This window comes from Aquarana catesbeiana, linkage group LG06 (assembly GCF_042186555.1).
Source record: "Aquarana catesbeiana isolate 2022-GZ linkage group LG06, ASM4218655v1, whole genome shotgun sequence".
In the NCBI taxonomy this organism is placed as follows: Eukaryota; Metazoa; Chordata; class Amphibia; order Anura; family Ranidae; genus Aquarana; species Aquarana catesbeiana.
The window spans coordinates 31,531,642-31,675,820 of record NC_133329.1 but is presented as its reverse complement, the minus strand read 5'-3'; the positions used below and the strand labels follow the sequence as shown (position 1 = coordinate 31,675,820).

Genomic DNA, 144,179 nt, shown 5'->3' with positions numbered 1-144,179 from the left:
CAGATAGGGTTGCCACGCAAACTAAAGGAATATCTCAAAGCAACACTCCCATTTCAATGGGTATCTAACAATTTAACATACCTAGGGGTCACACAGACGTCGCCTTCAGCTTCTACGTATGAAGTAAACTTTCCTAAACTGATAGGAATTGTCAAACAAGATCTGCGACACATATCTAAGTTTGAATTATCCTGGGTGGGGAGGATTGCAGCTCTGAAGATGATTTTTCTTCCTAAAATAATATACTATTTTAGAACTATACCAATCACTATACCTGACCGCTTCTTTACAGAAATGGATAAACTATTTAAACAATATATATGGGGGAAAAAAATGGCCAGAATCTCATATCCCCTACTAGGACAGCATAAATCTAGAGGGGGGGTGAACTTCCCCAATCTTAAAAATTACTATTTGGCGGCCTGCCTAGACCAAACCAAAGCGTGGTTTGACCCACAGTCAGACAAACTATGGGTCCAAATCGAGAAGAGTGTGGTGGGGAATAGACATCTACCTACCTTGCTGTTGTCGAGCCTGACCCATATGAAACTACACTGCAAAGCTTTCCCATCAGTAGACGTTACTAGATTAGCATGGAACAAACTACATACTATAGCACCACAAGAGGAAATGGACACTTGTACTGATTTCCCATTACAAATTTATGAATATATCATTCCTAATATGAACAGTCAACCATGGATCAAAGAAGGAACACTGACTTACAAAGAGTTGTTATCTAAACAACCTAATCCCACAACATTTTCTCATATTCAACTTACATATCTTCATAAGAATAACCCAAATATATCTTATAGCATCTATAGGGAAACTTGGTCATACTTGATGTCTAGCCATGACAAGCCCAAAGGGCTCTCATGGTTCTACAACAAACTACAGTTTAGTGGACCCTTTCAGAAATCTTCCAACGTGCAAAATTGGGAAAAAGAGATTGAAACTTCATTTACTTTCGATACTCCCACTATGTAAACCACTGGGAATTGATGTTAAAAATGATATATAGGACCTATTTAACCCCAGTCAGACTGGCACAGATTTATCCAGGCTCATCTCCCAATTGTTGGAGGGAGTGTGGAGAAAGAGGAGGCATTTTGCATATTTTATGGAAGTGCAAGGGAGTGATAAGCTTCTGGAAAACTGGATTTTCCTTAATCACTAAAAGTCACAGGCCTAATCATTGCAACGTCACCACAGATGGCCATACTGAACATAGGAATACATACAATACCCACACAATTTAGACCTATAGTAACGCATGTTCTTATTGCGGCAAAGCTAACTGTTACCTCTAAATGGAAATCTTTACCAGCCCCTAACCTATCTGAAGTCATTTATAGAGTTAAACTGCAATATTCGTACGAAAAATATTTCGCCGAACAGTCCCAAAATCTAACCAAATTTAAACTCCACTGGGATTCATGGATTGCGAGCAACCCAAGTGAGGATTAGAGGCATGTTCTAATATTCTTATACATATGTATGGTACATGTTACTTGTTATGTTTGATAATTTTGTTTTTTTGATTCATGTTTTGATCTCTGAGTCGTCGTTAGAGAAAATTTGACTATACAACTCTAAATAATAACATAGTCAAGGTTTATATACTATAAATGGCGCGGCTCCGTACTCCATGGCACAGCTAGTTCCCTTTATGGGGTGCCGGGAGTTTTTCAGCGGCACCGATGCTCAAAAAGAGCACAAGGCTCAAGTAGTCATTTGACTTATGAGTAGCAGGATTCTTTTATGTTATTTGCCTACCAAACTGCCCTACTGTATCTTCCAATGACTATTCAGTTGTCTATTATGTTGTGTAACCTTTTGTTTTATTGCTGAACATTTGAAAAGAAATTGTAATGGGTACATTGTACCCCTACCATTTCACAAAAAAGTGTCAAAATGTTAAAAAACCACAAGGCACATCTTGGGACAAGTCCTTTATTAAAAAAATAAAAATAAAATAAAAATGTCCCATGAAATCCATTCATCTTCTTCTCTTGCTCCGCCAGACTGAAAAAAACCCCCCGCACGCCACCACCGATCCACCTGCATGGGAGGCACCCGTCGTGATGACCGTCCTCTCAGGTGACAGTTCTATTATAACTGAGGGCGGGGCCATGCGGCGACGAACCCGGGTGACCCCACCCCCCTCTGAAGCACTGGGACTTCCCAATGGCTTCCCTGTCAGAGGGGGACGGGGCCACCCGTTTACGTAAAAAAAAAATTGCGCCAAATTTTTTTAAAAAGAAATTTGGCGCAGGGTTCCCCTTAATATCCATACCAGACCTGAAGGGCCTTGTATGGAATTTGGGGGGAACCCCACACAATTTTCTCTTTAAATTTTGGTTCGGGGTTCCCCTTAATATTCATACCAGACCCAAAGGGCCTGGTATGGATTTTTGGGGAGACCCCCATGCCGTTTTCTCCAATGACTTTTATCTGTATTGCCGAGACCCGACAATTCATTATAGCCGTGAGTTTTAAATGGACTGATCTGTCACATTTAGGTCTGGAAAAATAGAAAAGGATGTTCTTTTCCTTTTTTTTTTACCTGAATGGACACAAGTCAATTAATATCTGAACTCCTGTAGACCTACATGGAGCTTTCAATCAGGTCCACATCAATGGCAGATGGTGCTCTAAATTTATGGGGGGGGGGGGGGGGTGCAAACAAACTGAAAAATTCAGAAAACAACACATCAATTGCTGCCACTGTGCCCATTAAACGCAGCTACTGTGCCATCTTACGCAGCTACTGTACCCATCAATTGCTGCAACTGTGCCATCATATGCAGCTACTGTACCCATCGATTGCCGCCACTGTGGCATCAAACACAGCCAGTGTGCCATCATACGCAGCTACTGTACCCATCAATTGCCACCACTGTGCCATCTAACATAGCTACTGTGCCATCAATTGCCGCCACTGTGCCCATCAAACACAGCTACTGTGCCATCAAATGCAGCCACTGTGCCCATCAATTGCCGCCACTATCCCATCATACGCAGCTACTGTGCCCATCAATTGCCACCACTGTGCCATCATAAGCAGCTACTGTACCCACTAGTCCACAGGAAAAACTGACAGGCGGACCTGATTGCAAAGCTTGAGTGAAAAATTCTTAAAGGGGAGTGTAGCACTGACCCCCGAAGGAGCTGCTGATATTTGATTGGGCCTGTACTCTGCTATCTTACCCCTAAATGAATTGGCTCAACCCGCTTGACACAGCTGTGGTGCAGTTTTAGTGTGAAGTTAAACAACAAAGGGCAATCCCACAATAACAATGTACCAATGCTGTACCTTTACCTGGGTATCCGTTGCTCCACCTGTAGGGTAATGGACAACACTTCACACCAATTGCAATTAACCAAAGTATGACTTTACTGAAACTGGTAGAAAAGATCATTACAATAACTAGACTGCCACACTAATGTAATGTGACAGTGTGATAAGTATCCACAATTTGTTAACAATATATAACTTCCCTGAGTGACCCTTGCATGCGTATCTCCAAGTGGGACCAGTGCTCAGTGTGACAACACCTCAACTCTGGGCACCTTCCCACTTCCAGCACGCCTAGGTAACAACAGGAATGCAAAATTATCAGTACAGTACAATACAATTACTAGGAAGCTCCCCCTACTTTATGATGCAGTCCCTCTTAATACTCATAGGATGCAAGGCCTTGCAATAAGAGATGCAGTCTTTAGTCTTCTGTCTTCTGCTAGCTATTTGTGTTATAGTAATTGTAATCCACACAGTTGAACAATTGTGATTATTGTAGGGTGAGTGTTATAACTGTACTTGCCATGCAGCACACTTACAACTGCCTTTGGTGTAATTGGTTCTGAACCGCACAGTGTCAGTAATCAATGGAGTGCAGGCTTGAGGCCTGTTTAAACTCAGTCCTTTAACCACTTGCTTACAGGGCACTTAAACCCCCCTCCTATCCAGACCAATTTTCAGCTTTCAGTGCTGACGCACTTTGAATGACAATTGCGCGATCATACAACACTGTACTCAAATAAAATTTTTATCATTTTTTCCTCACAAATAGAGCTTTCTTTTGGTGGCATTTGATCACCTCTGCGGTTTTTATTTTTTGTTAAAAAAATGTAAAAAGACCGAATTTAAAAAAAAAAATTTTTTTTTTTTATATTTTGTTATAAAATTTTAAAAAGGGTAATTTATCTCCTTCATTGATGTACGCTGATGAGGCGGCACTGGTGGGCACTGATAGGTGGCAGTGATGGGCACTGATAGGTGGCAGTGATGGGCACTGATGGGTGGCAGTGATGGGCACTGATCTGGTACATTGATAGGCAACACTGCTAGGTGGCACTGATTGGCACCACTGGTGGGCATTGATAGGTGACACTTGTGGGCATTGATAGGTGGCACTTGTAGGCATTGATAGTTGGCACTCATGGGCATTGATACGTGCTACTGGTGGGCACTGTGGGCACTGTCAGGTGGCACTGGCAGGGGTTACTGGTGGCACAATTGAGGCATTATTGCCTCCTCCTCTTCGGAACCGATGTCCCTTGCTAATGAGCCGGTGATCGGCTTTTTTTTCTCCTCGCACTGTCAGCGCGAAGAGAAAAAAAAACGATCACAGAGCTTTTGTTTTGATCATGTGATCAGCTGTCATTGGCTGACAGCTGATCACATGGTAAGGGGCCGGGACCGGCCCCTTATTTGGATCGGTGATCAGCCGAGTCTCAGTGACTCGGTTATCACATCGCGCTCGGTGCACGCCCTGCAGGGCGCGTGCACAGGGGAGGCCGACGGCCTCCCTAGAATTAAGGTCCGCGCTGTAGCCGTCATTCGGCTATATCGCGGCTATCAAGCGGTTAAATAAGATCTCCTCTGTGGGACTACAGGTCCCAGCAACACTGTGTTTAGAGTCTAAGTGAGAAAAGGTGCGTTAATACCCATGGGCAGCAGCCCTCTCACCCAAACAGGCCTAAAAAGCTGGATTCCTCCGCTCCACAAGATCTCAGCCTATTTGCTGTGGCCACGCCGTCACGCTGCTCATTTCCACCAGATGACCGGGAGGCCTCAGTTACCTCCGTCAAGGGCCTCTGGGTTCTTCCCGATCCAACCACACTGTTGCTCCAGCACGCTGTGGTGTGTGACAGAGTCGCTGGCTGTTCCGCTCCGCAGTTGGTGTAGGCCGCGCGCTCTGGAGACCTCCTCACAGCTCCTCACAGGCAGGCCACGTGTCCAGAAGAGACCTAAGATGGCCGCGCGGGGTCCTTTTATAACCTACCCAGCATGCAGTTCTGTTCTTTTGGTGCTCATGGGTAGGTGGCATTGTGGGTAGGTCAGTTCTTGTATAATGTAAACAAAAAGACACTTCCTGTAACATTTCTCCATGTTCTTGAAATAGAAAATGAAATGAAGTCCATTTCTCGTTAAGGCCACTAGATGGTGCCAAATACCCATTCATAACACTGTCTATTAATTAACATTACATAACAAAAATGTCAGCGCTACAGGAGTGATTTTGGGGGGTGGTAAAAATGCAGCTTAGCTGTGTGTTTTTACTGTCCCTTCCCCCCATCACATGTGTAAAGTAGCATCTCACTATCTGATCATGGTCATTATAATTATGATGATCAGAGCACAGCAGGTGCTCTATGGCTCTGTCAGTGTAACATGCTGTGTGGTGCTGACTTTGTCTGTGTTATAGTCTGTAACACACATTACAGTCATATATTAAGAAAGTCAGCACCCAACAGCATGTTACACTGACAGAGCCATAGAGCACCTGCTGTGCTCCGATCTTAATGATAATGACCATGAGCACACAATGGGGAGTCTGGGGAGTGAGCCTCAGCCTGTGTGATGTGTCACTGTGTGTGCGTATGTGTGTGTGTAGGGGAATTGCTTGCCTGTGGACCGACATCGGGATTACTCTTTCTTTCAGTCTCTCCCTCAGGCTGCAGCATGGCACTTACTGAGGGAAGGGAGCCGCATTACAATTGAATCCATCCGCCAAGGAAAGCATACAGTGAGCACAAGGTACACAGATATCAGAGCAGGGGATTTTATGCCTCCACCCGAAAATGGAGAAAAAGTCCCTCTTCTGCTCTCACCTCCTGGGCCCCTCTATTAACCTGATGGGGCCCTGAAAGGTACTATATACTTTGCCAATGAAGTAGGTGCAGGTTAATAAAGTTATTTAGCTAATTCGTTGTTTTAGCTAGAAATCTGCTCGGGCCCCCCCCCCCCCTGCTGGCTGGGCCCGGTACAACAGGGTTGGTTGTACTGCCCTATCAGCAGCCCTGCCTACATGCGCTCACAGACCTATGTGCACTTGCACAAGTACACAGTACACAATACACAAGTACTAACAATCCACACACACTACTCAGACAACACTCAGGTACTCACACTACACAGGTACTATGACCCCTGTTATAATCTACTGTTTTCAACTCTGGTTTTAACTCACCACTTAGTCCAGTTCCACTAACTCTAGATTTTAACTCACCACCAAGGATGAGCTCCGGCGTGTTGGCACACTCCACGTGCCGAGCCCGCCAGGAAGTCGGCGCGGTGCTAATCACAGGCAGTGAGACATTTTCCCGATGTGCGAATGAAGAGATCGGGGAATGCCTCACTGCCTGTGATTAGCGCCGTGCCGACTTCCTGGCGGGCTCGGCACGTGGAGTGTGCAAACACGCCGGAGCTCATCCTTACTCACCACTTAGTCCAGTTCCACTTGGTCTAAGGCCCCTTTCACACTGGGGCGATGGGGGAGTTGGCGGTAAAACAGCGCTATTTTTAGCGCTGCTTTACCATCGTTTTAGCGGCGGTATTCGGCCGCTAGTGGTGCGGTCTTAACCCCCGTTGCCGGCCGGAAAAGGGTTAAAACCACTCGCATAGCGCCGCTATAGCCACGGTATAGCCGTGGTATAGCCACGCTGCCCCATTGATTTCAATGGGCAGGAGCGGCTTCACCGCTCCAAAGATGCTGTTTGCAGGAGTTTTTTCTCTCCCCTGCCAGCGCACCGCTTCAGTGTGAAATCGCTCTGGTCCATAGCGGGCTGAACAGGTGTGAGAGGTGATGAAGGGGTTAATAAGCTAACACCCTGATCTGTGTCATTTCTCCCTGGTGCAATGATCCTACACAGAAAAATCCCAACCTGTCTGACCGGCCACGACTGTCTGGGGAAAATGGCCTCACCCACTTACCGGGTTACGGCGCCATAAAAGTAAATTGTACATGACATGAAGAAATTAAAGAATGTTCAGTGATATGTGTAATAAAACCAGCATTGTAAAGTTTATGTTTGGACGTCAGCAGAAAGAACATCCACGTGTCTTTACCGTTAAAGCTCTGGAGTGATTCTGAGTGTCTGAGATGTTGGCATGATACATTTATAGTCTTTCATTTACATCTCACAAAAATGTGAGGCTTAGAGAGTCCAACCAAGAGTCTATCTGGAGTGGAATTTTGCTTTTTTTTTTTGTGTCTTGGTTTATTTTCTCTATATCTCAGTTTTCTCCCACATTTATACAAATATAGATACCCTATATTACCAAAAGTATTAGGACGCCTGCCATTACATGCACATGAACTTTAAAGGAATCCCAGTCTTAGTCCGTAGGGTTCAATATTGAGTTGGCCCATCCTTTGCAGCTACAACAGCTTCAACTCTTCTGGGAAACCACAAGGTTTAGGAGTGTGTCTATGCCAGTGTTTCTCAACTCCAGTCCTCAAGGCGCCCCAACAGGTCATGTTTTCAGGATTTCCCTCAGATGGAACTGCTGTGGTAATTACTAAGGCAGTGAAATTGATCAAATCACCTGTGCAAAATAATGGAAATCCTGAAAACATGACCTGTTGGGGTGCTGGAGTTGAGAAACACTGGTCTATGCGAATGTTTAACCATTCTTCCAGAAGTGCTTTTGTGAGTTCAGGCACTGATGTTGGACAAGAAGGCCTGGCTCGCAGTCTCTGCTCAAATTTAACGCAAAGGTGTTCTATCAGGTTGAGGTCAGTCAAGTTCCTCCACCCTAAACTCGCTCATCCATGTCTTTATGGATCTTGCTTTGTACACTGGTCCAAATCATTTGGTGGAGGGATTATGATGTGGGGGTTGTTTTTCAGGGTTTGGGCTTGGCCCCTTAGATCCAGTGAAGGGAACTCTTAAGGCGTCAGCATACCAAGACATTCTGGACAATTTCATGCTCCCGACTTTGTGGGAACAGTTTGGGGATGGCCCCTTCCTGTTCCAACATGACTGCGCACCAGTGCACATAGCAAGGCCACAGTTGTAGGGAAGAATCCCTTGTCCCCATCAAAATGGAGACAAGGTGCTTTGGGGGCAGTGCCCCAAAGCATCCACCCCCCCTGATGTTGAGGACATGTGGCCTGGTATGGTCCAGAAGGGATGGGTGCTTGCTCATCCTCCCTTTTCCTGACCTGCCAAGCTGCATGCTCGGATAAGAGTCTAGTATGGATTTTGGGGGGGGACTCCACGCTGTTTTTTTTCATACTTTTTAATTGTCTGGGTTTTTTTTTACAATCAGATGTGATCAGGGAAGCCCGCTGACAGCTGATAAGTCATCGGTTTTTAAGAACGTGGTGTCCGGCTTCCCAGCTGCTTAGCAACCAGCTATTTGTCAAATAACAGCCTGGGGGTCCCCCGACTGTTTATTGACAAATACCGCATGTGATACCACCAGCTAAACCCTGGTGGTAATTATCACATGATTTTTAATGCTCTGGTCCATTTGTGAATTGGACTTAAGAGCTTTTTATGCAGTATTTACGACACCAGCCAGACCCAACCCGAAAAAAAAAAAAACTTTACTCCTGAGGATGGCTGGCCACCGAATGCCTCCTTTACCGTTTGACAGTTCTTATATAGGTAAGGAGTGGGGCCACCAGGTGATGTTAGCTGGTGGTGGCCCCCTTGTGACATCACAGACTGGTGCATGCTGGGTCAGTGATGTCACATATAGTTACATCTTGTTGAAAATAAGTCCATCCAGTTCAACTAAGAGAAAAAAAAAACACGGACACAAATCAAACATCTCCATATACACTATCCAATACCCACAGTTGATCCAGAGGATGGCAAGAAAACCCCATTAAAGCATGATCCAATTTGCTCCAGCGAGGGGAAAAAACTCTTTCCCCCCCAATCGGATATTCCGTGGTTCAACCTATTCTGTAAATATTAGTATCCAGTTATATTATGTACATTTAGGAAAGAATCCAGGCCTTTTTTTAAAACAATCTACTGAGCTGGCCAGAACCACCTCTCGAGGGAGTCTATTCCACATTTTTACACCTCCTACTGTGAAGAAGCCTTTCTGATTTTTTGCCCCCAAAACATGTTGGTTGCTTTTTGTTTCCTTGTTGTCACTTGTGATACCACTAAAGGATTTTGGGCTCTTGAGACAACCTTTGGGAGATCTTTTTCACTTATCTCATTTTGAGTGACCCCTATTTCTTTAAGGAGCCCCCTGCTCTGTGAAGAGCTGCTGGTGTAGAGTTATTCACTTTTAGGTCATTACAGAGAGATTTACCCTTCACATAAATAAAGACTTCTTCACACTAATGCCCTGTACACACGGTTGGACATTGATCTGACATTCCGACAACAAAATCCATGGATTTTTTCCGACGGATGTTGGCTCAAACTTGTCTTGCATACACACGGTCACACAAAGTTGTCGGAAAATACGATCGTTCTAAACGCGGTGACGTAAAACACGTACGTCGGGACTATAAACAGGGCAGTAGCCAATAGCTTTCCTCACTTTGTGCGTCGGATTTGTGTACACGATCAGAATTTCCGACAGCGGATTTTGTTGTCGGAAAATTTTATAGCAAGCTCTTAAACTTTGTGTGTCGGAAAATGGAAAATGTGCGATGGAGCCCACACACGGTCGGAATTTCTGACAACAAGGTCCTATCACACATTTTCTGTCGGAAAATCCGACCTTGTGTACAGGTCATTAGAGTTGTGAAAATATGGAATAGACTCCCTCAAGAACTATAACAGACAAGCTGCTGCTCCAGGTGGACTGACCACCACTAGCCTCCACACCTTTCTTGAATTTAGTCAATGAATGAAAAGAAATGCAGCGCTCTCACCAAGGGAGTCTCCTGAGTATGTAAGTAGAGTCCACGATAGGGTGCTCTGGTCATTGTGTCCTCTGGATAACACTTAAGCAGCAATCAAGATAGGAAAAGCTGGCAACTCCATGTCCATATCCAAATGTAAATGTTTATTGGTACATGTAAAAAGATACAAGGACTGACGCGTTTCGGTAGACCGCCGTGGTCAAAGCAATGTTGCAGGCTTTTCCTATCTTGTTTCTCAAATTTAGGTGCCAGGGCTGGTCCCTCAAGAACAAGTTCTGGCCAGCTCAGTAGATTGTTTTAAAAAGATCTTGATGCATTCCTAAATGCACAAAACATACCTGGATACTCATTTTTAGAGGTAGTAACACCAGGGGTAGTTGATCCAGGAAGTATCCAGTTGCCTCCTGGGGGGATTTTTTTCACCCCACTGGAGCAAATTGGACCATGCTGTATTGGTTTTTTTTTGCCTTTCTTTGGATCAACTATGGGTATAGGATTGTGTATATGGAGGTTCTCTATTTGTGTGTTTCTATTTGATTGAACTAGATGGACGAGTGTCTTTTTTAAACCTGGCTAACTATCTAATTTTTGCAAATCCAAGCCACTGGGCTCATTTACAGATCAGTGAGATGTTTGAAAGCCCTGTATCCAGCACCTCACCTTCACCACCCCTTGGGCATTTGAAGAGCGTCAAAGTCAAAATAAACTGGATCCCTCTAATACTAAAGCAGTTGGCTGTTGTCATTTGTGTGAGTACAGTGATGGATGAATATGTACGTCACCAGCACACCATGGATCCTTGTCACGCAGCCAGGTATTTAATAAAGCAATCACATCACAGAGCAATTAGTGCTATAGTGATGAACACCTACATGGTTATTTGCCTCACCTGCTTCCAACCAAGATGTAAGCTGTCTATACTGCCTGAGGACAATAAAATATAGAAGTACAAGATTACAATTTACACAAGGAATTGGGTCACATGTGCACCAGCAAATGGCTTCTGAAGTGTAACTATATAAAGTGTATCTAAACCCAAGAACAAAAATAAGATGAATTGCATCTCACCAGTCCTCACCAGATGTTATGGCCCCATTAGTTTTTCTTTTTAAGGATTTTTTCATCATTATTTTCACCTGATGATCCTGCCAGTAATACACTTCATGTCTGGATGGCTACACTCACTAACTGTGCTGTATCTATGGAGGAGCAGAATTGTCATCTTAGGACAAGGCTATACATACCCTCCCCTTTCCTCTTCTCCCTAACTTATGAGGGAGGTGTTTTATAGTCAACAAAGAGAGATGGTTTAATGTGATGTAGCGCCCTCCTAGTTAAAGTGGAGGTAAACCCATCCATTTACCAGTTTCAAAAAACAGTTTCATTTCTGTCACGTGCCAGAAATGTAACACTTCCATTGGTTGTGCTATCAACCAAACTGTCAAACCATCCAATGGCTGGTGTCATAACTGATCACACGTGCAGCATCTTGGCAGTTGTAGGTTAAATAGAGGCAAAGATGGCAGCTTCCTTGGCTGAAAACGATAGGGGGGTTTATTTACACTTTAAGTTGCTAGGTAAATTTATTTTTCCATCTTCCTATCCCTCATGTTTAATATGGGATATTTAATTCTAGGGATTTAAGAAGAGCCCCAGTCTCCCCTCAAAAAATTTGAAGTCAGCAGCTACAAATACTGTAGCTGTTGACTTTTAATATAAGGACACTTACCTGTCAAGGGATCCAGCAATGTTGGCACCAGAGTCGATTCTTCAATCGGCTTCAGGTACAGGCACCGGCATCTTCACCAAAGGAAACCGACAGTGAAGCCTCCTGGCTTCACAGCCAGTTTCCTATGGTGCATGCGCTTTGTGAATTGCTCCGCAGTCTTCTGGGACCTGTGCCTGTCCCAGAAGGCTGTGGGGGGGGGGGGGCAAACATCTTCATAGTTCTTACCTGGAAGTAGGACCAGGTACCTGTCAAAAACACCCGCTTCCCCCAAAATGTGCCAAATGTGGCAGTAGGGGGGGGGGGGTGCAAACAAGCGAAGGGTGGAGATCCACTTTAAGAGCATTTTTTTGCTTTGTTACCTGGTCAATGGTGAGGATCTCTCTCAAAGGAGAGATTTTTTTTAGAAGGAAGGGGTGTATGTAGCACCCTCCTAGTTAGGTTGCTAGGTAAATAGCAAAAAAGAAGAGGGGATAGTAGCGGGACTTTGCATGAGACATGTCAATGAGTACATAAGCTAGTTGTTCAGGATCAAATTAAATTGACCTGAAACAAGTATTACACCTATAGTTCGTAAGGTAATGTAATATCCATAGTTGTTCGTAAAGCCTGGAATACCATAATCACAAAGGATTTTCGAGATGTTAATGGTACAAAGTAGTTTAATAAAATTATCGTAAGACATACTTCAAAAAATACATCATAAAACATAGGCATATGCAGGCAATCAGACAGTGGACATAATTCATGTAATAGGTGCAATTACAGAGAAAGAACTGTTGTTATTATATAATAAAACAATATGTGCATCCATAGGTTGGTAACTCAACGCGTTTCTTGGCTTTCAACCAATCATCAGGAGTCAGATGCAAATTACCTAAAAGTTAAAGCAATAAAACATCTATTAGTATACAAACAGTTATGGATAGGTAGAAGGTAAGTACAGAAGAAACATAAGTTTCAGTAATACTCACAAACAATTCATTGGTCAATGACAACCAATGTGCTGGGATATGTAAGTAATATGTAAGCTGTACTTAAAAGAAAAGTATAGGATTTTTTTTATCCCATATTCATACTTACCTAGGTGGATGCATCGGACCGATGCTGCATCTATCCCCCGTCACCTCTTCACTGAGAACCGAGCCACTGAACACCGCCGAAGGCTCAGTTCTCCCCGAGCAGAGAGCTGCTGCCTGTCAGACAGCAGCTCTCCTGCTCTCCCCCTCCATGCTCATTGGAGCGCTGAGCTGGGCAGGGGCGGGGAGTGGCCATCTCAGCGGCTTGTTGAGAGGCTAAGAGCGCCATCAGTCTAGGCACCTGGTGGATCCAGACTTCCAAAGTCAGGATGACGCATTGCCTGGACTGATCCTGGTGACAACGGGTCACAGGAATGCAAAACGAATTGCGATCCTGTGACCCATATGAGAAGTCCAGCCGAATGAGCCCAGGCTGGACTTTTCCTTATAAGGTTCAGGACAGGACCTGAAAAATAAACCTGTTTAGAAGAAAAAATAATGATCAAAACATGCTAATTTTTGCTTTTAAAATGATTTGATTGGAAATTTTGTCTAAAGTCTGCCAATGGACAACAGACACGAGGAAGAGGAAGAGAAGTAGAGATTTGGGGAAGTAGGCCAGCGATGAGTAAAGTTTAAGTCACAGTGGAGTGACATGAAAACAAAACATGTACGATCAACCCTTTTTCTGGTTCCAGTATTGAGTCATGGAATAGAAAAAAATCTGTGTAATGAAAGGGTTAAATTGTTTTGATCTGAGTGTTAGGTTTAATAACATACATGACAGAATATTTATGTCAAACCATCTGTCACTTGACAATCAAATTCTATGGCTATATAAGAGAAGCTTCTCAAGTCCCATCTTAATTTCCTGGAATTTCAAAGTGCGAAATCAGAGGAAAAAAAAGTCTACAACGGCAATGGTGGTGCTGGCTGCGCTGATCACTATAACCACAGGTTAGTACATTATTCCTTTTTAATACTTTTCTCTGAATGATATTATTTAGTTATTCTGAATCACATTTTCCAACATTTTTTATTCATGATTAAAAATGGCAGGCATTTTTTTATTTTAGGATTCACCAAACTCCAACTTGAAGGTCAATGGCACCATGAAGCCAGATTCATTCTAATTTTTCAAACAGGTGGCTGTGTTACTGGAAAATATTTTAGCTTTTCACATAGCCATCCACCATGAAACTTCTGTTCTCCGATTGTCATGCTTCAGGGAGGTTTAAAATTGATAAACGGATGTTGGGTGTTACTGATAGCAGAGGCTGTTCTTGTTTTCCCCTCCAAACACACAGTGGAAATGGAAGGACCTTTAGATTTAAAGTGGAATTAAACCTCCACAAAAAAAAAAGTTGCGCCCCAGGAATTTTTTAGCCATATACTTGTATGTCTCCATGATTAAGCCCGTTGCAGGGTGAAACACGTTGGAGCAGGAGGTGGATAGGTGGGACTTTATGTTACGAATCCTCAAATTATTATATTAAAGCACTGACAGGCAATAAGAAGAATTTATGACATGCTTTATTACCAATAATACAAATTCACATCCTGCTATTGCCATCAGCAGGCCTTATAAGGCCCCATTCACACTTGTGAATGGGGCCTTATTCACAATTAAAAACAATAGTAAACTTATGTTTTACTGGGAATTAAACCATATAGGTGTGAATAGGTCCTCTTTAGACTGAACTTTGATGTACTCTTTGGCAAAATATGGGTTGTATGCTTTGAGAGGTGATACTGTATCAGACATTTAATGGTAACCTACTAAAGAGGACAAGGCAAATCCTGTTGGGTTATTGAACAAATAAAACAAGCACTTTCACCAAAGGAGATCAGTGCTAGCAGGATGAGGTTTTAAAACAGGCAGAAATTTAGTAACTAGATTTAATGAAAAGAAGAAGCAGGTCATCTGGATTGTCATCTATTTCAATAAACTTTATTAACAAAATTGCAAATTTAAAGTTGTCTTTGTGGAATCTGGTATGAAAAGCTAGCCATTCTGCTTTGTTTCTCTACTTTCATACAGCGTTGTCCAGTTTCGGGTCTACGGCAGACAGTTCACTGTGTGGCTACCCAGAGGTCTCAAGCCGAATTGTTGGTGGCACAGATTCTGTGAATCATGAGTGGCCATGGCAGGTCAATGTCTACTTTAGAGGTCAACAGAACTGTGGAGGTTCCCTGATCTCCTCCCAGTGGGTGCTGACTGCAGCCCACTGCTTTAGTGTGTGAGTACATTGTATTTTATTTCTTTTTTTTTATACTGTGCATTTGTACATTTATGTATAGCTATAATTACAAATAAAAGAAAACCTTTTTTTGCTACAAGGGTAAAATATGTCCTCTCAGTTTCACCTAGGCTCCACTCAACAAGTGTTTCCTTCTTTGTTCCCATACCTCTTTTCTCCCTCTTGCTCTTATCTGTCCCTCTATGTCTTCTCCTCGCTCTTTTTTCTTTCCTTTTAGTTCTCTTTTCATCTGTCTCCTCTACCTCTCTCTCACCTTTTACATCTCTCCCCTTGTAGTTTGTCTTCCCCCTTTCTCTTACCCTTGGTCTTTCCATCTATTCCCTTGTAGTGTCCCTTCTTTCCATTCCTCCCTCTGTAGTTTGTCTTCTTCCTCTCTTCTGTCTTTCCATCTCTCCACTTGTAGTATCTTTTCTTTCCTTCCTTTGTCTTTACATTTTTTTCTTTGTACGTTGTCTTCTCTCCTTCTCTCATCTTTGGTCTTTCCATTTATTCCCTTTTGTTATTTATTTTCTCTTTCCATCTCTCCACTTGTAGTGTCTCTTCTCTCCTTCTCTCATCTATGGACTCTCCATCTCTCCCTTTGTAGTGTCCTATCTTTTCTTTTCTTGTCTTTGCATCTTTCCCATTGTGGGTTATCTTCTGTCATCCTTTCACATGTGGTCTTTCTATCTGTTCTGTTTTGTTGTTCCTTTTCTCCCTCTAACTTTTGACTTTCCATCTCTCCCTTTGTTGAGTCTCTTCTCTCACCTCTGTCTTTCCATCTCTCACCTTTTAGAGTCTCTTTTCTACTCTTGTCTCTAGAACTCTCCCCTTGTAGTGTCTTTCCTTTCTTCTTTACGTTTGGTCTATCCATCACTTCCCTTACGAGACAGGAACACCTAGTAACAGTAGAGAGAACCCTGAGCATCAGTCGGCTCACATATGAAATCGAGAAAGCGAACCCTGAGCATCTGTCAGCTCACATATCAAAATGAAAGAAGCATCAGTCGGCTCACATACAGTTGTGCTCATAAGTTTACATACCCTGGCGGAATTTATGATTTCTTGGCCATTTTTCAGAGAATATGAATGATAACACTAAAAATTTTCTTTCACTCATGGTTAGTGTTTGCCTGAAGCCATTTATTATCAATCAAATGTTTTTACTCTTTTTAAATCATAATCACAACAGAAACTACCCAAATGACCCTGATCAAAAGTTTACATACCCCAGTTCTTAATACCGTGTATTGCCCTCTTTAACAACAATGACAGCTTGAAGTCTTTTGTGGGATTTGTGGATGTTATAAGCTGCCCATTCCTCTTGGCAAAAAGCCCTCCCATTCCTATAAATTCTTGGGCTGTCTTGCATGAACTGCACTTTTGAGATCTCCCCAGAGTGGCTCAATGATATTAAGGTCGGGAGACTGAGATGGCCACTCCAGAACCTTTACTTTATTCTGCTGTAGCCAATGACAGGTCGACTTGGCCTTGGGTTTTGGATCATTATCAAGTTGGAATGTCCAAGTACGTCCCATGCGCAGCTTCCTGGCTGATGAATGCAAATGTTCCTCCAGTATTTTTTGATAACATACTGCATTCATCTTGCCATCAGTTTTGACCAAATTTCCTGTGTCTTTGTAGCTCACACATCCCCAAAACATCAGCGATCCACCTTCGTGTTTCACAGTAGGAATGGTGTACCTTTCATCATAGGCCTTGTTGACTCCTCTCCAAATAAAGCATTTATGGTCGTGGCCAAAAACTACATTTTGGTGTCATCACTCCAAATGACTTTGTGCCAGAAGGTTTAAGGCTTGTCTCTGTGCTGTTTGGCGTATTGTAAGCGGATACTTGGTGGCATTTGCGTAGTAATGTCTTTCTTCTGGCGACTCAACCATGCAGCCCATCTTTCTTCAATTGCCTCCTTGTTGTGCATCTTGAAACAGCCACACCACATGTTTTCAGGGAGTCCTGTATTTCACCTGAAGTTATTTGTGGGTTTTTCTTTGCATCCCGAACAATTTTCCTGGCAGTTGTGGCTGAAATTTTAGTTGGTCTACCTGACCGTGGTTTGGTTTCAACAGAACCCCTCATTTTCCACTTCTTGATTAGAGTTTGAACACTGCTGATTGGCATTCTCATGTCCTTGGATATCTTTTTATATCCCTTTCCTGCTTTATACAGTTCAACTAACTTTTCCAGCAGATCCTTTGACAATTCGTTTGCTTTCCCCATGACTCAGAATCCAGAAACCTCAGTGCGGCACTGGATGAAAGTTGCAAGGGTCTGTCAGGAGTCCAGAAACTCATTGACTTTTTTTACACACACACTAATTACAAGCAAACAGATCACAGGTGAGGATGGTTGCCTTTAATAGCCATTCAAACCCCTTTGTGTGCATGTTATCAGGCCAAAATCACCAGGGTAAACTTTTGATCAGGGTAATTTGGGTAGTTTCTGATGTCATTATGATTTAAAAAGTGTAAACACACTTGATTGATAATAAATGGCTTCTGCCAAACACTAACCACGAGTGAACGAAAAGTTTTTTTGTTATCATTCATATTCTCTGAAAAATGGCCAAGAAATCATAAAATCTGCCAGGGTATGTAAACTTATGAGCACAACTGTATCAAAATGAGAGAGCGAGAACTCACGGCACTTGTCAGCTCACATATCAAAATGAGAGAGAGAGAACCCTGAGCATCAGTTGGGCTCACATACATAAAGTGGAGAGAGAACCCTGATCATCAGTTGGGCTCACATATCAGAACATCCAGAAGTTAGCACACACCAGGATCTCCTTTGAATAGACAGCTTGGCGCCAATGTGTGTGGATGTACGTGCTGATGTATGTGTCAGTGCACGCTGGATACTAAACCGAGCTCATCTGTGTGCTGGTGCATGAGCATGAACATTAGCTACATGGGAATGAGCATTGGCTGTATTAGTTTGCTGACAGGACACCTGTTACGGTAACAACCCGGGGGGGGGTATATACTGTAAGTAGTTCTTTGTATGCAATATAGATTTTTGTATTGCTACATATTAGCAATGTATTAAAATGTTTTACCTATTAGACGCCATCTCTACAAAGTACAATATTTTTGTGCCTTTCACAGGTCAGTACGGCCGGAGGATTATAAAGTTTATCTGGGCATGAACCAGCTGGATGCAAATACAAATTTTACAATTGCTTCTGATATAGCATCAATCATTGTAAATACCAAATATCAAAGTACAGGATCAGTTGGGGACATTGCTCTTCTAAAGCTGGCCAGTCCTGTCACTTTCACCCAATACGTTATGCCAATCTGTTTGCCATCTTCTTTCATTACTTTCCCATGTGGCATGGAATGCTGGGTGACTGGTTGGGGAAAAACATCCTATAATGGTAAGTTGGTTAAATTGCAAGAGTGCATCCAAAATCCTGTTTATTTTACACCAATTATTTTTTCTAATGATCTTGTCCAAGCCTGTGCATACACTACATAGCCAATAGTTTGTGGACACCTGACCATCACACCCATATGAGCTTGTTGGACATCCTTTTCTAAAACCATAGGCATTTATACGGAGATAGCCCATTTTTCTAGCTATAACAGCTTCCATTTTTTTTTACAAGACTAGGCTCTAAGGGTAACCTATTTATATCCTAGTGTAGTTCAGGTGTTCACGGTCATCCTCACATCTTTGCAATCATCTTGGTTTCAGGTTCATTTTTTCTTTTATTTGTCTTGGACACAAAAATATTTTACTTGAAACCATGGAAACAATTTTTTAAAATTTGCAACCGTATCCCCAACGTCACACTGCTGACCCACATATAAAATGATTGCTTATAGTCTTTTTTTTTTGTTGGATTAAGATGGAGATCACTTTCCCTTGCAACTGCACTTCTCATTTTTATATTTACTGAGACAATTTTTATTTTAATTGATACATAAAGTTTTACAGAACATTAAAATAATGAGAAAGTTTTGAAAGTGGAAAAGAAAAGAAAATTACGAATTTTCTTGGACTTTTTCTTATATTAGAATGTAAGAGGGTTAATAGGTTCATAGCTACTGCTTTTATACTTTTGACTACAACTATTAACTTCTTTTATATACAGGGAGTGGCGCTGTGCATGAGGGGATAATTGCCGTATATAATTATCTAATGATAAATCATATTATGAGAACCAACACAAAGATGTGAAGAAGTAAACATAAATATCCCGCATAGGAATCGGTAGATGTTAAGAAGAGAGTATAGATGCAGATGGTTGTTCAATATAGCCTGGATCCCATAACCCAATGACCGCTAATTATCTCTAATGGTGCTATATAATGTGCAAATAAGTGCCAAAGTGTCAAGTGCAGTCCAATAAAACGTTCCAGCCCTTGCTGAAATAACCTACAAGTGATATGAAAAGGGGGTATCCACAACCCTCTAAGGTGCAGTGCTAAAAAATTAAGTTGCAAACAATTTTGTAATGGGTAGATCTATATCTATAAGGGGTATCAACAACCCTCTAAAGTGCAGTGCTAAAAAATTAAATTAAATTAAATTACAAACAAATTTATAAACAATTTTTAGATCTATATATATATATATGTAGGAAGTGATATTAAAAATATATAGGATTAGTAGTGATTAACAAATAAATTGATAATAGCACAATTAAATAGCAGCATGAGATCACATGTGAAAATGCAGAAAAAGGTAAAAATCCAGCAAATCGTTAGAAAGTTCATGTAAAGTCTTCCACCCGACAACTTCCAGATTCTATAAAGATACAATCCCCCTGTTGTGATTCCACTCACCGGAACGCTATACCCCTGCAGGGGTATAAGCATAAGATGTTTCCACTCCAGCCGGTCAGATCCGGATGTCGATCGAATCTTTGTGGTCACTCGTCTCTGATTGCCTAGTCCAGATCAGCCTCTCCAACAGAGCAGGGGGACGGGGGGGATGGATAATCCCCTAATACGATCCTATCTCCAGCCGGACATCCGCTCCAATGGAATTATATGTAATAAAAAAGTTGTGTCCACATAGCGTAACTCTTTTTTTCAAAAAAAGTTTATTATGTAAAAAATACAATCCAATAAAGAGGAGTTACTCCAAGAAAAATAATAAGTTTAAAAAGGAAAAGAATGGAGGAGCATACAAGCTCGCTGGCTCCCTTTGCTGTCCCGGGACGCAGCGTGGTTCGCAACTACCGCTTGCGTTCCACCGGTCAGCTAGCAAGAACCACAGCGGCAGGAAGTGACGTTGTGCGTACCAAGATAGTCCCGCCTTGCGCGTTTCGTCACACGGACGTCATCGGAGCGCCTCCGATGACGTCCGTGTGACGAAACGCGCAAGGCGGGACTATCTTGGTACGCACAACGTCACTTCCTGCCGCTGTGGTTCTTGCTAGCTGACCGGTGGAACGCAAGCGGTAGTTGCGAACCACGCTGCGTCCCGGGACAGCAAAGGGAGCCAGCGAGCTTGTATGCTCCTCCATTCTTTTCCTTTTTAAACTTATTATTTTTCTTGGAGTAACTCCTCTTTATTGGATTGTATTTTTTACATAATAAACTTTTTTTGAAAAAAAGAGTTACGCTATGTGGACACAACTTTTTTATTACATATAATTCCATTGGAGCGGATGTCCGGCTGGAGATAGGATCGTATTAGGGGATTATCCATCCCCCCCGTCCCCCTGCTCTGTTGGAGAGGCTGATCTGGACTAGGCAATCAGAGACGAGTGACCACAAAGATTCGATCGACATCCGGATCTGACCGGCTGGAGTGGAAACATCTTATGCTTATACCCCTGCAGGGGTATAGCGTTCCGGTGAGTGGAATCACAACAGGGGGATTGTATCTTTATAGAATCTGGAAGTTGTCGGGTGGAAGACTTTACATGAACTTTCTAACGATTTGCTGGATTTTTACCTTTTTCTGCATTTTCACATGTGATCTCATGCTGCTATTTAATTGTGCTATTATCAATTTATTTGTTAATCACTACTAATCCTATATATTTTTAATATCACTTCCTACATATATATATATATAGATCTAAAAATTGTTTATAAATTTGTTTGTAATTTAATTTAATTTAATTTTTTAGCACTGCACTTTAGAGGGTTGTGGATACCCCTTATAGATATAGATCTACCCATTACAAAATTGTTTGCAACTTAATTTTTTAGCACTGCACCTTAGAGGGTTGTGGATACCCCCTTTTCATATCACTTGTAGGTTATTTCAGCAAGGGCTGGAACGTTTTATTGGACTGCACTTGACACTTTGGCACTTATTTGCACATTATATAGCACCATTAGAGATAATTAGCGGTCATTGGGTTATGGGATCCAGGCTATATTGAACAACCATCTGCATCTATACTCTCTTCTTAACATCTACCGATTCCTATGCGGGATATTTATGTTTACTTCTTCACATCTTTGTGTTGGTTCTCATAATATGATTTATCATTAGATAATTATATACGGCAATTATCCCCTCATGCACAGCGCCACTCCCTGTATATATATATTCTTTTAGACTTACTCTTTGAGGGTACACTTTGGTGCCCTCTACTTACATAGGGGGGCTGCAGTTGCAAATATAACCTGTAAGCGCGGATCTACTGTCTATAATATTAACTTCTTTTAACTACAGTGGAACCTTGGATTACGAGCATAATCCGTTCCAGGAGAATGCTTGTAATCGAAAGCACTCGCATATCAAAGAGAGTTTCCCCATAGAAGTCAATGGAAACATATTGACTGGGGGGGGGGCAGTGGAGAGTCTCGGAAATACTCGGGGACAGCTCGGCTGAACTCGGAAAGCCTCGGAAAGGCTCAGAAACACTCAGAAACGGAGTATTTCCGAGTGTTTCCACTTGTTTCTGAGTATTTCCGAACGGCTCCGAACCGTTCCGAGTGTCACCAGCGCCCCCGCCCCCCCTGCACAATGGAAACAAAGATAATTTGTTCTGCATTGACTTCTATTGCATGCAATACTGCATGTGGCCAGAGGTGGGGGGTGCTGTAGAGCCTCGGAAATACTCGGGGACAGCTCGGCTGAACTTGGAAAGCCTCGGAAACACTCTGGAACTGAGTATTTCCGAGTGTTTCCAAGTATTTCCGAGTATTTCCGAATGGCTCCAAACCGTTCTGAGTGTCACTAGCGCCCCCGCACCTTTAGCCATTGGCTTGAATTCTGCTCATTTTGCAAGACAACACTAGCAAACCGAGCCAAAATTTTTAAAAAAAAGTTGCTCGTCTTTTAAATTGCTCGTTTACCGCGTTACTCGTTAACCAAGGTTCCACTGTATATACTTTGTAACTATTATTAATGCAACCACTACAATGTTTGTGAAGCCCATGCAACTGCTGACTTAGTCATAGTTTTGGCCACTCTGGTTCTCGGTATGGTGGGTAGGGGCTTTCCCCCCTTCCTGCCCAAGCCAATTTTCAGCTTTCAGTGCTGTCGCTTTTTAAATGACAATTGCGCGGTCATGCTACACTGTACCCAAACAAAATTTTTATCATTTTTTTCCCACAAATAGAGCTTTCTTTTGATGGTATTTGATCACCTCTGCGGTTTTTATTTTTTGTGCTGTAAACAAAAAATGACCGAAAATTTTGAAAAAAAAACAGAAGTTTTCTTTGTTTCTGTTATAAAATTTTGTAAATAGGTATGTTTTCTCTTTCACTGATGGGCACTGATAAGGTGGCACTGATGGGCACTAATGATGGACACTAATATGCAGCACTGATGGGCACTGATAGGCAGCACTGATAAGCACTGATATGCATTGATAGGCGGCACCAATGGGCACTCATAGGTGGCACCGATGGACACTGATAGGCGACACTGATGGGCAGTGAAAGGCCGCACTGATGGGTAATTATAGGTGGCACTGATGGGCACTGATGGGCACTGATAGGTGGCACTGATGCACACTGTCGGGTGGCACTGATGGACACTGATGGGTGGCACTGATAGGCATCACTGATGAGGAGGCACTGGCAGGCATTACTCATGGGCACTGATTGGCATCATTTATGGGCACTGATTGGCATCCCTGGTGGTCAAGGGTGGGCATACCTGGTGGTCATGAGTGGGCATCATTGGTGAGCATCCCTGGTGGTCCTGGGTGGGCAACCTGGGGAGGGGCTGCACCGATAACCAATCAGCGCAGACCGCCTGTCAGGAGAGCAGCCGATCGGCTCTTCTCTACTCGCGTCTGTTATACGCAATAGAGGAAAAGTGGATACATGGCTTTTCCTGTTTACACTGTGATCAGCTGTGATTGGGCATAGCTGATCATGTGGTAAAGAGCCTCTGTTAGAGGCTCTTTACCTAGATTGAAGTTGCGCTGTGTCAGACTGACACACCACACCACCGATCGCCATGCTGCATGCCCCCGCAGGCGCGCAAATGCTGCTTATCCTGCTGGACATCAGATGATGTTGCGCACGTCATATTGCTTTATGGTGGGCAGGAAGTGGTTAAAGAGGAACTGCAGTCTGCTCACATAATTTGTAATAAAAACATCTTTGCCATTCTGAAGTTTCCCTCCAACCACTTTGCATATTATTTTATATATGCTGTGATTCTCTACTTGCCAAATATGCTGCAGAAATCTCCCTCCCCTGAGTATGGCTGCATCCATTTTAAATGTGGGCAGCTGAAACTGCTGCCTGTTCACTTCCTGGATTTAAACAGACACACAGAGGCACACCTCCAGCTCTGCAGCCTTACAGCTCTCATTGGCCCTCTTATGACTCATCCCCCCTCCCTTCCTGGCAAACTCTCATGAGCGTTAGAGAGAGAGCTCTGTATGATGTCATAAGCCTAGGCTAATGACCAGACAAGAAACAGGAAATGGGCTGTATAAGGTATTTACTGGCAGAAAAAAAATGTTTTATTATCCAAAGTTAAAACAACAACAACAAGGGCAGAAGATTTAATAGATGGAACGATGAAAAAATGACTGGTCCGCTCTACGCTATGCACAAACAAGGTTTTCTCAGAATTCCTATTTATATCACACATGCAGACATAGAGAGTCAATAAATTGTCCTTCCTAATGGGCAAAAAATCCAAGAAGTAGGATATAAACCATGTTTTATATTTTTATGGTTTCTATCATCTTATATTATGGTGTATCACCAGGGTCAATGCCTGCTAATGGGATTCTTCAAAAGGTCATGGTTCCACTAATTGACTACAAGACATGTGACCAGATGTATCATATAGGGAGTTTAGAAAATGCTGATACCGTCATTATTCAAGATGAGAAGATGTGTGCTGGCTATAGAAATGGACAGAAGGACTCCTGTGAGGTAGGTGACACTTATGTTATACAGAAGATGCATATCAAAGCATAGATAGTATTAGGCCATTGGCATTGGCCGTTAGATACACTATGGGGTTTACTAAAAGCTAATAGGCTGTCTGTAGGACAGAGAGCTAAACCCTGCCGCTCCATAAACTTCAGATACCATATTTCTTTGATCTCAAATTTATTAGAACAAACCAGGTGAAACTAAAAATTGATAAAACAAACATCAATCAGTACAATATTGCATATAATAAAGAAACATTGCTCTATAACACAGAATGAGATAACAAGAACTCACTTTTTAAAGCAGAGTTCTATCCCACTTTTGAGAGGTCTCCACCCCTCGTTTTTGGATATTGAAATATTTTTTTTTCCAATAGTACTTTTTTGAAAGTACAAGTGTACTTCCGATTCGGCCGTGCCGTGGCCCAGGAGGTCACATCCTCTTCATCGGCGAGCACCCCCGTTGTCTTCTGGGACCTGAGTGTGTCCCAGAAGACAAGCTGGCCATTCACAAAGCACTACGGGACTCGCGCATGCGCAGTCGGAAACCGGCAGTGAAGCCTCAAGGCTCCACTGCCGGTTTCCCTTAGTTAGAATGGTGGTGCCTGCACCCGATCCGATGGACGGATCGGCCTCGGAGGGCCAACATTGTGGGCTCTCTGGACAGGTAAGTGTCCTTATTAAAAGTCAGCAGCTACAGTGTTTGTAGCTGCTAACTTTTTTCTAAAAAAAATTGTGCGGCTGGAACACTGCTTTAAGCTCAAAGCTTAAACCTCATTTGATCTAGAAGGACTTACATCATTTTTTTTTTTTACCTGTGTAACTGGGATGTTAGTTTATTTTCAATAATTAAAGATCATTTTTTCTTGATGGGTCTTTTATGTTTACAATTAAAATATGTCTGTATTGTGACTGAAAGTATATATGTGTTGTCACTGTACCACGCTAACTTATAATTCCAGAATTTCAATTAACGGATTAATAAAAAACAAAACAAAAACAAAATATCTCTGGATCTGACACAGAATATTCATATATAAAATTATGATTAAAAAATTAGATTTGATAAGTAGAAATTCCCTAATTATGTTTGGATTTCTCACTGGAAAATAACCAATGCATTACCAGACACACGGGGCATTGGAGTGATCTGTGGTCACTGGATAAACAAAAAACTTATATACAAATATTTATGCGGTAAGTTCATCAAAAGCATTTAAATGCCCTAAAAGGTTTACTCAACTTCTTTAGAAACCTGGAAACCTAAAAACCCCACTATCATCTGCTATGGTGGGGTTGCTTTGTAGGACAGACTTTTTGGAAGCAATAACTTCAATACATTTTTTGTCTCTTTTTAGCTACTCTATTGACAGATACTTGGATGCTTTACCTTTAGTCTTTCTCAACCATTTTAACATGGAGGAACCCAAGCAATAACTTCCAGGTTTCAGACAGTGATAGTTATTTCTATATCTACAGCTCAGGGAACATTGGTGTGAACAAATAAAGATATATTTGAATGCTTTGACACCCAGGGCTGCTGTATGAGAAGATTATTTTCAGTAATGATAATGAAAGGAAACAGATAATAATGGCCAGAAAAGAAATGCAGACTGAAAATTGCAGTGTTCTCTCACATTGGTGGTCCATGAAAAAGTCTTACATTACACGGTGGTCAGCGAAAAGTCTCCTTACTTTGTTGGTCCGTGAAGAATGGTCCCCTTAGTTTGGTGGTCAGTGGGAGATTGGCCCCATTACATTGGTGACCATATCACACTGACATACCCTATAGAGGAAGGAAAATAAGCACAACCAATGCATATGATCTACATATTTTATATATATATATGTATAATTTTATATATCTTGACACACATAACTTTTGCCTGACAACAAGTATCGCTTTTTTCAAAAGCAAATAGACATGTGCACTGCTGAAAAATGTGTTAGTTTTCGTTTCATTCTTTTTTTTTTCTTTTAATTTTTTGGGTCATGATTGAAATTCGTAAATTCAAAAATTCAAAAATTCGGAATTTAAAAAATTCGGAAATTTGAAAATCTGGAGATTCGGAAATAATTTGGAAATTAGAAAATTCGGAAATTAAAAAATTAATAAATTCGGAAATTCAGAAACTCAAAAATCTGACAATAAGAAAGAAACAAACTAACTAACTAATAATAGCTAACTATTAAATTATAGGTATTGGATTTTTTTTTCAAATTTGGCTGTTAGTCAACGCAACGAATACAAATGTATTCGACGTTACCAATTATACGAAATAATGAATGCCACATCTAACAAATAGAATGGAATGAATAATAATAATAATAATAAACCTTTTTTTTAAATCGTTTTTACAGGAGAAGTGATTTTAATGATGCTTATAGTGAAACAAAAATGAAAAATTCCTTTAAATATAATGCCTATGGGGGGGCCCCTTGGTCTGCCTGTAAAGTGGCACATCTGTAGCATGTATAGAACCTGCTGCAGCAAAACTAGCATATATAAATAAATAAGAATGACATTTAAATTGCTGGCAATAAAATACCATTGCCTTCAATACAAAAATGTAAAAAAAAAATGGCGTGGGGGACCCCCCAATCCATACCAGGCCCTTTGAGTCTGGTAAGGGTTTTAAGGGGAACCTCATGCCAAAAAAATAAAAAAATGCTTGGTGTCTCCCCACCAAATTCTGTAGCAGTCCCTTATCCAAGCATGCAGCCCAGCAGGTCAGGAAAGGGGGGGACGAGCAAGTGCCCCCCTCCTGAACCATACCAGGCCACATGTCCTGAACATAGGGGAGGTGCTTTGGGGTGGGGGGCTTTGCCTATGTTGATGTTATTAGACCCAAAGGGCTTGGTATGGATTGGGGGGACCCCATGCTGATTTTTCACATTTTTCTTTTTGGATTTTTTAGTTTTTCATTTAGCTGTCAGCGGGGAAGCCCGTTGACAGCTGATGACTCCGTTGTTAAGGACAAGGTGGCCGGCTTCCTGAACCACTCCTTAACAACCAACTATTCACTATGCCCTGATGGGCAAAGCTTTGTCCAATAAGGGCTTAGAATGCATTTTGCAGCGTGCAGTGCATTGTGGGGCGCTTGGTGCGTGAACGTTCCGTGGAAGGCCACGCAAATTCAGGTGTTCGCTGTACTGGCGATGTTCGGGCCGAAATTATGCTCGGTCCAAGACGCTCGCCCAACACTATTAAAGGACATTTATGTGACTGGTAGGTGAACCAACATTCATAGATAAAGATGAATTCCAACTTTATTCTCACTATAAATTAATGGAATTCTTAATACCAGCATAGATCATATCTCGGTACCATGTTGCTCAGTTGTTTACCAATCCCCTGATATTCTGGGTTTAGTTGCAGCTCTGTGTCATGTGACACTCTGTATATCGCTTTGTAGTCTTTTAGACTCAGTAAATGATGTAATTTCCCTCACCCACCCGGTGGGTGGGATTGAATACATTCTAATTAGCATTAAATCCAGTGGTGCATTTAGGTTTTGTGCTGCCCTAGGCCTGACTAAATTCATGCACCCCCTAATTTAAATATGACCCACTCTTCCTGTCGAAGCCACACCCCTTCCTATTTAAGACCCACTCTACCATCTGTAAACCGCACCCCTTCCAGACCCCCGACCCTCCATCTCTCCCTAGCAGCAAAAATACCCCCTTTCAGCACAAATCCTCACCCTCATATAACCCCTTACAGTACAAATCCCCCTTCTCAGCACAAACCCTTGCCTCAATCTCCCCTTTCCCAGCACAAATCCCCCCTCTTAGCACAAATCTTTCCCCATCTCTCCCTCATAGCATAAATCCTCCCCCATCTCCCCTCTCAGCATAAATCCCCCCTCTCATCACAAATCCTCCCCCATCTCTCTCTCCCAGCATAAATCCTCGCCCATCTCCCCCTCCCAGCATAAATCCCCCTCTCTCATCACAAATCCTCCCCCATCTCCCCCTCCCAGCATAAATTCTCCCTCTCATCACAAATCCTCCCATCTCCCCCTCCCAGCATAAATTCTCCCTCTCATCACAAATCCTCCCCCATCTCCCCCTCCCAGCATAAATCGCCCCTACCTCCCCCTCCGAGCATAAATTCTCCCTTTCATCACAAATCCTCCCCATCTCCCCCTCCCAGCATAAATCCCCCTCTCATCACAAATCCTCCCCCATCTCCTCCTCCCAGCATAAATCCCCCCACCATCACAAATCCTCCCCATCTCCTCCTCCGAGCATAAGTCCCCCCACCATCACAAATCCTCCCCCATCTCCTCCTCCCAGCATAAATCCCCCCACCATCACAAACCCTCCCCCATCTCCTCCTCCCAGCATAAATCCTCACTTTCAGAAAAAAAACCCTCATCTCAAACCTGTGCCTCCTTCTCTCCCCTCCCAGTACAACCCCCCCAGCTCCTTCTCCTGTTCTGTAAGAGCAGCCTCCTATGCTGGGACATGTAGTGCCCTCTGTGGGGGGCTGAGATATGGCAGCCTCCTATGCTGGGACTTGTAGTGCCCTCTGTGGGGGGCTGAGATATGGCAGCCTCCTATGCTGGGACTTGTAGTGCCCTCTGTGGGGGGCTGAGATATGGCAACCTCCTATGCTGGGACTTGTAGTGCCCTCTGTGGGGGGGCTGAGATATGGCAGCCTCCTATGCTGGGACTTGTAGTGCCCTCTGTGGGGGGCTGAGATATGGCAGCCTCCTATGCTGGGACTTGTAGTGCCCTAGACTACAGGGGACTGAAGAATGGCAGCCCACTCTGCTGAGACTTGTAGTGCCCTCTGTGGGGGACTGAGGATTCCCACAGTCTAAGGCACTACAAGTCCCAGCATAGGAGGCTGCCATATCTCAGCCCCCCAGAGTGCACTACAAGTCCCAGCATAGGAGGCTGCCATATCTCAGCCCCCCACAGAGGGCACTACAAGTCCCAGCATAGGAGGCTGCCATATCTCAGCCCCCCCACAGAGGGTACTACAAGTCCCAGCACAGGAGGCTGCTATTTCTCAGCCCCCCCACAGAGGGCACTACAAGTCCCAGCACAGGAGGCTTCTATATCTCAGCCCCCCACAGAGGGCACTACAAGTCCCAGCACAGGAGGCTGCCATATCTCTGCCCCCCACAGAGGGCACTACAAGTCCCAGCATAGGAGGCTGCCATATCTCAGCCCCCCACAGAGGGCACTACAAGCCCCAGCAAAACAGGCTGCCACCAGACCTCCAAACACAGCACGAGGATACTGCACGGCCTTCCACTCATTCCTTGGCTGCCATACACTCTTCCCCACTCTCCTACCTGAGTCTGGGCTGCATGTCACGCTGCATGGTGAAGCAGTGGGCAGGATTTCCTGAAGTCTGAAGACACGTCCAGGCTCCCAGACCCCGGCGCAGCACAGAGCACACAAGGCTGCAGATCACTCTGGTCAGGCACCTCAGTGGCTGTGGGCGGCGGATGCGGCCACCGCCACCACGTGTGTGCACACGGGAGGCTGCATCTAAGCGGGAGGAGGCTGCGGGAACAGGGACTCAGGAGGACAGGATGGGGGAAGTTTTTGTGCAGGGGGGGCGGCTGTTCTGCCGCCCCCTCCGCAGAGTGCCACCCTAGGCCTGGGCCTTGTCGGCCTAGGCCAAGACACAGCACTGATTAAATCCCGTCCAGTCACATCTACAGGAAGAGTCCAAGTCCCACCTCACACATCACAGCATTATTCAAGAAGGAAACACCTTCATATGATATACACAGCCTGCTGTGAAAGATAGCTTTGCTGATGCTGGGCAGGCATGAACAGATCACACTTAGCCCTGGTTCACAATAGCATGATATATACGTCATATGAAAAAAGAGGACAAGGAATCCAAAAGCAGTTCATAAATGAGGACAAGCCTATATATAACTAAATATCTTTATTGATTATCCCAAGATTTACAAAAGTTTACACCCATCTCCAAAACATGATTTAAAAATAAGACAGAAGTCCTATGAAAACACTGGTGGCCACCAATTAATACATACACCTCCATCAATCGTCGTCGAGCATATAAATTACACGTGTTGTGCAATTTATGAAGCTATTAATTTTAAATTGTTTCCTACCGTCAGAGCTGGCGAATATGTCTGTCCTGTCTACATATCTACAGACATGGCATCTCCCACAGGGATACATGCCTTTGAGGGGTGGAAGGCAGGTTAGCCAGTCCCGCTTTTTGTGTCTATTGTATTCTGAGTGTACTAAGCAATCCTTTAGATTCATGGCTCTTCGAGCTGTGAGTAGAGGTCTGTCACTTACAATGTTACCCAAAAGGGGGGCCTCAGATAAGATATGCCAGTGGCGGCCTAACACATTCCTGATTTGATCCCACTGTGCCCCAAACTTTGTAATAATCCTTATGGGGGAATGGTTGGGGGTTCTTGATTTTCCCTCAGTGTGGTGGGTCAATAAAGACTGTCTATTCGTGTGTAGAGCTCTTTTCCTAGCCCTCCTAATACAGGTATGTGAATAGCCCCGGTCACGGAATCTTCCATAGAGGTCATGTACCTCCGTCTGGAAGTCACCGTCCTCCGAGCAATTCCTTCTCGCTATTCCCAGCTGCCACATCAATGGAACTCTCGTCTAACTATAAGCACTAGCACTTTTTTAGCTGGATACATGCCTGTGGTACTTTAATTTACTATCTACAGTAGTCTTATCTATCTACAGTAGTCTTATTATATTAGTAGGAGGGCTAGGAAAAGAGCTCTACACACGAATAGACAGTCTTTATTGACCCACCACACTGAGGGAAAATCAAGAACCCCCAACCATTCCCCCATAAGGATTATTACAAAGTTTGGGGCACAGTGGGATCAAATCAGGAATGTGTTAGGCCGCCACTGGCATATCTTATCTGAGGCCCCCCTTTTGGGTAACATTGTAAGTGACAGACCTCTACTCACAGCTCGAAGAGCCACGAATCTAAAGGATTGCTTAGTACACTCAGAATACAATAGACACAAAAAGCGGGACTGGTTAACCTGCCTTCCACCCCTCAAAGGCATGTATATATAACTAAATATCTTTATTGATTATTCCAAGATTTACAAAAGTTTACACCCATCTCCAAAACATGATTTAAAAATAAGACAGAAGCCCTATGAAAACACTGGTGGCCACGAATTAATACATACACCTCCATCAATCGTCGTCGAGCATATAAATTACACGTGTTGTGCAATTTATGAAGCTATTAATTTTAAATTGTTTCCTACCGTCAGAGCTGGCGAATATGTCTGTCCTGTCTACCAGTGGCGTAGCGTGGGGGGTGCGGGGGGTGCCGTGGCCCCGGGCGCGACATTTAGGGGGGGCGCAATTTCGTGCCAGTAGTGTCACTACTGGCTGCCTCCTCCTGATTTAATTTCCTGTGTTTCCCCTGCGCTCCGCCGCCATGTCCAGTGTTTGGCGCCCTGTGATTGGGCGTATGAGGGTCATGTGCTGTGTGGGGCTGGCCTATCCGCGATCACGGTTGCTCCTGAATTCCCGCCTCCGCACATGACCCCCATACTCCCAATCACAGTGCGCCGGGAAACAATGAATATGCTGGCCGGAGCGCAGGGGAGACGAGCACTGGAGAGTGTGAGCCGCCGGGGCCGCTGTCTTCTCCTCCTCCTCCTCCTCCTATCCTCCAGACCGATGCAAGACAAGAAGGTGAGGGGGGGAGAGAGAGGCGCCGTATATGTAGTGTTAGTATAGGAAGACTAGGCAGGACAGTATAGTGGTCAGTGTAGTATTGTGGTCAGTATAGTGTAGTGGTCAGTATAGTGTAGTGGTCAGTATAGTGTAGTGGACAGTGTAGTATTGTGGTCAGTATAGTGTAGTATTGTGGTCAGTATAGTGTAGTGGTAAGTATAGTGTAGTGGACAGTGTAGTATTGTGGTCAGTATAGTGTAGTGGTCAGTATAGTGTAGTGGGCAGTGTAGTTTTGTGGTATGTATAGTGTAGTGGTCAGTATAGTGTAGTGATCAGTGTAGTGTAGTGGACAGTGTAGTGTAGTGATCAGTGTAGTATAGTGGACAGTGTAGTATTGTGGTCTGTATAGTGTAGTGGTCAGTATAGTGTAGTATTGTGGTCAGTATAGTGTAGTGGTCAGTATAGTGTAGTGGTCAGTGTAGTATTGTGGTCAGTATAGTGTAGTGGTCAGTATAGTGTAGTGGTCAGTGTAGTATAGTGTAGTGGTCAGTGTAGTGGTCAGTATAGTGTAGTGGTCAGTATAGTGTAGTGGTCAGTATAGTGTAGTGGGCAGTGTAGTTTTGTGGTATGTATAGTGTAGTGGTCAGTATAGTGTAGTGATCAGTGTAGTGTAGTGGACAGTGTAGTGTAGTGATCAGTGTAGTATAGTGGACAGTGTAGTATTGTGGTCTGTATAGTGTAGTGGTCAGTATAGTGTAGTATTGTGGTCAGTATAGTGTAGTGGTCAGTATAGTGTAGTGGTCAATGTAGTATTGTGGTCAGTATAGTGTAGTGGTCAGTATAGTGTAGTGGTCAGTGTAGTATTGTGGTCAGTATAGTGTAGTGGTCAGTATGGTGTAGTGGTCAGTGTAGTATAGTGTAGTGGTCAGTATAGTGTAGTGGTCAGTATAGTGTAGTGGTCAGTATAGTGTAGTGGACAGTGTAGTATTGTGGTATGTATAGTGTAGTGGTCAGTATAGTATAGTGGTCAGTGTAGTATAGTGGTCAGTGTAGTATAGTGGTCAGTGTAGTATAGTGGTATGTATAGTGTAGTGGTCAGTATATTGTAGTGGCCAGTATAGTGTAGTGGACAGTGTAGTATAGTGGACAGTGTAGTGGTCAGTGTAGTGTAGTGGACAGTGTAGTATTGTGGTCAGTATAGTGTAGTGGTCAGTATAGTGTAGTGGACAGTGTAGTGTAGTGGACAGTGTAGTGTAGTGGACAGTGTAGTATTGTCAGTATAGTGTAGTGGACAGTGTAGTGTAGTGGACAGTGTAGTGTAGTGGACAGTGTAGTATTGTGGTCAGTGTAGTGGACAGTGTAGTATTGTCAGTATAGTGTAGTGGACAGTGTAGTATTGTGGTCTGTATAGTGTAGTGGTCAGTATAGTGGTCAGTATAGTGTAGTGGTCAGTGTAGTGGTCAGTATAGTGTAGTGGTCAGTGTAGTATAGTGGTCAGTGTAGTATAGTGGTATGTATAGTGTAGTGGTCAGTATATTGTAGTGGTCAGTATAGTGTAGTGGTCAGTATAGTGTAGTGGACAGTGTAGTGTAGTGGACAGTGTAGTGTAGTGGACAGTGTAGTATTGTGGTCAGTGTAGTGTAGTGGACAGTGTAGTATTGTCAGTATAGTGTAGTGGACAGTGTAGTGTAGTGGACAGTGTAGTATTGTGGTCTGTATAGTGTAGTGGTCAGTATAGTGGTCAGTGTAGTGTAGTGGTCAGTGTAGTGTAGTGGACAGTGTAGTGTAGTGGACAGTATAGTGGTCAGTGTAGTGTAGTGGACAGTATAGTGGTCAGTGTAGTGTAGTGGACAGTATAGTGGTCAGTGTAGTGTAGTGGACAGTATAGTGGTCAGTGTAGTGTAGTGGACAGTATAGTGGTCAGTGTAGAGTAGTGGACAGTATAGTGGTCAGTGTAGTGTAGTGGACAGTATAGTGGTCAGTGTAGTGTAGTGGACAGTATAGTGGTTAGTGTAGTGGTCAGTATAGTGTAGTGGAGTGTATAGTATAGTGGTCAGTGTAGTATAGTGGTCAGTATAGTATAGTATAGTGTAGTGGACAGTGTAGTTCTCAGTGTAGTGGACAGTATAGTGGTCAGTGTAGTGTAGTGGACAGTATAGTATAGTGGTCAGTGTAGTGTGTAATGGTCAGTAAAGGAATCAGGTTGATCAGTGTTGAAATCAAGTAGGTTAGTGTAGTGGTCAGTATAGGAATCAGGTAGGTCAGTACTGTTGTATTTGAAGGGACTCGGAGAGTGCTAAAAGTCTGCAGGTTGGGGGGGGAGGCGCAAATTACTTGCCTTGCCCTGGGTGCTGACAACCCACGCTACGCCACTGCTGTCTACTTATCTACAGACATGGCATCTCCCACAGGGATACATGCCTTTGAGGGGTGGAAGGCAGGTTAGCCAGTCCCGCTTTTTGTGTCTATTGTATTCTGAGTGTACTAAGCAATCCTTTAGATTCATGGCTCTTCGAGCTGTGAGTAGAGGTCTGTCACTTACAATGTTACCCAAAAGGGGGGCCTCAGATAAGATATGCCAGTGGCGGCCTAACACATTCCTGATTTGATCCCACTGTGCCCCAAACTTTGTAATAATCCTTATGGGGGAATGGTTGGGGGTTCTTGATTTTCCCTCAGTGTGGTGGGTCAATAAAGACTGTCTATTCGTGTGTAGAGCTCTTTTCCTAGCCCTCCTAATACAGGTATGTGAATAGCCCCGGTCACGGAATCTTCCATAGAGGTCATGTACCTCCGTCTGGAAGTCACCGTCCTCCGAGCAATTCCTTCTCGCTATTCCCAGCTGCCACATCAATGGAACTCTCGTCTAACTATAAGCACTAGCACTTTTTTAGCTGGATACATGCCCGTGGGACTTTAATTTACTATCTACAGTAGTCTTATTAAGAATTAAGTAACCACAATCTGTGGCAGACCCGGGTCTTAGATGTCTGGCTGTGTGCGTGTGTGCAGACGATTGATGGAGGTGTATGTATTAATCGGTGGCCACCAGTGTTTTCATAGGACTTCTGTCTTATTTTTAAATCATGTTTTGGAGATGGCTGTAAACTTTTGTAAATCTTGGGATAATCAATAAAGATATTTAGTTATATATATCGGTCTGTCCTCATTTATAAACTGCTTTTGGATTTCTTGTCCTCTTTTTTCATATGTACCCTTTTTTGTTCAGAGGACAACCACCCCCTGACTGTTGAAACTCATTGTAGTTTCCAATCAGGGTTGACGATATAAACGGGCTTTCGAAGTGGGCAATAGATAAGTCCGTAATTAACTTGGCTTTACCTGTGCTAAATTGGATGATCATTGGTGTCCCTTTCTTTTGTTTTCACATGATATATAAGTCATGACTTCCTCATGACAAGGTGCATCCTCAAATTGACTTTACTGATAAGAAGCATTCCTATGTGACTTTGATTGATCGGTGTCTTTTAAAACCTCACTTCTCCTTCCTGGTCATCCTTGCTGCCTAAAAACTTCCTCCTAAGCACATTCCATTCACACCAGAACATGTTCCCACTCGTGGTTTTTTTTGCAAGATTTTCAAGTGTAAATGTGCATCACACATAGGGCAGCCCATTCACTTTTAATGGGCTGCCCTATGCGTGACAAATGCCCCAAAGTAGCTCGAGAACGATCTCAGTAATGGAGTATCACGTGTTTTTTCAGTGAGTCTTTGAAGCGTGTTTTGTCGAGCGGCAAAACACGCATCTGCTAACTGTGATTGGGGTGTCATTAACAATTAGGCTGCATTTACATTTGCAAGTTTCCAAATGAACAGCAACCTGGACAGAAAACGCGTGCTTTGCCGCTCATTTCAGAAAATGAACCGCAAACAAGTATCACACTTGGATCGCCAAAATGGCAAGGACATTTACTCTACAGACACTCAATAGGCAGGACACATGGAGGACACATGGAGGTAATGTCAATGTCAATCAGTGGAGGGCTCTGACTCCGGTTCACAGTCCAGGTTGTGGTGGCAGTGCCTTCCTGCAAGTCAAAGGAACTCTTACCAAGATTAGCAGTTGAGATGTATTGCCTGATATATTAAAGATGATGATTTCAGATCTCGTAAAAGTCAAAGCATGTCAAATAGGAGCAAGGATTGCAATAGATGAAGTGTTGTCCCTGCTACAGTGAACCTAAATCCAACCTGTTCGACTAGTAGAATAATAAAAACTATTTGGAGTGTTAACTCGCCCACATTCTAAGTGACAAAAGTAATATGGCGATAAGGCATTTAAATGAGATATGATTTAGAAAATACGTAAGAACATTTTCCATGTTCTTGCTACACTACTGAGATGAGATGTTATGAGATGTTAGGGTATACAGTAAAACCTTGGATTGCAAGCATAATTCATTCCGGAAACATGCTTGTAATCCAAAGCACTTGTATATCAAAACAACTCAAATGATTCGTTCCACAACCATTTATTCATAAGTTCTTCAGTTTATAGTCCATAGAAAAAGATTGTAGCAATGTGACCAGGTTGTGTAACCATAAAACGTCCATCTACAAATGGAAACCTCCACAAGGGGATTAGAAGCAAAATCCAGCAGGAGCTACAGAGTATAAAACAGAAGAGAGGCGCCTCTAAGTGTAACAATATGTTGCTAAATGTTGTACCTTCATTAAATGTAACCATATTACTACACTTAGAGGTGCCTCTCTTCTCTTTTATACTTGTGACACAACGCTACTTGTATATTAAGTCAAGATGTATTTAAAAATGTTGCTTGTCTTGCAAAATGCTCTAAAACCAAGTTACTCCTAAACCAAGGTTTTACTGTATCATGAATTGCGTGCTGACAGCTCGTTTACTCCTTTATTTTATGAGGGTTCATTCTGCAGTCCAAATGATTAAGTTTAGATGTAAAAATGGATGGACGTTTTTTCTCCTGAATACCGTCTATCCTTGAAGAATGGTTAGCCTTTGATAAATAGTCCTTCAGGTAAGGTGACAGAGGGCTTGACTTTAATACTGCATTCTTCTTTGTTGGTAAAACAAACATTCAGACTACTCAATACACAAAAATGCAACCCTTACACAATAAAGAATGCTGTCATTATGTTGCTTACTTCTAAGAATTCTAAAGCGGAATTGTACATGATTTACCTTTGTGTTACTACAGTGATTTGATCTTCACATGCCACCCGCCTGGACCTTGGAGCACTTACAGTATATACCATCACATTGGTCACTGTGCTGACCATTGGCAGACTTACGACAACACTCTATTGGTCCATAGCCATTCACCTTGTAAGCAGGGGTTAATACCTCTTTTATGGGAAGCCCCTTCCCTGGGAGTGGTTGAGGGTCGGATCATTAGGTATGTCACTGAAAGGTAGAGGGTGGGGAAAGTCAATGGGAGGTAGTGACCGTAAAATAGCACAATGTGAGCCAAAAGGGACCTGGAGAATCACCCCTCTTGGATAGGCCCTGAACATCTATGGGAGGGATGTATCTGAACTGATGATATCCTATGGGAATTAGAGTATGGAAGAGGTGGACAGCATCCCATTGTTTAGCACCAGAATTGCCAAGTATTTCTGTGGAGAAGCTGAATGTAAAATTAATGGAACTGTTCTGTATACTGTTATTCATTAATAAGTGCAGAATAAAAAAAGGCTGACCGAGTGGACAATCATTTATTAGAAACAAGGTATGAAATATCCTGTGGGAGAAAGGCCTATGTCCAGGAGTATGTCAGTAGCCAAAATGACAGAGTTTCTCCTGAGAAATATATGCTAGAAAACCCCAACTTACTCATGTCACACGAGGAAGACGGGAGGTGACCTGGGCCAGCATGGATGTCGCTGGTGGCCAACCAGGGGCTTGCTTTCAACCTCAGCACCAATCATAATAATTTTGATATGAAACAGTTATGTTTTGTGTTCTAAAGCTGCCTTTTACATTACAGTATATGGCTAAAGGTTCATGGACACCTGACCATCACACTTTGTTGGACATCCCATTTCAAAACCATGACTTAAAAAGAAAAACAATTATTGCTGATTAGGACTTTGAACGGTACCAAAAATGTCTCAATGCATACTCTTTTATTTTCAAATTCAATGTTTTATTCATGAATTACATAAAAGCATGTTACAGTACATGAATCACAAAGTGCAGCGCTAAAAAAATGTATAAAAAGTCCCAATGTTTGAGGAACTATGACATCTCAATAAAAACAGTCCAAATAGGTGTAGGTCCACACAAAGGAAAGTGCTGGGAAGAATCCATCACCAAGAAGGAAAGGTTCACACTGACTCTTACCCCAATGAGTGGACTACTTAATCAAAAGCCGTCAAACACGTTTGAAAGTCCTCCACCTAGATTTCACCATATACATGGGGAGATAGATTGCATGAACACCAATAAGATCCTCCTTAGACAGACTCTCGTCACATCAGGACATCTTGTAAATAGGTATAAAAAACTTCATTGCACAGTACTACTGACAAGTGCATTTATTAAGAATTCAGCAAAGGCCAGAATACTTGCAAACAATGCAGTAAAAAGCGCATTTCAATCCAATAAAAATGTTCAATGTTTCCATCCAGTGTGATGGCCGGGTGTCGAGCCTGGCAGCATCATGTAACCCAATTTACCATTACAATTTACCATTACAGTACATGGCATGAAAAACTTTGGTACACCCACCTTACTCATATCTTATTGAACACAATGTTGCAATATAACAAACATCTTATGGACATCAGGAGAACATCAGGAGACCATCAGGAAAACATCAGGAGAACATTTGTTTGACAACAACAAAGATGAAAGATTACAGGAGCGATAACTATGCATTTCGTTGAAACCTTCAATTTCATCAGTAGTGATGGTTGGTGATCAGTGTAAATATATAAATACAATTATGTGAATACATAAATAAACCAAAAATAGAGTGTATAAATCACACAATATCAATCAATCAATAATGTTCCAAATAGTTCTATAAATATAGTTCCTTCAATACATCAATGTGCACCTTGATGATGTCCGATTGGTTGAAACGCATTGGGTGGAGTTGATGTCACCCAATCTCCTAGTGGGCATTGCATGTTTCCTTAAAAAACTTCAACTCAATCAGGAGCATTGGTTGGTGACCAGTCTATCATATAAAATAGTCCATGAGAAATATGTAATCAATCCTTGCAGAATCTGCATTGAACACACACCCACACTGGTTGAACTGGATGGACTGGTGTACCTATTTAACCTTACCTTAACTATGTAAGTATGAATTTTTTATTTCAAATAGTTTTTATTAAAATTTTGTGCATAGTACAAATATTTGCATATACACAATATAAAGTAAGGTAATTAGATGTTTCCTTGCATTTGCTATCTTTATCTATGTATCGAACTGAGTATTGTAATATAAAACTGTTACCATCAATACATGTTCCAAAAAAAAATGGTTAACATACAACTTTGTCCTATAGTCACATCCAACCAATTCGTGATGCAAACATTTCCGTTCCAAGTAGTTATCCTAAAATATTGGGTATGGAGGTAACTTTTATACAAACTAAAGTTGTTAAATTGTTGACGGGTCTGTTATTCTCGGCCCTCCCCTGGCCTTCAGATGCTCAAAGGGGGGTCAAAAAGTTTGAGTAGTCCAAGTAAGTTAGAGGTAATTGTTTAAAGTCTATTTCAGAAGTGGGTCAAGTTATACTCCTGGGTCCAAGATATCCATTTTACGTTAAACGAGTGAATTGAGTTGTTTTGGTATGCTATGTATTTTTCACATATGTAGTTTGTATTCACTCTACGTATAACTTCGGCTATATTGGGAGCTGTCGGTTTTTTCCAGTTATTTGTTATTGTCATACGAGCTGCTATTAAGATGTGGGAGACTATTGCTAAGAATTGTTTGGGAAAGCTGTCTAACTACATTCCAAAAATGGCCGTATTTTGGTTTAGATTAGTGCTCGTTTTAGTGATGTGTGAAATTAAAGCAGACACCGATTTCCAGAACATTTTAATAATCATGCATGACCATAAAATGTGGAGTAGGTCACCAGTTTGTCCACAATTGCGCCAGCATAACGCAGATACATCTGGGTATATACAATTAAGTTTGGCTGGTGTCAAATACCAATTGTAGATTATTTTTATAGCATTATCCCAGCGGGAGGTACAATGGGAGGAGCTCAGAGTCACATTAAGGGCTTTATTCCAGTCTGCTAGGGTGTACTCTCTTTTTATAATTTTTTCCCATTTAATAATTTAAGGAGGTTTGAACGTGGCCTGTTGGGTATTCAGGTACTTCTAGAACCACGAAATTCCTTTCTTGGGTGGCGCTATATTCTGATAATATGTCCAGATTGCATTATTCACTTTGACATAGGGATTGTGGTGATTTCTGTGAAAGTGTTTTATTTGTGCTGCTTTATACAAGGTTTGTAGGTCCTGGGACTTTAGCATCTTGTCTAAGGACAATTGATCCGTATTAGAACTGGGGACCATTGAAAATGAGGGGATGAGGTATTCATAGGCTGTTGTAGGGATGGTCATGGCTTTGAGGGAATCATTGTAGGGAAGTTCTTTTAGTGATGTCAAGCCTCAACTGCCGCTAGGATAGTGGCTGCACTATCTATATAAACTTCCTGATGTGTGGCACTCGCTCGATCAATAAAGAAGTTAGGTTTCTATTTAATAAGATATTCTTCTCTATATTGACCCAGCGCTTGGTAGGAGTGAGTTCAAACCATGCTTTAAGTTGGTCAAGTATTGTTGCCCTGCGGTAAAGCTGTAAGTTCGGTAGTCCCACTCCACCATCTTGTTTTGCTCTAAAGAGGATGTTATGTGCCAGTCTTGGCTTGCCTGACTTCCAAACATATGCATTAATATGCTTATTTACAGTGGTGAAGAAACTAGTGGGGATTCTGATATAGGTATAGTACGAAAGAGATATTTTGAAAGAGTATTTTGGGGAGGGACAGCATTTTGAATGCCGCTATAGGGCCTAACCATGAGATTTAAAAATTCCTGTAGTTAAGTAAGTCTTGCTTGATATCTTGTAGCAGTGGAGGGAAGTTTGCTTCGTATAGTGTAGATATGGGGGAGGTTAGTTTGATACCTGGATAACTTATTTTATTATTATGCCAGAAGTAAAGGAAATCTCTTTTTAAGTTCTTGATAGCCTGTTTGTTGATATTAACGGGGAGAATTGAGGACTTCGCTATGTTCACTTTGTAATATGAGATTTTACCAAATTTCTCGATTTCCGCCAGTCTATTGGCTATAATTTTGGAAATTATTTTAAGATCCGTATTGAGAAGCGAAATTGGGCAAAAGTTTTGCGGGGAAGTTGGCTCCTTCCCTGGTTTGGGCAAAGTAACAATGATGGCTTTAAGCATTTCCTCAGGAAATGAACCGGAGCTTGCAGCTTCATTAAATAGTGTTTGCTAGTGTGGGGTGAGGGTGTCCTGGAAAGCTTTGTAGTATTCAGAGGATAGGCCATCGGCTCCTGGGGACTTATTGTTAGGAAGGGATTTAATGACTTTGGAGATTTCTGCTTCGGTCATAGGGGAATTTAATTGTGAGAGCGTGTCTTCATCTATGGTTGGGAGCTGAAGATCAGTCAGATATTTTTGAATTGCGTTCTCTGTGTGTTATATCATATCTGGGTCAGTCTGAAGGTTATATAGTGATTGATAGTATTCTCGGAAGGAAATTGCTATGTCCCTTGGGTGAAAAATCTTAGCGTTAGTTCCTGGTTTTAGAAGATATGCTATTGAATTTTTTGTGCGACGTGCTTTCAGTTAGTTGGCTAGAAGCTTGCCAGCTTTATTTCCTTGTGAGTATTATTTGGCTTTGAGTCTATGTGTCTGTTTCTCATGATCTGAGAGCATAAGAAGTCTCAATTTGTGTCTACAATTCGTTAGGTCTGTAAGAGAGCTTGGGTCGTGAGTTTGCTTGTGGTGTGTTTCAAGGATTTGTATTTTGGCAAGTAGGTTTTCAATCAGTTGCAACCTGCGTTTCCTTTCTCTAGATGCTAGCTGTATCAGTAGCTCCTTGGTATAAGCCTTATGAGTGCACCATACATTAGACATGTTTGACTCGGGGGTTAAGTTAAGCTGGAAAAATTCCTCTAATTGCACATTCAATCTTTCCCTACATTTTTGACTGTTAAATAGAAATACATTGTTGGGCCAGAGACGAGTCGGAAGGGCTCTGGGGTTTTCTGTCAAAGTTAATTTGATGGGAGCGTGATCTGACCAAGTTATAGACATAATTTCAGGCTTAAGAACTTTATGTAGTAGGTTCAGGTCTGTTAGAAAATGATCGATCCTTGAATATGATCCGTGGGGAGCCGAAAAGTAGGTGAAATCTCTTTCAGTGGCATGCATGCACCTCCATGGATCATATAGAAGACTCCTTTTTACGGAGGTCTTGTAAGGTTTGTCTAGCATGAGAACTTGGTTTTGAGACATCCATAGCTTGGTCTACTACGGTGTTAAAATCCCCTACAAGGAGGAGTGAGCCCTTCCGAATCCTCTCTATTTTCCTGGAAAGGGAGTTTAAGAACCTAAGTTGACCAACATTAGGCGCATATAGGTTTACAATGGTGTAGAAAATATTATTAATAGTACAGATTAAGATTAAATATCGGCCCTTTTGGTTAGTATGGACCTCATGCGTTGTAAATGCTACCGAGGAGGTGATAGCTATAAAGACACATTCTTGACTGGGGCATTAGCAGTAAAAACATGTGGGTATAAGTTGTGGGAGCACTGTGGAGCCTTGGATGCATGGAAATTGGTCTATTGTACGCAGAAAATATCTGCTTATAGTTTCAGAGCTTCTTTCCAAGCTGCTTTACGCTTAAAGGGACTGTTCAGCCCGTGCGCTTGAGTGAGACAATTGATAAAGTCATGTCACAGGGTTAAAGGTGTAATGCTTAACAGATTACCGGACACTTGGGTGGTGGATATGCAAAACTTCATCTTGAGCCATAAGATTCCAGAGTCCTCTTGTAGGTACTCGACTTTTCCCATAGTGTGTAGGTGTCGATGCATTGGAATTAACGTCACTTGTGAACAGAAAAAATTAGGGCAGGATACATGTGCGGATGTGTTTTTTCCTGTGGTTGGTGAGATCCAGATACTGAAGAATGGACATAGCGCAAAAGGAGCAACTTGTGCCGTTGTTGCGCTCACAAAAAAAAAACAACAAAGAAAAAACATTTTACCAAACGCGGTAAATGTTAAACTATGTAGATAATCAGGTGGATTACTGAGTAGCGGCTGCTACTTTCCGCGTGAATGGGGGTAACTACCTGCCCTTTAGGGACGGCTTCCTGAGAGATATTCTGTAGGGGATTAAGAACTAGGAGCGGAGAAGTCCCATAGATGAATGAACTGAGGCTTCCTCTATAGTGGGATTTATGTCGATCCTCAGTGGATTTTCAATGGTCTGAGATGTCATCAAGGTATCTGGGTTGGGTATCGCTTCTTCTTCGCTAGTCATGGTCATCAGGGGGGTGGGAGGAGGTTCCATGATCGAAGGAGGTTAAGGTCATCTTCAAGTGTAGTGATTACATGTTGTTTGTTTGCCTCTGTTAATCACTAATTTAGCTGGTGGGCCCCATTTGTATAAGATCTTGTAGTTTTGCAGCATTTTTGTCAAAGAAACCAATTGTCTGCGAGCCATCAAAGTATGTTGTGAGAGATCCGCAAATATTTTTATCCCTGGGAGTGGGTTCATTTGTCTGGTGATTTGGAGTAGCTTCTCTTTGACATGGAAGAAATTAATTCTCGCAATGACGTCTCTGAGGATATGTTCTGAGAGGTATGGAGGTTTGGGTAGTCTGTGTGCCCTTTCAATAACAATTTCTTGCGCTGGGACTTCTGGTAGAAGGGTGGCCATCATTTGAAGTAAGTAACGTTTCAGGTCGCCTGGTAATACAGTCTCAGCCACCCCTCTGAATTTAAGGTTGTTGCGTCTGGAGCGATCTTCGAGGTCTGAAGTCATTGTGAGTCTCTGCATACTCTCCCATTCTATCCTCCATGTGGCCAACCCTGTCTCCCAGCTCTGCCACTTCAGCCTTTAATGAGGAGACTGCTGACAGCATGTTACTGTGCAGTGTGCTGCCAAGGGCTACAAGCACGCTTTTTAACGTGGTGTCCACAATCGGATGCCCTGTGGTGGGGAATTGAGTGATGGGGTCCATAGTATCTGCGGCCTCCTCCATGCTGCCCCCCTCCCCCTCCTCCTCATCTGTGTCATGTAGAACTGGATCCAGCCTGGGTCTGGACTTCTGAGGGCTGTGGGAAGGGGAGCTGTGGTAACTTGCCTGTCCTGAGTAGTGAGGAGTCTGTTTCGCTCGTGCCTCCAGTTTGCGAGGCCTGGAGCGGGTTCTTGCCTCGTGTAGCATTGGCTGAGGCGTCGGCGCCATGTTGGCTGCGGGGGTCCCGGACTTGAGTAAACATGTCCGCGAGCTTACGGGGGCCGCTCTGGTATTCGAAACGTAAGTTCGACTTGAACATCAGGATTTTAAGGGGCGTTCACGGGAAATTCAAGCGCAGCGGAACACCCCATAATGCGCCCCATAATGCACTGCGAGATCGCAGTGCATTGCTGTATGATGATTGGCCAAAGCATGCACCATGACCTTCATGCTTTGGCCAATCCCAGCATTCTCTGCTAAGAGAGCCATAATTGGCCAAAGGCAGTTTTCCTTTGGCCAATCATGGCTAAGGGGGGCTAAGTCCATGCTCCACACTATATAAGGCCGGCCCTGTGTAGTGTGTTGTTGGTGTGGATGGAGAGATAGTGTGATTTAGATTAAGCAGGCAGGTTATTCAGTTAGTGGCAGTGTATTTGAGATATATATATATATATATATATATATATATATATATATATATATATATGCAGTCAGTCTCGTGTATATATATATATATATATATATATATATATATACTCTGCATCCAGTGTAGCCTATATCTGCATTCTGTGGTGTACTGTTTCTACTACACTTCTGGTGGTGTATACAGTACACAATAAAGTGTAGTGTGGTGTTGCAATACATCATGTCCAGAAGGCCACCAAGGAGAGGCAGATGCTCACAGGCCACTAAAAGATGGCAAGCAGCCTCTGTGCACCACCACCACCAAAGGCCCAATTTTTCTGCCCTTGTTTAACAGGGGCATGTAATTACAATTCTTGATCTAATATTTCACAGCAGGGCCCGTTCCTGCGCCCAACAAGAGTAAGGTGTGAGGGCTTACGGTGTTATGGCACCACCAACACCCAAGGCCCAATTTTCTGCAGAGTATATAGGGCAGGCCGTATAGTATATATACTTCTGTTCAGAGTATATAGTGCCTGGGGCCCCCACGTTAATTTAAAAAAAAAAATTGGGTGCAATGGATGGGGGGGGGGGGGGGGGGGGACGGGAACCCATGCCGTTTTTGTCAATGATTTTCATCTATATTGCAGAGACCCAACATTACATTACAGCCGCAAGCAGTTTTAAATGACTTTTTTTCCTTTAGAAATGTCATTTTGCTGTGGTATTGTTCTAAACACAGGAAAACTGTGCCACTTTACAGGCATACTATAGACACCCCCCAGGCACGATATTTAAAGGAATATTTCATTTTTATTGTTTCACTTTAAGCATTGTAAAAATCACTGCTCCCAAAAAAAATTCTGTTTTTAAAACTTTTTTTACACACTTTTTAGAGCAAAAACTTGCATATAAGCCTTTAAAATGAGCACTTTTGATTATTCATGTTCGTGTCCCATAGACTTTAACGGTATTCACGTGTTCAAACAAACTTTTTGCATGTCCGCATGTTCTGGTGTGAACCAAACTGGGGGGGTGTTCACCTCATCCCTAATCAGGAGTATACAATTTTATTATAACATATAACTAACTGTTTAAACAACACCCCCCACACCCCTTCTTGCTCAATATTTGAATGGGACGAGTGCATTTCTCCCAAAGTTAGGTTTGTTTTGATGTTATACGTAGTGGCTGCCCGTCCATATGGGGCACAGGGGTGCCGCCCCCCTAATCCATGTGCCCAACCCCTAATCTACATGCAGGATGCCAGATGCCAATGGGTTTTTTTTTTTTAGACGCACATGACTAGAGCCTGAGGCTCTGATTGGCTTAAAAAAAGGGTGGCCTCAGGGCGTAGAGCACTGAGTCCCGAGCCCATCCAGTTGTGTGACAATAGCGTATTAATATTCGCTATTGTCTTCCAGATTCTCTCCCTGGAAAATCAGGATTGTCACCTGATTGGCTGAGAGGAGAAGCGATCCTATTGGCCGCCGTGGAGGAGGAGGGAGGAGACGCAGGGGAAGCTACCGAAGCCTGTGAGGAGGAGATGCAGTGTTAAGCTGCCGCCCAGATGAAGCACTGCCCACGACCCAGATGGGGTAAGTGTGGGGCTGGTGACCGACCGACTGGGTAGGTGTGGCGTCAGCTGGATTGTTTGCCCCCCCCCCCAAAAGATATACCATCAGCCGCCACTGGTTATAAGCCTTGTAAGGGAAGGTTTGCACATAGTGAAGATGGTGCTTTAAGGCACTTAAAGACACTCAGTTGCAGGCCAGCAGATGTCCAAACGAATGGTAACCACCCCAACCTATAACTGGCTTTTGCAGCAAGGAGCATATGGACGTGTGTCAACAAACAGCAAACAAAATTCCCAGCTCACTTACCAGCCAGCCTGCAACAAACCAAATTGACCCTGTCTAACAGTTCATGTTAAAACCAAGGGTTTCGTTTGCGCACATTTGCAAATAAATGTGTAAGCTGCAACGGCCACGGCACCCCAGTGTACTGCAGTCCTAACTCTGTAAATTGAAGCACATACTGTATATAATAATGGATAGATTAAGAGCAAGTATGCCTGGAGGGAGCCCACCGCTCCTTAAAGGTATAGGGACACACTGGACACCCAGGAATGGCACAATGGCAGACAATGTATTCAGTGCGTCCGTTCACCAATTAACCAACAGTACAAAGAAATGGCAACCACCCCAACCAGAACTCCCAAACATGTAAAAAAAAAAAGTCTGGACCCGAGCCACAAACTCTATTAAAGTCTATGGGACCTGAACTTGAAACATCAACAGTTCCCATTTTGAAGGAATATATGCAAGTTATTGACCATAAAAAGGGTATAAAGGGGCCCGGGTAATGAAATTTTTTGTTTTTTCTTATTGTTTTTACAGAAAAAGTGATTTTTCCTCTTGGTCTTCCTGTAAAGTGGCACATCTGTAGCATGTAGAGAACCTGCTGCAGCAAAACTGACATATATAAAGAAAAAAGAATGACATTTAAATTGCCAGCGAATAAAATACCATTGCGAGCAATACAAACATGTTAAAAAAAATGGCATGGGGGCATCCCAATCCATACCAGGCCCTTGGAGTTTGGTAAGGATTTTAGGGTTAGGGACACATTGAACACCCAGGAATGACACAATGGCAGACAATGTATTCAGTGCGTCCTCTCACCACCACCCTAACCTATAACTTGCCTTTGCAGCAAGGAGCACATGCAAGGGCGATGCATGTCAAACAACAACAAACAAAAATTCCCAGCTCACTTACCAGCCAACCTGTGACCAACCAAATTGGCCCTGTCTAACCACACAGGTGTGCACATATGCACGATTCATAAAGTGAAAATGTTCAAATTAGGCCCAATTAGCCATTTTCCCTCCCCCGGTGTCATGTGACTCATTAGTGTTACAAGGTCTCAGGTGTGAACGGAGAGCAGGTGTGTTTAATTTTGGGGTTTTCGCTCTCACTTTCTCATCATGGTCACTGGAAGTTCAACATGGCACATCATGGCAAAAAACTCTCCGAGGAGCTAAAAAAAAGAAAAGAATGATCGCTCTACATAAAGATGGCCTAGGCTATAAATAAATTGCCGAGACCCTAAAACTGAGCTGCAGTACGGTGGCCAGGACCATAGAGCCGTTTGACAGGACAGGTTCCACTCAGAACAGGCCTCGCCATGGTCAACCAAGGAAGTTGAGAGCACGTGCTCAGCATCATATCCAGAGGTTGTCTTCGGGAAATAGACATATGAGTGCTGCCAGCATTGCTGCAGAGGTTGAAGGGGTGGGGGGTCAGCCTGTCAGTGCTCAGACCATACGCCGCACACTGCATCAAATTGGTCTGCATGGCTGTCGTCCCAGAAGGAAGACTCTTCTAAATATGATTCACAAGACAAATTACTGGAACCATGTCCTGTGGTCTGATGAGACCAAGATAAACTTATTTGGTTCAGATGGTGTCAAGCGTGTGTGGCGGCAACCAGTTGAGGAATACAAAGACAAGTCTGTCTTGCTTACAGTCAGTGATGGTTGTGGGAGTGTCATGGTCTGGGGCTGCATGAGTGCTTCCGGCACTGGGGAGCTACAGTTCATTGAGGGAACGATGAATGCCAACATGTATTGTGACATACTGAAGTAGAGCATGATCCCCTCCCTTTGGATACTGGGCTGCTGGGCAGTATTCCATCATGATAATGAACCCAAACACACCTCCAAGATGACCACTGCCTTGCTAAAGAAGCTGAGGGTAAAGGTGATGGACTGGCCAAACATGTCTCCAGAATAAAAACCCTACTGAGCATCTATGGGGCATCCTCAAACAGAAGATGGAGGAGCGCAAGGTCTCTAACATCCACCAGCTCTGTGATGTCGTCATGGAGGAGTGGAAGAGGACTCGAGTGGCAACCTGTGAAGTTCTGGTGAACTTCATGCCCAAGAGGCAGTGCTGGAAAATAATGGTGGCCACAATTTGGCCCAATTTGGACATTTTCATTTAGGAGTGTACTCACTTTTGTTGCCAGTAGTTTAGACAATAATGGCTGTGTGTTGAGTTATTTTGAGGGGACAGCAAATGTACACTGTTATACAAGCTGTACACTCACTACTTTACATTGTAGCAAAGTGTAATTTCTTCACTGTTGTCATATGAAAATATATAATAAAATATTTACAAAAATGTGAGGGGTGTACTCACTTTTGTGAGATACTGTAGCTGTTTAATATCTTACTTATTATGATTGGTGCTCAGGCGACTGTCTATGGACCACAAGAGTGTTGCCTACCAATGGTCAGCACAGTTATGGTTGAGAAGTTCTCCAGGGTCCAGGCTGGTGGCATGTAAGGATTGAGTCACACTGTGGTAACACGAAGGTAAATTTCGTGTAATTCATCAATGTCACCAGATTTTGAATTCTTGATAGGGACACAATAACAGAATTCTTTGTTGTAAAAGCGTAACATTTTTTTTTGTGTTGAGCGTTTGCTTTACTCACAAAAGTAAAGAAGTCAAGCCCTTTCTAAGAAGAATGGTATGTCGCAAGCATACCATTCTTCTAGAAAAGCTGATATTCAGGAGAAAAAGTCCTTAACCTTCACTTACCACCAAGACAGAGGGACCTCAACTGATCTTCCTTCAATCTAAAGAAATGGCAGCAATCACTGCACTGGTCATTATGGCTGCAGGTGAGACCCTCAATCCTTTAGAATAAACCCTTCTAATGATGTTTTATTTTTAGCCGATGCAAAGTATACAGGGGTTACAGAGCTTTAGCTGACAGGACAAGTATTTCTTTTTTTTACGTGATTTTGTGGTCCACTAAAATCAACAGAAAAATTATAATCACTCTGTTATACCTAGAGACATTTTAGACCAACAATGAACACTTTGTTATGCTGTATACCACACTTTATTCTATTAGTTTAAAACCTATAAAAATAGAATTTTTTTGTAAGTTATTACTTTTTGTTTATTTATTTTTTTTAGTTATTATAGAACACCTGAAGCTCTTCATATATTGTTACTGTCATTGTTGATTTGTCTTTGGTGGGATATTTTATGGTTGGGACTGCATTCCCTGTGGAAATCTTTACTGACTTACTATATATACAATAATATTATTAATGAGCCCTAATCACTGAATTATCTCTAAATCAGTTCATAGACGGTTCGAATCTCAACCGTTTCAGCAGGGACTGGACAAAATTTAAACCATATATGGGCAGTAGACATGTGCAAAACATTTCGTTACATATTTGTTTTCAGGCGAAATTCAGCATATTCTCTATAAGACTCTTTTGATGAATGCATATGAAAATTGTCAGAAAGAACAAAAATCAGAAAGAATGAAAACCTGAAAAGAATGAAAATCCGAAAATACTAAAATCTGAAGGAAAAAAAACCCCGAAAGAACGAAAACCCAAAAGAACAAAAACCCAAAAGAACGAAAACATGAAAAAATGAAAACCCAAAAGAACGAAAATCCGAAAGAATGAAAACCCGAAAGAACGAAAATCCAAAAGAACGAAAATCTGAAAGAATGAAAACCCAAAAGAACGAAAACCCGAAAGAAGTAAAATTGAAAGTACAAATATCCGATAGAACGAAAACCCGAAAGAATGAAAATCCGAAAGAACAAAAACCCGAAAAAAGAACAAAAATCCAAAAGAACAAAAACCCGAAAGAACAAAAATCTAAAAAAATGAAAATCCGAAAGAACTAAAACCCAAAAGAACGAAAACCTGATATACAGAAAATCCGAAAGAATGAAAATCCGAACGTAATGCATAGGAATGCACCCGAAGTTACGCATTATCCGAAATAACAAATGCCGCATATAAACTAATGGAACGGAGCGAATACGAATGCATCCAAAGTTACGAATTATCCAAAGTAATGAATGGCGCATCTAAATGAATGGAATGGAACGAATACAAATGTATCTGAAGTTACGAATGATCCGAAGTAATGAATGCCGATCGTAGTGAATGATCTGATAAACAAAAAAAAAAAAAAAAAAGAGAATGAAACTAAAACAAAACAAAACAAGTAGTGCACATGTCTAATGGGAAGGCTGATTGTACCCATGACGATCAACTTGGGTACAACTATACTGTCAGATGTTTCATGTAATTATTGCCAGCAGCAGCACTGTATTAATGATAGTGGCAGGGAGGGGGTTAATATCAGGGGCGATCAAGGGGTTAAATGTGTTCCCTGGGAGTGCTTTCTAACTGTGAGGGGGAGGTGCTTTGTCTGGGGGAAGACAGAGATCCGTGTTCCTGCTTAGCAGAAACACAAGATCTCCATCTTCCCCCTCTCACAAAACGGTGATCTGCCTTGTTTACATAGGCAGATCGCTCTCAGGGTGCTGGCGAACATCGGGTATAACGGACTCCGCTGATTGGCTTCCGCTGTGTCCAATCACAGCAATCACAGGCCAATTCTGGCACTTCGCTCCTACATATAAAAATCATAATTTTTTTTTCTAAAAAACCCTTCAAACGTTATATGTTTTTTGTTTTTTGTTTTTTTTTAAGCAGACACCTTAGGGAATAAAATGGTGGTCGTTGCAAGTTTTCATGTCACACGTTATTTGCGCAGCGATTTTTCAAACGCGTTTTTTTTGGGGAAAAAAAACAGTTACATGAATTGAAAAAAAATAGCCCAATTGTTATGTATAATGTGAAAGATGATGTTACGCCGAGTAAATAGATACCAAACATGTCAGGCTTTAAAATTGCGCTCGCTCTTGGAATAGTGACAGACTACGGTACTTAATAATCTCCATAGGCGAAGCTTTAATTTTTTTTACAGGTTACCTGTTTAGAGTTAAAGAGGAGGTCTTGGACTAGAAATATTGCTCTCACACAACGCACACGACGATACCTCACATGTGTGATTTGAACACCGTTTAGAAATGTGGGCGCGACTTACATATGCATTCGCTTCTGTGCACGAGCACGCGACGGCGGGGGCGCCTTAAAACTTTTTTTTTTTTTATTCTTTATTTTATTTTGTGTATTTTTCTTCTATAATGCTACTGAACAGTGAGTAGGGTATTCCATAAGCTGCAGAATAGAGGTTCAGGCTCTTCAAAAAATCGTATATGAAGTTTCCTTATGAGGTTTTCTTATAGTAGACAGACTTTAGGATTAAAAAAACAAATGAATAAAAAAATAAAAACCCTGAACATTATGCATTTTTTGCTTTCATTCAGCACTTTTTGACCCATCTGCAGCAGATAATTGGGTGTGTGGCTCCCCGGCCATCTCCAGCAGAATTGTTGGTGGCACCGATGCCGTGGATGGTCAGTGGCCCTGGCAGGTCAGTATCTACTTTCAAGACCAACACAGCTGTGGAGGTTCCATTATCTCTAACCAGTGGGTACTAAGTGCGGCCCATTGCTTCGATGAGTAAGTACAAAACATTTTTCTAAAATCCTATCCTCGAAAAATAAAAATAAAAAGTATTTTGCATGAGTGTAAGTTGTATCCCTTTATCTGCTTCAACAACTCTCAGTTTGTCTCTACTTTTAAAGTAGAACTCATAGATTTTGTTTTGTTATTTTTACGATTTCCCTCCCCTTAAGTCTTCACTTACCATTGTATGCTCTAGCCCTGTCCATGACTTGGTCCATCACTGGTGGTCACCTTAAGAGTGGACCAACACTATGGGATCGATTTACTAAAACTGGAGAGTGAAAAATCTGGTGCAGCTCTGCATGGTAACCAATCAGCTTCTAACTTCAGTTCGGTCAATTAAAGTGGTTCTATGCATAAAGGTAAAAAACACCAGCCCTCCCCCCCCCTAATATTACCTGAGCCCCATCTCAATCCAGCGAGAGCCTTGCCTCTCCAGGGACTCTCCCTGCTCATTGGCTGTCAATCACAGCCAGTGAGCCAATGAGAAGAGGGGGGGGCGGGGCTGAGCCACTGCTTTGTGTGTAAATGGACACACAGAGCAGCGACTCAGGAGTGAGCCTGTTCGGGTGCCCCCATAGCAAGCTGTTTAATGTGGGGGCACTCGGCAGGTGGGAGGGGCCAGGAGCACTGAAGAGGGAACCAAGAAGAGAAGGATCGGGGGCTACTCTGTGCAAAACCATTACACAGAGCAGGTAAGTATAACATGTTTGTTATTTAAAAAAAAAATCATTGCCTTTAAAGCGGGAGTCCCGCAAATTTTTTTTTTTTTTAAGTCAGCAGCTACAAATACTGCAGCTGCTGACTTTTAAAATAAGGAAATTAACCTGTCCAGGGTCCAGCGATGTCGGCACCCGAGGCCGAACCCTCCCTCGTCCTCGGATGCTGCCACCGCCATCTTCGTTAAGGGAATCAGGAAACGAAGCCTTGTGGCTTCACTGCCCGGTTCCCTACTGCGCATGCACGAGTCACGCTGTGCAATCCGAATTATCCCTGCTGTCTCTGTGACCCGTGTGTGTCCCAGCAGACAGCGCGGGTGGACGGGAAGAGGCGTAGACTCCCGTGGGAGTCTATGCCCGGAAGTGGGTGCAAATACCTGTCTTAGACAGGTATCTGCACCCCCCCTCCCCCCTGAAAGGTGCCAAATGTGACACCGGAGGGGGGGAGGGTTCCGAAAAGCTGAAGTTCCATTTTTGTGTGGAACTCCGCTTTAATATCACTTTAAGCTTTGACAATAAAACCTGGAAGCTGATTTCAATGCAGAGCTGGGTGAGGGTTTAATACTATTTTATGCAGTTGATATGACAATGTCCTTTTCTGTTTTCTATCATGCTATAGGAAGTAACAGCAGTATTGTAGTATAATAATAAATACAGTATATATATACAGTATATATATATATGTGTGTGTGTTACATTATATTACCAAAAGTATTGGGATGCCTGTCTTTACACACACACATGAACTTTAATGGCATCCCAGTCTTAGTCCATAGGGTTCAATATTGAGTTGGCCCACCCTTTACAGCTATAACAGCTTCACCTCTTCTGGGAAGGCTGTCCACAAGGTTTAGGAGTGTGTCTATGGGAATGTTTGACCATTCTTCCAGAAGCACATTTGTGAGGTCAGGCACTGATTTTGAACAAAAAGGCCTGGCTCACAGTCTCCACGCAAATTCTTCCCAAAGGTAATCTATCGGGTTAAGGTCAGGCCAGTCAAGTTCCTCCACCCCAAACTCGCTCATTCATGTCTTTATGGACCTTGTTTTGTGCACTGGTCTAAATCATTTGGTGGAGGGGGGAGGGATTATGGTGTGGGGATGTTTTTCAGGGGTTGGGTTTGGCCCCTTAGTTGTGAAGGGAACTCTTAAGGCGTCATAATACCAAGACATTTTAGACAATTTCATGCTCCCAACTTTGTGGGAACAGTTTGCGGATGGCCCCTCCCTGTTCCAACATGACTGCACACCAGAGCACAAAGCAAGGTCCTGACCTCAACCTGATAGAACACCTTTGGGATGAAATATAGCAGAGACTTCGAGCCAGGCCTTCACGTCCATCAGTGCCTGACCTCACAAATGCTCTTCTGGAAGAATGGTCAAAAATTCCTATAGTCACACTCCTAAACCTTGTGGACGGCCTTCCCAGAAGAGGTGAAGCTGTTATAGCTGCAAAGGGTGCGCCAACTCAATATTGAACCCTACGGACTAAGACTGGGATGACATTAAAGTTCATGTGTGTGTAAAGACAGGCGTCCCAATACTTTTAGTAATATAGTGTATATTGAAGGTGTATTTGTAATAAAGTCAGACAATGCAGGCAACATTCTTGATGAACACTTGCCTGGAGAACATTATTTGCAGGACAGGCCACCCATATCAAGTGGGGCTACAGGCTGTATGCGGTCTTAGCTGTATTGATTTTTAGAAAACAGAAAATGGCACCTCAGTAAACTATCATCTTTTACTTGCTTCAGTCCAATACAGCTACAGGATTTTAAAGTTTATCTGGGCCTGAACCAGCTGGATGCAAACTCTAATCATACAGTGGTTTCCGAAGTCGCATCAATCACCAAAAACAGCAATTATAATGGTACAGGATCTATCGGGGACATCGCTCTGCTAAAGTTGGCCAATCCCATCAATTTCACCCAATACATCACTCCGATCTGTCTACCGACTTCCTCCGTCACCTTCCCGTGTGGTCTGGACTGCTGGGTGACTGGCTGGGGCACCACCACCTTTAATGGTAAATCAGACTTTACTAGTACTTTTAATAGTAATTTTTTTTTTTTTTAATGCTGATCTCCAGACAATCAGCTAAAAACACAAATGACAGGAATTTGTTTTAACTGCCAAAGCATTTGTATTACTGTTCATCCAGTTTGGATATTTACACCTCCCAACTGTCCCTGATTTCGAGGGACTGTCCCTGATTTGGAGCAATGTCCCTCTGTCCCTCATTCCCCCTCATTTGTCCCTCATTTTGGTCTGATCTATATAGATGTATATAAAATGCACTTTTTATCTTTCAAAAAGTTTTTTCCAGTGCTAAACCTTTCATCTGATTTCTAAATTGCTGCATTTGTAAATGTTAAAAGCCAATATAAAGGAAGAGTAGTGGTAAAAAAAAGTCCTTGTGGATTTAATTAACCTTTTTTTGGGTTAATTCTCCTTAACATTTTGAGATGGGAATGAGGGACACCTACCAGCAAATGTATGTAGGCATAGGACACGCCCCCTGCCACACCCCCTTAAAGGAGAATTAACCACAAAAAAAGTAAATTTAATCCACAAGTGCTTTTTTTTACCACTTCTATTCCTTTATATTGGCTTTTAAAATGTACAAATGCAGCCATTTAACATTTGGATGAAAGGTTTAGGACTGGGAAACACTTTTTGAAAGACAAAAAGTGTATTTTATATACAACTATACCGATCAGACCAAAATGAGGGACAAATGAGGAGGAATGAGGGACAGAGGGACAGAGGGACATTGCTCCAAATCAGGGACAGTTGGGAGCTATGCATGAGCACATTGGGGTTGATCTACTAAAGGCAACTAGACTGTGCACTTTGCAAAGTGCAGTTGCTCCAGAGCTTAGTAAATCAGGTAAGGCTTCACTTTGCAAAGAATGCCCAATCGCATGCAAGGAAAATAAAGAAAACAGCATTTTTTCTTCCACATGATTGGATGATGGAAGTCAGCTTCTGCTCAGGGCCGGTGCTACCACTAGGCAAACTAGGCAGCCGCTTAGGGCGCGCTGCTGCCTAGGGCGCCCAGTCACTGGGGTTCTTACTCTCTTCTCTCTGCAGCAAGCAACTAAGTCTCAGCATCAGCAGGCAGCTGCCGCTCCGTTCGCACACAGTGTCAGAGGCACAGCGGCGGTGCAGGACTGTGTCTGTGTCCCGACTCCAGTATGAATTGAAGCGAGCAAACATTCATTGATGGGCGCTGGTAGGCTGCATGTGATGGGTGCTGGTGAGGCGACATCGATGGGAGGTAGTGAGACTGAATTGATGGGCGCCGGTAGGCTGCATTTGATTGGCACCGGTAGGCTGCATTGATGGGCGCTGGTAGGCTGCATTGATGGGCACTGATGAGGCTGTATTTGATTGGCACCAGTAGGCTGCATTGATGGGCGCTGGTAGGCTGCATTGATGGGCACTGGTGAGGCTGCATTTGATTGGCACCGGTAGGCTGCATTTGATGGGTGCTGGTGAGGCTGCATTTGATGGGCACTGATGAGGCTGCATTTGATTGGCACCAGTAGGCTGCATTTGATTGGCACCGGCAGGCTGCATTGATGGGCGCTGGTGAGACTGAATTGATGGGTGCCGGTAGGCTGCATTTGATTGGCACCGGTAGGCTGCATTGATGGGCACTGGTGAGGCTGCATTTGATTGGCACTGGTAGGCTGCATTGATGGGCACTGGTGAGGCTGCATTTGATTGGCACCGGTAGGCTGCATTAATGGGCACTGGTGAGGCTGCATTTGATTGGTACCAGTAGGCTGCATTGATGGGCACTGATGAGACTGCATTTGATGGGCGCTAGTGAGGCTGCATTTGTTCGGCACTTCATCAAAAAGGTAGGGTATACATGTGCAGGGCAAAGCTGGTGGAGTCAGGGGAGCTAATGGGGGGGAGGCGGCAAAATGAGGTTTCGCCTAGGGTGTCAAAAATTCTTGCACCAGCTCTGCTTCTGCTCATTTACTAAGCTCTGATGCAACTGCTCTTTCAGAGTGCAACTGCACTTTGCAAAGTGCACAGTCTATTTGCCTTTAGTAAATCAACCCCAATGTCTTATATGACACATGACATCAATTATGAATGAAAGGAACAGGATTTGAGGCTTTTTACTAACTTTTGGCTTCCATGTGTTTATCTTCAGGGTCGCAACCTAGTAATGGGATCCTCCAGGAGGTCATGGTCCCCCTAATTGACCACCAGACATGTGACCGTATGTATCATAGAGACCTCTCCATCAGTGCCAGTACTGTCATCATCCAAGATGAGAAGATATGTGCTGGGTATGGAAACGGACAGAAGGACTCCTGTCAGGTGAATGATGTGTTCCCAACAATGGTAATGTGTAGAAACATAGATAGATAGATAGATAGATAGATAGATAGATAGATAGATAGATAGATACATCAATCTAACTTATGGACACTGATGTCTTTCAGGGTGACTCAGGAGGACCTCTGGTATGTAAAGTCCAGGGTATCTGGTACCAAGTTGGAGTTGTAAGTTGGGGTGCTGGTTGTGCATTCCCAAACCGCCCCGGGGTGTACACTCTTGTCACATCCTATCAAGACTGGATCAGCAGTTACCTCCAAGTACCATTCCTCAATGTGACAGGAATTCCTTCACCAACAAACACATGTGGAGGAGACATCATCAACACTACTAACACAAACTATTCAGGAACCACCACCTTTCCATCCAATGGAGGAACCTCTGTCATCCCACTCAACAGCACAGCAAGTGTCACTTTATCAACAAAAACAACTGGAGGACCCATCGTCATTATAGGTGATCCAGGCAATGGAGTGACCCTCAGCCTTTCCCGTCATCACTGGGTGATCCTGGCCCTAACCGCTCTTCTACTCACTTATCTGTAACCAAAAACTTTCATCAGCATCAAAAGAGAAATGATCGTTTTTGAAGCTTTTTAAAAAAACACATACCATGGGTGATAGTCAAACATCATGATACTGGTTACCATTCATGATCTGTCAGCCCCCATAATTCAATACGAAAGAGTAATGGTCAATGCATTAAAGTATAACTAAAGGCAAAGCACATTTTTTTTAGTTTTGGACAGAGTAGAGAGGAATAAGAGCACCTGTCCTTTTGTTATTGCTGTCTGTGTCCCAGTTACGAGATTCCCCCTCTCTATGTGTCCTGTTTACCATTATCAGTAAAAGTTAAAGTAAAAGAAAATCCCAAATTTTGGGCTGTCCCCAGAAAAGTAATAGAGGAGACATCTTCTATTTGAGACACTAGTTCTGGTGACCTGGAGATCCCCAAGGCATTCCCTTAATTTGCAGAGATTTCCTCTCACTTCCTGTTTGGCTATGGGACAGGAAGTGAAGGGAAATCTCTGCAATGAGACAGATGATGAAAAAATTAAAAAATCTGGCAGGGGTTATAACCCTCCCTTACTCTATCCAAAATGAAAAAAAAAAAGTTTTGCCTATAGTTCTACTTTTCCAAGTTTTCAAAAGTTTAGTAGCCCAATGCAGCCAGTCAGATTTTTGCTTATTTATGCCAATGGAAAGCCGATGCATTACCCTTAGTTATTTTACGTTATTAGGACATATTATTATATATATTGAAAAAAAGGGGTGAGATGGATAGACAGACAAAACATTTAACTTAATTGCAAGAACTGGGACATGATCACCAACAGATGGATAAATAGAAAAATAGATACGGATGGATGTACATAAAATTGAACATGAATTTGTTGTTAAGCCACTATACTATAAACACACCATCCCCTCTGTAACATTACATTATGTGCCCCTGTGTCTGTGGTATATAAAGAAAATGCAGATTATACCATATATCAGAGTGTCTCCCAGCGCTCACGTGACTCCTCGGCTCTCTCCTCTCCCTGGCTGGCAGCTATAGCGGGCGGGGGCCAAGCACTCCCGCTGACATCAGCCGGGGAGGAGAGAGAGCCAAGGAGTCACGTGTGTGCCGGGAGGCGCTCTGATATAAGGTATAATCAGCATATTTTTTATACAACACAGGGATGCACAATGTTATTTTACAGAGGGGTTGGTATGTTTAAGGTGTAGTTATTATAGCAGCAGGAGGGGAGGGCTGGGTAGTAGATGGAGCTGACAAGCAGGGAGGGGAGGGGATGGCAGAGAGCAGAGAGGAGAGCTGCAGAGGCATGTAAACTGACCACGGTGTCAGGGCTCAGCAGCCCTGACAAACCGTGGTCAGTTTACAGAGGGGTGGGCAGAACCAGGCAGGATCAGCCAGGTTTTTTAGACGATAGAAGGGGCCAAATTACACAGCACAAGCACTGCTTTACCTGCTTTACCCGCTTCCGGACTGCCCCACGTACATTATACAGTACTGCAGCAGGGCGGCCCGGCTGCGCAAAATCACGTACCTATACGTGATTTTATGCACGCGGTCTAGCCGAAGCGCCGCTCACGCTGTGATTGGACACAGCGGGAGCCAATCAGTGGGTCTGGTGGCTGCGATGGCCTCTGGGACCTGACGATCGTTTAGAGGAGAGACGGAACAGCGGTCTGCCTATGTAAACAAGGCAGATCGCTGTTCTGTCAGGGAGCAAAAGAGAGAATTGTGTTTCAGCTAAGCTGAAACATGGATCTCTTTTTTCCTCCAGGGCATCCACTCCCCCACACAGTTAAAAAGCACCTCCAACGGACACACTTAACCCCTTGGTCGCCCCTGGTGTTCACTCCTTTTCCCTGCCTGTCAGTGTCATTTATACAGTGTCAGTGCATTTTTATTAGCCCTGATCACTGTATTGGTGTCACTGGTCCCCAAAAAATATTGCTTAGTGTCAGATTTGTCTGCCGCAATGTCGCAGTCCCGCTAAAAATCACTGATCGCCGCCATTACAATTAAAAACAATAATAAAAAAAAGTCCCTAAATCTATCCCACAGTTTGAAGACGCTATAACTTTTGCGCAAACCAATCAATATACGCTTATTGGGATTTTTTTTTTTTACCAAAAATATGTAACATAATACATATTGGCCTAAATTGTTAAAGAAATTCGATTTTTTTTATTGTATATGTTTTATAGCAGAAAGTAAAAAATATAGTTTTTTTTCAAAAGTGTCGGTCTTTTTTTGTTTATAGTGCAAAAAATAAAAACGGCAGAGGTGATCAAATACCACCAAAAGAAAGCTCTATTTGTGGGGAAAAAAGGACATCAATTTTATTTGGATACAACATCACTCGATCGCGCAATTGTCAGTTAAAATATCGCAGTGCCGTATCGCAAAAAATGACCTGGTCGGGAAGGGGGGGGGGTAATCCTTCCGGAGCTTAAGTAGTTAAGGAAACAGGATCTGTGTTTTTTTTTTTTTTTTTTTTTTTTTTTAGGGTAACAAACACTATGAGAAGGTTGGGCATGATCTTCAGACATACTGAAATTAATTTGGGGTGGTTTTGGATCACACCATATGACGCGCTCCCAGCACAAAGGGAGATACGCAAATATGCGGCCCTTTGGAGAAAAGCCCAGTCCCGTGGGGGGCGCATATTTCCGTACGCCAAGGGGTTAATTATTGACAAAGTTATGTCCAAATAAAGAGAACCTTCGTGGAAATGTAAACATTTCTCTGGCTCACTCCACAAAGGTTGCATGGGTGTGACGGCTAAAAACCACATCTGACCACGCCCGGACTTTCATGCAATGTACTTATAACAACACAAAACTATTTTTTGTTTGTTTTTCTTTTTCGTTTTGTTTTTACAATGATCCTATTACTAAAGATCCCAACCTGTCTGATCAGTCATGGTGAGCTTACCCACAATCTGGTGATGACATCACAAAAGCATATTTCTTGTGACGTGGGTTATATTCACTGTACATAAACCCCATTGTGTACTCAAAAGTGGGGTATGCCTGTAATGTATAGCATAGAAAGCTTTTGAAGTTTTTTTTAAATAGAATACTAAGTAGCAATCTTGATGTCCTGGTTGAAGTATCACCAAGCCCCCCCAGATCTTCCATGTTTCTGAAATCCTAAAATATTTGTGTATATAGTTTAACCACTTCAGCCCCGGAAGGATTTTCTCCCCTTAATGACCAGGCCAATTTTTTGCGATTCCCCACTGCGTTGCTTTAACTGACCATTGGGCGGTCGTACGACGCTGTACCCAAATAAAATTGACTTCCATTTTTTCCCCACAAATAGAGCTTTCTTTTGGTGGTATTTGATCACCTCTGCGTTTTTTATTTTTTGCGCTATAAACAAACAAAGAGTGACAATTTTGAAAAGAAAAACTTTTTTTAACTTTTTGCTATAATACATATCCAAAAAAATAAAAACAAAAACACCAATTTCTTCATCAGTTTAGGCCGATATCTATTCTTCTACATATTTTTGGTAAAAGAAATCCCAATAAGCGTATATTGATTGGTTTTGCGTAAAAGTTATCACGTCTACAAACTGTGGGATAGATTTAGGGACTTTTATTTATTTTTATTGTTTTTACTAGTAATGGAGGTGATCTGCAATTTTTAGCGGGACTGCGACATTGCGGCTGACAAATCAGACCCCAAATGACACTTTTTGGGGACCAGTGACATTATTACATTGATCAGTGCTATAAAAATGCACTGATCAATATAAAAATTACACTGACAGGGAAGGGGTTAACACTAGGGGGCGATCAAGGGGTTAAGTGTGTTCCCTAGTGTGTGTTCTAAATGGGGGGTGGGCTGTCAGGGACATGACAGAGATTGCTGTTCCCGATGCCCCTCAGTGGTGTTGGCTTCCCTCCTCTCTTCTCCCCCTGGCTGCTGCGGGGGGATGTTTCAGGATGGAGAGCGAGGGAATGGGCTAGTATATATGTCATTTACCACTGCCTTCCTTTTCTAAATGAACACAGTGAACACACTCACTCACTGTGTCCATTCATAAATGAAGCACAGTAAACTGTGTTTACTATGCTTCACTTTGTGAATGAACAGTAAGCCGCTCAGCACAGAGCACTTCCCATTCATTCACTGTCCAGTGCAGCTGAGGCTGCAGAGAAAGGTGTGTGTGTGTTTGAGCTTTGGGGCGCACACCCTAATTTAATAGACTATGCACACCAAAGTCCAGAGCTTTTTTTTCAGCGGGAACGCGGGAGAACGCAGTTCCCACACCTCCAGCACTGACTGTAAGTAATGGAAAGGGGTGCTGGGGTGTGCTGCCGGGTCTATTGACGCTGGCTGCTGATGGATCTATTCTAGTTGAAGGGGATCTATTTTTTGCAGGAGGGTCTATTGTTGATAGGGGTGGGTCTTATATTGCTGGGGGGGGTCAGTTATTGCTAGGAGAGATCTACTGTTGAAGGAGGAGTCTATTGTTGCTGGCTGCTGGTGTGTATTGATGCTGGCTGTGGGGAGATCTGTTGTTGCTGTTGGGGGTCTATTGTTGCTGCAGGGTGTTTGTGTGTGCGTGTTTGTGTGTGTGTGTGTGTGGGGGGGGGGGTTCGGATGGTCCATTGTTGTTGGGGGATCTATTGTTGCTGCAGTGTGTGTGTGTGTGTGTGTGTGTGTGTGGCTTTTGGATGGTCCATTGTTGTTAGGGGGGTCTATTGTTCCTGAAGGGGGCTCTATTGGTACTGGCTACAGAGGATCTATTTTACTGCTTTTCTTGTTATCATTAACAATCTACATACAAATTACTTATCACCACAAAATGATACTTGATTCTGTATTCTCTAAAATTCTCTAAAAGGGCAGTAATGGGAGGTGGGTAGGGGGTGGAACCAAGGAACGGTGATTGGAGGTGGGTAGGGGAGTAGAAAAGGGGTGACTCAGAAAGGGGGAGTTCCTGCACCTATTCTCTGAGAAAAAAAAGCCCTGCCTATGTCTGTTCACTGTAATCAGTGAAGCTGCAATCTGCTAGTCAGGTCTGCTCAGTGTGTTCAGCTGCTGCCAGTCTGGTGTAAAGCTCCCTCTGCATCTAAAGAACTTGAGAAGATTCTGGATGATAGGTGTGAAGCTATGCAGATGGCAGCAGGAATAATGATACAGCCCCGGGCCTATCCCCGAGAGGCAGGCTCTGATGGCATGCTGGGTAACTGTATATATTCAGTGAGCACACTGAGCTCTGGGTCTTTTCCCAGAGTGGATTAGTCCAGCCTGGGGGGCACGCTGCCCTCCCTGGCAGAAGATGCTGTTGGTGATGCCTCAGGTGGGCTACCTGAGAGGCTTGAATGCTGAGACCCTGGAGCTAAAGGGAGCTGACTGAGGGGAGCTGTCTGCTGAAGATCTGTCTGGTATCAGCAGAAGGTTTTACTTGGAAGTTGGATGGAGTCTACCAGCTGTCCTTGGGCTTTGTGAATACAGACGCTTGAGAGATCTTGAGGATCTTTGTATTTAGCTACTACATATTCAGCCATGGGCCTATTTAAAGAGGACACCAGCTGATGTCATGATGAGCTTTGTCCACCTAAACTCCTTCCTCTAACTTCTTCTACTAAGCTGAAGTCTACTGTTTGTTTCAAGCCCAGACTTCAAGATAGCTTGCTCTGAAGAATACCTCAAGCCTCAGTTGTACATAGTTCTTGTTTTTTTGGAGTATCCCACCACTACCCTCATTGCTATCCAAGTTTTCTTAAAATAAAAACCACAAAACAACATCGCCTAGACTGGTTATTGAAGAAAAGTGTGAATGAACCTATGTGCCTGACTGCGGGCAAAGCCTGTGAGGAAGACCTAGACAGTAATAATGTGGCTCCTACGGGAGTAGCGCTATATGGTACAGTGCAAACCTTTTAAAGAAGGAAGGGTCGGGACTCCTACAGGTTTAATTTGTTGTGTTCCTGTTAATGTAAAGATTCTGTTAAGTGTCTGTAAACCCTTCCATATACCAAGTGAAGTGACTGACCTCAGGTGATACACAGAGATGAAATAAATCCTCCTACATAAGTTGTACCTGTTTATCTGCAGTCTTCTCTACATCAGTTCAAAGTGCTGAATTTTGAAGCTTGTCTGAGAGTTCAGAAAAAAAGGAGCGGAGAGCTGAAGTTAAACTCTGCAAGCTCAGTGAGGGGAGCTCTGAGAGCTGATTGGAGGGAAGGGACACACCCCATCCATACAACGCAGAGGAACAGAGCTGAGCCTGTCAATCTGCTGGAGGTCCCTCCCCATCACCATTTTTCTAAAAATATCAGATTTATATTTCACAACTGGAGCAAGAGACCAAGCAATTAAAAATTCCAATCACTTTTAATGACTTATAATATGGTCACATAAAAAAGCTAACACATTTCAGGTTCTAACACATTCCCTCCTCATCAGGGCTATACAATAAAAATAGATATAAAAAACATGTAAATTAATATAAAGTGCATACATATACATAAATACTGTATAATATTACATAAAAAATACTTAACTTAAAAATGCAGTGATAAAGGTGCCCAATAGTTTTAAACTATTTGTAATATGGTTACATTAAACAGCCATCACATTTCAAGTTCTAACACAATCCCCCTTCTTCAGGGCTACAAAATAAAAAAAAATCTGAAAACATGTAAACACACATGCAAATAGTATGAATATATAACCTGAATATATTGTAATATTACTTAAAAAATTCAAAACTTAAAAACAAGACTGATAACAGAGCCCAGTAGCTTTTATTAATTTATAATATGATCACATGAAACAGCCAACACATTTCAGGTTCACACATTTCCCTTTCATCAGGGCTCCAAAATAAAAATAAATATAAATAAGAATGTAAAACATTATACAAAAAGTATGCATACTGTATCTATTTGAAGGCCAGACCTTTTCTGACACTTTTTGTTTACATGTAAAAATCTGTATTTTTTGCTAGAAAATTACATAGAACCCCCAAAACATTATATACTGTATATATATATATATATATATATATATACAGCAGCTAGTTGCCATAACCCCGGTATCCTCTTCTTCAGCGGGCGGTTGGCTTTGAGATAAAAGTGGTCTCAGCAGCGGATTCGCCGTGAGATCACTTTTATCGGGGGGCAGGATGCGGTAGAGGGGCCCCCGCCCTCTCGCTGCGCTCCAGGTCGTACCCGCTGCTTACTGGACCCATCGATAGGGGCGGAGACGATCGGGTCCTCTTCCCTCACAGGCTGGATGCCGAGGGAGTTAAAGATGGCCCCCGCTCGGCTCTATAGCATTGTATGGTGGAAGCAACGTCAAACGTCACTTCTGCCCAAAGCTCTTAAAGGGGAATTATTTTTTTTTGTAAAGAAAATTACATTTCATTTATTTATTTATTTTTTTATTGCATTCTAGTGTAAATGTGAGATCTGAGGTCTTTTTGACCCCAGATCTCACATTAAAGAAGTACTGTCATGCTTTTTTTTTTATTAAAGGGGATGCTTACATTCCTTGTAATAGGAATAAAAGTGACCAACATTTTTTTTTTTTAAAAGACAGTGTAAAAAAATAAAATAAAAAGTAAAATAAATAAGAAAAAAAATGTAAAGCGCCCCGTCCCGCCGAGCTCTCGCACAGAAGCGAACGCATACGTAAGTCACACCCGCATATGAAAACGGTGTTCAAACCACAAATGTGAGGTATCGCCGCGATCGTTAGAGCAAGAGCAATAATTCTAGCCCTAGTCCTCCCCTGTAACTCAAAACTGGTAACCTATAGAAATTTTTAAACGTCGCCTATGGAGATTTTTAAGGATCAAAGTTTGTCGCCATTCCATGAGCAGGCGCAATTTTGAAGCGTGACATGTTGGGTATCAATTTACTCGGCATAACATTATATTTCACAATATAAAAAAAATGGGCTAACTTTACTGTTGACCTTTTTTTTTATTCGAAAAAGTGTATTTTTCCCAAAAAATTGCGCTTGTGGTAAATATGGTGTGATGTAAAGTATTGCAATGACCGCCATTTTATTCTCTACGGTGTCTGAAAAAATATATAAAATGTTTGGGGGTTCTAAGTAATTTTCAAGCAAAAAAAATGATTTTAACTTGTAAACACCAAATCTCAATACGAGGCTCTGTCCTTAAGTGGTTAATGAATTTTAATGCACACAATCACAATATAATACCCAATTTGTTTGCTAAAATATAAAAGATGATGTTACATTGTGTAAATAGATACCTATCATGTCACGCTTTAAATTGCCCACGCATGTGGAATGCCGCCAAACTACCTTAGTTAAAAATTTCCATAGGGGACGATTTTAAAGCCTTTACAGGTTACCAGTTTTGTGTTACAGAGGAGGTCTAGAGCTAGAATTATTGCTCTCACTCTGATGTTCGTGGCAATACCTCACATGTGTGGTGTGAACACCGTTTATGTATACGTGAAGGACCACAGCATGTGTTTGCTTTTGCGCACAAGCACAGGGGGGGCGGGAGCACTTACAAAAGGGAGGGGATCATGCTCTGCTTCAGTATATCACAGTACATGTTGGCATTCATGGTTCCCTCAATGATCTGTAGCTCCCCAGTGCCGGCAGCACTCATACAGCCCCAGACCATGACACTCCCACCACCATGCTTGACTGTAGGTAAGACACACTTGTCTTTGTCCTCCTCACCTGGTTGCCGCCACACACGCTTGTCACCATCTGAACCAAATAAGTTTATCTTGGTCTCATCAGACCACAGGACATGGTTCCAGTAATCCATGTCCTTAGTCTGCTTGTCTTCAGCAAACTGTTTGCGGCTTTCTTGTGTATCATCTTTAGAAGAGGCTTCCTTCTGGGACAACAGCCATGCAGAACAATTTGATGCAGTGTGGGGCGTATGGTCTGAGCACTGACAGGCTGACCCCCCACCCCTTCAACCTCTGCAGCAATGCTGGCAGCACTCATACGTCTATTTCCCAAAGACAACCTCTGGATATGACGCTGAGCACGTGCACTCAACTTCTTTGGTGGACCATGGTGAGGCCTGTTCTGAGTGGAACCTGTCCTGTTAAACCGCTGTATGGTCTTGGCCATCATGCTGCAGCTCAGTTTCAGGGTCTTGGCGATCTTCTTATAGCTTAGGCCATCTTTATGTAAAGCAACAACTCATTTTTTCAGATCCTCAGAGAGTTCTTTGCCATGAGGTGCCATGTTGAACTTCCAGAGACCAGTATGAAAGAGTGAGAGCGATAACACTAAATTAAACACACCTGCTCCCCATTCACACCTGAGGCCTTGTAACACTAACAAGTCACACCGGGGAGGGAAAATGGCTAATTGTTCCCAATTTGGACATTTTCACTTAGGGATGTACTCACTTTTGTTGCCAGCGGTTTAGACATTAATGGCTGTGTGTTGAGTTATTTTGAGGGGACAGCAAATTTACACTGTTATACAAGCTGTACACTCACTACTTTACATTGTAGCAAAGTGTCATTTCTTCAGAGTTGTCACATGAAAAAAAAAAAAATAAAAGAGATACTGTATATATTTTTTATTGGTACAAACTGAATTTGGCCAACTTACTAGTCACACAGATGTCACATCGCAGTAACATTAAAGTGATTGTAAACCCTCATCTTGTAAAACAACCCATTCAATTTAAAACAGAAAAGAAAGGCAAAACATTTGTGTATAGATATGCAAAACATTTTAAATACCCTTTTCCCTCTGTCTTATAAGTGATTACATTCCCTCCTTTTTCAGCTGCATAAGAGCTGGGGGAGGAGAAACAGCAGCACACTGGTCTTCCCAGTGAATGGCTGTGCTGGGGGGGCAGGACAAGTCTGATCATTGGAGGAGAGCAGGCTGAGTTCCCAGCATAGCTAGAGAACTGACCATGGTGTGCTTTCCTGCCTGGTGTGGTCAGTTTTTAATAGGAAAGCAGAGGGACTGGCAGGAACAGCAGGGATTTCACCCAAAGGAAGCAATACAAAGAGAAGAGGAGACTTTCTCTTACAGGTACATGGTACAGCAGCCACATATCAGGAATATTAAATGTTGGGCTCTTTAAGCCAAAGCCTTCCTCTGTTTCTCTGTCTTTATTATTCTAGCCAGTGACAGTATACTGGTGAGAGTTCCCACGAACCAAAAGGGTTACTTTGTACTTGATGTTATTTTTTTTATTTTTAACACATATAATAGATTGAAGAGTTCTGTATCTTCACAAAAGTCTTAGGTTCCATCCAGGTATATAAGAAAAGAAACCTGAGAACTGTGTATCATAAAGCCATTATTCTAAAGAATAAGGAAACTCTATAGAAGTGGAGACTTTGGAAGAGAAACTTCTGTCCTTCTCAGAGCAGAGACACTTAGAGACCTCAAACCATCTTCCTCCACTCAACAGGCATGGGGGCACTCTTCGTATTGATCGTATTGGCAGCAGGTAAGCAGATCGGTATTTGCACACAAATCTCTCAGATGTTTATCAGTGTTCTTCTAAATTCCATTTAAAAAAACAAGATAAAAAAACAGTTTTAATGCTAATGCTGGTCAGGACCCGTAGGAGATGGGACTACTAGCTACTATCCCAGCATCCATTTAGAACAGCACTCAGGACTCAAGTAGTTAAAGTGTATCTATATCCCTAACGTTTTCTTTATGGTTTTTGGATAGAATGGATAAAAGTTAAAACCCTTGTCAGGTTTTTACAGCTATCCGGGACCCTCACTTCCTCTTCTGAGGACAACCCTTTACCGGACTGGAAGTTCAGGAATCTCTCCAATGGAGCCTCCAACTGCATTCAAATCTGATAGGAGTTCCTACTTTTCCACACTTTATCCAAAACTTTAAAAAAAAAAAAAAGAAATTGGCTGTAGATACATTTTAAAGCACAATAGGCAGGTACCTATAGATGACATAGGCAAAGAGTTGGCTATTCTCTTTGTAATTAGTGGCCATATATTTTTGCCAATGTTCATAGTAGTACGTAATCTTAATTATTTTAGCACTCAACCTCGTAACCCCTTGTGGAGCAGATTGTTGTTTACATTTCTTCTGCTGGCCTATTGATTTGGCAATAACTTTGTTATTACAGATGACACATTATTATTATTATTAGTATTAATATTACTATTATTATTATTAGTAGTAGTAATAGTATATAGGATTTACTGTATATAGTGTCAACAATTTGCACAACACTTTACAACTAGGGATGGGTGAATGGTTTGGCCCGGGCATAAGTTTGGGCCGAAATTTGGTTGTTTGGACGTTCAGCGAACAACGAACAATATGCGGTGTTCGCAGCAAATTCGAAAGCTGCAGAACCCCTGGTAAAGTCTATAGGACACTAACAAGAAAAACAAAAAATGTGCTAATTTTAAAGGCTTATATGCAAGTTATTGTCATAAAAAGTGTTTGGGGACCCGGGTCCTGCCCCAGGGGATATGGATCAATGCAAAAAAAAAAGGTTTAAAAACGGCCATGTTTTCGGGAGCAGTGATTTGAATAGTGCTTAAAGTGAAACAATAAAAAGGAAATACTCCTTTAAATATCGTGCCTGGGGGTGTCTATAGTATGCCTGTAAAGGGGCGCATGTTTCCCGTGTTTAGAACAGTCCCTGCACAAAATGACATTTCTAAAGGAAAAAAGTCATTTAAAACTGTTAAAACTGATCGCGGCTGTAATGAATTGTTGGATCTCGGCAATATAGATAAAACTCATTGAAAAAAAAAACGGCATTGGTTCCCCCTCCCCAGTCCATTACCAGGCCCTTTGGGTCTGGTAAGATATTATGGGGAACCCCAATTTTTTAAAAAAAATATTGCGTGGTGGTCCCCCCAAAATCCATACCAGGCCCTTCAGGTCTGGTATGTAAATTAAGGGGAACCCTGTGCCAAATTTAAAAAAAACGGCTTGGGGTCCCCCCCAAAATCCATACCAGACCCTTATCCGAGCACGCAACCTGGCAGGCCACAGGAAAAGAGGGGGGGCGAGAGAGCCGTACCAGGCCACATGCCCTCAACATGGGAAGGGTGCTTTGGAGTAGACCCCCAAAGTACCCTGTCCCCATGTTGGTGGGGGCAAGTGCCTCATCCCCACAACCCTCACCCGGTGGTTGTGGGGGTATGTGGGCGAGGGGCTTATCAGAATCTGGAAGCCCCCTCTAACAAGGGGACCCCCAGATCCTGGCCTCCTCCCTATGTGAATTGGTTACGGGTACATTGTACCCCTACCATTTCACAAAAAAAAGTGTCAGAGATAGTAAAAAAGACAGGAGACACTTTGGGACAAGTCCTTTATTAAAAAAATATAAAAAATAAAAATGTTTCATGATGTAAATCCATCTCACGTCGCCCGACGAGCCGAAAAAAAGAAAAAAAAAGCCGCAACAGCTCCGCCTCCATGGGAGGCTCCTGCTGAGTGACGATTCTTCTTGATGACAACTGTTATATAGCTGAGGGCGGGGCCACTCGGTGATGTAAAGGGGCAACCCTGCCTTCCTCTGACGTCACATGGCATCGGGGGGTGGGGTCACCTGCATAGGCGTGCGCAGCCTATTGCATTAGGGTGTGCACCCCAAAGCTCCAACACATATGCGTTTGACATATTTACCGGACTCTTACCCGCTCTCCATCTTGAAACAATGGGAGGAAGGGGGAGCAAGGGAGCACATGGGGGACCAGGGCAACAGAAGGAACAAATACAGATCGGTTCCACACAATTCCACCCCCACCGCCTCTCCTGTCCAGGTTCTGAGGATCGGCAAGAAAGGATTGTGGTTTACCTGTCACCTGCCCACCATTGACAGGTTGCCAGCCCCAGGATTAGGGTGTGCCCAGGCACACCTGGCACACCCCTTGCGCAAGCCTATGGTCACCTGTTTATTCTGTAATTTGTCCAGTCTAATATGACACTGAAATTGTGATTCTGATGCAAAAAATTGCAAAGTTATTTACAAATGAAATAAAGGCTTTTTTTATGTTTTGGGGTTTTGTATAATTGCACATTAGAAAATAAGAATAATACAAAAAAAACAATTAAAAGTTGTTAGTTAGAAAAATAGAAATAAACAAACAAACAAAAAAAGAATTCAGAAAAATAATAGTTAAAGGGAAGGAGGGGAAGAAAGAGTTATTTAGGGATGATTATGGTAAACTAAGGGTTAGTAAGGGGATGTGAAGGAACAAATTGTATTTAAAAAAAAAAAATGTTTTGCTTAACTGCAAAGTTCATACATTTAATCTGCTGATGAATTAAACACATTAAACAATGTTACTTTGCGTGTCTTTTTTCTGGGTCTGAACAATATTTATAAACAATGTTACTTTGTATGTCTCCTTTCTGGGTCTGAATAATATTTATTAAAAAAATGTTACTTTGTATTTCTCTTTCCTGGGTTTAAACAATATTTATAAACAATGTTACTTTGTATGTCTCCTTTCTGGGTCTGAACAATATTTATAAACAATGTTACTTTGTATGTCTCCTTTCTGGGTCTGAACAATATTTATAAACAATGTTACTTTGTATGTCTCCTTTCTGGGTCTGAACAATATTTATAAACAATGTTACTTTGTATGTCTCCTTTCTGGGTCTGAACAATATTTATAAACAATGTTACTTTGTATGTCTCCTTTCTGGGTCTGAACAATATTTATAAACAATGTTACTTTGTATGTCTCCTTTCTGGGTCTGAACAATATTTATAAACAATGTTACTTTGTATGTCTCCTTTCTGGGTCTGAACAATATTTATAAACAATGTTACTTTGTATGTCTCCTTTCTGGATCTAAACAATATTTATAAAAAAATGTTGCTTTGTATGTTTCTTCAATGGGTATGAACAATGTTTATAAAAATTTTTACTTTGTATGTTTCTTTCCTGGGTCTGAACAATATTTATAAATGCTGTATCAGATGGTTCAATTTTTTACAGCAGTGGCCATTAAAGCTTCTGTATTAATATAGAACTCCTATCTGTCATTTTGACAGCTGGAAATTACCAGAAAGTGCAGGGGGAGGGGCAGCAACAAGGCAGAAGGACAGGCCCTACTACAAATGCCCTGTGTAATTCAACATAGTTTTCGTTGGATGTGTATAGCATGCCCAATGGCCCTAACTGGCGCAAAAACTTCCTATCCTGCGGACAACCTCTTTTGTCAAACAGGAAGTGAAGAAGTCTAATACTTCCACCACTCTGTCCAAAAAAAAAAATAAAAAAAAAAGGCTATTGGTACACTTAAAGCTGTAGTAAAGTCTAATAAAAGAAAAAGAAAAAAAAGTCCCCCTGCTGGTTAATGTCATAATGTGCTATTATGCACTGCTGACAGTCTTCCTTCTGGGTTCACACGGCATGTCTCTCCTGTGGATGTGCACAGGAGTCACAAACGTGGCACAGTGCTCTGAATGGATGGCATACTCAAGTTCAGAGAGCAATGTGCATGTACCGGTGATATTTAGGAGATATTCACTGTACCTATAGTCAAGCCTTATTATAAGCTTAAAGACACTACACACCAAAATGTGTAAACTACAAACTCATTGAGCAATGGGCTCAAGATCATTGCTCAATAAATTTGTAGTTTACTCATTTTGGTGTGTAATGTCTTTTTGTTTTTTCTTTTTCATATTCCATACCAGATATCTTTAGACAAAACCACCCTCATTTATAGTGTGAGCACTACCTTCATTTATTAGTGGGAATCCTATTTTTTTCTTCTTTGGTACTTATTATAAGCTTACCTGTAGGTACAAATTACCATATATACTCGAGTATAAGCCGACCCAAATATAAGCCGAGGCACCTAATTTTACCACAAAAAATGGGAAAACTTATTGACTCGATTATAAGCCTAGGGTGGGAAATGCAGCAGCTACTGGTAAACAATGCCCATCTGCATCCTAACTGTGCCCATCTGCAGCCTTCACTGTGCCCATTTGGAGCCTCACTGTGCCCATCTGCAGCCTCATTGTGCCCATTTACCGCCTCATTGTGCCCATTTGCAGCCTCACTGTGCCCATCTGCAGCCTCACTATGCCCACCTGTATTATTAGTGCCAACCTGCAGCCTCACTGTGCCCACCTGTATCATTAGTGCCAACCTGCAGCCTCACTGTGCCCACCTGCAGCCTCACTGTGCTCATCTGCAGCCTCACTGTGCACATTTTCAGCCTCACTGTGCCCATCTGCAGCCTCACTGTGCCCATCTGAAGCTTTCACACTCAGGTGATGTTTAAAACAAAAAGTGGGTTGCAGGCTACATAACAGAACCGCCTTGCTCCCTCTTCCTTGCTTGGTGTGTGTGATGGGCAGCCATAGTATGTACTGTAGTATCAATGTTTAGCAGTACATAGAGAAAGTGCAATGAACAGCATGTAGTGCAGGTAATGAAGAAATATCAGTTTAGAACTGTGGAGTGTGTAGTATGAAACAGAAGGAAGGGTCAAGGCAGTGAGCAGTACTTTGTAAAGAAGTGCAGGGTCATGATTACCCAGCGGCAGTTCAAAGCAGGTGATAAGCGCTGTGTCATGCAGTCTTAACTGTTCAGCGGCGTCCACTGTAACAAAGCCCCGCCTCCTCCTCGTCCGTGATAGACAGAACACTGATTCATTTTCCCAGCATTGTATCAGTGTTCAGTGTTCCATCTATCACGGACAAGAAGGAGGCGGGGCTTTGTTACAGTGGACGCCGCCAAACAGTTAAGACTGCATGATACAGCAGGAGACCCTCACTCGAGTATAAGCTGGGGGGGGGTTCAGCATAAAAAATGTGCTGAAAAAGTGTTTTTTTTTGTGGCATCCATAGGAACATGTCATGTTAAATAAGGTTCTATACTGTACATTTTATCACAATATTCTAAGGTAAGATAAGATCAGGAAAATAAAGAAATGTTCTGTATAAAATAGGTGGAGCATTATATGAACTACCAAAATGTGTTTATTCCTGCAGCACTAGCTTAGAAGGTACTTGTCCACAGATTTAGATTTATTTATTTTTTTACTCCCCAAACCTTGATTAAAACACATGAGCACAGGAACTCAGTGGCGTGGCTTTTGCCAACATATTACCAAAAACATATTGGCACTAAGAGCAATTTCTTTTGAAAACTATGAATACAGATCTGCTTGGTCAGCTCCTACTCTAATGCCCCGTACACACGGTCGGATTTTCCAATGGAAAATGTCCGATCGGAGCGCGTTGTCGGAAATTCCGACCGTGTGTGGGCTCCATCGGACATTTTCCATCGGATTTTCCGACACACAAAGTTGGAGAGCAGGAGATAAAATTTTCCGACAACAAAATCCGTTGTCGGAAATTCCGATCGTGTGTACACAAATCCGACGGACAAAGTGCCACACATGCTCAGAATAAATAAAGAGATGAAAGCTATTGGCCACTGCCCTGTTTATAGTCCCGACGTACGTGTTTTACGTCACCACGTTTAGAACGATCGGATTTTCCGACAACTTTGTGCGACCATGTGTAGACAAAACAAGTTTGAGCCAAAATCCGTCGGAAAAAATCCTGGGATTTTGTTGTCGGAATGTCCTAACAAAGTCCGACCGTGTGTACGCGCTAATACTCTTTTGAAGACAGTATAAGGTTCTCTTCATTAGATTTTGAGCAAAAAACCCCTAAAACAGTTATGTTTTCTGTTTTCATACAGCATTGTTTGATCCGGGATCTGCGGCAAATTATTCAGTGTGCGGCACCCCGACGGTCTCCAACAGAATTGTTGGCGGCACAGATTCTGTGGAAGGCGAATGGCCTTGGCAGGTCAGTCTCTACTTCAAAGGTCAGCATACTTGTGGAGGTTCTCTGATCTCCTCACAATGGGTGCTGACTGCAGCCCACTGCTTTGCTGAGTGAGTATTCTGATATTTTTTCTTTTATTATTAATATTATTATTATACAGAATTTATATAGTGCCAAAAGTTTGCACAGCGCTTTATAAAGGGTGACAGAACAGTAAAGTTCAGTACAGAAGGAATAGGAGGGCCCAGCTCTTGGAGCTTACATTCTAAAGGGAGGGGGAGGCGGTACAAAAGGTAATTGCTGCAGGGGATGGTCTGATGGAGGTGGTTTCATAGATGGAGGTGGGGGAGGCTTTCCTGAATAAATGATGTTTTCCAGGAACACCTAAAGGCAGACAGCGTAGGAGCTCACCAGACATACTGAGATAGGGTGTTCCAGAGGGTGGGAGAGGTTCTGGAGAAGTCAAGAAGGCGAGCATGGGAAGAGGTAACAAGGGAGCAAGAGAGAAAGATGTCTTGGGTGGAGCAGAGAGGATGATTTGGGCAATATCTGCAGATGAGGTTGGTGATGTAGCTGGGTGCAGCATTGTGGATTTGATGGCTTGATGGCTTTGTTGTGGTTAGTATTTTGAATTTTATATGTTGGGCTAATGGAAGTCAGTGAAGAGATTGGCAGAGAAGGGCAGCAGTCACAGATCGGTTAGTAAGGTATATAAGTCTAGCAGCAGCATTCATAATAGACTGAAGGGGGGTAGCCTGTGTAAAGGTCGGTCAGTGAGGAAGGAGTTCAGTAGTCAAGGCGGGATATAAGCAAGGAGTGAATTAGTTGTTTTGGGGTGTCATTAGTTAGGAAGGGGTACATTCTGGAAATGCTGTGGAGCTTAAGGTGGCAAGATTTAGCCAATGAATTCATGTGGGCCCCAAAGGAGAAGTCAAAATCTAGGATTACACCTAGCACCCTAGCATGTGTGGAGGGATCCATAATTAGCAACCAATATTTTTCTATAACAACATCTTTTTAGTGAACTGCAGACTGACATTGGTTGCTGTTATTAGAATGAACCTGTGGGCTAGGCGCTAAACATTCACATATTTACATGATGCTTCATCGAAAAGCAACCTCTGCAAATTAAAGTCATGGGGTATATTCTTTAAATGTCCTTTATTCCAGGTCAACATTGCCAAAGGATTACCAAGTTTATCTGGGTCTGAACCAGCTGCATGTGAATACAACTCATATGGTTGTTTCCCGCGTAGAAACAATCATCTTGAACAGCCAATATACAAGCACAGGGTCTGTCGGGGACATAGCTTTGGTGAAGCTAGGCAATGCTGTCACCTTCACAAAATACATAATGCCAATCTGCCTGCCAACATTCTCTGATACCTTCCCCTGTGGCATGGATTGTTGGGTGACCGGCTGGGGTACAACATCCTTTGAAGGTAAGTGTCAGGACCCTGATCTGAACCTGAAACCTCTGCTGTGTTTGGAAGCATCTCCTCTTCCTGAGCCACCTGAGATGCTGGACAGCTCCCTGCCTTATTCCTCATACAACCTTACCTTGTGTCTTGCTTCTCTTAAACCTTGAACCCTTTGCTCCTCCCATAAACTTCCTGTTTAAGCCATGCCTTTGCACTTCCTGTTTGCCAGATTATTGTGCTCTATCCAGCCAATATCTCACTACTCCTTTTGCTGTCTGTATCTTTGCTACCACATATTACTGATCTTTGGCTTTAACCTCGCTTACGCTTCTGCTTGGTCCCAACCTGCAACTACTTGTTACTGACCTTTGGCTTGTTTACTGCCTATGCTTCTGCTTGATCCCTACCTGCTCACCTCCTGATGCAAATATCCTGAGAACTGCGACCTGGTACTAACACACAGTTAAACCCATCTCCACTATCAGGAGCTCTGGTGAATACCAGTTAGTGCTTAGACCCCCACACCTTGGGTGAGCCCGCGTCATCCGCAAGGTTGACCTGCTTGTATACCTATCCTGCTGGTCGGTGAAAGTCTGATCTCTGACCGTGACAGTAAGGTGGTCAGATTGCAAAGGAAGGTCCAAAATTCTATGCAATTTAGGCCAAGAACTTTTTCTGTTGATCTGTCCCAAGCCTAGGTATATTTAAGACATCTGGAATAAAAAGGCCTTCTCGTTATCCCCCCTATCAAGATCAATGTATTGTGTTGGAGATAATACACCCAGTTGTATGTACTTCTGATTAGGCTTGTCAGTGATGCTTCTCTTGCTTTATTGTTTTGTTTGTTGGGTGGATTCTGGCCCATTTTGTAGTATTATCTGCAGGGATGATGAACTTCAATACATTTCCATGATTACTGTTCTGCAGAAATTCTTTGTGCAGCCCAAGCATTCATGGTGAAAGTGATTTTTGACTTTATGTTTTTGTAGACACGGGGTGGGGGGATTGATTCTTTAGTTTTTCCAGCACATTAAAATGCTATGTTTGAAGATATACAGAGCATACAGTATGTCCTGCTTTTGCTGTTCCCTTCCAACTGTTCAAAACACCTTTAAATTAACACTTTTTTTTTCTTTTGTAAAAGTAATGCCCCGTACACACGATCGGACTTTCCGACAGCAAAACCGTGGAATTTCGTTTGAAGGTTGTTGGCTCCAACTTGTCTTGCATACACACGGTCACACAAATGTTGGCCAACAATTACGAACGTAGTGACATATAAGACGTATGGCGAGCCAATAAAAAGGAAGTTCAATAGTCATGTGATATCTCCATTACGAACGCTAGTTTTACAAGACCGAGCGCTACGGGCTCGTACTTGATTCCGAGCATGCACAAACTTTTGTGCGACGGACTTGTGTACACACGATTGGAAAGTCTGACAACAAAGTTTTGTTGGCGGAAAATTTGAGAACATGCTAGCCAACATTTGTTGGCGGAAAGTCCGGCAACAAATGTTCGATGGAGCATACACATGGTTGGACTTTAAGTAAACAAGCTCACATCCGACATTTCCCGTCAGAAAGTCCGGTCGTGTGTAAGCGGCATAAGAGTCAGATGTGTATCTATACAACTTGTACTTCCACTTCCCATTCCCATCAAAGCCCAATTATCATTATTATTTTTTAAAAACAAATAATAATAAAAAAATAATATAGGAGTAGTTAGCGTAGGTGGAAAAGATAAAACAAACTATTGGACTACCCTTTTAGATGATTTCCTGTACACACGTACTTGTCTAACTATTTTCATTTGTATCTGCCCTACACTACTGAGGACCATTGCCATTTCATACAATTGAGGAAGGGAAATAGAGGTTAGATTTAAAAGAAAAAGCCAATAAAAGGACATACAAGACCCACCAATGAAGGAAGTATTTAAAAAAAAAAAAAAAAAAGAGATTGTGTTACAGAAGAAATTTTAATCATCTTTTCCATGGTTATCGACAGGGCAACAACCTGTTAATGGCATCCTCCAGAAAGTCATGGTTCCCCTAATTGATTCCAAAACATGTGACCAGATGTACCACATGTGGTCCTTAGAAAATGCTAATACTGTAATGATCCAGGATGAGAAGATATGTGCTGGCTTTCAACATGGACAGAAGGATTCCTGCCAGGTGAGTAACATTTTTGTGGTCATTGGTATCACATCATAAAGGGGAAAAGGGAAAAGTGGAGTGCGGAAGGGAAAGGAGAAAAGGAAAATAGAAAAGGGAAAGAAAAATGGGGGAAGGTGAAGGGAAAGGGGAAGGGGAAAGGAAAGCTGAATGTCCATAGCCTTTCAGCATGTTAAAGTGGAGCTCCACCCAAAATTGGAACTTCCGCTTTTCCGGTTCCTACCCCCCTCCGGTGTCACATTTGGCACCTTTCAGGGGGGAGGGGGGAGCAGATATTTGTCTTATACAGGTATTTTGCTCCCACTTCCGGGCATAGATACCCGAGCCACCTGCGGGAATCTATGCCACTTCCGGCGCCTTGTCCGTCCCCCCCCGCTGTCTTCTGGGAGTCACTTCCTGATTCCCTAACCGAAGATGGCGGCGGCAGCACCCGACAGCCGAGGGATAGATCTGCTTCGGGTGCCGACATCGCGCACGCCCTGGACATGTAAATGTCCTTATTTTAAAAGATAGCAGCTGCAGTATTTGTAGCTGCTGACTTTAAAAAAAAATCAGTGGACCTCCGCTTTAAATGTAAGATCTGGTTTACATTTACCATGCTAAAAGGCTATGGATATTAATCCCTTCCAGCCGACAGTACGCAGATGTGCAGCCTAACAGAAGTGGGTCTTTATCCATGAGGTCTAATATATGCGTACCTCTCTTTGTGCTGATAGCTCGCCTCACAAAGCCCTCCCAGCACAGAGACCCAGCTCTCCCCAAGACTCCATGTTCCTGATCACCTGATTGCCATGATAGCCTCTCATTGGCTATCACAGTAATCAGTCACTGTATAGCCCACCCATGTGTTTTCTTTCTCTTCTGAATAGAGAGAAAGATATATTGTGTCTTTCTTTCATTGCAGGGGAGAAAGGTGTACACAAACAAAAGTGTGTAAAACAAAATAATAGAATTTTTTTTTTAAATAAAGGAAAAAAAAAATAGCTAGATCAAGGTTTGATGTAGGTCAGTGTCAGGGATAGTGCTAGTGTTAGGGTTAAGCTGTGGGTCAAAGGTCAGGGTTAATAGCAAGGACATTTTTTTTTGTTTTACCTTTTTTGGGCCAGTTTTCCTTTGCTAATAAAAAAAAAAAAGAAAAATCAGGAGATATCCGTTATCATTTACCACAAAAAGAAAACCCTGGTAAAACAAAGGTATAATCCACCTGGATAGACTTCTCTTTGATATGTGCAGTTTTACTAACACACGTCAAAATTGCAAAATTGTGTTCAGGTATTAACATTTGTTTTACCCTCAGGCACTAAGGCTGGCCATACGTTATACAATTGTCTTGTACAACTTTCCTTTAGTTTTACCAAAACCATATAATATGAGGTCAAACCTAAACATTTTCAATTTGTATGCAATTAGGAAGGCCCACGTAGTTGAAGGAAAACCTAAAGGAAATTGAACAAGAAAATTGTATAATGTATGGCCAGCTTTAGGGCTTAAAGTATTCATAGATAGACAGAGAGATAGACAGATAGATATTGCAAATGATGACTGTTGATTTCTTCCAGGGTGACTCCGGTGGACCTCTGGTGTGTAAAGTCCAGAATGTCTGGTACCAGGTTGGGATTGTAAGCTGGGGAGAAGGCTGCGGCTTGTTCTTCCGTCCTGGGGTGTACACCCTTGTCACAGCCTATCAAGCCTGGATCAACACCTACCTGTCAGTAACATTTACCAACGTGCCCGATATCCCACCACCAACAAAGACATGTGAAGAATTCCTCAAACCAGAGGGTATAATCGGTGATGGGGCTGCTAACCTTTCATACAACCCATGGATGCTCCTGGCATTAGGTGGTCTTCTGTTCACTTAACCATAACCACAAACCATCATTACCTCCAAAAGAAGAAAAAATAGATACTAACAATCCTGAAAATAACAGATAGTTCTGAAGTAAAAAATAATCAATTTCTGCTCAAATATGCTCCTCTCAGGCATCACCATACAGTTTATCCACCAAAGCTGAGAAACCAGCAAAGGTGAGGTGGAGGTGCAGCTACTCTTGGCAACCAACCAAATTTCTGATAGATAGATAGATAGATAGATAGATAGATAGATAGATAGATAGATAGATAGATAGATAGATAGATAGATTAGATTTATGATTACTTTATTCATGTTTGCTATAGTAATTGGTTTAATGTTTGTGCTTTCATTTGGGTTAGTAGTACATATTTGTTCTTATGGTGCCACAATGACCTGAAATCAGGAATTACAAATAAAAATTAAAGTGGACCTTGTATCAGAAATGTTTTTTTTTTCATACATGCCTACTATTGGCTTCAGTGGTTATGCTTTCTTAGTCACATTACCTCTCGCACACTGCTGATTGGTCCTTCAAGGAGCAGCAGCATTCTGAGGGTAGAATTGGGATTTAAAGGTGAGTTGCTACTGTGCTATCATTTATTTCCTTGTATCATTCATCTTGATGAAGAACACACTTCAAACACAGTAAAGAACATTTGTCAGAGCCATTGCAAACAGAACAATCGTACTGCACAATCTACTCCCAAAAGAAGAGGCTTATATTGAATAAATTATCAGCAATTCACTGCACTAATGGTCTCGGTGGATGCCTTCACTGTCATTCCCAATTACATTAAAGTCTATGTTGAGCCAACACTTTTTCAGTTTTGGATAGAGTATTGAACAGTTAAAACCTCTTTTAGTTTATGTTTGCTGGTTGTGTACCATTGGGGAAATCTCTGTTCACTTCTTATATTGGAGATGCAACAGAAAATTAGAAGAAATCTCCAAAAGTGAGGGGAATTCCCCCCTTAGTTTGATGTCCATGGAACATGTGCCCCCATTAGAAAATGTCCCCTCATCTCTTGCTCTGAAGACTAATTCTAAAAATGTGGATTTCCCTTCACTTCTGTGTGTTCTATGACAATGGCCACCAGTACAAATAGGAGGCGCATCTCTTTAATGGGGACACAGGCAACAATAAAGCTTGACAGAGGTTCTAACCTTTCCCCATGCTATCTAGAACAACAAAAAAAAAAGGTATCTAGAGACATATTTTAATTCAGTCTTCCTTGATTTTTTTTTTTTTACTCCTGATTAACCATTAAAATCTGTTTAGGTCTTGTGGAACCCACTCTAAAAATAATTCATGGGTGGTCAGTAAAATAAATGCCCCTTACATTGGTGGTCAGTGACAAAAATGCTCCTTGTATTAGTAATTAGTGGAAAGGTTATCCCTTACATTGGTGATCAGTGGGAAGAATGTTCCTTACATTGGTGATCAGTGGGAAAAATGTTCCTTACATTGGTGATCAGTGGGAAAAATGTTCCTTACATTGGTGATCAGTGGGAAAAATGTTCCTTACATTGGTGGTCAGTGAGAAGAATGTTCCTTACATTGGTGGTCAGTGGGAAGGAGGAGGAGGACACACCCAAGGAGCTCTCTGAGAACCAGCCTTTTTTTCAAGCCTGGGCCTTGCCTGTTAGCTTGGCCCAGGAACAATGCCTGATCCTGGGGGAGGCCCAGGGAGGGATCCCCCTGATGACATGGGGCCTAGTGAGGAGGAGGTGGAAGATCTGACTGTGGGTCCAGGCCCTGGTATGGATGCGAGTATCTTCAGACAGAAGATTGTTGATCGCTTTAGGGAAATTGGAAGGGCTGAAGAGAAACTTCAAGTTTTGAAAACTAACCATAAGAACTTCAAAGCCAAATACTTCCAGGCCTGGAGTAGAAATCGCACAGCCATGAAGCCTGAGTTACAGGAATATGAGGAAAAAGTAAAGCAGCAAACTTTATTGTTGGAAAAATTAAAAGCCAGAAGTGGAGCTTTTAAAGAAAAATTTGAGAATGAGAAGAGATTTGCCAGCCAGTCGTCAGTAAGTCGCATGGATCAGCAGCCTCAGGTTATGGATGACCCGGGTCCATCTGCCTCTGCACCTCTCCCCCCATGTAAGGCCTTGGAATCGCCAGCGGCAACCAGCCAGGGGGTTGAGAGTGAGCATGGCACCCTGACCTTCATCCGGCGGATGGAGTCACCCCTGAGAGCAGACAAGTTTGCCATTTCTGGTGATCCATCAGAAATCCCTGAGGATGAGAGGAAAGATAAACCAGGGAATGAAGATGGACCTGCACCAAACACCCTGAACATGGATGTTTCTACTCCTGCATTTGCTGAGACCAGTAGTTCCTCTATCAAGTTTGCTGCATGTGTTTCACACAGTAAGGCTGACACCAGCAAAGAGATTGCCTCACCTGAGCCTCTCTGTGTTCCAGCAGAGCTGATTGATGGTGATGGGGGAGGGGATCAGCACATTGCACCATGTGCAGTGGAAGCCATGGAGGTGTCAGACCAGCCTGCTGAAAGTCCTGTCCTGATGGAGGAGAACAGGCCAGCTGAAGATTCCACCAGCACAGCAGTGGGAACTGACACTGTTGGGAAGACTACAGGAACTGTGAATATACCAGCAAGTATTAAGAATGACAGTAATGATAAAACTATGAATGTGGTGGGTGGTGGTGAAGGGGTTAATACTGCTGGGAAAAATAAAAATGACATTGCTCTCCCTGCTCAGCAGAGGAAAGACTCAGCGATTGTGCAGACCAAATCTGTACAATCGATATCTGCCAGAAATGTGACAGACGGTTCAAAGCACACAAATGCTTCTTCTGCTGGGAGAAATGTGGGCAGTTATGCGTCCGTTCTGGGGAGTCGCACCAAAGAGGGTGGAGGGAATTTTAGTGGTCACAATTTGGGGGGGCTTGGTGGTGGGATGGTTGGTGGGTACAGGAGGAGGAATGTGGTTCAATTGAAGTGGGAGGGGGAGGGGACCCCACCAGTAAGGGGGAGGGTGGCTGAGTTGGTTCTGGAAATGGGGTTTAAAGCATCAGATATCTTTGTTTTGATTTGCCCAGTGGGGAGTTATGAATTTGATTTGTCCTTTGTAAAACCTGAGGGTCTGGATTTATTTTGGGAGCGATATAGGAGGTGCAAGGGCCTTCCGCAGTGGAGTGGTTTGGTGCCAAAGGTGATTTCCAGGCAGCCTCTGATAAAGTCGGTGACGATCCTGGTGCGTAACGAATCCATACCAGAGGCTGATTTGATAGTATGGCTACGCCGATATGGTGAGGTCCTCGCTCCACTGCGGAAGGTCCTTGATGAGCATGGGATATGGACAGGGGCCTGGACAGTCTCACTAAAATTGGGGGTGCTTGGAAATGTAGTTCAACACCTTCCCTGTTCAGCTTTTCTGGGGAGAGATAGGCTGACTATTTTTTACCAGGGTCAGCCTAAAGTCTGTAATAAATGTGGAGACAAAGGCCATTTTGCATCTACCTGTACCCGTAAGAAATGCTCACTGTGCCAGGATCTGGACCATTTGGCTAAGGATTGTACTGAAATTCGGTGCAATTTGTGCCAAAAGCTGGGTCATCCTTATAGTCAGTGCCCGGAGGCATTACATAACTTGCCAGGATTGGAGGCTGAGTTGCAGAGACTTGATAAGGAGGATGAGGCCGCTAAAACTGTTATTGACCCTCCTGTTTCTGTTATATCTGTTCCAGATTCTGTTTCCCCTAGTAATGTGGTCCCTGATTCTGTCCCTCCTGTGTCTGTTACATCTGTTGTTTCGGATTCTGTTTCCCCTAGTAATGTGGTCCCTGAGTCTGTCCCTCCTGTGTCTGTTACATCTGTTGTTTTGGATTCTGTTTCACCTAGTAATGTGGTCCCTGAGTCTGTCCCCCATGTGGTGGTCCTTAATCCTACTGTACGTAGATCCTCCAGACTGGCAGAAGCTGCTGGGGGGGCAGGTTTGGCGGATCTTCCCACTCGGCCTCCAGTCCCTGTCCCTCAGCGGCACAAACGTGGTCAGGGGAATGTGGGGGTGCAGGATGGGGGTGGGGCTGATAGAAGGGTGTCCATATCCTATGTCTCACCCTCTGTTGAGGGGGATTCGGATGATGAGGGGTGGGAGAAGTTTAGGAGGAAGAAAAAGAAGAAGAGGAAGACAAGTAAAGTGGTCATTTCTTCCTCAGAGTCGGACCCAGGAGGGGTTCCTCTTGGTAATACCTTTTCAGTTTTGTCAGGTGATGAGATGTCTGATATATCTTTCTCTTTATCATCCATGGATGAGGGGGAGTCACGTAGTCTGAAGAGAGCTGTTTCTGGTGATGAGAGTGTGGCAAAGGTTAAGAAACGACTACCCCAATCATCCTGATGGCAGTTCCCACTCCGATAAAGGTGGCGACCATTAATGTCGCCAGCATTAAATCTGCAAGAGCTCGTGATATTGCCTTATTTTTGCTCAGCGAGTTTGATGCCGAGATTTTATTTTTGCAAGAGACCTGGCTCAATACTTTGGCCGATGTCCATCTAGCAAAAAGGGAGTGGAGATGCGGTCCCTCCTTTTGGTCTCTTGCGGCTGAGCCCTGCAGCGGAGTTGCGGTCCTTTTTAAAACCGATATGGTAACATGCCGGCGGGTAATTGAGGTAGAAATGGGGAGATGCATGGTCTTGGACGTCTCTGTTAGGGGGCAGGACCTGCGCCTGATCAATATCTATGGACCGCAGTCAAAATGGGGCAGGAAATGCCTCCTCACAGAGATCAAGCCCTTCCTTTTTACGTCCCAGCAGGTTGTCTTTGGAGGTGATTTTAACACCATAATTAGGCCTGAAGACAGGAGAGGCTCCATAGACAGGCTGGGTTACGATAGCGTTTTTCTTAGAGATATGGTAAGACAAGCAGGCCTGGTAGATGTGCATATTAAGCACTGCCCTGGCAGCACGGGATTCACATTTCAGAGAGGGAATAGTCAGAGTAGGATAGATAGGTTTTTTTTTAAAGGAGAACTCTGCTTTCTCGGCTCCTGAGTTGAGGGCGGTGGAGTTCTCTGACCACTGTATGCTGTCTGTGACTCTGAATGCCTCAGACACTCCACCCAGGGGAAGGGGTACCTGGAAACTGAATTCGGCTCTCCTGGAAGATGTAGAGGTAAGACAATCCTTTGAGGATTTTTTTCAGGCACAGGTTTCTATTCTGGACTTTTGCAGCAGTAAGTCAGAGTGGTGGGAGCTTGTGAAACAAAGGACAATTGGACTTTTCAAGGCCATAAGTAAGAAGAAGCAGCTTGGTATGTACATTGCCTACCAGCATTTGCGGAGGAAGCTTGATCGTCTTGTCTCGTATAGAGGAGATCCAGGGGAGATCTCTGAGGTGAAGTTTCTTCTTAGGAAGTGTCAATACGACCGGCATGCCTCCTTGGTTCTGGAGAGGGATTATGGAAAATATCACTCGCCTGATCCTTACCAGAACTGTAAGCAAGGCATAGCAGTTAAGACGGTCATAGGCCTGAGGGATAGTACGGGTTCCCTGGTGAAGTCCAGATCAGGGATCCTGGAGATCTTCAGGTCATATTATGCAGACCTTCTGGGAAGAAAGGACCTTTGTCGGGACAGGATGGAAAGCTTTCTGGATTCTACTCCAGGATTGGGAAATGGTACATTGCCTTTGATGGATTTGACAGAACCAATTTCAGTGGATGAGGTAGTTCATGCTATAGAGAAGCTGGCTACCAAAAAATCGCCTGGGCCAGATGGGTTGACAGCTGAATTCTACAAGTGTTTTAAGTCCATTCTGGCTCCCTTTTTAGCAGAGGTTTATAACAGCTGTCTAGAAGAGGGTTCGCTCCCTCCCTCCATGAGGCAATCCGCTGTGATTCTTCTGTCAAAAGGTAAAGACCCCTCAATGATTGAGAACTGGCGCCCCATCAGTCTTCTTAATGTTGATAGAAAGATCCTGGCGAAGATTCTTTTTTGGCGCTTGTCGTCAGTAGCAGGCGATTTGTTGTCCAGTCATCAGCACTGCTCGGTCCAAGGTAGAAGTACCTTTTCAGCGGTTTTAGCTGTCCGGGAGGCTTTGGAACGATGCAGGGCTGCTGGATGGAGAAAGTACTTGCTGGCATTGGATCAGGCGAAGGCTTTTGATAGAGTCAATCACGAGTACCTGTATTTGCTACTTGGTAGATACGGCCTGCAGGGGAGGTTTATAGATTGGCTGAAGACATTATATAGAGGGGCTGAGAGCTTCCCACTGGTTAATGGTTGGGTTGGACGGCCTTTTGAGGTTAGCTCTGGTGTGCGCCAGGGATGTCCTCTGAGCCCCCTGTTATATGTATTCGCAATCGACCCCTTCATAAGAAGGCTAGAGAGTGGATCTTTGTGCGGGGTGCCTTTGGGCATTGCTGGTGTGCCGCCTCTGAAGGTCGTGGCCTATGCCGATGATGTGTCTGTTATTGTCTCTGGGACAGAGGAGGCGCAGGAGGTGGTCTCTATGATAGAGCAGTACACGGAGGCTTCTGGTTCTAAAGTCAACCATGAAAAGAGTGAAGTTTTCTGGATGGGTGAGGAGGGTGAAAGCTTCGAACTTCCGGATGCCTTCCCAGAGCCCCAGCAGGAAATTAAAGTGTTGGGCATCAAATTTGGTCCTGGTGACTATGGTCATCGAAATTGGGAAAGCAGGTTGGTGTGTGCCAATGCCAAAGTAGCAAGCTGGAAGAAATGGAAGCTTTCCTTGAGAGAGAGGGTTGACTTGATCAAAACGTACCTGGTCCCAATCTTTTTGTATGTCAGCTTCGTCTGTATCTTGCCAGCATCTCTCTATGCAAGGGTGTACAGCTGTTTTTTCCAACTGTTATGGGGAAGTAGGCTGAACCTGATCAAACGCAATGTAACTTACCTGTCTAGGTGGGAGGGTGGCCTAGGAATGGTCAACCCAATAGTTTTCTTTTCTCTGCTCTTTTTAAAGTACAATCTTGGTAACATGCTAGCAGAAAACCCGCCGGGATGGGTGGGCATTTTTCAGTCTTGTTTTAGGCCTTTTCTGCGATGCTGGGAAGATGGCGGGCCAGTGAAAAGTCTGAGAGTCCGACATGGCAAGCTCCCGGCTTATGTTGCCCCGTGTCTGAAAATACTTCGGCAGTGGCAGGTGACAGTGGAGGATATCAAGTCCCTCCCCAGGAAGCTTCTGGAGAAGAGGATTTTGAGCTCTGCTTTCAGTGTGTCACTGGCCTTAAGGGATTGCCCAGGCTCTGTAATGAGGGAGGGGTTGCGTTTAATCAATTTAGAAAGAATCCCCTTGAAATTTAGGGATCAAGCCTGGCTCGCTTTCCATGGAAGGCTCTATGTCAGAGGGAACTTGAAGCATCGCCCTGTGGATGATCGGGATTGTCCTAGAGCGGAGTGTGTTGGTAAAGTGGAGTCTATGGACCACTTTTTGCTGCAGTGTCCCTTTAACATAGAGGTGTATAAAAGGGTGGGGAGGGCTCTAGGCATCCCCTTTTTCTATCGCATGAGTTATGCGGAGTGGGTGTACGGGGCATTCCCGACTTGCTGGGATTTTGATTTGGATACACTGTTTTTAGTTAGTATAGTTGTCCGTTACTTCACATGGAATGCACGGTGCCAGATTACCCTGCGGAAAAAAGTCCTCTCTGTTGAGGTGGTGGTGCACGATATTCTGGGTGAGGTTGGGAAAATTCGGGGTCTTGAGAGGGGCAGTGAGCCTCGGGCGGTCTGGAAAAAAGGCGTGGAGGAATATCAGACCTGCCTTTGGTGAACTGCCCATCTCTGGGTGAGGTGCTCCTTTTCTTTTTCTGTTTCTTTCACTCCCTTAGCTTTTGTTGGTTAGTATCTTCTTTTTGAAGAAGGGCTGCATGCATAATGGGTGCGGGTTTGTTTCTTGACCTCACAGTTTGGATGTCTGGTGTATTGGTGTGAGTTGTAGTGAGATTATCCCCAATAATGACATGTTCATGATGAGTTTTGTTTTTGCTGTAAAGTCATTTTTTGTTTGAGAGCAGATTTGCTATATTTATTTTCATTTATGTAAATATGTATATATTTATGTATATTATATATAGTGATTTTATGCTTATTGATTGCAAGACTTTTAATAAAGAAAAATTGGGAAGAATGTTCCTTACATTGGTGATCAGTGAGAAGAATGTTCCTTACATTGGTGATCGGTGGGAAGAATGTTCCTTACATTGGTGATCAGTGAGAAGAATGTTCCTTACATTGGTGATCAGTGAGAAGAATGTTCCTTACATTGGTGGTCAGTAGGAAGAATGTTCCTTACATTGGTGGTCAGTGAGAAGAATGTTCCTTACATTGGTGATCAGTGAGAAGAATGTTCCTTACATTGGTGATCAGTGAGAAGAATGTCCCTTACATTGGTGATCAGTGGGAAGAATGTTCCTTACATTGGTGATCAGTGGGAAGAATGTTCCTTACATTGGTGATCAGTGAGAAGAATGTTCCTTACATTGGTGATCAGTGAGAAGAATGTTCCTTACATTGGTGGTCAGTAGGAAGAATGTTCCTTACATTGGTGGTCAGTGAGAAGAATGTTCCTTACATTGGTGATCAGTGGGAAGAATGTTCCTTACATTGGTGGTCAGTGAGAAGAATGTTCCTTACATTGGTGATCAGTGGGAAGAATGTTCCTTACATTGGTGATCAGTGGGAAGAATGTTCCTTACATTGGTGATCAGTGGGAAGAATGTTCCTTACATTGGTGATCGGTGGGAAGAATGTTCCTTACATTGGTGATCAGTGGGAAAAATGCTCCTTACATTGGTGGTCAGTGGGAAGAATGTTCCTTACATTGGTGATCAGGGGAAGAATGTTCTTTACATTGGTGATCAGTGAGAAGAATGCTCCTTACATTGGTGATCAGTGAGAAGAATGCTCCTTACATTGGTGGTCAGTGGGAAGAAAGTTCCTTACATTGGTGGTCAGTGAGAAGATTGCCAATTACATTGGTGATCAGTGGAAAGAATGCTCCTTACATTGGTGGTCAGTGAGAAGAATGCCCCTTACATTGGTGATCAGTGAGAAGAATGCTCCTTACATTGGTGATCATTGAGAAAAATACTTTCTACATTGGGGGGGTCAGTGGGAAGAATGTTCCTTACATTGGTGGTCAGTGAGAAGAATGTTCCTTACATTGGTGATCAGTGGGAAGAATGCTCCTTACATTGGTGATCAGTGGGAAGAATGTTCCTTACATTGGTGATCAGTGGGAAGAATGCTCCTTACATTGGTGATCAGTGAGAAGAATGTTCCTTACATTGGTGATCAGTGGGGAGAATGTTCCTTACATTGGTGATCAGTGAGAAGAATGTTCCTTACATTGGTGGTCAGTGAGAAGAATGTTCCTTACATTGGTGGTCAGTGAGAAGAATGTTCCTTACATTGGTGATCAGTGGGAAGAATGTTCCTTACATTGGTGATCAGTGGGAAGAATGTTCCTTACATTGGTGATCAGTGGGAAGAATGTTCCTTACATTGGTGGTCAGTGAGAAGAATGTTCCTTACATTGGTGATCAGTGAGAAGAATGTTCCTTACATTGGTGATCAGTGGGAAAAATGCTCCTTACATTGGTGGTCAGTGGGAAGAATGTTCCTTACATTGGTGATCAGTGGGAAAAATGCTCCTTACATTGGTGGTCAGTGGGAAGAATGTTCCTTACATTGGTGATCAGTGGGAAGAATGTTCCTTACATTGGTGATCAGTGAGAAGAATGTTCCTTACATTGGTGATCAGTGAGAAGAATGCTCCTTACATTGGTGGTCAGTGGGAAGAATGTTCCTTACATTGGTGATCAGTGGGAAGAATGTTCCTTACATTGGTGATCAGTGAGAAGAATGTTCCTTACATTGGTGATCAGTGAGAAGAATGCTCCTTACATTGGTGGTCAGCGGGAAGAATGTTCCTTACATTGGTGATCAGTGAGAAGAATGCTCCTTACATTGGTGATCAGTGGGAAGAATGCTCCTTACATTGGTGGTCAGTGAGAAGAATGCCCCTTACATTGGTGATCAGTGAGAAGAATGCTCCTTACATTGGTGATCATTGAGAAAAATACTTTCTACATTGGGGGGGGTCAGTGGGAAGAATGTTCCTTACATTGGTGGTCAGTGAGAAGAATGTTCCTTACATTGGTGATCAGTGGGAAGAATGTCCCTTACATTGGTGATCAGTGGGAAGAATGGTCCTTACATTGGTGATCAGTGGGAAGAATGTTCCTTACATTGGTGGTCAGTAGGAAGAATGTTCCTTACATTGGTGGTCAGTGAGAAGAATGTTCCTTACATTGGTGATCAGTGAGAAGAATGTTCCTTACATTGGTGATCAGTGAGAAGAATGTCCCTTACATTGGTGATCAGTGGGAAGAATGTTCCTTACATTGGTGATCAGTGGGAAGAATGTTCCTTACATTGGTGGTCAGTGAGAAGAATGTTCCTTACATTGGTGATCAGTGGGAAGAATGTTCCTTACATTGGTGATCAGTGAGAAGAATGTTCCTTACATTGGTGATCAGTGAGAAGAATGTCCCTTACATTGGTGATCAGTGAGAAGAATGTTCCTTACATTGGTGATCAGTGAGAAGAATGTTCCTTACATTGGTGATCAGTGAGAAGAATGCTCCTTACATTGGTGATCAGTGAGAAGAATGCTCCTTACATTGGTGATCATTGAGAAAAATACTTTCTACATTGGGGGGGTCAGTGGGAAGAATGTTCCTTACATTGGTGGTCAGTGAGAAGAATGTCCCTTACATTGGTGATCAGTGGGAAGAATGCTCCTTACATTGGTGATCAGTGAGAAGAATGTTCCTTACATTGGTGATCAGTGGGGAGAATGTTCCTTACATTGGTGATCAGTGAGAAGAATGTTCCTTACATTGGTGGTCAGTGAGAAGAATGTTCCTTACATTGGTGGTCAGTGAGAAGAATGTTCCTTACATTGGTGATCAGTGAGAAGAATGCTCCTTACATTGGTGATCAGTGAGAAGAATGTTCCTTACATTGGTGATCAGTGGGGAGAATGTTCCTTACATTGGTGATCAGTGAGAAGAATGTTCCTTACATTGGTGATCAGTGAGAAGAATGTCCCTTACATTGGTGATCAGTGGGAAGAATGTTCCTTACATTGGTGATCAGTGGGAAGAATGTTCCTTACATTGGTGGTCAGTGAGAAGAATGTTCCTTACATTGGTGATCAGTGGGAAGAATGTTCCTTACATTGGTGATCAGTGGGAAGAATGTTCCTTACATTGGTGATCAGTGAGAAGAATGTTCCTTACATTGGTGATCAGTGAGAAGAATGTCCCTTACATTGGTGATCAGTGAGAAGAATGTTCCTTACATTGGTGATCAGTGAGAAGAATGCTCCTTACATTGGTGGTCAGTGAGAAGAATGTTCCTTACATTGGTGATCAGTGGGAAGAATGTTCCTTACATTGGTGATCAGTGGGAAGAATGTTCCTTACATTGGTGATCAGTGGGAAGAATGTTCCTTACATTGGTGGTCAGTGAGAAGAATGTTCCTTACATTGGTGATCAGTGAGAAGAATGTTCCTTACATTGGTGATCAGTGAGAAGAATGCTCCTTACATTGGTGATCAGTGAGAAGAATGTTCCTTACATTGGTGATCAGTGAGAAGAATGTTCCTTACATTGGTGATCAGTGAGAAGAATGCTCCTTACATTGGTGATCATTGAGAAAAATACTTTCTACATTGGGGGGGTCAGTGGGAAGAATGTCCCTTACATTGGTGATCAGTGGGAAGAATGGTCCTTACATTGGTGATCAGTGGGAAGAATGTTCCTTACATTGGTGATCAGTGGGAAGAATGTCCCTTACATTGGTGGTCAGTGAGAAGAATGTTCCTTACATTGGTGATCAGTGGGAAGAATGTTCCTTACATTGGTGATCAGTGGGAAGAATGTTCCTTACATTGGTGATCAGTGGGAAGAATGTTCCTTACATTGGTGATCAGTGGGAAGAATGCTCCTTACATTGGTGATCAGTGGGAAGAATGTTCCTTACATTGGTGATCAGTGAGAAGAATGTTCCTTACATTGGTGATCAGTGAGAAGAATGTTCCTTACATTGGTGATCAGTGGGAAGAATGTTCCTTACATTGGTGATCAGTGAGAAGAATGTTCCTTACATTGGTGATCAGTGAGAAGAATGTTCCTTACATTGGTGATCAGTGGGAAGAATGCTCCTTACATTGGTGATCAGTGGGAAGAATGCTCCTTACATTGGTGATCAGTGAGAAGAATGTTCCTTACATTGGTGATCAGTGAGAAGAATGTTCCTTACATTGGTGGTCAGTGAGAAGAATGTTCCTTACATTGGTGATCAGTGGGAAGAATGCTCCTTACATTGGTGATCAGTGAGAAGAATGTTCCTTACATTGGTGATCAGTGAGAAGAATGTTCCTTACATTGGTGGTCAGTGAGAAGAATGTTCCTTACATTGGTGGTCAGTGAGAAGAATGTTCCTTACATTGGTGATCAGTGAGAAGAATGTTCCTTACATTGGTGATCAGTGGGAAGAATGTTCCTTACATTGGTGATCAGTGGGAAGAATGCTCCTTACATTGGTGATCAGTGGGAAGAATGTTCCTTACATTGGTGATCAGTGAGAAGAATGCTCCTTACATTGGTGATCAGTGGGAAGAATGCTCCTTACATTGGTGATCAGTGGGAAGAATGTTCCTTACATTGGTGATCAGTGAGAAGAATGTTCCTTACATTGGTGATCAGTGGGAAGAATGTTCCTTACATTGGTGATCAGTGAGAAGAATGTTCCTTACATTGGTGATCCGTGGGAAGAATGTTCCTTACATTGGTGATCAGTGAGAAGAATGTTCCTTACATTGGTGATCAGTGGGAAGAATGTTCCTTACATTGGTGATCAGTGGGAAGAATGTTCCTTACATTGGTGATCAGTGAGAAGAATGTTCCTTACATTGGTGATCAGTGGGAAGAATGTTCCTTACATTGGTGATCAGTGGGAAGAATGTTCCTTACATTGGTGATCAGTGAGAAGAATGCTCCTTACATTGGTGATCAGTGAGAAGAATGCTCCTTACATTGGTGATCAGTGAGAAGAATGTTCCTTACATTGGTGATCAGTGAGAAGAATGTTCCTTACATTGGTGATCAGTGGGAAGAATGTTCCTTACATTGGTGATCAGTGAGAAGAATGTTCCTTACATTGGTGATCAGTGGGAAGAATGTTCCTTACATTGGTGATCAGTGGGAAGAATGTTCCTTTCATTGGTGATCAGTGAGAAGAATGCCACAGTGGTGGTCATTGGAGACATGTTCACGCACTTTCACTGGACATTTTTTTTAAACCATTCTTATCTATACTGACGTTATCTAAATTTCAATAAAGAACAATCATTTTAAAAAAATGACCAGTAATTGTGCATGTACATAGGCAACAGGAAGGAAAAAAAAAAAAAAAAACACGCACATTTTTTATAAATACACACCTAATTGTCAGTCAATTTATCACAGCACTGAAATCTGAACAATGGCCTGGTATTGGTATTGAAAAGGTAAATGACAATCAGCAATAAAATAGAAAAATGTAACATCAATTAGCTCAGGTTTTCAGAATCTGACTATAAAGGCATAAAAATACAACTATAGAAGAGAAGACCTATATGATTATACATTGAGAACAGTGTGTGGATTTAGGAAGAGTTCAGCAGCTATTGTCCCCATTGTATGATATCAGGACCAGCCATATCAGCCATATTTTAAGCACATCAAACACTACTTCAGATCCTGGCAGCCCTCTGCGAAAACCTTCATAAATACAATGTGGTTTTATCACACAGAGAAGACCGTGAGGCTTTTGTTCTATAAATTCTCAGATCTGGTCCTGACCTTCAGCTAAGGAAAAAAAAAAAAAAAAAGAGCAATTGTATCTGTATTGTAAGGAAGACTAAAGATGTAGAACACCCAACCGGTCCGACCAGCAGTAATTGTCTGGGGAGACAAAAGAGGGGAGAGTCTCACCCATGATGGAGTAGGTGCTCAACTGTCATAAAGATATGGAAAGAGACAACAAGACTGGAAAGTTTCTATTTGGAAATTTGATGACAGGAAATAATAGAAAAGATTCATGTCATTTCCATCTTTGTTACATTACAGCTTTTAGTTCAATGTTTTTTTAATCTGAATTCTATGTGATGGATCAGAACACAATGGTCTAAGTTGCTGAAGTAAAATTAGAAAAATATAAACATAAAACTATTTTTCAGAAATAAAAAAATGATAATTGGCATGTGCGTATGTATTCACCTCCTTTGTTATGAAGCCCATAAAAAGCTCTGGTGCAACCAATTACCTTCAGAACTCACATAATTAGTGAAATGATGTCCATCTGTGTGCAATCTAAGTGTCACATGATCTGTCATTACATAGACACACCTTTTTGAAAGGCCCCAGAGGCTGCAAAACCTAAGCAAGAGGCACCACTAACCAAACACTGCCATGAAGACCAAGGAACTCTCCAAACAAGTAAGGGACAATGTTGTTGAGAAGTACAAGTCAGGGTTAGGTTATAAAAAATATCCAAATCTTTGATGATCCCTAGGAGCACCATCAAATCTATCATAACCAAATGGAAAGTACATGGCACAACAGCAAACCAAAAGACAGCCGCACACCAAAACTCAGGGACCGGGCAAGGAGGGCATTAATCAGAGAGGCAGCACAGAGACCTAAGGTAACCCTGGAGGAGCTGCAGAGTTCTACAGCAGAGACTGGAGTATCTGTACATAGGACGACAATAAGCCGTACGCTCCATAGAGTTGGGCTTTATGGCAGAGTGGCCAGAAGAAAGCCATTACTTTCAGCAAAAAACAAAATGGCACGTTTTGAGTTTGCGAAAAGGCATGTGGGAGACTCACAAAATGTATGGAGGAAGGTGCTCTGGTCTGATGAGACTAAAATTGAACTTTTTGGCCATCAAAGAAAACGCTATGTCTAGCGCAAACCCAACACATCACATCACCCAAAGAACACCATCCCCACAGCAAAACATGGTGGTGGCAGCATCATGCTGTGGGGATGTTTTTCAGCAGTCAGGACTGGGAAACTGGTCAGAGTTGAGGGAAAGATGGATGGTGCTAAATACAGGGATATTCTTGAGCAAAACCTGTAGCACTCTGTGTGTGATTTGAGGCTAGAATGGAGGTTCACCTTCCTGCAGGACAATGACCCCAAACACACTCCTAAAGCAACACTTGAGTGGTTTAAGGGGAAACATGTAAATGTGTTGGAATGGCCTAGTCAAAGCCCAGACCTCAATCCAATAGAAAATCTGTGGTCAGACTTAAAGATTGCTGTTCACAAGCACAAACTATCCAGCTTGAAGGAGCTGGAGCAGTTTTACAATGAGGAATGGGCAAAAATCCCAGTGGTAAGATGTGGCAAGCTCATAGAGACTTATCCAAAGCGACTTGGAGCTGTGATAGCCGCAAAAGGTGGCTCTACAAAGTATTGACTTTAGGGGGGTGAATAGTTATGCACATTGACTTTTTCTGTTATCTTGTCCTATTTGGTGTTTGCTTCACAATAAAAAAAAATCAAAACATCTTCAAAGTTGTGGACATGTTCTGTAAATTAAATGATGCAAATCCTCAAACAATCCATGTTAATTCCAGGTTGTGAGGCAACAAAACACGAAAAATCCCAAGGGGGTGAATACTTTTGCAAGGCACTGTAGATATAGAAAAAATTCTCTCTTGGTTAAAATGTCTGGCATACAATATATAGCAACAGTATCATTTTTTAGAAAAACTCCACCTTTGATTGTTAAAAAGCACTCATTGACCTCCAGTCAGTGGCTTTTCCTAGGCTGAGATGATGTCATCAGCCTACTGCAGGCAGAAGGAAGCATGTCCTCAATCCCCCCCGTGATCGGATTACAACATTGTAATGTTGTAGAAAGTCACAAGGTGAGAGGTGATCTGTATCAGACATTGGAGAACACAGCCTAGAACAGCAGTCTCCAGGATTTACATAATATTGTCCTCTCTGAGCCTGCATCTCAGTCCAGGAAGTATATGGTGACCTTGGGTGATGCCTGAAGATGATTCTGTCCTTCTGGAGAGAAAACAGATGTAGACATTTCCGGGTTAAAACCTACAGTACTAGGCTGACAGCAATAAATTAATGTATTGCTCAGTCAGTTTTATTTTTTCGGAAAATGCTGGAAAAAATTGGAATTCCAAAAAATGAATTGCAGAAGGACAATTAAGAGGCAAAAAGGGTTGTGCAAAGTTACAGAGACCAAGAGGACAGAGAGAACATCCCTAGAAAGAGGCCCAAAGCCATGCAATCATCAATGATGAACATTAACACACTGACATTGTAGATCAGCCTTTCTCAATCTTCTTTTCACTTACAGCACCCTTTAAAAGTATGCAAAATCTTGAAACGCCACCAGTCTACAATGTAAAAAATTTAAACTACTTTTCAATGGGAAACCTGAGCCGGGGGCAATACATACAACCACCTTGATGAAATTAACTTCACATTAGAAACCCCCTTTCATATGAAAGGTCCCCTTCTCACATTAGAGGTCCTCCTATCACAGCAGAGCCCCCCATAATATGACAGACATCTTTCACATCAGAGGCCCTCCATCATATCTGAGGTCCCCTCATCATATCAAAATTCCCCCTTTACATCAGAGTTCTTTACATCATATCAGAGGTCCCCTATTCAAGTCAGAGGTCTCCCTTCATGACAGAGGTCCTCTATACACATCAGAGGTCCTATCATCACATCATAGTGTTCCATTCACATCAGAGGTCTTCCCATCACATCAAAGGTCCCCTTACCATATCAGAGTCCTCACTTCATATCAAAGGCCTTCACATCACATAGAGGTCCCCACATCATATTAGAGTCCTCCATTTTCATCAGAGGCCCCCCATCAAACTAGAGGTCCCATATTCACGTAAGAGGTACTCTAATTACTTCAGGGTTCCTATCATCACATCAGAATGAATGTCCTCTTCACATCAGAGGTCCTCCCATCACATCAGAGGTGCTTCTGTCGCATCAGATTTCCCCCCATTTAAGTCAGAATCCCCCTTTCACATCAGAGTACCCCCCATCACATCATAGGTGCTTCTGTGACATCATATGTCTCCCAATTTAAGTCAGAATCCCCTTTCCCATCAGAGGTCCTGCCATCACATCACATCACATCAGAGTATTTCCATCACATCAGAGGTCCCCTCATCACATCAGAGTCTTTCCTTCACATCAGAGGTCCTCCCATCACATCAGAGGTCCTCCCATCACATCAGAGGTGCTTCTGTCACATCAGATGTCCCCCCATTTAAGTCAGACTTCCCTTTTTACATCAGAGGTCCCCTCATCACATCAGAGGTGTTTCTGTCACATGATATGTCCCCCCCCCATTTAAGTCGGAATCCCCTTTCACTTCAGAGGTCCTGCCATCACATTAGAGGTCCTCTCATCACATCAGAGACTTTCCTTCACATAAGAGGTCCTCACATCACTAGGGAGGTCCCCCCATCACATCAGAGGTGTTTCTGTCACATCATATGTCCCCCCCCCCATTTAAGTCGGAATCCCCTTTCACTTCAGAGGTCCTGCCATCACATTAGAGGTCCTCTCATCACATCAGAGACTTTCCTTCACATAAGAGGTCCTCACATCACATCAGAGGTCCCCCCATCACATCAGAGGTGTTTCTGTCACATCATATGTTCCCCCCCCCATTTAAGTCGGAATCCCCTTTCACTTCAGAGGTCCTGCCATCACATTAGTGGTCCTCTCATCACATCAGAGACTTTCCTTCCGATCAGAGGTCCTCACATCACATCAGAGGTCCCCCCATCACATCAGAGGTGCTTCTGTCACATCATATGTCCCCCTCCTATTGTCCTATTGGTGTGCGCAGCCTATTGCATTAGGGTGTGCACCCTAGAGAACAAACACACATGTTTGTATATGAGCTGAGCAGTGGACGGTGTCAGTAAAGCAAAGATTGGTGTCAGAAGGGCAGTGGACGGTGTCAGTAGCTTTTTTTAATTTTTATAATTTTTTTATAGTTTTTTACATTTTTTTAAAAATAATTTTTACAATATTATTTTTTATTTATTTATGTTTTTAGGAGCCCCGTTATGGGGCGTTGATGCAATATCTAAATATCTAAACAGACCCCTGATGTCTCACTTTTGAGACAGAGAAAAAAACTAAGGACAGAGATTCCCTGGTCCCTTTCTCTGCAGCCTGCAGTAAACAGTTTACTATGCTTCAATTAAGAATGAAGACAAGAGCGATCAGTACAGATCACTCACTGTGTTCATTCAGAAAAGGAAGGGGCCAGTTAATTAAATATTTACCAGCCCTTTCTCCGCTCCTGAGAGGAGAGGAGAGAAGGTGGCAGCACTGCAGGGGGGAGACAGGAAGCAGGGGGAATCAGCACAGCAAGGGGTGATTAGGGTGTGCCCAGGCACACCCTGTGTGCACGCCTATGTGTCCCCCCCATTTAAGTTGGAATCCCCTTTCACATCAGAGGTCCCCTCATCACATCAGAGTCTTTCCTTCACATCAGAGGTCCTCCCATCACATCAAAGGTTCCCTCATCACATTAGGGTCCCCACTCTAATCAGAGGTTCTTCTGTCACATTATCATTATACAGGATTTATATAGCGCTGACAGTTTACGCAGTGCTTAGAAGTCCCCTATCTTGTCAGAGTGTGCTAGGGCTGCACCAATACCACTTTTTTAAGACCGAGTACAAATACCGATACTGTTTTTCAAGTACTCGCCGATACCAATTGCAGATACTTTTTTTATGTCATGTAACAGTGGACTGTGTCAGTTGTTTTTATTTTTATTTTATTTTACAATTTTATTTTTTACAACCGATTTTTTTTATTATTTTTTACAACTTTTTATATATATATACAGTATGTGTATATATAATTGTAAAAAATAAAATTGTAAAAAAAAAATATATATATACACATATATATATATATATATATATATATATATATATATATATATATATATATATATATATATATATATATATATATATATATATATATATATATATATATATACATATATATATATACACACATATATATATACATACATATATATATATATACACATATATCTATATATATATATATATATATATATATATTTTTTTTTTACAAATTCATTTTTTACAATTATATATACACATACTGTATATATATATACATATATGTATATATATATACAGTATGTGTATATATAATTGTAAAAAATGAATTTGTAAAAAAAAAAAAAAAAAAAATATAGATATATGTGTATATATATATATATATATATATATATATATATATATATATATATATATATATATATATATATATATATATATATATATGTATGTATATATATATATATATATGTATATATGTATATATATATATATATATGTATATATGTATATATGTATATATATATGTGTATATATATATTTTTTTTTTACAATTTTATTTTTTACAATTATATATACACATACTGTATATATATATATATAAAAAGTTGTAAAAAATAATAAAAAAAATAGGTTGTAAAAAATAAAATTGTAAAATAAAATAAAAATAAAAACAACTGACACAGTCCACTGTTACATGACATAAAAAAAGTATCGGCAATTGGTATCGGCGAGTACTTGAAAAACAGTATCGGTATTTGTATATATATATAACCTTTTTTTTTTTTTTGCGGGGGGGTGGGGTGGTGGATGGTGTCAGTGTTTTTATTTATTTATTTACTATTTTACCTTTTAAACATTTATTACAATTTTATTTTTATTATTATTATTTTTTTATCAGCCCTGTTGGGGGGGTGGCTTTGGAGAGATATCAAGGATTTAAACAGACCCCTGACATCTCCCCTTTGGGACAAGGAAAGGGACCGAGGACACAGATTCCCCAGTCCCTTTCTCAGCAGCCTCAGCTGCACTGAAGGTGAATGGACAGGAGACACAGGTTCCTGGCCATTCATAAACTGAAGCATCATAAGGGATGGAGGACATGGAGAAGGGCCAAAGGAGCATAGAGGACACCAAGGGGGACTAGAGCAGCACCGAGGGAGATCAGAGGAGCATGGAGGACATGGAGGGGGACTGGAGGAGGACCGGAGGAGCACAGAGAGGGGGACCAGAGGAACAAGGAGAAGGACACAAGGGACAGTCAGGGATGATCGGTGTTGTGGTGGGGGGAGTTACAAGCACCAATATTCCTGTATAGATTTCAATAAATCAGCTGAAAGCCACCGGAGGGAGAGAAAGAAAAGCGTCTGTGAGCTACTTTATTGAAATCTATACAGGGAGATCGGTGCTTGTAACTCCTCCCCCACTGCTGCACCGATCATCCCCTGACTGCCCAGCCATCGGGTCAAGCATCAGAACATTTGCACGATTACAAGTACTTGTGCAAATGTTCGGTATTGGCACCGATACTGGTATCGGTATCAGTGCAACCCTAGAGTCTACCCATCAGAATTTTGTAACCCCTACGATTTTAGCTATAGTAGTGCCCCGTGCACACGAGCGGAATTTCCATTGGAAAAATCTTGGATGGTTTTTCCGATGGAATTCTGCTCAAGTTTGCCTTGCATACACACGGTCACACAAAAGTTCTCTGAACTTTCAACCGTCAAGAACGCGGTGACGAACAACACTACGACAAGCCAAGAAAATGAAGTTCAATGCTTCCAAGCATGTGTCAAATTGTTTCCGAGCATGCGTGTTTTTTGCGCGTCGGAATTGCATACAGACGATCGCATTTTCGGATAGGAACTTTTTCCGACCAAAAAATAGAGAACCTGCTCTCAATCTTTTGCTGGCGGGAATTCCACCAGCAAAAGTCAGATGGAGCATACACACGGTCGCAATTTCCGACCAAAAGCTCTTGCTGGCGGAATTTCCGATCGTGTGTATGGGGCATAACATGGTTGAGGGCAGGAGGTGGTGGAGGTCTGGAGGAGCCAGACTTCTATCCTCTTCTGATTGCTGAGGATGACCCTGAATGCCACCTGCTCTGTATCAGCGCCATGAATTGCCATGGGGTGGGCAGGCTAGCCGCCACCAACACCATAGCAAATGTTGATGCTATGTGTACTGCCCTAGGGCATCATTGGTTGTTATGATACTGGCGTGCTAGCCCGCCCACACCATGGCAACTCATGACGCTGATCCAGAGCAAACTCAAGACTGACAATTTTGAAAAAAAAACAAAAAACTTTTTTATTAATTTCTGTTATAAACTTTTGCAAATAAATAATTTTTCTTCTTCACTGATGTGCGCTGATGAGGCTGCATTGATGGGCACTAATGAGGCTGCAGTGATGGGCACTGATAAGCTGCATGATGGCCACTGATGAAGAGACACTGATGAGGCTGCACTGATAAGGCAGCACTAATGGGCACTAATAGGCTGCACTGATGGGCACTGATAGGCTGCATTGATGTACACTGATGAGGCTGCACTGATGGGCACTGATAGACTGCATTGATGGGCACTAATGAGGCTGCAGTGATGGGCACTGATAAGCTGCACTGATGGCCACTGATGAAGAGACACTGATGAGGCTGCACTAATAGGGCGGCACTAATGGGCACTAATAGGCTGCACTGATGGAACTGATTGGCACTGATGAGGCTGCACTAATGATAAGTGTAAATGTCTGCTGCCACTGGAAAGCTGGTTATGGTCCCCACACAGTGACATTGCTGAGGAAAGGAAATGCTGATAACTGCCATTTGTTTATATGGGTTTAGCTGTGATTGAACACATTGAACATGTCATTGGCTCTTTACCCTGGTCATCGTGGTGTCCAAGGGACATGGCTCACCACTGATCACCGTGGTGCACGCCCCGGAGGGCACGCGCGAGCAACGTGACTGGGAGGATGTCATATGATGTCCACCTAGAAGGAGGAGAGTCCTGCCTGACCCTCAATCTGCTATAGGCCGGGTGGTAACAGGTTAACAACTCAAATATGGGTGACACTGTGATCCAAGGGTTCCAGAACATTGCCTGGGACACATCATTATCAGGAGGATGGACCACAATGTTGGATTGTCTCAGCAAATCCTGGACAGCTGCGATCCAGTGCCGCTGCTTTTGTCACCTGCGTTGGGGCGTCCTTAGCATTGCCTTGAGTGCACAGCTTCTGTGCGTTTTGAACATGATGCAGGAAACGCACACAAAATGCAGGCGTCCGGCACCGCGTTCTGGTGTGAACTGGGCCTGAAATTTTCGTACAAATTGTCTTAACCTAATCTAACCTTTTGAAGAATTTTTGTTTTTCTCCATTAATGGGCAGCTTTAGCTGAAGAGAAAAGGACTTTGTGCAAACTTTCTTTTTTTTATTTCAGTCACAAAATAGAAACTCAACACTTGTAAAACATTAATGGGAGCTGTGTCAGCTGGATTTATGGAGGGTTAAGGTTCCATCTAGAAGAGCATAAGAGGAGAAACCTGAGGAAGGTGTTTCATAAAGACATTATTCTCGGGAATGAGAACACTCAGCAGAAGCGGAGATTCAAAGTAAACCTGACCTCGTCTCATCGTCCTTCGCTCTGTTCCAATGGGGGCCCTGGCTTTGCTGACCATAATGGCCGCAGGTAAGACTGTCACCTCTCTGAACCCACAATTGTAGAAGAAAGGTGTGCTACCTCTATTCTATTTGCATTGAAATCAATGAGCTTTATTTTTTTTTTTTAATTCGTTATTTAAGTTTTCATAGCCATGTATCACAAGAGACCATATACAAGTGAGGTCTAGACAACAGTAAAAGACAGATACAGAAACCATCATTGATAAGCTTTTCCTTGTCAAAAGAAGTTTATTGAGTATACAATAGTATAAAGATACATAAAGTAAGTTTACAAGGATCTATAAAGTAAGCTCATTGTTTTACAGTAGGGATTATATAGGTAAATATCATGAAATTTCATATATTACACATTGGGTTCACGTAAACCTAAATTAAAGATATATATCATTTCCTTAGTTACTTTTGTAGGTATTTAAATGATTTATACCTACTATACATATTGTATACAGGTAGAGTGTATATAGGTCAAATAAATTCTGATAATGAGTTTTAATCGTAAGGTGGAGAAAAGGAAAGAGAAAGAAGAAAAAGGGTAGAAAGGCAGAGGTATGGTCCACAAGGTTGTCCCGCTCGTCAGTTTATTATTCTTTTTAGTTCTCTTTGAAGCCTTAGAATGGGTGTCTCTGTAAGTCATTTAATCTGTTACCATGGCAACAGGACAGAGTCATTGAAATTTGACAGGAACTGTTGTTTTATCCAAGGATGCCAAAATTTTTCAAATTTTGGAATTTGATTTTGATCGATGGCTACCATCTTAGCATGGGACATTGTATTGTTCATTGTGTGAATTGTTTCTGCTAGTACCAACGTAGGAGATTTCCATGCTTTGGCCACTGTTTGTTTTGCAGCCGTTATTAGTTGGATCATAAGTTTGAATTGAGAGAGTGTTAACCATTCCGGTTTTAGATTAAGTAAAGTTATATATGGATCTGGTTGTATTTTTTTTTTAAATATTTTAGATGCAATCACGAAGACTTCCTTCCAGAAGGTTTGGATTACTGGGCACGTCCACCATATGTGTAAATGTGTGCCTATTTCTGGGCATCCTCGAAAACAAAGAGCTGAGGTATTAGGTGAATATTTTGCCACTCTAGCGGGTACAAGGTACCAGCGAGTTAGGACTTTATAATTTGTCTCCAGTGCTAAGATGTTGGGTGAAGATGACTTAGATGTGAGCCATATGTTAGACCAGTCCGTGTCTTCTAAAGTTCGTCCCAGGTCCTCCTCCCACCTCTGAACGTAAGAGGGTCTATTAAGATTTACTACTCCATATAATTGATTATAAAGTGATGAAATTGTACCTTTAGCAAATGGATCTTTTGTACAGATTGATTCAAAAATGGATAATTGGGATAATGGTGTATCCCCCTTTAGGAATGGTGTATAGAAATTTTTGATTTGGAGATATCTAAATATCTCAGAGTTTGGTAGATCATATTTTTCTCTAAGCGATGGGAATGAAAGGAATGATTTAGATGCTATGAAGTCATTTAGTGTCTGAATGCCTGATGTTGTCCAAGCTTTAAAAGAATTTGGGTAGATCCATGCCGGATAAAAGGCCGGATTTCTGATAAAAGAAAGGAGAGGATTGTGTGGAGATTGTAACTGATATTTGGTTTTTAGTTTATCCCAGAGAGATAAGAAGTGTTTAGTTATGGGATTATGAATTTTAAAGCGGTCTTTAGGATCAAGCCATAACAAGTTTGATATTAATAGAGGGTCATTTTCTGAAGCCTCTATAAATACCCATAATGGGATTTCCTGTTTTGCATGGTATTTGGACAGACTGGCCAAATGTGCTGCTCTGTAGTAGTTAGTAAAATTAGGGTATCCCAGGCCTCCTTTATTTTTGGGAAGATGTAGTGTGTGTATAGGTATACGTGGTTTAGAAGAGCCCCATATAAATGAAGTTGCTCTTTTTTGTACTATTCTCAAAAAATAGGAAGGAATTGGAATAGGGAGGACTCTGAATAGATAAAGCAATTTGGGTAGAATAGTCATTTTGATTGCATTAATCTTCCCTATCCAGGATAAAGGAAGTTGCGACCATTGTTTTATTAGATTTGTGATCTGTCTTAATACAGGAGGATAATTGGTTGAGAATAAGTCAGAATGAGATGCTGTTAAATGAATTCCAAGATATGGGATTGATTTTTCTGCCCATGTGAATGGGAGTGCAGTCCTAGCCGGGATCAATTCCATGTTTGTGAGCGAAATATTAAGCACTAGGCATTTCTTAGGATTAATCATAAGGCCGGATAGGGCTGCAAATCCATCAAGAGCTGGTATTAAGTTAGGACCAGAGACCTGTGGTGATGATAGAAAAAGTAATATATCGTCTGCAAATATACATAATTTGTGTGTAATACCTCCTACTTCAATGCCAGTTATAGTTTGGTTTGTTCTGATGTATTGGGCCATGGGTTCGAGTATAAGGGCAAATAATAAGGGAGATAATGGGCAACCCTGTCGGGTACCTCTTTCGATATTAAAGGCATCAGATTTGTATCCAGCGTATTTTATATAGGCTTTGGGTTTATTATATAATGCTTTGATCCATGTTAAAAAGTGGGGTCCAAAACCCCATTTTTGTAATGAATATTGCATATATTGCCAGGATACTGTGTCAAATGCCCTCTTAATATCGAGAGATAGAAAACATAAAGGGATTTTCCGTTTTTTAGCAATATGTGCCAATAACACTGCCCTGCGTATATTATCGCCTGCCTGTCTATTTGGAATGAAGCCTACTTGATCTCTATGTATTAATTTTCCTATAATGCTATTGAGGCGTTTTGCTATTATTTTTGCTAATAATTTAATATCAAGGTTTAACAGAGAGATAGGCCGATAATTCACACAGGAAGTATCATCAGAAAGGGGTTTTGGGATCATACAAACAATTGCCATTAGCGTTTCTTGCCGAAAAGAATGTCCTTCTAGAAGTTTGTTAAAAGTTTCAGTGAGAATGGGAGAGAGTATTTCTGAGAATGTTTTATAGTATAAAGCCGAGTAGCCGTCTGGGCCTGGTCTTTTGTTAAGTTTTAGGTCTTTTATGGCGTTAGCAACTTCATCTATAGTTATAGGCTCATCCAAACTGCTTTTTTGATTCTGAGACAACTCAGGTAAGGTTATTTTTGAGAAGAAGGATTCAGCCTCTGCAGGATTAAATTTATTGTTTGTCTTGTATAAAGTTGCGAGATGTGAGTGAAATTTATGGACTATTTTAACTGGATTACAAGTATAAACATTTTTTGATAATTTCAAACGTATTGGTTTGAAAGATTTGTTAGTTGAATTTAATGCCCGAGCCAAATATGTACCTGGTTTGTTTGTATTCATGTAGAAATTGTGTTTGGAGCGTTTGAGGGATTTATCAACTGACTCAGTGAGAAATAGATCGTATTCCAATCTAGATTTTTCCAGATGAGATTTTGTACTCTGAGATGGATTATCTTGGAATGATATGTAGGCTGCATTAAAATTGATATCTAGTTTTTTTGCTAGATTTTTGCGTTCCCGTTTAAATAGTGCCATTTGTCTTTGTATTGTACCACGCAAGACAGGCTTATGAGCTTCCCACAGTGTTATTGGGGAAATGTCTGTTGTATTATTAATTGATATGTATTCCTTTAAAGCTTGTTCAATGGCCATCTGATGTAGTGGGTGTTTGAGCATTATGTCCGGTAAGTACCACGTTGGGTCATGCGCTTTTGGTATGGCTGAGGCTATAGTAGTGTATACTGCATTATGGTCAGACCACGGAATCGGAATTATATCTGATGCAATAATTTCTGGTATCATTCCTATTGTTAGAAAAATATGATCTATTCTGGTGAAGGTTTGATGAGGGTGCGAGAAATAAGTGAATTTCTTTTTCATTGGGTTACTTTCTCTCCACGAATCTACCAGATTGTATTTGGAAAGAAGTTGAGAAAAAGGTAATCTAGAGGTTATTTTGGATGGTGTAAAAGGTGATTTATCTAGAAATGGGAGAAGGACCTGGTTCGAATCCCCGCACATTATCACTGTTCCTATTTTGTGTGTATTAATCACTTGTAATATATGTGAGAGGAATGGTGTAGGTTGTTTGTTAGGAGCGTAGTAGGAAATCACAGTGATTGCTGTATCCATTATATAACCCATGAGTATCAGGTATCTACCTTCTGGGTCTTTAATTTCTGATGATAAGGTGAATAGTGTGGATCGGTGAAATGCAATTAGAGTTCCCCTTTGCTTGGTACAGGCAGAAGCCGTGTAAATTTGTTGATAAAAAGGAGAAATATATTTTGGAGTAGAATCTTTGGTGAAGTGTGTTTCTTGGAGGCATACTATGTGAGCCTTCTTGTTATGGAAAGTACGGAAGGCTTTGGTCCTTTTTTGAGGGACATTTATTCCCTGAACATTCAGGGAAAGTATATTCAGTGGTGCCATGGCAACAGATCAAATAGTTTTGACTTACTTTTTGTTATGCAGAGCTGACTGCGCAGATCAACCTGTGTGGACTGAAGAGATGAAAAGATAGAAAAGAAACCAGTGAATTCTGGAGTAAAGAGTAAACAAAAAACATATGAGATTAGATGATACATTGTATAAATTATTTTTTGCAAGTAATCACAATTTACCGTGAAAGAGAATAAATATCTCTCTCAGGGGAATAAGTGCCTTCGTCACACTCCCACATAATATGGTTGGGAGAATGAGGAGGGCTAATGGGGGTACACGGATCTTCCGCTTACAGGAGAGAAGTGCTATGTCAAAAGACATCAAAATGATGATTCATTAATTGGAGTGCAGAATATAGTTTTTGTTGAAATTATTTATTCCAGGGTGGTTGTATATGGTTAGTCTTGCCCTAGGCTAAATAATTCAGTTAGAAAGGTACTGTTAATAACTTTGGTATTGATGAAGATAGTTTGAATTATTTTGGGATTTTAACCCTTTTAGAGTAAACAATTACATATTTTATTCATATGTAACTGTTTAGATATGTTAACTCATAAAATTGAGGTTTTATTGCTTCAGATTAGAATAAACAAAAACATAGTTCTAGGAACTAGTTAGGTACTAATATATTTGTTTTAAGAAAAGAAAGAAAAAGCTTCCATTACTTCTGGATTATTGAACATATTTGTCCTAAAAAGTAATAAATCTATTGTTATTACCTGATAATATATAACTGAACAAGAATTTCCTTATTTCACTTTTATATATTCTAAGGCTATATGAATCAGAAGTAATAAGAAATATAACTGGAATGTAACATGATCCCACACAGTGTGTGACTATCAGAATGCAGTTACATTCAGTTATAAATACAGGTTTTTTATAGAGAACCATCTCTTAGTATAATAAATGAAGAGATATCAGGAATTAGGATGTCAGTCCATTGAATCTTCTTGGTCCATGGATGATGTGGCATAACGGCCTCTTTTGTGAGAATGATGATTCCCATTTTGTTCTGAAATTTTCTGGGTGCTGCCTGAAGGTGAAGATGATGCCATTCTTCTGCGTGTGGGAGTGTTGCTGCTTGTGGGTTCTGTCAGATTTAATTTTAAAAGGGTTTGTTGTAGTTCATCTGCTGATCTGCTTCTGTAAATTGTACCTTGGTAGTTAAATGTGACTGAAAAGGGGAAGCCCCATTGATACATAATGTTGTGGCGTTGCAGTTCCATTAGTTGGGGTTTCATGGATCGTCTTTTAGTAATAGTAAGTTGGGATAGGTCAGCAAAAATTTGATAATTGTGTCCTTGAAAATTAAGTTCCTTTTTTTCTCTTGCAGCAATTAGTATTTGTTCTTTCGTTCTGTAATAATGAAATTTTGTGATTATATCACGTGGGGGTCCATCTTTCTTTTTGGCTGTGAGGGCTCTGTGTACTCTGTCCAGTTCTAAACGTTCAATAGGGATATCTGGCTTTAGTTCTTGTAATAGAGCAGTAATAGTAGATTGCAGGTCTGTCACAGTTTCAGGTATTCCCCTTATGCGCAAGTTTGAACGTCTGGCTCTATTTTCGTAATCTTCGAGCTTAGTTTGAAGTATTAAATTCTCTTTTTTTAATTGTTCCAATTCTGTTATATTTTCTTGGGTTGTAATTTCAATTTCATCCATTTTTATTTCTAAGGCTGCGGTGCGGTTTCCCAGCTCTCTTATTTCTTTGGTTAGGCTGTTTGTTATTTGGTCTGAGGTTTGTTTTAAAGCCTTATGAAGCATCTTTTCAAATTGTAATAATATTACTGGGGATACTGAGGAGGCTTGTGGAGAAGTTTGTGAGAGGATTTGTTCTGTATCTGACTCAAATGGAGAGTCTTGCTGTGACATTTTCTGTCTGTGAGAGCGCCCTGATGCTGTATCTTGTGAGGTGACTGGAGCTGCTTTAGTTGTAGTGAGTGCCTGTGAGCTCTTTGTGAGGTGATTTTTGTTTCTGCCACGGCTTCCTCCCAGTACCATATTTCCTGCCCAAACTTTCACAGTTTGTTCCCTGGGGCAAAAAGGTTCAAATGGATACATTTTGAGCCTGCAGGCTCCGCTTTGTCCTTCTCTTCTCTCCTCAGCGGTGCGGAGCTCTAACAATGCATGTCTGCTCCGCTAGGCTCCGCCTCCTGTCCTATTGATAAGCTTTTCAGGAAACGTAACAATCGGCACATGTCTCAGCTCTTTACTGTTAACTTTATACTGTCCTATACATTACCATCAACGTCTGTGTGAGTATGGCTCTAAGGGGTATAATAGACATTTAATAATAGTATAGGGGGAAAAGGAAGAAGAAAAAAAAGGGGGGGGGGGTCTAGGGTATGAGGGGTGCTGTGAAGAGCCCCCTGCCGTGGGCACATAGTGTCAACAATGTCCAGAAGTTTTTACATTTTACCTATCAGATGTTAGCATGACCTGGTAGTCTGTGGCTTGAGCAGGAAAGAAGGAGCACCCAGTGTCCGAAAAATTGCAACTTTCAATGTGTGGTTCAAAAGATGTTTTTTTGTAGGTGTAGGATATACATCAAGCCAACGTGTTTTGGTGGAATGGACTCCACCTTCTTCTGGGTTATTGCTACATGCTATTGAATAGGAATAGGTAAAATAGCGTATTGATTACGAGGTTTTGGAACTGCAGAATGATAGAGTGCCGACTGGACAGATTATTGTGAGATTATTCACTTTACCTGTCAGTGGTCATAATGTTGTGGCTGATCAGTGTATAATATACAGTGGGGACAGAAAGTCTTCAGACCCCCTTAAATTTTTCACTCTTTGTTATATTTCAGCCATTTGCTAAAATCATTTAAGTTCATTTTTTTCCTCATTAATGTACACACAGCACCCCATATTGACAGAAAAACACAGGATTGTTGACATTTTTGCAGATTTATTAAAAAAAGAAAAACTGAAATATCACATGGTCCTAAGTATTCAGACCCTTTGCTGTGACACTCACCATTTCTTCTGATCATCCTTGAGATGGTTATACACCTTCATTTGAGTCCAGCTGTGTTTGATTATACTGATTGGACTTGATTAGGAAAGCCACACACCTGTCTATATAAGACCTTCCAGCTCACAGTGCATGTCAGAGCAAATGAGAATCATGAGGTCAAAAGGAACTCAGGTCAAATGGAGCTCAGAGACAGAATTGTGGCAAGGCACAGATCTGGCCAAGGTTACAAAATAATTTCTGCTGCACTTAAGGTTCCTAAGAGCACAGTGGCCTCCATAAATGGAAGACGTTTGGGACGACCAGAACCCTTCCTAGAGCTGGCCGTCCGGCCAAACTGAGCTGGGAGAAGAGCCTTGGTGAGAGAGGTAAAGAAGAACCCAAAGATCACTGTGGCTGAGCTCCAGAGGTGCAGTCGGGAGATGGGAGAAAGTTCCTCTCCTCAGTGCAAGACACATGAAAGCCCGCATGGAGTTTGCTAAAAAACACCTGAAGGACTCCAAGATGGTGAGAAAGAAGATTCTCTAGTCTGATGAGACCAAGATAGAACTTTTTGGCCTTAATTCTAAGCGGTATGTGTGGAGAAAACCAGGTACTGCTCATCACCTGTCCAATACAGTCCCAACAGTGAAGCATGGTGGTGGCAGCATCATGCTGTGGGGGTGTTTTCAGCTGCAGGGACAGGACTACTGGTTGCAATCGAGGGAAAGATGAATGTGGCCAAGTACAGGGATATCCTGGACGAAAACCTTCCCCAGAGTGCTCAGGACCTCAGACTGGGCCGAAGGTTTACCTTCCAACAAGATAATGACCCTAAGCACACAGCTAAAATAATGAAGGAGTGGCTTCACAACAACTCCGTGACTGTTCTTGAATGGCCCAGCCAGAGCCCAATTGAGCATCTCTGGAGAGACCTAAAAATGTCTGTCCACCAACGTTTACCATCCAACCTGACAGAACTGGAGAGGATCTGCAAGGAGGAATGGCAGAGGATCCCCAAATCCAGGTGTGAAAAACTTGTTGCATCTTTCCCAAAAAGACTCATGGCTGTATTAGATCAAAAGGGGCTTCTACTAAATACTGAGCAAAGGGTCTGAATACTTAGGACCATGTGATATTTCAGTTTTTATATCCATGGTCCTGCTCAGTTACTGATCAATCGCGGGTGCCCGGCGGACATCGTGGCCACCGGGCACGTGCACCGGGTCCCCAGTGACGCGGCGGGCGCCGTCGGCGTGCCCCCTAGTGGCTCGGGAAGGGTATCAGGTCATATGACATCCACCCAGAATGAGAGCTGCCTCATCCCACCATCATATGACAGTGGGCAGGCAGCTATTGGTTAATGGCGCCACTTTTACAAAGTAAATTAATGCACTAAATTCAAAAATAATTACCTCTGGTTCATAGATAATGAAACTGGAGGTAATTAAGACTAACTAAGTCGGCGTACAAAGACAGGCAGAATGCAGCGACAGGCAGAGCACAGAGACAGGCCAGAGTGCAGAGACAGGCCAGAGTGCAGAAACAGGCAGTGTATAGAGACAGGCAGAGTACAGAAAAAGGCCAGAGCACAGAGACAGGCAAAGTACAGAGACAGGCAGAGTACAGAGACAGGCAGAGTACAGAAAAAGGCCAGAGCACAGAGACAGGCAAAGTACAGAGACAGGCAGAGTACAGAGACAGGCAGAGCACAGAGACAGGCCAGAGCACAGAGACACGCCAGAGCGCAGAGACAGGCCAGAGTGCAGAGACAGGCCAGAGTGCAGAGACAGGCCAGAGCGCAGAGACAGGCCAGAGTGCAGAGACAGGCCAGAGTGCAGAGACAGGCAAAGTACAGAAAATGGCCAGAGCACAGAGACAGGCAGAGCACAGAGACAGGCAGAGCACAGAGACAGGCAGAGCACAGAGACAGGCAGAGCACAGAGACAGGCAGAGCACAGAGACAGGCCAGAGTGCAGAGACAGGCCAGAGTGCAGAGACAGGCAATGTATAGAGACAGCCTTCATATTGGCTTTAGAAATTTACAAATGCAGAAATTTAGAAATTCTATGAAAGGTTTAGCACTGGGAAACACTTTTTGAAAAATAAATAGTGCATTTTATATACAACAATATAGATCAGACCAAACTGAGGGACAAATGAGGAGGAATGAGGGAAAGAGGAACTTTGTTCCAAATCAGGGACAGTTCCTCAAAATCAAGAGACAGTTGGGAGCTATGGTACAGAGACATGCACAGTAAAGAGACAGGCAGAGTACAGAAACAAGCAGAGTGCAGAGACTGGCAAGGTGCAGAGATAGGAAGAGTACAGAGACAGACCAGAGTGCAGAGGTAGGAAGGGTACAGAGACAGGCAGAATACAGAGAAAGGCAGAGTGTACAGAGTGCCTATCTCTTTAATACACTAAATTATCACTTCATTTATTATTATTATTCCATAGCGCTAGGTTCTTTTTACTTTCTGCACTTTGTGAATGGCCCGGCGTCAGGGGAAGGAGGAGGGGTGCCAAACTTTATGGGGACGTCGCTACGGCGTGCTCTCTTGGAAGTGGGGACGGGTTCCATGTCAAAAACAGGTATCCGCTCCTCCCCCTTCCCCCCCGAAAGGTGGCAAATGTGGCAGCAGAGGGGGGGAGGAAGCAAACAAAGCAAACAAGCCTTACCCTTTTGAGTGGAGCTCTGCTTTAAATTGTTCATAGCTGAAACTTTAAAAGCCTTTATAGGTTATCACTGCAGAGTTAATTGTAAATAAAGTCCCTAGAATTATTGCTCTCACAAGAAGATATCTCTCACGTGTGATGCAATCACTGTTTACATCTATCTGCCAAATCTATGTGCACATTTTACATTTGTGTACATGTGCGGGGGTGAGGGGGGCAGGGCCATAGGGGCGCCGTACATTTAAAAAAAAAATGTTTTTCTTTTTTATTTATCGTTCTTTATTGAAAGTATTTTTGTACTTTATTAAAAGCTATTTTGTACAAAATTATTTGTACTTATTTTATTTTAAAATGTATTTATTTTCATTTAAATGTATTTGGGCAGGTGACAGGAGACATCAGGGGTCTAGTATAAAGGAATTTTATTTATGTTATGTCAAATTATTTACATTTATTTTCATTTAAATGTATTTGGGCAGGTGACAGGAGACATCAGGGGTCTATTATAAATCATTTTTATTTATTTTATGCCAGATTATTTACATGTATTTTTTTTATATATATTTTTTTCATTCAAATGTATTGCTCCATTATACTTCATTACATTATAGCCCTTTAAATTGATGACAGGTTCCTACAGTGACATCTTGTGGCTGCTTTTGAGAATGCCCAGTCTGTCTTCACTTGACGAATTGCAGGGCTGCCTTCTAAAAAACAAGTGAAAAAACGATTGCGGAAATTGCCTAATGTAACTAGTGAGGCTTTATCTTCCACTCAGTTAGAAGAAAAAAAAAATCTTATTTTCTGGGGAATTATATTGGTCAATCATTGGTATAAAAATCTTTCTTGTGTAAATAAAAGAGAAGTCATGGCAGGAAAGGAGTAAGTTAATTGTTAACCTTTTTCTCCAGACTTGTGACTGACTGATCCCTCCCAGATGGTGAAATGTCAGCTTCAATAATATGTGAACATTGACCAAGCAATAAAAAAAACAAAAACAAATCAATACTTTGATTTATTATTTACAGTTAATCTTCAGGAAGATATAAAAATACCATTAAAAATAATTATGCGCTCATTAAAGTAATGAATACATTTTATTGCATATAACTACTATACATGCCTTGTTATGTCTTAATTCCCAGTAAAGATGAATTAACTGGGCAAAGTTTTGTTCTCAGGAGGTTCAAAGTCCACAAACTACGTACATAGTGCCAAACTCTTTTGAAATCTACAGGAATAGAATTTTACTCATTTTTTTATGCCATTTTTTAAAGACTAATATGCAAACTTTTCTTTAAAAAGGGCACTGATAGCTGGGCACTGCCATGGGAGATGTGTAACAATGCAAAAAAAATATATACACTTCAGCAGAGAAAGTTTTTTTTTTTTTTTTTTTAATGTGGCTTAACCACTTCAGAATTCTAGTCCCTAGAATTATTGCTCTCACAAGAAGATATCTCTTACGTGGGATACAATCATTGAGTACATCTATATGCCAAATCTATGTGCAGATTTGCATTTGTGTACATGTGCTGGGGGTGAGGGGGGCAGGGGCATAGGGGCGCTGTACATTTAAAAAAAAAAATGTTTTTCTTTTTTATTTATCGTTCTTTATTGAAAGTATTTTTGTACTTTATTAAAAGCATTTTTGTACAAAATTATTTGTACTTATTTTATTTTAAAATGTATTTATTTTCATTTAAATGTATTTGGGCAGGTGACAGGAGACATCAGGGGTCTATTATAAAGGAATTTTATTTTATGTCAAATTATTTCCTTTTATTTTCATTTAAATGTATTTGGGCAGGTGACAGGAGACATCAGGGGTCTATTATAAATCATTTTTATTTATTTTATGCCAGATTATTTACATGTATTTTTTCATATATATTTTTTTCATTCAAATGTATTGCTTTTTATTATACTTCATTACATTATAGCCCTTTAAATTGATGACAGGTTCCTACAGTGACATCTTGTGGCTGCTTTTGAGAATGCCCAGTCTGTCTTCACTTGACAAATTGCAGAACTGCCTTCTAAAAAACAAGTGAAAAAAAGATTGCGGAAATTGCCTAATGTAACTAGTGAGGCTTTATCTTCCACTCAGTTTGAAGAAAAAAAAATGTCTTATTTTCTGGGGAATTATATTGGTCAATCATTGGTATAAAAATCTTTCTTGTGTAAATAAAAGAGAAGTCATGGCAGGAAAGGAGTAAGTTAATTGTTAACCTTTTTCTCCAGACTTGTGACTGATCCCTCCCAGATGGTGAAATGTCAGCTTCAATAATATGTGAACATTGACCAAGCAATAAAAAAAAAAACAAATCAATACTTTGATTTATTATTTACAGTTAAACTTCAGGAAGATATCAAAATACCATTAAATGTAATTATGCGCTCATTAAAGTAATGAATACATTTTATTGCATATAACTATTATACATGCCTTGTTATGTCTTAATTCCCAGTAAAGATGAATTAACTGGGTAAAGTTTTGTTCTCAGGAGGTTCAAAGTCCACAAACTACGTACATAGTGCCAAACTCTTTTGAAATCTACGGGAATAGAATTTTACTAATTTTTTATGCCATTTTTTAAAGACTAATATGCAAACTTTTCTTTAAAAAGGGCACTGATAGCTGGGCACTGCCATGGGAGATGTGTACCAATGCAAAAAAAAAATATATATATACACTTCAGAAGAGAAAGAGTTTTTTTTTTTTTTTTAATGTGGCTTAACCACTTCAGCCCCGGAAGGTTTCACCCCCCTCCTGACCAGAGCATTTTTTGCAATACGGCACTGCGTCGCTTTAACTGACAATTTCGCAGTCATGCGACCTGGTACCCACAAATAGAGCTTTCTTTTGGTGGTATTTGATCATCTCTGCGGTTTTTATATTTTAATATAATATATTATATTATATTTGCAATATAAAAAAAAAATGACAATTTGGAAAGAAAAAAACAACTTTGTTTTTTACTTTCTGCTATAAATCATATCCAATTAAAAAAAAAAAAAAAAAATCTAATTTCTTCTTTAATGCAGGCCAATATGTATTTAGCTACATCTTAATAAGCTTATATTGATTGGTTTGCGCAAAGGTAAAAATGATGGGATATTTTTATGGACTTTTTAAAAAAATCTATTTATTGTATTTTAGACACAATACAAATACAAAAAAAAAAAAAACATAAACACAATAACACAATACACATGTATCATTTAAATCCTCACCGGTTCACATTACCAATTTCAAATCTAAAAAGTAAAAAGAATTGCGAAATTATGTCAAAGGCATAAGTCCTGTCGGTCACCGAAGTGACAGCCCCCTCATATACAACTATAGCAAATCATATCATGAGCAATCCGTTTAGTCTATATGACAGTATATGAATCAGTATCATATCATAAGTTGATATTGGTATACGATGCCGTGCAAGGCTCGGCCAGCCATTTATTTTATTATATTTACTTGGACAACCTCTGTTCACGTAATTTGCGCTATAAACAAAAAAAGAGCGACAATTTTCGAAAAAAAATCAATATTTTTTACTTTTTGCTATAATAAATATCCCCCAAAAAATATATAAAAAACACATTTCTTTCTCAGTTTAGGCCGATATGTATTCTTCTACATATTTTTGGTAAAAAAAAATCTCAATAAGCGCATATTGATTGGTTTGCACAAAAGTTATCGCATCTACAAAACAGGGGATAGATTTATGGCATTTTTATTTATTTATTTTTTTACTATTAGTAATGGCGGCGATCTGCGATTTTTATCATGACTGCGACATTATGGCGGACAAATCGGACACTATTGACACTATTTTGGGACCATTGTCATTTATACAGCGATCAGTGCTATAACAATGCACTGATTACTGTGTAAATGACACTGGCAGGGTAGGGGTTAAACACCAGGGGGTGATCAAGGGGTTAAGTGTGTCCTAGGGAGTGATTCTAACTGTGGGGGGGTGGGCTACCACTGACATGCCAGCGATCACTGCTCCCGATGACAGAGAGCAGTGATCTCTGTCATGTCACTAGGCAGAACAGGGAAATGCCTTGTTTCTCCCCGTCCTGCCACTCCGTGTCACGATCGCGGGCCCCCGGCGGACATCAAATCCGCAGTACCCGCGGGCATGGTCACAGAGTATGCGGCGGGCACGTGCGCCCACAATGCCGCTATTTAAAGGGGATATACCTGTACGCCCATTTGCCCAGCCATGCCATTGTGCTGACGTTCATCGTCGTGCGCTGGTCGGCCTGTGGTTAAAGTCCCAGCCCCCTGTAAGCTGTATTGGCAAGCTCCCATCAATCCATTCCCTTTTCTATGCAGTTCTACACATTCGACACTTATTTACACGATCGCTTTGACGTCCTCTGTTGGCCTTTTCTAAATTGGCAACACAATTTCATCCCCAGCCTATAATAATAGTACATTAAAGTTTAAATATGTATTGCACTACCACATAAGAATAAGTAGGGAGGCATCTACTAGGCTGCTGAAAAAAAAAATATTGAGAACAAGGCTTTTCTTTTTTTTTTTCATTAACCACTTGCCGACCAGCTCACGCCGATATACGTTGGCAGAATGGCACGGCTGGGCGAAACCCCGTATGGGTACGTTGTTCCCTTTAACAGCCATCAGGGGGCGCGCACGCCCACTGCTCGGCGGGGGACCCGATGCGTGTGGCGATCGCGTGCACGAGAGCCAGCACGGGGATTTGTGTGTGTAAAAACACAAATCCCTGTTCTGTCAGGGGAGAGGAGACATATAATATGTTCCCACTAAGCAGCGATATGTCTTCTCCTCCATTCAGTCCCATCCTCCCACAGTTAGAACACACACACGAGGGAAGACAGTTAACCCCTTGATTGCCTTCTAGTGTTAACCCCTTCCCTGCCAGTGACATTTACACAGTAATCAGTGCATTTTTATAGCACTGATCGCTGTATAAATGTCACTGGTCCCAAAAATGTTTCAAAAGTGTCCAATCTGATTGCCGCAATGTCGCATTCCTGCTAATATTCGCAGATCATCGCCATTACTAGTAAAAAATAAATAAATAAATAAAAATGCCATAAAAATACCACAAAACTTTCCCATAGTTTGTAGACGCTATCATTTTTGCACAAACCAATCAATATACGCTTATTGCGATTTACAGTATTATTATTATTTATTATTATTATTTATTGTTATTATTATTATTATTACAGCTAAATCTGTGTCTGTAGGGCAAGTTCAAACCTTCATATCATAAATAATAAAATGTTATTAGATTTTTACTCCAGGAGTATATAATAGGTTTGGCAATTCTAAAAAAAATTGCTTAAATAATGCATTACAGTTTAACTAAAACCCATTAAATTTTAGTAGACAACTAAAACTAAAACAATTCAGATGATCAATATAAGACTAAAACTAAAACAACATTTTAGTCAAAAGACTATGACTAAAACAAAATCGAAATTTAATGTTGAAATTAGAACTGATTGGTTGGTGACCAAACTGAATTAATAAACTGCGTTGGAGAAATTTGAGGTCATTAGGCTAAGTATGCTAACTGACAAATGGATGACTTCACTTTTCTTCAAAGTAGTTAAAGTTGAACTTGCACTACCAAAAAAGTTCAGCTTTCTTCTATTTTTGTTGTAATTCTGCAGAAAGATTAAAAAAGCGGATGGGTTAGTAAAATACTTACCTTTTCTTGGCTTCCATATTGCCAAAATCTCACAAGAAGATGCCCCAATGGGAATTTCCGGTATTCACCATTGCTCAGGAAAGGATGGTAGCTTCATTTTTACTTAGGGGTCACGTGGAATCTAGGGTAAGGAAAGTATATTAAAGCATTTGTTAACCCCCGAAAAATGGATCCTGCTCCTTTAAAGCATGTTATATGACACAGTGCTTGTCCTGTGTCATTTGGCCCCCTGTAAGACTTAAAAAACTTGTCTGATCCTGCCAATTTCTCCCCACCCCTCTGTAAACTGACCACAGTATATCATGGCTGCTGAGCCCTGAGACCGTGGTGACTTTACGTGCCTCTGTCATCAGCAGCCTGCTGACTGCTCCCCTCTCTGCTCCTGTGTCCTCCTCCCCACTCCCCTCTCTGTCTGTGTGTGAGCCGCCCCCTCCCCCCCCCTGCTGCTCTCATACCAGTAACCTGTATACACCATCAGCAATGCCTCCCATTAGAGGGGCCCCCTCTTTAAATGATATATAAATATAAATGCTGTAAATACCTCATTTAATAGCCAAGATTGCGATCACATGACTAGCCAGTTCTCTCCTCCTCTCCTCCTCCTCCCCTGCAGACTGACATCAGCAGAGGAATCTTAGCCCCGCCCGCTGCATCTCTGAGAACAGGAAAAGAGGAAACTGGTGCCAGAAACCATGAAATCAGACCGAGACAGAAGTACAGTTAAATTACACTTGTTTAATAATAATAAAAAAAATGTAAACAGAGTAAACATAGTCAAAACATAGCCAGAGTTCAGGAACCGGAACGGATTGTCAGACAAGCCAAAACGTCAGGAAGCCAGAGAACAGCGTAGTAGAACAGCAAGCCGGATCTGGAGCCAGAAGGAATGTCAACCAAGCAAGTCTTTAAGAGGAAGACAGGAGAGCGTCTCTAGAGATGTGGTCAAGGCGAAGGCAGAGATCATCTGGACTGGACGGCTTAAGTAGAAAGGACTGACGAGTCACTGTGGAGAGATAGGAGCTGGTAATTAGCCGACAGCTGAGCAGCCAGCTCAGAGAAGGAAGGGCTGAGCCCAGCCCTGACAACTGGCCAGTCATGTGATCGCAATCTCGGCAGTGAAATGAGGTATTTGCAACATTTATTTTATAAATCACACACAGAGGGGGATACTACAATAGGTGGCAGTGCTGATGGTGTATACAGGTTAGAGTGGCTTAACAACCACTTTAACAAACCTTTTCCTCCCACAGTCCTTTTTAGTCACTGTGCTACAATATTTTGACATGGAGGGAGGGTTGGAGTTGTGTTTTAGACCCGTAGTATCTGGCTGTATAAATTCATTAATCTCCAAAAATATGGAAACCATTCAGATGAATGTATGCCTAGAATTACTAGCAATACATATCAGAGGCAGGTTTACCCACCACATCCCGGTTTTAGATACGTACAACTATATCCAAGAAAAACCTTGGATTAGAATAAATATGGGACTTTAAAGGTTGATGTTCTCTCAAAGATACAATACAAAAAAAAGGTTTAAAAGTCATCTTTTTTTTCATCTTAAGCATTTTCATTAAAAGAGTAAAAACGGACCCTGCAACGTTAATATCACAACAGCAATATACATCACATGTATTGCATGAATAAGATTTCACCCTCTCAAAGTAATGTTTACATCCTAGCAGTGAAAGTATAGATACTGGTCATTTAATCAAACCCCCAATGTCCAAAATAGGATGTAGGCTATCCAAAACCCACTGCTATGGAGGAGTAAACGGGTTTCGTCAATGAGGCTTCTTCAGGGGGAAATAGAAATAGTAAAATGGGCAGGGCAGGTCACAGAACACCACAATACAAAAACTTTCCCAGTAGGTAGCTGCAGCATTGAAACAATATTTTGGGTATTTATTGTGGAGGAAGAGGGGAAAGTTGGGTATAGGTTTGGAGGAATATATTTGTTTTGGGACTCCAGTTCTTTATTTATATTTCATTATCAGAATTAAAAAATGTGAAACCAGAAGTCTAATATTTTAAAGAGGATTTCCAGGTATGGATACTTTTACATAGTTCCATTGTTCCAGCTTGGACCAATGTAGGAATGCACATACAGTACCATACCTGTGAAATCCCTCAAGAAGCTGCAAATCACTGTAGTAGATACCACTACACCATTGATCTCCACTAGCTTCGGCGTCCTGTGCAGAGTGGTTGCTCTGCTACATTGTGCAGACAGAAGGTGAGCTACTCTGCATGGATGTAAAGAGAAGAATACGCCGCTCCAGCTGAGAAATATTAGCCTCATAGACTTCCACATGTGGGAGCTGGCCTCAGCTCGCCTCTGTCAACTATACAATGTAAGAAAAGGTGGCTGCACGACGCGGTTGGTGCTAAATTCCTTTTTATTAAATATCTTCTACATAACGCCAATAGCACACTGACAGGCTGCTAATGGTTAACGCGTTTCACACAATTACTGTGCTTAATCTTAACCCAGAAGTACTCCACTGACCTTCCTTAAATAGTCCCACCCACACCTGTCACAGGTGTCGGGTGAGGTCAGTGGTAGTTCTATAGTGCTTTGATAGTTCTATAAAAGCAATGAACAAAAATAAACAAACTACACCCTCAATGTAAAAAAAATATCAAAAGAAAAAGAATATATATCAAAAGAGAAAAATATTAATAAATCAGAAAAAAATATTATGATATAAAGAAATAATAAAAAGAATATTGAAAAAAATATTGAAAAAATAATACAATTAAAAAGAGAAAAAGAAAAACAATAACTAAAGCAAAAAATCAAGAATTTGAAAATATTCCAAAGACAAAATTGCAAAGAAAAAAGAAAAAGCATTATTAAACTAAATAGAATAAATAATGGTGATAGTAACCATAATGTTAAATAATAATGTTAAATGTGTAATCCAATTGAAAAATATTGACATACTCTAAAAATCATCACTTCCTTATCCCATATATTAAGAACCAGCATGTGTAATCTCAAGAAACAATGTATATACTCTCAATAAACCCCAGGGGGATGTGTGAATACACCTCCCCTCCACATACCATAGGGATAGATCAAACATCCAGCCAGAGCCGGAGGGAGGTGTCTCAACCAATTATTCATAGAAGTGGCTAACATCCCACTCAAACTTGAGCCCACCAGGAATGCAGGTCTGGAGATGGAATATCTCGAACACCTCCCACTGGCACAATAGCTGGAAGGCATCACCACCTCTCTTGGGGACTCTAACCTTATCAACCACCTGGACCCGTATCGCTGACTTACTCTGCATGGACGCTATTGAAAGATCACTGTGCATTTTCTCAGTTAATGGAAATCCTTCTCTCAATGGACAAGATGGAGAGCATGGCATCAATCCCCCACCAGCAGGAGCAACTCTCCACCTTGTCCAATCAGTGAGCATTTGTTAAGAAAATGCTAGAGGAGATTTCAGGAGTAGCGGTGTAGTAGTGGTGCCTGCTACAGTGATTTCCAGCTTCTAGAGGGATCCCGCAGGTATGGTATATACTAGAGCTGCACGATTCTGGCCAAAATGAGAATCACAATTTTTTTGCTTAGAATAAAAAGATCACGATTCTCTCACGATTCTCGCAACGTAATTTTTTTTTTTTTAGGTGAGAGAGATAGAGAGAGATTGATAGATAGAGATTGATAGAGAGATTGATTGATTGATTGATTGAGAGATTGATTGATAGCGATTGATTGAGAGATTGATTGAGAGCGATTGATTAAGAGTGATTGATTAGGAGAGATTGATTGAGAGAGATTGATTGATTGAGAGAGAGATTGATTGAGAGCAATTGATTGAGAGTGATTGATTGAGAGCAATTGATTGAGAATGAGAGAGAGAGAGAGAGAGAGAGAGAGAGAGAGAGAGAGAGAGAGAGAGAGATTAATTCAGAGAGATTGACTAATTGAGAGATTGAGAGATTGAATGAGAGAGAGAGATTGATTGATTGAGACTCTCAATCAATCAATCTCTCTCTCAATCAATCTCTCAATTAATCAATCTCTCTGAATTAATCTATCTCTCTCTCTCAATCACTCTCTCTCAATCAATCACTCTCAATTTGAGAGTGATTGATTGAGAGAGAGGGTGTTTGAGAGAGAGAGAGATTAATTCAGAGAGATTGATTAATTGAGAGATTGATTAAGTGAGACTTGATTGAAAGATTAAGATTAAAAAGCATTTGCTGATTCTAAAAAAAAAAAGAAAAGAAGTATAGCAGCTCACATTTTGTCAGTGCTGCAGCCTGCAGCTGCTGTCACGATTCTGCTGGCGCACTGCCCCCGAGACCTCTGGGAAGAAGAAACATACTTACCCAACCAATCACATTCTTCTTTGCTGAGTGACGACAGACATTTCATGCTGGCTCCAACGGCTTCCCCTCCGCTCCAAAACAGGGAAACGGCCAGAATCCCGGCGACACCATTGATCGGTGCAAGGCGCGTTTTTCAGCTCGCGTTCTTACGACAAATAGCTTAATGGTCAAAATCGCTCAAATCCGGAGTTGCGATCGTGGAGGGCAGCTCTAGTATATACATAGTTACATTGGTACAAGCTGGAAAATGGTATGTACTTATGTAACAATATCCATACCTGGAATTCTTCTTTATATTTATTTTTATCTTTATGGTAATTTCTCTCCCACCATACTCTCATAAGTATATTACCTGATTTATGCATGTAGCCTGTACAAATTCTGGTTTTATTGCTCCTTCACCAACACATGGCTTACATGCACTATTTGCTGATTAATTACTTTATTTTAATGAAGTTCAACTTCTTTTCTTATCTCCACACAGTCCGCCATGTTCTCTCTGTGGAAAACCTTTCAGTGTGCGGCTCTCCTGTGGTCTCCTCCAATCGCATAGTTGGAGGTACAGATGCTTTGGATGGGGAATGGCCTTGGCAGGTCAGTCTGCAGTATGCTAATATACATATCTGTGGGGGCTCCCTAATCTCACCACAATGGGTGCTGAGTGCAGCACATTGCTTCGAAGAGTAAGTATGTCTCCTTTCTCTTCTCTTCCCCTTCCCCTCTTTGTTTATGTGCACCCATCAACAAAGAAGGTTGCCCTTGCTGACCTCATGCTGATGTCAATGCTTTTTTAAATGTGCTTTTAATAAGTCCACAGTAGACATGCGAAGAACGAAAAAATGTAGTTTTGATTCGTTATTTACATAAATTAATTTAGTTAAATTAGTTTAATTCGTTTAATTCGTTTTCGGAATTTGTTTCGTTTTCAAATCGATTTGAAAAGTTTTCAAATAAATTTCGAATAGTTTTTGAATTCCAAAAATTTTCGATTTTCGAAAAGTTTTCGAATAGTTTTCCAATTCAAACAGTTTTCCATTTTCCAAAGAGAATAAAATAGAATGGGAAATAAAGGAATAGAATAGAAAAAAAATATTTTTATATTCTATTTCTTTATTTTCTATTCTATTTTATTATCTTTGGAAATTGGAAAATTATTTGAAAAGTTTTCCAGTTTGAATTTGAAAACGATTTGAAACTGATTAGAATTCAAATTTCCTCCAACTTTTTTTTTCGTTATTTCGGATTCATTTAAATTTGGTACAAACACACCCAACAAACCAAGTTTAGCGCTGTCCCCACTATACCTATTCCAACAGTAAACAGTCTGTATGTATATTCCTTGCTTAAGGTGTTGCACCTCTCCCAAAGGTCCACTGGGTGGTAGACATGATTCTGAAGATATATAAAGACAAGAGAGAGAGCTATAATGATAACACACTAGGGCTGGCGTGTGCTCTCTCTTGTCTTTATATATTTAAATTTGGTACTATTCCAATTTGGAAATTCGGATACATCTGAGTTTCGGAAAAACAAAAATGTGTCCAAATTTTAATTCGGAACGAAAAGAACCGCACATGTCTAGTCCACAGTTTAGTTACTATTGTAACATTTCCAATGCCTATTTTACATGCTTCACCTGCCAATATTGTCATGCATAAATGGATCAGAAGATTGGAGCGCAACACCGAAATGTTGAAGACCAAAATAAGGCTTTAATGATACACTCAATGTGTGTCTGTGAATGAACACAATAAAATCAACAATGACAACCTCAATGCGTGTCTGTGAGTGAACACAATAACCACATGAAATTAACAAACGGAATGAATGGCAAAATGGCAATATAACAATACCATGTGCTATAAGTTTCGTGATAGGGTGATAAAATATAGGTGAAGAAAGTCCATAATTAGGTATGTGGATTCCCTTTAGGGAGAGCTCACTCATCAAACAATGGCAGACCCTAAGCTTGAAAGTCTGAGAAAGTAAACATACACAGTCATGGAAAAAGTAAAATACTGCGCTAACAATCATAAAAATGTGTGAGCTGCGACTAAAGTGTTATACAGCACAATCAAATATAAAATAGTAAAAAAAGTCGCGCTAATGGTGTGATACAAGCAGCAAATAAATGCCGTAAGAACTTATACCAAAATATAAGTAAAAATATAAGCAATAATCAATATATACAATGAATGGGTGATAATCAATATTGTGAAACAGATTAGAAACGTAAATGATGTCCATAAAATCTGTGCCCAATGAACAGTGATTCGTTACAGTCCATATGTTGTGTAAACCAAACGGGAAAAAAGAAAAAAAAGACCAAAAAGAAGAATGTCCCCAAGTGACAGGTGAAAAAATGCTAGTAATAATCTTGCTGCAGTGAATGGGGTGCGTAGATGAAACCTCCACCTTCAAAAAACTGCTGCCTCTTACCAGAGAGCGTTGGTCCCTTAATTATAGGAGACCTCACTAGGCAGGCGGCTGTAACCCCAGCCAGGGATCTCAGAGACAGGCACTGGGTGTCATCCGGTCCACAGGAACCCTCTCCACAGACCGCAGCAGGATGGATTGGATGTATCAGCGTGAAAGAGATAAATAGCTCCACATGGCGTAAAATCCTCACATTTATTGAGTAAATAAAGCAATAAAATACACTTACAAACAGCGGTTGCAAGAAAGCATATAGAGAAAGCCAGCCGGCTTAGACTTAGGGAGCATGTAAACAGGATTAGAAAAGGGTATAAACATCATGGTCTTTCCAACCATTTTAGGCTGTTTCATAAGAGGGATCCAAGTGTGCTCACGTTCTGTGGAATCGACAGGGTTGAAGAACACTGGCGAGGCTCTAATCTTAAAAGAGCTATTTCCCAGAACGAGACCCAATGGATCCATAGACTCCTTACTTTGAGCCCTTATGGCCTTAATATTGCATTGGATCTCAATTGCTTTTTATCTAATTGGTAATCTTTCTGTATTCTCTTCCATCAGTTTCAATTTCATTTTATTTTATTTACTGTTTTATTTCATTTTTTATTTTTCATTTTTATTAATTTTTTTATTATTATTTTTATTTTTTATTTTCATTTTCATTTTCATGTTCATTTTTATTTTTATTTCTATATTTTTATTTTTTTATTTTTAAATATATTTTTTATTTAAATTTATTTTCATTAAAATGAATTGATTATATTTCTGAGACCTATTAGGATTTTTATGATACAATTATTTTATTGCAGTTTTATATACATATTTTTTAAATATGTTTTTAAATGTCTAGATTTTTCTTATCCTACGAGAAGAACGTTGTGTTTTTGTTGTTTTGTCAATAAAGTTTATATTTTGAGCTAAAACAGGATATGATGAATCAGGAGGGAGTGGGAGACTTACAACTATTGGCCGTGATTGGCTATTATGTTCCCCTCCTTGGGAGGAGTTTACCTGGTATTTGGCATAAATTCGAGCACTTGTGAGCCGGATGTGATGCCTTGGATGACGCCCTGGAGGAGGGCCGAAACGCGTCGACGTAATATCCGGCTCGCGACACAACCAGTAATGCTATTTCCTGCCTCCATGGAGCGCACGCCATCCGAGCGGCGATCGCAGAAGTCTTCTCTGAATGCCTGTTTGTGCCTTACAGTTTGTAAGTAGTGCTGTAGTGCGCGCTTTTTAGATTCTCCAGCGGTATTTCACCATGTTATCCTTTCTTTGTTTTTTTGGTGGAAAGTGATATCCCTCTTACCTTCGAGCATTCAATTGACTTGCAACATTTCAGCATTCATCTGATTCATCCTCAGAACTGCAACATTCCAGGTGACTGTGTATGTTTACTTTCTCAGACTTTCAAGCTGAGGGTCTGCCATTGTTTGATGAGTGAGGTCTCCCTAAAGGAAATCCACATACCTAATCGAGGACTTTTTTCACCTATATTTTATCACCCTATCACAGAACTTATAGCACATGGTATTGTTATATTGCCATTTTGCCATTCATTCCTTTTGTTAATTTCATGTGGTTATTGTGTTCACTCACAGACACGCATTGAGGTTGTCATTATTGATTTTATTGTGTTCATTCACAGACACACATTGAGTGTATCATTATTGACCTATTATTTAGTTGCTAGCGCCGCATACTTTCGTATATCACATGTTGAAGTTTTTGCACTTTTCATGCAGCAGCTGCAACAGTTTTCACTTTATTGACACTTTTTTCAGTATTTACTTCAGCGCCAGTTTTTTTTTATCATACACAAAATAAGGCTATTCCAAACATGTAACAACAACGCATTTCAGGAGCCACACTTCGCCACCTTCATCAGGACTCAAGAAAATGGCTGATAAGGACTTAAACATTAAAAAAAAAATCTTAATGTCAAAAGTAGCGTGGTATCGCTTAGCAGCTGGTGATCTACACCAAGCTTCTTTTGATATTTAGAATTTATTTGCTGTCCAAGTCCATTTTCTTAAGCCCTGATGAAGGCAAGGGGGAGGGGTAAAATGTGTCCCCCGAAACATGTTGGATGTTACAAATTTGGAATAAAACCTTATTTTGGAATGATACATTTTGATGTGGTGCTCCAAACTTCTGATCCAATGATTGCATAGAGAGAGAGAGAGCGAAAGACATTGATTTGTAGATTATACCCATTGGCTGTATTCTATGCCTGTTGGCTGTATTCTATGCCTATTGGCTGTATTCTTTGCCTTTGCTTGAAATCTGGTTGGGTGAGACAGAGAGTCTCAGTCATTGTGTGAAATTATTGTGTGGCATGGATTTATTGATATCCCCGGCTTGGCTTTGACATATGACCATCATATCAGTACTAACCTGATGTTCACATGGCTTTATTTGAAAACAAAACCATGTGGGTTATTGGTTACCTGTTCATAAAGCCAGGAATTAGTTTTCTTAGGCTCCATTCACATCTGAGCGATCAGCAGAAATAGCTGCTGCAGCTCGTTTTTTATTAGCTTTTTATTTTTTTTTTTTTAGTAAAGCGTTTTTGGAGCGGCACAGTTTATTTAAATGGGCCTCCATTCAAGCTCCAAAGACGCTCATGTACCAAATCTTGGCACAGAGGAGCATTTGCGGTTGCGATTTTTGGCACTGTTGTGTTTTGCCTCGATTCTGGAATTGCGGGTAGAATGGTGACAATTACACCTGTGATCCAGATTGCTCAGGTGTGTACGGGGCATAAGTGTTAAACCCCTGCTGGGTTCCTAAAAATGTCTGGTGCTCCATTAAAGAGATTATCCCTTACTGCCTGTCCTGTTGACAACATTTTACCAGTCAGGAAGTGAAGGGAACCAACAGCAACACAGACAATAGTTTCCTTAGTACAGAAGACGAGAGCTAGAACCTCTGACAGATTTTTATTTCTGCTTGAATATCTTTCCTTACTTCCTGTCTGGTAAAACCCTTGTCAGCTGGATGGAAAGTAAGGGGGATTCTCTCCAGATTGCAATAAAACTAGATAGACATTCCAATCCTTATTCTTTATATCCAACACTTAGATAAAAAGTTTTTGGCCTGACATATGCTTTTACTACAGAATAGAGATGGGCCGAACACTCCCCAGTTCGGTTCTCGCCACAACTCTCAAACATCGCAAAAGTTCGGACCCAAACTGGTGCAAGTTATTGGCCATAAAAAGGGACATGTACCAAAGCAAGAAAAAACTCTTAAAAAAGGTTGTTTTTAAAGGAGCAGTGATTTTAATGATGCTCAAAGTGAAACAATAAAAATGAAAAATGACTTTAAATATAGAGCCTGGGGGGGGGGTCCCCTTGGTCTGCCTGTAAAGTGGCACATCTGTACCATGTATAGAACCTGCTGCAGCAAAACTGTCATTTTTAAAGAAAAAATTGACATTTAAATTGATTTTATTACTTTAGTATTACTTTATTTACTATATTCACACTATACTAACACTACACTAACACTCTACACTCACAATCACAGTAAGTTAACACAATAACTCGCTAGTAGCAAACTGAGCCCTCCTCTATCTCCATTCCAACAACACACTGCAAAAGCTTCCTATGGGAAGGACACCTTTTAATAATGTGGGGTGGAACTATGAGCACTAAGCCGTGATTGGACAGAGTCATGATCAATTTGTCCAATCAGGGCTCTGAAAGTGCTCTGTGCCTTAATTGGCAAAGCCTTGCAGCAGTCTGGTGCAAGGCTTCACCCAATTAGGGCCCTAGAATGCACTGTGCAGCGCGCATTGTGGGGCACTCAGTGGGCTAACATCCCGCCAAGTGCCCCGCAAATTTAGGTGTTCGCCGAACGGGCGATGTTTGGGCCAAACTTTTGCTCATCCAACTATAGTACAGAATGAATCTTATCACCAAAGTTAAAGTGGGCGTAATCTCTGACTTTTACCTATAGGTAAGCCTATAATAAGGCTTACCTATACAGTAGATACTGTAAAATATCTCCTAAACATGCACCCTTTAGGAGATATTTACTGTATATGCAGCCAGTGACATCACCGTTCCTTCAGAGTCCTGTGCTGTAAACGGTAGGCTCCAACGTGCATGCGCGGGAGTGACGTCATCACGGCTCCAGCCAGTCACACCGCCGGAGTAAGCGAACCCGGAAGGAAAATCAGGTGAAAATGGGAGCACCTGCAGTGGTGACACTGGAAGGCTTTGTTTTTAGGTAAGTTTAACATAATGTGCTAGTATGCGATGCATACTAGCACATTATGACATCACCTTGCAGGATAGAAAAACAAAAAACACCCGGCGGTTTACTACCGCTTTAAGGTTTCTGACAGGGCTAAAAGGGGCTTTCCTACTCCTCATGAGCTCATTAAAGCCCATAGCACTATTGAAAACTACCTTTCTTATTTACTTCCTCTATCGACTACAATGCATTGCACCAAATATGTAAAATTTTGGTTAAATGGATACATTTGCAGAAATGTTGGTAAAATAATAACTTCAAGTTTTTCTCATCATTATATAGCATGATGATGCCTGTTATTAAACCATATTCTCATGGAGCAATAGCTGGGTGTAGGATGCCTTTGAGGGATCTCGGGGAGGTTCCAACAAAACAGCCAAATGCATCATCATTTTTCCCATTGTTCTCAAGAAACATTTGCCGATTGCATCTTTAACTTATGATCCAAAGATGTGTGCTTGGCAGAGAAATCTAATAAATTAAACTGTTTTTGAACAATAGACGCGGGATCTGCCCACCTCTTCAGACGCAGGCTGACTGTTTCGCCTGAAGGGGCAAAATAAGAAGACGGCTACTTTGTTTGATGGGAAGCTACTTGTAGGCCTCATGTTAAAGGGAAATCTAACATCAAAAATAAAAATGGTACATTTGGTTTCCATCCACATTGTTTCTTTTTTGTTTACTTATTATTTATTTATTATTTATTTTAAATATGTAAAAAAGAGAAATAAAATATACGAGGGGTCTTTAAAAAGTTTCAACACTTTCTTTATATCCTATATGGAGTACATCGGATTGTAGTGACACACATGTAATGTTGGGATATATTTCCAAATGACATTAGAACGTGTATTTGTATAACTTTTTATGTTATTCAGGGATAATTATCCTAAATTTTTATATTTTCTCTTAATAAAATATATCTTTTTAAGAATGTATTTTTTTCTCTGTTCAAACTGGTACTGCGGTAGTCCATCTCCTTTTTCCCCCGTTCCCCCTTTTTTAGTGACCTGTCGGTGAACAGGTTTTCCTTATCCCAATTTCTTAAACTCATTTTGGATGATGGTACCATCTTATATTATCTATGAGGCTATAGCTTTATTGACTTTTTTATGTCTAATAGAGTTAAAAAAGTGTGGAAACTTTTTGAAGAACTCTCGTGGATGGATCATAACCACGCATACAATGTTATCTTTATTTGTGCTAATATTTCAATGCTATATATTTGCTGTTTCAAAAATTGGTTTCACTCTGCTTGTAAAGTGGTCCAGTGGACAATATGAAAAGTATGAACTCTCCCCTGGAAGTATGCCTTTACTTGATGATGACATGTGCAGTTTGATTTTGTTCCAAATAATTTTTTTTTCGGCAAAGTTCGAAAAATTCGTTAATTTGTAAATATTCAAATTAACGAAAATCCGTTTCATTCATTTTTCCAAAAATTCAAAAATTCAAAAAGTCGAAAATTTGTAAATACGTAAATCCAAAAATTAGAAAATCCGAGGATTAGATAATGTAAAAATCCGAAAATAAGAATGAAAATCTGAAAATTCAAAAGAACGAAAATCCAAAAAAAAGGATGAAAATTTGAAATAATAACTAAATAACTAATAATAATAACTATTACTAACTATTAGATTATAGGTATTGGAATTTCCTTTCAAATTTGGCTGTTAGTGAATGTAACAAATACAAATTGATCCGAACTTACAAATTATCCGAAATAATGAATGCTGCATCTAAACAAATGGAATGTAAGGGATTAATAATAATAAATAATAATAAAACTTTTTATTATTGTTATGTATCATTATTAATTCCTTACGTTCCATTAATTTAGATGCAGTATTCGTTATTTGTAATTTGTAACTTCGTATAAATTTATATTCGTTATGTTCATAAACAGCCAAATTTGAAAGGAAATTTCAATACCTATAATTTAATAGTTAGTTATTAGTTAGTTAGTTATTATTTCTGATTTTCGAATTTACCAATTTACCAATTTTTGAACTTACAAATTTACGAATACCGCATCTAAACGAATGGAACATAACAAATTAAAATTTTTCCATAGGTACGAATTTATTTGAAATAACAAATTTTGATCATAACGAATGACCCGAAAAAGGGAAAAAAAAACAAAAAACGAATGAAACGAAAGCAAACACATTTTTCGGCAGTGCACATGTCTATTATGTGGTGCACAGCCCTGAGTTTGTGTCACATCATTCTGAAGAAGATACCCTCATTTAATATTTACCAAGTCCATATAATAGTACCTGCAAGATGAATGACAGGTCATCGGCAAACATAACTGGTCTATTAGTCCAATCTATGGGGCCCCAGGTTCTAGGGATATTTAGAGAAAAATCCTGTAGGACCTAGGATGGATGGTAAAAGTGTAGCAAAATGTATGCAGAAGCATCCTTTTTCTAGCAGTTTTTAATACCTTATGATTACATGACTGCATTGCAGCATAAAAATGGTCATTAATTGGTTTGTGGTACTGAAAAAAATAGACTCAAAAAGGAATGTAGGAGCAGATGCCTTACTTATTTTCAGTGGTGGCCGCTTCATTAAGGGCGCAGGGGCACCGCCGCCTCAATCATGTATCTGGCCCCTAATCTACATGCGGGGCACCATGCCATGGATTCCAATGGAAGGGGTGTTTTTTTTAAGCATGTGATTAGAGCCAGAGGCTCTAATAGGCTTCAAAAAAAGGGTGGGCTCGGGCGCCCCCAGCACACCCACTTGTGTGACAAATAAATATTTGCTATTGTCACACTGATCCTCCTCCTGGCCAATCGGGAAGCCCCTATTGGCCAGGGAGTCTTGGGACTCCTTGGCCAATTGTGTCTCAGGACACACCTCCTGTTCTTGTGTGGCCGGGAGGAGAATGTCCTATTGTGTGCTTGCGGGAGCGGCCCTGGCTCTTCCTTTCCTCTACTCCATAAGGAAAGCCAGCATTCACAGTGTCTAATGCAGGCTTTCACAACCTTTTAACCCTAGAGGAACCCCAAAAATATTTTTTATGTCTCAAGGAACCCTTACTAAAACCAAATCATCAGGGCTCAATAGGAACAATGCTCCTTATATTGGTGGTCAATAGGAAGAATGTCCCCCCTTAAAGTGGTGTTCAGAATGCCAACCTTAAAGACAGCTAAAAAGAAGATATTTGGTGTCATGCTGCTGGCTTTGCTAAGTGGTTCTGAACCTTGAACTCTATAGACATCATCAAATAGGTGGTTCATCAGCCACAGCTCAGGGAACCCCTAGCAACCTCTGGAGGAACCCCAGGGTTTCACAGAACCCTGGTTGAGAAAGGCTGGTCTAGTGTCTCCCCACGGGGGGTTGCATGGCGGGTGATCATCGCTGTTCATCTCCCGTGGCGGGGGCGTGGCGGGTCATCACTGCTGTTTCTCTCCTGCGCTGAGAGGGGTTCCAGGTGATCGCCACCGTTCGTCTCTGGGGGGGTGGATTGTTAGTTTGTGTCGCCCCCCAAATTTTGAGCACCAGCCACCACTGCTTGTTTTCTCTCTCCTGGAAGTGTGCCTTTATTTGATGATGTATTGCTCACCCTAAGGTGGTGTCACATCATTCTGATGTACAGAGGTTGGAAATAAAAATATGGAAACACTTCAAGATTTGCAGGTGTAAAAGTGATGTTTTGCATTGGAAACAGAAGTGATGTAACATTCTTTTGCTTCCGCTGTGTGATGAGACACCGAGCTAACAGGTGGAAAGAGGATAAATTGTTGGTGCCACTCAGCTGGTGCCTCTGTGACTGAAGTTGCCATTTTATTTGCCCGTGTTGTTTCTGGGAAAACATATTCTGATAAGCAAAAGACATGGTCAACTGACCGAGGACATGGTCAACTGATCAAAAGAGACAAAAGGACTTTGTGCAGGATCGTGACCTGGATTTTTGCATGAAGAGTGGTATCATATTCCATTATCCACCATCCAAGACTCATATTTGTCAATTCCCAGGAGAATTCAGGCCATCATGGATGCCAAAGGCGGTCCAACACCATATTGGGTAACAATTTTGTTCTTTTACCATACTTTTTATACCCAAGTCCATATAATAACACCTATGCCCTGTACACACGACCTTCAGAATAAACTCTGAAGTTTTGCTGTCAGAATAAACTCTGAAGTTTTTTACGACGGAGTTCCGATGGGATTCCGCTCAAGCTGTCTTGCATACACACGATCACACCAAATTCCGACCGTCCAGAATGCAGTGACGTAAAACACGTACGATGGGACTAGAAAATGGAAGTTCAATAGCCAGTAGCCAATAGCTTCCATCTCATACTTGCTTCAGAGCATGTGTCGCTTTTGGTGCGTCGGAACAGCATACAGATGAGCGGTTTTTCCGATAGTAATTTGTTCCGTCGGAAAAATATAGAACATGTTCTCTATCTAAGTCCGTCTGGATTTTGGATGGAAAAAGTCCGATGGGGCATACACACAGTCAGAATATACAATGAAAAGCTCCCATCGGACTCTTTCTGTCAGAAATTCCGCTCGTGTGTACATGGTACTACAGTACATTATGAATGATGGGTCAGCAACAGGAAACACCGGTCTATCAGTCCAATCCATGGGGCCCCAGGATCTGGGGGCATTTAGAGAAAAATCATTTAGGACCTAGGATGGTAGAGCTGTAGAGAAATGTATTCAAGACAACCTGTTTCTAGCAGTTTTGATCTCCCATGATTACATGACTGTGTTGCAGCATAGAAATGATCATTTATGGTTCATGGCACTGAAGAAATTGATTCAAAGAGTAATAGAAGAGCAGATACCTTCCTTGATTTCAGTGCCAGTCTGAAGTGTAAACACAGCAGGTGTATAGAAAATAAAGCAATGTCCACACCGGCCTGGGTCTGTGAAGTCAGCTCTCAGAACTCCAGGAAAGAAAAGGCAGAAGTATATTTTAAAAATGTGATTCTTTTCTGATTGTAGTAAAAAAAATGGCAATAGATCTAAGCATATTAATTATATTTGGGTGTGTGTAGAGGAAGGGTGTGCTTGTATGGATTTCAGAAGGATCTTTATTTTGGTATAGTGGTGATATTTGTACAGTAGATGGCGCCTTAGTGATGATCTATCCTTGTCTCTTTGTAGGCCTTTCGAAGTAACACTTTTAAAAGTGTATCTCGGCCCCTACAAGCTGTTTGTGTCTATTCCCAGCAAATCCGTCAATGCAGAATCTTTCATTGTTAATGAGAACTATACAAAGATTGGAGACATTGGGGACATCGCTCTGGTAAAGTTGGCACACCCAGTCACCTATGATAAATACATCATGCCGATCTGCCTGCCATCTTCTCCTGTCACCTTCCCCTGTGGCATGGAGTGCTGGGTGACCGGCTGGGGGACAACATCTTACCATGGTAGGTCCACAACAATGTAATCTTTCACATCTTTGTTATTCACAAACAATATTTAACTACAGTAGCTTCAATTGTATTGTCTTCTTCTTCTCCTCTGCTGCTGATAACCAATGGCATTTTATAAAAATGAACTGTAGAATTTAAATGAAGAAGGCATTCTAAAATAGGAAAATAGTTAAACTAAGAAAGGGGAGACTTGAGAAAGAAGACAGTTGCTGGAAGAACGTGCTAGACTGCAGGGACTGGTAACTACCTTGGGTTTAAAAGTCAACAGCCACAGTATTTGTAGCTGCTGAATTTTATTTTTTAATTTTTTAAAAAAAAAGGTCCAGCTCCTTTTTAAGATTCCAGAGGCCTGCAAGAGACCAAGATTGGGATAAGTAAGTAAACTATATGGGAAAAGGATTTGAACAGCTTTTATTGGATGCTGTCAGGGTTACAAAAATGAGGGATGGCCTATGTCTTCTATTTCCCCTCCATTCCAGTGTCTGTTCAGCTTTCGACACTTCCAAGAACGAAGCAATAAATGGTTTAATCTTTTGACTATTAGGTCAATGCTGTGTCTGGTAATGTTGTAGGATTGTAGGATGGAACAAGTGACAGCAAACACAGGCATCCACTACTTCCAGAAGTATTAAATGCCAAAGAGTCTTTTGAAGCCTACAGCGCTGGATCAGAGAGGGGTAGGAGACATGGACTGCCAGAGAGGTGAGTAGTTCTTCTATTGCAGGTCACTACATTACAGGATCACTTTAAATTACCATTAGCTGTATTTCCAATTATCGTTACAAATTTATTGCAAGCATCTTTCAGAAGTACCACCCATGAGATATTCCATAGTACAGGACGTATCTAAGCCTGAGAGAGCATGGACAGTCAAAGACCAGTGAAATTGTCCACTTCCATAGATTTTCCACTTTGTCTCTTTCATTAATTATTAACCACTCTCTCCACCCAAGCCCCCAAGAGCCTGCCCGATCTTTAGATGTTTACAGTACTTGTGTCATACAGATTATCATATTCTTGCTGTTCATGTTCCCCAGGGGATTCACCTATAGATGGGATCCTCCAGAAAGTGATGACTCCACTCATCGACTACAAAACTTGTGACCTGATGTATCACGTGAACAGCAATGACAACAACAATACAGTTATTATCCAAGATGAAAAGATATGTTCTGGCTACAGAAATGGGCTGAAGGATGCATGTCAGGTGGGTGACACCTAAAGGGACTCAGGTTGTAGGATTTTGCATGACTGGGTGATGTACTGAGCAGTTCTTACAATTAGTGCAGACTGCTTGCATTCTGGGCATTTCATCCTTGGGTCAATACTATTGCTCAATGCATCCTACAGCACCATTTAGCCTCAGCAGCTGTCAGCCTCTCATAGAGTATGACAGGCTGCTGGCAGTGCGCTGAATGGTGTGAATGTTCCTTGCACCTGCACCTAAATGCCAGAGCCTCATGCACTGGGGCTATATACCTTTAGTCTTTTCTGTACTTCATTCACGTAATAAAAGCAGGAGAGAGGGTTAGAGGTTACCCAAAAAAGCAAAATATCATAGAGACCTTCTGGTAGCATTACGGTTATTGGTGGCCCAAAAATTGGCGACTCTTTAACAGCAGCTGTTTGGGGTCATAATATTTTAGTAACAGCCTCCCAAAAACAATTGAAGATCAAAAGCTTCTTGTGTTCTCTGTAGAATTCCTTATGTGATCAGTCATGGGTACCTTAAAATGTTGAATAATGAGATCTCCTGCAAAGTCCTTCTGCAACAGCTTCTCCCAAGTTCCCCAGCACACTTTTCAGCATAGCATAGTAATCTGAAGAAGCTTCATACAGGTAGCTTCCTGACATCTCTAGAGATGCCTCATATAGGTAGCCATCTCTCTAAATTTGTCACAGATATACTCTGTAGCAAGGATACTTGGTACCATCAGACATTAGCACAGTGACTGGTTGAGACAGGTAAATATTCATAACTCATACATTGTTTACTCACACCAATTACTGGAAACAACACCACAGCAGCAGGCAGAAACAATCAGTCTCCTGAGCTTAGGATAAACCACGGAGCACAGAAAACAAAGTTTAGGCTTCTCAAAGCCTAGCTGCAAAAAACACCAAATTTCGAAGACTCGTAAGGCATGGTCCGAACATTAATGCTCCAGAAGAACAGGTTCAATTATGTAGAACATAAGGAAACATAATACAAGAGATCTTTTGTCTGTGTAATAAAATTATCAAAATTTCTCCTCAGTTGGTAGTCATGTTGCTATTTTCCTCCATCCTGTGACATGCCATTTAGATGTTTCCATTGTGCCTTCGTTGGCTGGCAAGAAAACCTACCATCTCAAGGATAGGAGGGGAACATATCCTATATGAGGTCACAGATGGAAATTAAAACCAGAAAGAATTTTAAATTTTTTCCCAGATTCTGCAAAGCTGAAAATAAAAATGTTGAATGGGGTCAGGTTTTAATAAAGAAACCTTGTAGACAAAGTGCAAACATCTGTGAAAATTGGTATCAATTTCCTAGGAATATGCTGAGCTCCTGGCTCAAGCATATCAAACTGGCACTTTTTTGGAGGTACACATGGCCCTCTCACTGCTTCTCTGGTGCCTTCAGCTAGATTAAGAACTTAAATTGAAAGGGGCCTCAAGCTGATATCTATAGACATAATGCATCCCCTTGAAGGTTTATTCAATCATGTTTGGTCCAATGTTTGATTTGGGTTGGCCATGCTCGACCTAGACAGATAGACACCAGTACAGCTGACGATTTTTGATGTTTTCTAGGGTGATTCAGGAGGACCTCTGGTGTGTAAAGTTCATGGCATCTGGTACCAGGTTGGAGTTGTAAGCTGGGGAGAAGAATGTGCAGCTCCCAACCGCCCTGGAGTGTACACCCTGGTGACAGCCTATCAAGCCTGGATCAGCAGACACGTCAATGTGACATTCATCAATGTGACAGAAATTCCTCCACCAACAAACACATGTGGAGGGGACTTCATTAGCAAAAACGAGACTAGTAGTGCAGGAACCACTGCTTATCCAACCAGCACAGTCACAGGCAAGGCCTATGGCCTTTCATGCCATCACTGGATGATCCTGGCCCTAGCTGGACTTCTTCTCACTTATCTTTAACCACAAACTGTCTTCAGAATCAGAAAAGGAACTTTCATTTTCCCATCTGTTTTAAAAACACATAACTTGGGTGATATTGTATCCTATCAACATCATATGTGCCTTATAACGTTCTCATATGTGCCACCATAAGAATAATTTAGTAAGACAGAGCAAAGGGTAATGGCCATGCACAAAGTTTAATAGACTATTGTAAACAGTCAGATATTTGCTTACTTATGCCAGTGGAAAGTTGATTTACTGTATTGCCATGCCCTCCAAAATTATTACGAAATATTACTACGTATGTAATCTATAACCTGTTACTGCCATTTTGTTTAGTGTGCAAGTCCCAAATCATAAAAAGAACTGCATATTAATATTAATTGATCAAGTGGTCCTTCGCCTTTCCCTTCTCATTTAGTTTTTCTTATCCCTGCTTACCTGGTTGTGGATCCTGCACTGATAACATACTCACCCGCCCAGCAGTGTCCTGCTGAGATACTTCTCCCTTCTGCCCCATGCTTGGTCCCACACTGCCATCTTTATCTGTGATGTCATCGGGAAGCTGACGGCTATTCTGGGTTCAGCCGGCGGCTCTTCCAATAACTCACTGCTAGTCCCGCCCCCTCCTCTTTTCTCAATGCAAGCTAATGCCTTCTGGGAAATGTGACGTGCATTTCCTGGGAGGCACAGCGGGCAACTTGCACTTAATTCGCCTAGGCCAGGAGTGTCAAACTCAATTTAATCGTGGGCCACATCAACATTTAGTTGCCCCCAGCTGTATCTGTAAGACTAATGCCCCGTACACACGGTCGGATTTTCCGACGGAAAATGTGTGATAGGACCTTGTTGTCGGAAATTCTGACCGTGTGTGGGCTCCATCACACATTTTCCATCGGATTTTCCGGCACACAAAGTTTGAGAGCAGGCTATAAAATTTTCCGACAACAAAATCCGTTGTCGGAAATTCCGATCGTGTGTACACAAATCCGACGGACAAAGTGCCACGCATGCTCAGAATAAATTAAGAGATGAAAGCTACTGGCCACTGCCCCATTTATAGTCCCGACGTACGTGTTTTACGTCACCGCGTTTAGAACGATCGGCTTTTCCGACAACTTTGTGTGACCGTGTGTATGCAAGACAAGTTTGAGCCAACATCCGTCGGAAAAAATCCTAGGATTTTGTTGTCGGAATGTCCGAACAAAGTCCAACCAAGTGTACGGGGTATAAATGTTCAGAGCACCCACCACCTTTATATCAGATGTCAAGAGCCCCCCCACCATCAGATGTCAAGAGTCCCCGACCCTCCCTTACATCATAGTGCACCCCCATACCTTGTGCTGCTGCTGAAAAGAAGCTGGGGGCAAAACCGGGAAGCAGAAAATGCAGAGTCTGGAGGAGGACCAGAGGAGGGCTGGAATCAGCTGTCGGAGTCTGCTGAATGCTGAGACCAGGGCAGGCGGAAATGAGGGGGTGCTGCGCCTGCACAGATGTGCAGGATCTGTAGAAGGAGTTCTGTCCTCCTCTGTGCTGCTGACTGCTAAGACAAGGTGGGGCGGAGATGGGGGGGATGCCGCACCTGCAGGAGAGGTGTGAAGGTCATATGAAATGGCCTGGAGGGACAGATTTGGCCTGCGGGTTTGATACATGTGGCCTAGGTGAATGACACAAACTAGTGGGCCGGCCAAAACAGTTCGTAAAAAAGAAGGTAAAAGAAAAAAGCCCAATTTAAATAGTAGAGGGGATAAGGATTGCAGTGAAGGGAATGTAAGTAAGAGGGTGAAGGGCTGCTTTAAAAAGTATTCTCACTTCAATATTTTTATTTTTTCATTGTTCCTCTCCCCCAAAGGGAAAAGTACAAGTAGTACTTTGTTCCATGTTTCTACATGCTTTATAAGCCTAGCTACAAGGTCACACAGGGTGCCCCCCCCCCCAGTGGCCATCTGACAATGCAGATAGCAACTAGCACATGGCACAGCTCTAAGCACTTGCCTGAGACAAGCAGTGGCAAGAAGAAAGCATTTCTCTTAGACAAGTGCTTGGAGCCAGAGATACAGTAGGTACCAGCTATTATTGCAGGTATCCTCTTGCTAGCTACGTTGTTGGGCGGTTGCTGGAGTTAAAGTGGGTGGGAAGGTTTCTCTGTGTAAATGTGACAAAGTCTTCTTGATCCTCACTGACTCAGCAGAATGTTTTAGAAGAGGGATAAATGTAATGCCGCGTACACACGAGCAGACTTTTCGACCGGACTGGTCCGGCGGTCTATCCGATGAACTTTCGGTGGACTTCCGATAGACTTTCTGAACAAACGTACTTGCCTACACATGATCACACCAAAGTCCAATGGATTCGTACGTGATGACGTACGACCGGACTATAATAAGGAAGTTAATAGCCAGGAGCCAATAGTTGCCCTACCGTCGGTTTTCATCCGTCGGACTAGCATACAGACGAGCAGACTTTTCGATAGGAACTGGGTCCGGCGGAGTTCCGACGTAAAGATTTGAAACATGTTCCAAATCTAAAGTCCGTCAGATTTTTGACCAAAAAAGTCCATTGCAGGTCCGATGAAGCCCACACACGGTTGAATTGTCTGCCGGACTCGGCAGCATTTGATGGGGCACAGTAGCGGCAATTGATGCGCACACTGGCAGCATTTGATGGGGCACAGTAGCGGCAATTGATGGGCACACTGGCAGCATTTGATGGGGCACAGTAGCAGCAATTGATGGGCACACTGGCAGCTAATGATGGGCACACTGGCATCAATTGATGGGCACAGTAGCGGCAATTGATGGGCACAGTGGCTGCGTTTGATATGCACAGTGGCTGCGTTTGATGGGCACAGTGGTGGTAATTTATGGGTACAGTGGCTGCGTTTGATGGCACAGTGACTGCGTTTGATGGGCACAGTGGCTGCGCTTGATGGGCACAATAGCTGCATTTGATGGGTACAGTGGTGGCACACTCAGTCGTGTATATAGCGGTGTGTGGACAGTGAGGGGAGAGAAGAGGCCGCCAGGGGCCTGGACCTAGTTCGGTTTCACAGTTCTGATTGCCATCAAATGAAGTCCGCCCCATGTGAGCTGAAGTATAGAAAGGAGGATTTTTAAAAGGAATTACTTACCTGTGGACACCATCTTTGACCTAGTTCCAGTGGACCGTGAGGGACATCCATACTAGATAGAGGCTCTACTCTACCCTTGCCTCCATCACTCCACATTTCTGCCCTTGGTGGCACAAAGCTTTACCGATTCTATGCTTACGGCAGTAGAATCCAACCCATCCGGTAAGCGTATTCCATCTTTTCACTTACTTTGAAGACTTCTGAGTACACCGTTGAGAAGCTGAATGTATTGCCACACGGACCACTTACATTGATTGTGGACTTTTGTGTTTTAGCAACACGGCACTTTTGGGACATTATGTGTATGTGCACAGAGATCACTTATACATGTTTTTTTAGCGCTACATTTATTTAATATATGGGTACAGTGGCGGCAATTTATGGGTACAGTGGCTGCGTTTGATGGCACAGTGGCTGCATTTGATGGGCACAGTGGCTGCGTTTGATGGGCACAGTGGCGGCAATTTATGGGTACATTGGCTGCGTTCAATGTCACGGTGGCTGTGTTTGATGGCACAGTGGCTGCGCTTGATGGGTACAGTGGCTGCGTTTGATGGGCACAGTAACTGCGTTTGATGGGCATAGTGGCGGCAATTTATGGGTACAGTGGCTGCAATTTATGGGTACAGTGGCTGCGTTTGATGGCACAATGGCTGCGCTTGATGGGCACAGTAGCTGTGCTTGATGGGCACAGTGGCAGAAATTGATGGGCACAGTAGCTGCATTTGATGGGCACAGTAGCTGCGTTTGATGGGCACAGTGGCTGCAATTGATGGTTTTTTTTTTTTTCAGTTTGTTTGCGCCCCCCCCCCCCCCAAAAAAAATTTTGAGCACCAGCTGCCACTGGTGTCTATGTGTATATATGTATAATGTGTGTGTGTCTATGTGTATGTATACTGTATGTATCATTTGTGCCTACTGCCTCTAAACAGAAGTCGATCTAACAATCCTATGCCCATGAAAAATCCACTTGTTGCCATTCGGAGGCAGCTGAATGGTGAACTGCTGAGCCCGGCCTCGGATCAGGCAGCCAGGGTTTGCCTGTACCTGATATCCTTAAAGTGGTTGTAAAGTCAGAAGGTTTTTTTTTTATCTTAATGCATTCTATGCATTAAGAGAAAAAACCTTCTATGTGCAGCAACCCCCCTAATACTTGTGAGCCCCATCTCAACTCAGCAATGAGAATGAGTGCCCCTTCCATCCGGGACTCTCTCTCTCTCCTGATTAGCTGAGACACCGTTGGCTCAAGCTGCTGTCATCCAAAGTCAGTTAGCCAATGAGAAGGGGGTGAGGTTGAACCAAGGCTCCGTGTCTAAATAGATACAGAGAACTGTGGATCGGCTCGGGTGCCCCTAGCAAGCTGCTTGCTGTGGGGGGCACACAACAGGAGGGAGAGGTCAGGAGCGCCAGCGAGGGACCCCTGAAGAGGAGGATCCGGGCTGCTCTGTGCAAAACCACTACACAGAGCAGGTAAGTATAAAACGTTTGATATTTTTAAAGATAGATAACAGAGACTTTAGCATCACTTTAAATGCTCTTTGCCTGTTTCGGAAAGTTGGGTTAGGTATTTTAAAGGGTTTTACCTCTTTGTGTGTGTTTAGGCTATTGAGGGTGTCATGTACTTTTTATTTCTGGAAAAAAAACATGTTTTTCTTTGGCATGACTAACTATGCATGCAAAATATGAGAACTTTTGTCTCATAAAAGCACGGAACTGAATACATTCTAAAAACCAGTTTGGCTTGTTGAATTTTGGCTGGTTTTGTATTTCCAGGACTAAACTAGAGTCAGACTGAACGCTCCTCTGCCATTCAGGGGAAGCCTTGTATTTTTATCAATAAAAGAAGGGAGGATGATGTCACAATGTTAACCCTGGCCAATCAGAAAATGCCTTAATTTATTGATAAGAGTTTTGTTTTGATATACTGTTTAACTACATCAAAAAAGCTAACATAGATCCCTCTACCAAGTGGTAAAATTCACAACCTTTAAGGTACAATTCTACAGCTCTGCCGGGAAAACTAAAGCCAGGACCCGCCTAAGTCTTCTATCTAAATAAAACAATGGACATATTTTCTCAGTGAGACTGCAGAAAAAATATTCAGTGTAAAAATACTTATTCTTCCTGGTCTGTAACAGTGAAGTGACTTCATTGAACTTAATTTACGTGTTTGCAAAAAAATCTTGTCAAAATTGCCTCTAATTTTGCTGTTCTATGAAATTAGTATATAATAAAGCCCATTTTTTTTTTTTTTTTTGTATTTTCACTCATTTTATTCATTTGTTTTAACTTTAAAAAATGTGTACACTTTTTGTGCTTTTAAAAATGCTTTTTTATTGCCTGTGTAAATAACTTTAATCTGCTTTGTAATAGGAACATTTAATTTAGAAGTTTTTGATTAAGCAGAATTCTCAAAGTTAAAACTAGTATCTTATATTAAAAATAACTGTGGTCAAACTAAAAAAAAAAGCAAAAAAAAAAGCAAAAGAAAAAGTGTTTTAATTTTTTTTAACTGTTTGGCTTGAAATATATATATATATACAGTATCTCACACAAGTGAGTAGTACACCCCTCACATTTTTGTAAATATTTTATTCTATCTTTTAATGTAACAACACTGAAGAAATGACACTTTGCTACAATGTAAAGTAGTGAAAAATGGGATGACAATAATGGCTGTCTGTTGAATTATTTTGAGGGGACAGCAAATT

General features: G+C 41.7%; 2 protein-coding genes across 2 annotated transcripts; both read left to right on the top strand.

Annotated features, from left to right (window-relative positions):
* The first annotated feature begins 49,616 nt into the window (after window positions 1-49,616).
* On the top strand, window positions 49,617-59,021 carry LOC141148246 (serine protease 33-like). Its single transcript, XM_073635510.1, has 5 exons — window positions 49,617-49,698; window positions 52,233-52,428; window positions 54,910-55,181; window positions 57,327-57,496; window positions 57,622-59,021. The coding sequence occupies exons 1-5, from the start codon at window positions 49,662-49,664 to the stop codon at window positions 58,057-58,059; spliced, it is 1,113 nt and encodes a 370-aa protein (XP_073491611.1). The 5' UTR covers window positions 49,617-49,661; the 3' UTR covers window positions 58,060-59,021.
* Window positions 59,022-73,515: 14,494 nt separating this feature from the next.
* LOC141147935 (transmembrane protease serine 9-like) lies at window positions 73,516-143,722 on the top strand. The gene is made up of 9 exons (XM_073635095.1): window positions 73,516-73,543; window positions 74,700-74,898; window positions 75,959-76,230; window positions 78,219-78,388; window positions 79,948-80,170; window positions 123,587-123,785; window positions 134,938-135,206; window positions 136,250-136,419; window positions 138,009-143,722. Exons 1-9 carry the CDS (start codon window positions 73,516-73,518, stop codon window positions 138,354-138,356), a joined length of 1,878 nt encoding a protein of 625 aa, XP_073491196.1. The 3' UTR covers window positions 138,357-143,722.
* Window positions 143,723-144,179: the final 457 nt, after the last annotated feature.

Coding starts and splice junctions, on each gene's coding strand:
- LOC141148246 (XM_073635510.1), top strand. CDS start 49,662: ATGGCAGCAATCACTGCACTGGTCATTATGGCTGCAG. Junction 52,429..54,909: donor GCGGCCCATTGCTTCGATGA/GTAAGTACAAAA, acceptor TACTTGCTTCAG/TCCAATACAGCTACAGGATT. Junction 57,497..57,621: donor GACAGAAGGACTCCTGTCAG/GTGAATGATGTG, acceptor GATGTCTTTCAG/GGTGACTCAGGAGGACCTCT.
- LOC141147935 (XM_073635095.1), top strand. CDS start 73,516: ATGATTACCCAGCGGCAGTTCAAAGCAG. Junction 76,231..78,218: donor GGGTACAACATCCTTTGAAG/GTAAGTGTCAGG, acceptor GGTTATCGACAG/GGCAACAACCTGTTAATGGC. Junction 78,389..79,947: donor GACAGAAGGATTCCTGCCAG/GTGAGTAACATT, acceptor GATTTCTTCCAG/GGTGACTCCGGTGGACCTCT.